This window comes from Trichoderma camerunense (assembly GCF_050948025.1).
Source record: "Trichoderma camerunense strain CBS 138272 chromosome Unknown V8C40scaffold_18, whole genome shotgun sequence".
Lineage (NCBI taxonomy): Eukaryota > Fungi > Ascomycota > Sordariomycetes > Hypocreales > Hypocreaceae > Trichoderma > Trichoderma camerunense.
In genome coordinates this window covers 1-130,491 of record NW_028145352.1, presented here as the reverse complement: position 1 = coordinate 130,491, position 130,491 = coordinate 1, and the positions used below count along the sequence as shown (strand labels likewise).

The 130,491-nt window shown below is 50.3% G+C and overlaps 40 protein-coding genes and 1 non-coding gene across 41 annotated transcripts in view; 22 read left to right on the top strand and 19 right to left on the bottom strand.

Annotated features, from left to right (window-relative positions):
• Positions 1–23, bottom strand: part of V8C40DRAFT_276985 (transcription factor domain-containing protein) — a gene marked incomplete at both ends in the record, with an annotated part of 3,582 nt that extends 3,559 nt beyond the window's left edge. The window contains one exon of the mRNA XM_083220916.1: positions 17–23. Within this exon, the coding sequence (XP_083069420.1) occupies positions 17–23 (7 nt within the window). The remainder of the gene's footprint in view (positions 1–16) is intronic.
• Positions 24–1,106: 1,083 nt separating this feature from the next.
• V8C40DRAFT_253652 (uncharacterized protein) lies at positions 1,107–1,955 on the bottom strand. The gene has a single exon (XM_083217667.1). It carries the CDS (start codon positions 1,900–1,902, stop codon positions 1,534–1,536), a length of 369 nt encoding a protein of 122 aa, XP_083069419.1. The 5' UTR covers positions 1,903–1,955; the 3' UTR covers positions 1,107–1,533.
• Positions 1,956–5,656: 3,701 nt separating this feature from the next.
• Positions 5,657–6,027, top strand: V8C40DRAFT_269208 (uncharacterized protein; the record flags this gene model as incomplete). Its single annotated transcript, XM_083220058.1, has 2 exons — positions 5,657–5,722; positions 5,821–6,027. 2 exons carry the CDS (start codon positions 5,657–5,659, stop codon positions 6,025–6,027), a joined length of 273 nt encoding a protein of 90 aa, XP_083069418.1.
• Positions 6,028–10,923: 4,896 nt separating this feature from the next.
• Positions 10,924–15,529, bottom strand: V8C40DRAFT_253638 (ubiquitin elongating factor core-domain-containing protein). The gene is made up of 7 exons (XM_083217666.1): positions 14,897–15,529; positions 14,112–14,818; positions 13,834–14,047; positions 12,805–13,754; positions 12,647–12,739; positions 12,219–12,584; positions 10,924–12,152 (listed from the first exon to the last, which is right to left on the bottom strand). Exons 1-7 carry the CDS (start codon positions 14,960–14,962, stop codon positions 11,249–11,251), a joined length of 3,300 nt encoding a protein of 1,099 aa, XP_083069417.1. The 5' UTR covers positions 14,963–15,529; the 3' UTR covers positions 10,924–11,248.
• Positions 15,530–15,717: 188 nt separating this feature from the next.
• On the bottom strand, positions 15,718–18,625 carry V8C40DRAFT_253636 (uncharacterized protein). The gene is made up of 2 exons (XM_083217665.1): positions 18,427–18,625; positions 15,718–18,332 (listed from the first exon to the last, which is right to left on the bottom strand). Exon 2 carries the CDS (start codon positions 18,035–18,037, stop codon positions 16,436–16,438), a length of 1,602 nt encoding a protein of 533 aa, XP_083069416.1. The 5' UTR covers positions 18,038–18,332; positions 18,427–18,625; the 3' UTR covers positions 15,718–16,435.
• Positions 18,626–20,380: 1,755 nt separating this feature from the next.
• V8C40DRAFT_269205 (uncharacterized protein) lies at positions 20,381–21,301 on the top strand (the record flags this gene model as incomplete). The annotated part of the gene is made up of 1 exon (XM_083220057.1): positions 20,381–21,301. One exon carries the CDS (start codon positions 20,381–20,383, stop codon positions 21,299–21,301), a length of 921 nt encoding a protein of 306 aa, XP_083069415.1.
• An 847-nt stretch (positions 21,302–22,148) lies between these two features.
• On the bottom strand, positions 22,149–23,753 carry V8C40DRAFT_253634 (uncharacterized protein). The gene is made up of 3 exons (XM_083217664.1): positions 23,316–23,753; positions 22,875–23,214; positions 22,149–22,821 (listed from the first exon to the last, which is right to left on the bottom strand). The coding sequence occupies exons 1-3, from the start codon at positions 23,675–23,677 to the stop codon at positions 22,432–22,434; spliced, it is 1,092 nt and encodes a 363-aa protein (XP_083069414.1). The 5' UTR covers positions 23,678–23,753; the 3' UTR covers positions 22,149–22,431.
• A 1,839-nt stretch (positions 23,754–25,592) lies between these two features.
• V8C40DRAFT_253631 (MARVEL domain-containing protein) lies at positions 25,593–26,389 on the top strand. Its single transcript, XM_083217663.1, has 3 exons — positions 25,593–25,789; positions 25,845–26,068; positions 26,120–26,389. The coding sequence occupies exons 1-3, from the start codon at positions 25,628–25,630 to the stop codon at positions 26,319–26,321; spliced, it is 588 nt and encodes a 195-aa protein (XP_083069413.1). The 5' UTR covers positions 25,593–25,627; the 3' UTR covers positions 26,322–26,389.
• A 973-nt stretch (positions 26,390–27,362) lies between these two features.
• On the top strand, positions 27,363–29,684 carry V8C40DRAFT_253628 (HET domain-containing protein). Its single transcript, XM_083217662.1, has 2 exons — positions 27,363–27,925; positions 27,980–29,684. Exons 1-2 carry the CDS (start codon positions 27,526–27,528, stop codon positions 29,560–29,562), a joined length of 1,983 nt encoding a protein of 660 aa, XP_083069412.1. The 5' UTR covers positions 27,363–27,525; the 3' UTR covers positions 29,563–29,684.
• A 272-nt stretch (positions 29,685–29,956) lies between these two features.
• On the top strand, positions 29,957–33,273 carry V8C40DRAFT_253626 (WD40-repeat-containing domain protein). Its single transcript, XM_083217661.1, has 3 exons — positions 29,957–30,606; positions 30,678–32,549; positions 32,613–33,273. The coding sequence occupies exons 1-3, from the start codon at positions 30,225–30,227 to the stop codon at positions 32,870–32,872; spliced, it is 2,514 nt and encodes an 837-aa protein (XP_083069411.1). The 5' UTR covers positions 29,957–30,224; the 3' UTR covers positions 32,873–33,273.
• A 51-nt stretch (positions 33,274–33,324) lies between these two features.
• Positions 33,325–33,396, top strand: V8C40DRAFT_t180. The gene has a single exon. It is a non-coding gene; the product is annotated as a tRNA-Asp (tRNA).
• A 2,069-nt stretch (positions 33,397–35,465) lies between these two features.
• Positions 35,466–37,371, top strand: V8C40DRAFT_253622 (LicD family-domain-containing protein). Its single transcript, XM_083217660.1, has 2 exons — positions 35,466–36,696; positions 36,900–37,371. Exons 1-2 carry the CDS (start codon positions 35,972–35,974, stop codon positions 37,018–37,020), a joined length of 846 nt encoding a protein of 281 aa, XP_083069410.1. The 5' UTR covers positions 35,466–35,971; the 3' UTR covers positions 37,021–37,371.
• On the bottom strand, positions 37,309–40,546 carry V8C40DRAFT_253621 (uncharacterized protein). The gene is made up of 3 exons (XM_083217659.1): positions 39,997–40,546; positions 37,702–39,942; positions 37,309–37,644 (listed from the first exon to the last, which is right to left on the bottom strand). Exons 1-3 carry the CDS (start codon positions 40,226–40,228, stop codon positions 37,406–37,408), a joined length of 2,712 nt encoding a protein of 903 aa, XP_083069409.1. The 5' UTR covers positions 40,229–40,546; the 3' UTR covers positions 37,309–37,405.
• Positions 40,547–40,721: 175 nt separating this feature from the next.
• Positions 40,722–42,724, top strand: V8C40DRAFT_253618 (uncharacterized protein). The gene is made up of 2 exons (XM_083217658.1): positions 40,722–41,036; positions 41,161–42,724. Exons 1-2 carry the CDS (start codon positions 41,003–41,005, stop codon positions 42,267–42,269), a joined length of 1,143 nt encoding a protein of 380 aa, XP_083069408.1. The 5' UTR covers positions 40,722–41,002; the 3' UTR covers positions 42,270–42,724.
• A 231-nt stretch (positions 42,725–42,955) lies between these two features.
• V8C40DRAFT_253616 (tethering complex subunit PEP5) lies at positions 42,956–46,427 on the top strand. The gene is made up of 7 exons (XM_083217657.1): positions 42,956–42,995; positions 43,096–43,344; positions 43,397–43,516; positions 43,571–44,212; positions 44,266–44,499; positions 44,551–44,886; positions 44,936–46,427. Exons 1-7 carry the CDS (start codon positions 42,984–42,986, stop codon positions 46,289–46,291), a joined length of 2,949 nt encoding a protein of 982 aa, XP_083069407.1. The 5' UTR covers positions 42,956–42,983; the 3' UTR covers positions 46,292–46,427.
• A 142-nt stretch (positions 46,428–46,569) lies between these two features.
• V8C40DRAFT_253614 (nicotinamide-nucleotide adenylyltransferase) lies at positions 46,570–47,782 on the top strand. The gene has a single exon (XM_083217656.1). The coding sequence runs from the start codon at positions 46,606–46,608 to the stop codon at positions 47,491–47,493; it is 888 nt and encodes a 295-aa protein (XP_083069406.1). The 5' UTR covers positions 46,570–46,605; the 3' UTR covers positions 47,494–47,782.
• Positions 47,783–51,563: 3,781 nt separating this feature from the next.
• V8C40DRAFT_253610 (uncharacterized protein) lies at positions 51,564–52,720 on the bottom strand. Its single transcript, XM_083217655.1, has one exon. The coding sequence runs from the start codon at positions 52,008–52,010 to the stop codon at positions 51,693–51,695; it is 318 nt and encodes a 105-aa protein (XP_083069405.1). The 5' UTR covers positions 52,011–52,720; the 3' UTR covers positions 51,564–51,692.
• V8C40DRAFT_281897 (calcium:hydrogen antiporter) lies at positions 52,672–56,897 on the bottom strand (the record flags this gene model as incomplete). Its single annotated transcript, XM_083221706.1, has 3 exons — positions 52,672–53,786; positions 53,897–56,587; positions 56,697–56,897. 3 exons carry the CDS (start codon positions 56,895–56,897, stop codon positions 53,355–53,357), a joined length of 3,324 nt encoding a protein of 1,107 aa, XP_083069404.1. The 3' UTR covers positions 52,672–53,354.
• A 1,110-nt stretch (positions 56,898–58,007) lies between these two features.
• V8C40DRAFT_77591 (proteasome regulatory particle base subunit RPT6) lies at positions 58,008–60,378 on the top strand. Its single transcript, XM_083223416.1, has 2 exons — positions 58,008–58,727; positions 58,789–60,378. The coding sequence occupies exons 1-2, from the start codon at positions 58,493–58,495 to the stop codon at positions 59,721–59,723; spliced, it is 1,170 nt and encodes a 389-aa protein (XP_083069403.1). The 5' UTR covers positions 58,008–58,492; the 3' UTR covers positions 59,724–60,378.
• Positions 59,937–61,767, bottom strand: V8C40DRAFT_77633 (urea carboxylase-associated family protein). Its single transcript, XM_083223417.1, has 4 exons — positions 61,316–61,767; positions 60,985–61,259; positions 60,428–60,877; positions 59,937–60,365 (listed from the first exon to the last, which is right to left on the bottom strand). Exons 2-4 carry the CDS (start codon positions 61,235–61,237, stop codon positions 60,151–60,153), a joined length of 918 nt encoding a protein of 305 aa, XP_083069402.1. The 5' UTR covers positions 61,238–61,259; positions 61,316–61,767; the 3' UTR covers positions 59,937–60,150.
• A 3,959-nt stretch (positions 61,768–65,726) lies between these two features.
• Positions 65,727–66,962, bottom strand: V8C40DRAFT_253595 (uncharacterized protein). The gene has a single exon (XM_083217654.1). The coding sequence runs from the start codon at positions 66,499–66,501 to the stop codon at positions 66,052–66,054; it is 450 nt and encodes a 149-aa protein (XP_083069401.1). The 5' UTR covers positions 66,502–66,962; the 3' UTR covers positions 65,727–66,051.
• Positions 66,963–68,277: 1,315 nt separating this feature from the next.
• Positions 68,278–71,158, top strand: V8C40DRAFT_276977 (uncharacterized protein; the record flags this gene model as incomplete). The annotated part of the gene is made up of 2 exons (XM_083220915.1): positions 68,278–70,032; positions 70,082–71,158. 2 exons carry the CDS (start codon positions 68,278–68,280, stop codon positions 71,156–71,158), a joined length of 2,832 nt encoding a protein of 943 aa, XP_083069400.1.
• Positions 71,159–73,389: 2,231 nt separating this feature from the next.
• Positions 73,390–77,552, top strand: V8C40DRAFT_253591 (T-complex protein 11-domain-containing protein). Its single transcript, XM_083217653.1, has one exon. The coding sequence runs from the start codon at positions 73,852–73,854 to the stop codon at positions 76,906–76,908; it is 3,057 nt and encodes a 1,018-aa protein (XP_083069399.1). The 5' UTR covers positions 73,390–73,851; the 3' UTR covers positions 76,909–77,552.
• A 1,114-nt stretch (positions 77,553–78,666) lies between these two features.
• On the bottom strand, positions 78,667–79,227 carry V8C40DRAFT_281895 (uncharacterized protein; the record flags this gene model as incomplete). Its single annotated transcript, XM_083221705.1, has 2 exons — positions 78,667–79,102; positions 79,174–79,227. The coding sequence occupies 2 exons, from the start codon at positions 79,225–79,227 to the stop codon at positions 78,701–78,703; spliced, it is 456 nt and encodes a 151-aa protein (XP_083069398.1). The 3' UTR covers positions 78,667–78,700.
• A 1,892-nt stretch (positions 79,228–81,119) lies between these two features.
• Positions 81,120–83,893, top strand: V8C40DRAFT_276975 (peptidase family M1-domain-containing protein; the record flags this gene model as incomplete). Its single annotated transcript, XM_083220914.1, has 3 exons — positions 81,120–81,223; positions 81,287–83,227; positions 83,284–83,893. 3 exons carry the CDS (start codon positions 81,120–81,122, stop codon positions 83,891–83,893), a joined length of 2,655 nt encoding a protein of 884 aa, XP_083069397.1.
• A 944-nt stretch (positions 83,894–84,837) lies between these two features.
• V8C40DRAFT_269189 (uncharacterized protein) lies at positions 84,838–85,464 on the bottom strand (the record flags this gene model as incomplete). Its single annotated transcript, XM_083220056.1, has 1 exon — positions 84,838–85,464. The coding sequence occupies one exon, from the start codon at positions 85,462–85,464 to the stop codon at positions 84,838–84,840; it is 627 nt and encodes a 208-aa protein (XP_083069396.1).
• Positions 85,465–86,659: 1,195 nt separating this feature from the next.
• V8C40DRAFT_269188 (uncharacterized protein) lies at positions 86,660–87,094 on the bottom strand (the record flags this gene model as incomplete). The annotated part of the gene is made up of 1 exon (XM_083220055.1): positions 86,660–87,094. The coding sequence occupies one exon, from the start codon at positions 87,092–87,094 to the stop codon at positions 86,660–86,662; it is 435 nt and encodes a 144-aa protein (XP_083069395.1).
• Positions 87,095–88,387: 1,293 nt separating this feature from the next.
• On the bottom strand, positions 88,388–89,489 carry V8C40DRAFT_281892 (uncharacterized protein; the record flags this gene model as incomplete). Its single annotated transcript, XM_083221704.1, has 2 exons — positions 88,388–89,142; positions 89,199–89,489. The coding sequence occupies 2 exons, from the start codon at positions 89,487–89,489 to the stop codon at positions 88,621–88,623; spliced, it is 813 nt and encodes a 270-aa protein (XP_083069394.1). The 3' UTR covers positions 88,388–88,620.
• Positions 89,490–93,787: 4,298 nt separating this feature from the next.
• On the top strand, positions 93,788–94,369 carry V8C40DRAFT_253587 (uncharacterized protein). The gene has a single exon (XM_083217652.1). It carries the CDS (start codon positions 93,836–93,838, stop codon positions 94,292–94,294), a length of 459 nt encoding a protein of 152 aa, XP_083069393.1. The 5' UTR covers positions 93,788–93,835; the 3' UTR covers positions 94,295–94,369.
• Positions 94,370–94,713: 344 nt separating this feature from the next.
• Positions 94,714–97,251, top strand: V8C40DRAFT_253584 (SDA1-domain-containing protein). The gene is made up of 3 exons (XM_083217651.1): positions 94,714–94,807; positions 94,867–94,902; positions 94,960–97,251. The coding sequence occupies exons 1-3, from the start codon at positions 94,761–94,763 to the stop codon at positions 97,103–97,105; spliced, it is 2,229 nt and encodes a 742-aa protein (XP_083069392.1). The 5' UTR covers positions 94,714–94,760; the 3' UTR covers positions 97,106–97,251.
• Positions 97,252–97,276: 25 nt separating this feature from the next.
• On the bottom strand, positions 97,277–99,140 carry V8C40DRAFT_77463 (major facilitator superfamily domain-containing protein). The gene is made up of 4 exons (XM_083223415.1): positions 98,824–99,140; positions 98,532–98,749; positions 98,226–98,450; positions 97,277–98,166 (listed from the first exon to the last, which is right to left on the bottom strand). The coding sequence occupies exons 1-4, from the start codon at positions 99,054–99,056 to the stop codon at positions 97,448–97,450; spliced, it is 1,395 nt and encodes a 464-aa protein (XP_083069391.1). The 5' UTR covers positions 99,057–99,140; the 3' UTR covers positions 97,277–97,447.
• A 4,774-nt stretch (positions 99,141–103,914) lies between these two features.
• Positions 103,915–105,923, top strand: V8C40DRAFT_253580 (Gcd10p family-domain-containing protein). Its single transcript, XM_083217650.1, has 2 exons — positions 103,915–104,039; positions 104,107–105,923. Exons 1-2 carry the CDS (start codon positions 103,951–103,953, stop codon positions 105,725–105,727), a joined length of 1,710 nt encoding a protein of 569 aa, XP_083069390.1. The 5' UTR covers positions 103,915–103,950; the 3' UTR covers positions 105,728–105,923.
• On the bottom strand, positions 105,778–106,929 carry V8C40DRAFT_253577 (actin-related protein 2/3 complex subunit 3). Its single transcript, XM_083217649.1, has 3 exons — positions 106,809–106,929; positions 106,224–106,619; positions 105,778–106,124 (listed from the first exon to the last, which is right to left on the bottom strand). The coding sequence occupies exons 1-3, from the start codon at positions 106,812–106,814 to the stop codon at positions 105,948–105,950; spliced, it is 579 nt and encodes a 192-aa protein (XP_083069389.1). The 5' UTR covers positions 106,815–106,929; the 3' UTR covers positions 105,778–105,947.
• Positions 106,930–107,226: 297 nt separating this feature from the next.
• V8C40DRAFT_253575 (uncharacterized protein) lies at positions 107,227–109,726 on the top strand. The gene is made up of 2 exons (XM_083217648.1): positions 107,227–107,712; positions 107,766–109,726. Exons 1-2 carry the CDS (start codon positions 107,705–107,707, stop codon positions 109,255–109,257), a joined length of 1,500 nt encoding a protein of 499 aa, XP_083069388.1. The 5' UTR covers positions 107,227–107,704; the 3' UTR covers positions 109,258–109,726.
• A 1,224-nt stretch (positions 109,727–110,950) lies between these two features.
• V8C40DRAFT_253573 (Alpha/Beta hydrolase protein) lies at positions 110,951–113,258 on the top strand. The gene has a single exon (XM_083217647.1). It carries the CDS (start codon positions 111,443–111,445, stop codon positions 113,153–113,155), a length of 1,713 nt encoding a protein of 570 aa, XP_083069387.1. The 5' UTR covers positions 110,951–111,442; the 3' UTR covers positions 113,156–113,258.
• A 41-nt stretch (positions 113,259–113,299) lies between these two features.
• V8C40DRAFT_77420 (uncharacterized protein) lies at positions 113,300–115,200 on the bottom strand. Its single transcript, XM_083223414.1, has 4 exons — positions 115,022–115,200; positions 114,660–114,971; positions 114,091–114,592; positions 113,300–114,002 (listed from the first exon to the last, which is right to left on the bottom strand). The coding sequence occupies exons 1-4, from the start codon at positions 115,033–115,035 to the stop codon at positions 113,346–113,348; spliced, it is 1,485 nt and encodes a 494-aa protein (XP_083069386.1). The 5' UTR covers positions 115,036–115,200; the 3' UTR covers positions 113,300–113,345.
• Positions 115,201–117,663: 2,463 nt separating this feature from the next.
• V8C40DRAFT_253570 (uncharacterized protein) lies at positions 117,664–118,150 on the top strand. The gene has a single exon (XM_083217646.1). It carries the CDS (start codon positions 117,897–117,899, stop codon positions 118,071–118,073), a length of 177 nt encoding a protein of 58 aa, XP_083069385.1. The 5' UTR covers positions 117,664–117,896; the 3' UTR covers positions 118,074–118,150.
• A 2,890-nt stretch (positions 118,151–121,040) lies between these two features.
• Positions 121,041–122,157, top strand: V8C40DRAFT_269178 (uncharacterized protein; the record flags this gene model as incomplete). Its single annotated transcript, XM_083220054.1, has 3 exons — positions 121,041–121,419; positions 121,498–122,062; positions 122,112–122,157. 3 exons carry the CDS (start codon positions 121,041–121,043, stop codon positions 122,155–122,157), a joined length of 990 nt encoding a protein of 329 aa, XP_083069384.1.
• A 156-nt stretch (positions 122,158–122,313) lies between these two features.
• V8C40DRAFT_77409 (uncharacterized protein) lies at positions 122,314–123,256 on the bottom strand. The gene is made up of 3 exons (XM_083223413.1): positions 122,775–123,256; positions 122,644–122,714; positions 122,314–122,580 (listed from the first exon to the last, which is right to left on the bottom strand). The coding sequence occupies exons 1-3, from the start codon at positions 122,972–122,974 to the stop codon at positions 122,561–122,563; spliced, it is 291 nt and encodes a 96-aa protein (XP_083069383.1). The 5' UTR covers positions 122,975–123,256; the 3' UTR covers positions 122,314–122,560.
• Positions 123,257–124,831: 1,575 nt separating this feature from the next.
• Positions 124,832–126,739, top strand: V8C40DRAFT_281886 (sulfuric ester hydrolase; the record flags this gene model as incomplete). Its single annotated transcript, XM_083221703.1, has 2 exons — positions 124,832–126,134; positions 126,222–126,739. 2 exons carry the CDS (start codon positions 124,832–124,834, stop codon positions 126,737–126,739), a joined length of 1,821 nt encoding a protein of 606 aa, XP_083069382.1.
• A 750-nt stretch (positions 126,740–127,489) lies between these two features.
• On the bottom strand, positions 127,490–129,223 carry V8C40DRAFT_281883 (uncharacterized protein; the record flags this gene model as incomplete). The annotated part of the gene is made up of 1 exon (XM_083221702.1): positions 127,490–129,223. One exon carries the CDS (start codon positions 129,221–129,223, stop codon positions 127,490–127,492), a length of 1,734 nt encoding a protein of 577 aa, XP_083069381.1.
• Between the last annotated feature and the right edge of the window lie 1,268 nt (positions 129,224–130,491).

The window sequence follows — 130,491 nt, the reverse complement described above, 5'->3', positions numbered from 1 at the left end:
AGCTGGGCTGCTCGACTAGCCATGGAGCATCGCATTGACTCCAGGGACGGCAGCACCCCGGTCGTGATCAATCGGGCCTGCTACCGGGTCTCTCTCTGGTCATATGTCATGCCGCGCCGCGAACCACCACATACGAGCACTTGTACACTGACTTGCCGTTCCCTGTCCAGCCTCTCTTTGGGCATTTCTATTCTTCGTTTCTTTTTGGCTGTGCAGTTGATCACTCAGAGGTAGTGTAGCCATCCATCGTTGTCCTGTCTTCTGGTCTCAGGAACAAGAGTCGGCCCAGGCCCTCTCTTGGGTAGGAATTCGAATCATGTTCTCGGTGAAGATCCGCAACAGGAGAAGAAATCAAACTACTAATAGAAACTGGAGAGATAGCTCTGTTCGCAATCTCCAGGCATACCTTGAAACGTCAAGGCCACCCTGAACCCCCGCCACCCAAGGCGGCAATAGGCGAACAAAAAGTTTGTACGAGCACAACGAACCAGTTAGGATGGTTAACAAACGGCGAGTCCGATCCGACAGACGACTGGGCATGCAGATGGCAATATTGTAATCTCTGCGACAGATTCTAGGTGAAATTAACGAACCATAAAACCATGGTAAGGATACCCTCGCGTCTCATCAACAGCAGGCCTTGTACATACCTCTCTAAGAAAGATGCAGAGCGAAAAGAGGCGTGTTAAGACCATCCACCCACCATTTCCGCCAAGCTTCACACGGCATGTGGCTCCCTCTGGGGCCGAAGCCGCCTATTTCGGGACATGATGTGCACCAGTGCTCCGTAGACAGGGGGTGGTAAGCTTTTTAGCCATTTTTTTCTTCTCGATGCCGACTGGCCACCCTAGTCTCCAGAGAAGATTTGCTCTTGGGGAACATGGCCGCACTAGTGAGATATCCGGTTACTGTTCTGTGCCTGGTACGGGGCACACCGCATATCCACACGCGTTTGCTTGGACGCTGTCCAGATGCTTGCTCGGCGGACAATCATGTCGCTTGCATGCCGCGTGGCCCGAGGTCCCCTCCAGGAAAATCTGATAAAAATGCTCGTACCACTCAGACAATAATCGCAATACTAGCCGTAAACTTGGGGGGGCCAGCGCGAGCGAGCAGTTCTCGTACATGGTGGTCCCCGTTAAATTGCCGCGATTCATACTCCAGCTTATTTTCTGCCTTTGTGTCGACGGTGCCGTCATTTCAGTGTGGCGGATGTGGAACAAAACTCTCTAGCCAACCTTTGGCGTCTCTCAACTTCAATGTTCTGGAACATTGGTACTGTACAAGACGACTCTGGTGTGCCCGCATGACGAGTGGGAGATACTATTAGTGGCAACCCCGCAAAGTAGTACGGATTCTTCCGCCGTGGTTGTGAGGCACTCGCTCTTACACACAATCCGAACTTTGAACAAACACTTCCGACAAGGACGGAGGATCCCCCCTGTCGTGGCTCGAGCCGGGGCGAGAGTTGAATCCACAGCTAAACCATCCCTCGCCTGGTTAAAAACGGATGGAATAGCGCACTGTGTGGCTCTATGCTAGCTTGAAGAACTCACCTTCAGAAAGAAGACAAAAGTCGGGGTCCTCGCATGAAATTAGGCTTGCATTTGCCCTACTACTGGCTCTAGCGATCAGGCGCGTGGCGTCAGAAGCGACCAGGTCACCACTACACTGGCTTGCACTCCAGTAGTTGCCGCCAACAGATGGTGGGCGACTCCAGGGACTTGACCAGTTCGAGGACGTTCCCCGAAACGCCGGCTGTGATCCTGACGGGAGCGATAGAGTAGCAGTAGGAAGCAGACCAGAAGAATGATGGAATGACGCTGTCCGAATAGGACAACCCTGCATGTTGCCCTTGAAGCAGGCAGAGCATCCCGAAGAAGAGCAGACAGTATCAAGCATCAAGCCCTAAAGCTTGTGCGTGTGCATGCAGATGGTGGTTGGTTCAAACATGTACAGTCGATGCCACACCGCGCGTGGGCGCCAATCGCACGGATGTATCCGCAGAAGGCGCCGAGAGGTTACGAATCTCGAAAGCCACTGCTTTCAGGCTGTGGAGTAAATATTCGGTTTGGAGCCGAGGGAGCCGCCGGCTGTAATACGAGTAATGTTGAAAATACTCCGTGCTCCCGTGCGAGTGTACTTATCAAATGTACTACATCCTCCATTCCCCCGTGCTTTATCGTCCTCACTCGTGCGGAAAGATGAACAAGGATGATGGCCGGCTGTCGGGACTGAAGTAGCTTTCCGGATTTTCCTGACTGTTGGTCTCCCCTCCTTCTTTCTTCTGGTACCATGCATGGGCTTATTTGTCCCTGGCCTCGCTTTGTCTCTGTCTCTCTCTGTGAAACTCCTTCTCTTCTCCGTCCAAAGGAATGATTTAGATTTGCAAATCAGAGATGAAGTAAATAAGACGGTCAAGAACATGACTGAGGTCGTTGAGAATAACCCCGCATCGAGCGGCTGCAAAAGCGGTTTCATGACCTACTGCATAGCATGCTGTGTAACTCTGGAGTAGTGCCCGAGGCGCCAGATTGGAGGTGAATCCCGGGTGCCGGGTCTTGGTGAGCCAAACAGAACACTTGAATCGACCCTAACCATCGAATTCGGCTTCCGTGGCGGCTCTGCGGCAATGTACTGTACAACAAACATGAGCGAAACAACTTGTGGCGCAATCCTGGTACAGCAACAGATCGGGAGTCTCCGGAAGATTGCACATTCACTTGTGTTTCGTGCTGCAAGGAGGTTCTTGCTACCGTACGGAGCACACGCTCGTAAAATGGAGTCCCTAGATGAGAGCGGGCTCTGTGGCGACTAGACTGAGCCAATGCTAAGGGAGCCAGAGCATGGGGCATTTATGGCGAGGGCGGAGAAAAAGGTTAGCATGAAAGATAGCACCAAGATTGATCCGAGAGCTTTCGTTTAGCTCTTTTCCGAAGACCGAGAACAGCAACAGATTGCGTGCTCTTGAGTAAGGAGATGCTTTTCAAATCTCACGACATGGCGATTTCAAAACATCTACAACAGCTGTCAAGGCCTAAGGATGCATTTCCTTGGATACGCGTATATCATATCATAGCCTGAGGTGGTATGCGAGGCGCTGCACGGAAAAGACTCAACGGGTTGATGATTGACCGAAAGTTTCTGCGAGCCCGAAAACATGGTACGCTCGGTGCGACGTGCAGAATCGAGGGCAAGTCGTAATTAGCTCGCATATCCGCTCGGACTACTCCGTCCAGGCTGCTGCATCAAGGGGACGCCGTGGTAGAGTAGTATCGATTGTGGGCTATCATGGTATGGATAGTGCGTACTCCGTGTCATTGCTGCAAGTGACACGGTGTCCATCGCGTGGTGTCTGGCGGCGGCGATGAGGATGATGATTGCTAGTATCGACCTGGAACACCACCCTCCGTATCCACAAGGGCAATCTAGGTACGTCGAAGCGGCCGCGCAAATGGATTCACAGTCGTAGCTGGGCAACAACGCCGAGAATGTTACTAGCGAAATATGAAAACTGACCAAATCCCAAGGACTGTGAAATGAACCACGCGGCAGGAGATGTCGGGGCCATCCAGCAGTCCCCGATGAGCAAACGAGACGGAATCAAGGGTATGTGCAGCACTAGCAGTAGAGGCCTTTCCTGTATCGAAAGTTCAGCAGGTCCCCTGCTTTTCATCTGTCACGAATATCAGCATCCAAGCGTATTGTCTTGTATTCCGCACTGGGGCTGCTGAAACACGGTTTGTGCTGCTTAAGTCTGACTCTGAGGACTCACGTACTGTACGGTACAGCACTCGTCTGTCTGTGTCTCTGTCTCCCTGCTTTACCATCGCTTCTTGATGGTTGGATTTGTGGCTGTATTCTTGCTGTCAAGATGTCTGCGGTTTGTTATACGAGGATGGAGTCGCAGGTGCTCTGAATTCTGTGACTGTCTGGATACCTGCTAATTTTGTCTGTTCCTGTAATGCCCCTGTCGGAGAGAGCAGGACAGATTCCTACAAGAGGAATGAAAAGTCCCACCGCAGAGTCAACGTCATCCCGCTCTCGCGATCACACCTACCCTGGGCCTCGAGAAGGCTCCTCCCGGGACTTGCTCCTGCTTCCTTCCATAGTATTTTCTTTTTTAGACGCGCTTCTTCAGGCGCGAAAGTGCGAGTGCCTGCACGAGGTACATGGTCGGTAAGCAGTACCATGCGCTTGGCATATGTACCTTACAGGTAGAAGCTCATATCAGCAGGCTCCCGGCACCTGCGGAGTGTTACTTAGATGCCGCAGGGTTGCGTGGTTGACGGCCATCAGCACAGATTTGCAGGGTTCCACGGAACGGAACCCAAGCGATACAGCACCTTAGACTGTTATCGGAGCTCGCAGCATCAAATTCGTAATGACACTTCGGTAATAGAGGCAGTCAATGCCGAGCTAGCACGTACAGTAAGGCATGATACATGATACATGATACGGACAAGGACCAGGTACTTACAGACGGAGCATCTTGCACTTGAAGGGTTGGCAAGACCGCACGTGGAGGAAGGCGCCGACTCGTCACTTTTCGGTCAAGGCAGCAGGCACGCGGAGTCCCGTACCGGACTGGGCACTTGTACAAGCACTCAACTCGTACGAGTGATCCGCCAAAAGATACTCGTACTGCAGCACCTCCAGCACCTTCACCCGCAGACTGCCAAGGTACTCGTACTGTATTGGGTACAAAGGACCACAGGCATGAGCATGATATGACACCTGCACCTGCACCTGCAATATTGTGGCAGCAATGGGAAGGCAGGCCTGGCTCTTAGAAAAGAGATACTACTGAAATGTACTCTGTACTCTGTACGAGTACCTGAGCAACAACCTTGAATATTGACACCATTTACCGTCTTGACTCGTGCTTTTTCCCACTCCTGTGAATGTTTTAAGCAGTAGTTCCAAGTTCTCCGCACTTGGCGCTTGGACTTCATCCGGATTAACTGCAGACGCCTCATCTTGCGGTCTACATTCAGTCTACGGTGCGTCATACCAATCAACGGCGGCATTTGAGATGTCTGTGCCAATCGCGCTGTCTTGGTTCTGGCCTCTTTAGCTCGCCAGTGATCTGCCAGCTAGCCTCGTGCGAGAACCTAGCTCAAATCAAGTCTACAGTACGGAGAACACAGCAAACCAGCACGCTCACACCCCCAAAAAGCCCGCAATCCAGTGTCGAAAATGGACGAGTGCGCAGCCACTAATGATCAAATCGAGCGCTACCAGTGCCTGTACTTCGTCATCGCCATGGAGCAGTGGGTTCAGCAATGTCAGTAGTGATCTGCACAGCTGCAGGCGAATCACCGAGCCGGGGTCGACATCACCAATTCGTCCCTCCATCTTTCTTGCTCAACCCGTCTAGGCAACCCCCCTGGTATCTTGAAAACTTTTGCCCACGAATCAAGAATTCGCAGCGACATGGCGGCCTCCTCTCCCGCTCCTTCTTTCGAGCCATGCAGCAGGCCTTGTTTGCGTGTCTCGACCGCTCATTGAGACGATGTTGTAGTTTATGAACTCGGCTATCACGGAGTGCAAGGGGGACAAAAAACCACAGATGATATCGACGAGCATGTCTCATACCACAGATGATGTCGCCCTCGGGTCAAGAGCTTTGGAATAGCATGTTATAGCCTGGATAATGACGAGCCATGCTGAAACATTTCAGGGTTATCTATCAGACACTCTCCAGAGGGCGGAGAGTTGGGTGAGTATGTTTTACACTGGCCTGTGCTCCGAGGAGACTTTGTGTGGGTACGAGCCATATCAAAGTACTCCGTACGAAGCACTGTCTTGTGGATGAAGATGGGGATTCTGTATTACACCAAGACGGATCTCTCAGCGGCTCGCGTCTCGCCCCACCTCTGGAACAACATCTCCTTTAACTCGAAACGCCGGTCTTTCGGCCATGCGGCTGAAGGCTGGCTGCAGGGTGCTCTCAAGTGGAAAGATGGTCTTTGCTTCCAGAATATTTCGCCAATTCGTACCACGAAGCCCTCCGCCTGTCTGTGAGACATCACGCGGCCCGCTTCTCTCTAGGCCGCTGACGATTCGGCTCCCGGTTCACCACTGCCTTGCTAGCCTTCCTCCTCCAACTTGCAAGTATACGAGTAAGCGTGGCAGTCAACCAAGGCTATTGGAACAGCAATGCGGTATGGCTAACCGCCTTCTTGCTGAACCATGGCCAGAATGCCCAGATAACACATATGTATCCAATGGCGAGAGAGCAGACTCAATGCGAATGCACGCCGTATTGCGGGGCGGTCAGCGCGCAACTTGAGGAGCTGTGACTTTACAATAGCTCATAAGAGATCGGCATCACACTTTCCTATATTGGCATCCGGTGTCCAGGCGTCTGGATCTACACTGAAAGTCGGCTCCCTCCGGAGAGCAAGACAAGGCCGCCGTCAAAAATCACCCCACCAGAACCTGGTCGGAGGGCTAATCAAGCCCATGGAACCGATGTGCGCGAACATACTGGCCAAGCCAGCCAAACAACAGACATGGACTCGTCTACGAGGAGACATGTGCTCGAATTCTATTCTTTCGTGCTCAAGACTGCGTCAGTGGGAAACAAACGATACCACTAGACGACCGTTCTCTAATATCGCGGCATTCGCATGCAAGTATATTGCTGACTGGCATGGCCGCCGAACTCAAATGATGATACCCCGACGCCCGTGGTTCTGACATCTGAGCTCTTGTAGGACGTCCCATACGGAGCTCGGGGTCAGCAGCCTGGGGCCACGATCTTCTCTGTGCAGGCAGCCTTCCGAATGGTTTAACGCCAGCTCGCCCATCTGTTTGGACACAGCGCATAGTATATCAGGACAAGACGAGAGGGAGAAAGATGTAGCCTCCGCCTTGTCTGAAACGCCCTCGCTGCATGGGATTGTGTACTCGTACAAGCGTACATGTTCCATGTTTACGAACCACGTGCAGCGGTGTAGGTATGCCCGTGGTGAGTCCCGACTTTTTTCTATCCTTCTTGGCGCTTGACTAGAACGGTTTGGGTTATCCGAGTGAGTGTTGTCGAAAATGTTGCCCTGAAATTCTTGCTGGTTGATCCCTGAAAAAGCTAACCTCGGATTCCGGAGAAGTGAAAGGTGGCGTTATCACAATTATCATCATGGAGGTCGAGATGAAACCAGTTGAAGCTCCTCGAAGGCTAACGTAGGTGGCTGATCTAGTTTCCCCTTGTCAAGACCCTTTGGGGAAGGGCTACGTTGTGCTCTGTATGCTTGCCTCCAAACGTTCGAGCTGGACAATGTGGCCATGCCTGGCCACGCCTGGCAAGCCACCAGCTCTGCTGTGATAGGGAATTAGATTAGGCCACACGGCTATCTAGCGAGCTAGCACGGAGTGCTCCGTACTTCTGGCACTAGTGGTAGTGCTACAAGCCATGCTTGCGTCTTTCTCATCCTTGCCGCGTCCCGGAAGCCTGCATGCACGGAGTACGGATAAGTGTTGCAAGAAGGTCTCGTTTGGAGCCGAACCGGGGTTACCGAGCTACAATACAGCCTTTTCTACCCACATTCCGGCTAGACAAAGAAGACAGGAGCATTGTCTGCAGACCCCTCCAAGATCCTTGGGCAAGGTGCAGGCCTTGAGCGATTTACACGGCCTGCATTGGCTAGTACGGTACCATTACTAGTCATATACGAAAAATATTAGTTACCCATGGCGGTAAAATTCTGGCAGCGTTGCCTAGAGCTGCATTTGTGCGGGACAGAGGACGCAAAGATTCCACTGGCGCGAAAGATGCAGCAGACGCGAATGCCGGGACCATGATGTATATCAGTTGGTGTTCCGAAGGATGAACTACTAGTTCTAGCCCACAATCTGAACCGTAGGGCCATGACGCTGATGTTAGTGTAGTCGACAACAGCGGACCTCGGGCCTGCAAATCTGATAGGTTGCCCCCATCGGTGGAAGGGATGCCGACATCTATCCGGAAATGTTGGAATCAACCTGACTATATGGGGGGTAGTCCTTTCGTACGAGTACAGTACATGCCGTCCGAGAGACGCATGAGTTGAATTGGGGCCAAATATGCCTCCTAGCGTCGGAGTCGTGGGACACTGTGGGGGAAGCTCAAGGATTCCCTGCTTCTGCTGGACATCCTAGCCAAAGCCGGGCGGCTAGCTAAGTAGACTCACAACCTCCGGATGCTGGCGTCCTGGGGAGATGGCTTCTCTGGTGGGCTAGATTGCTTTTAGCATTCTCGCTGTGGGTTTAATGGGACTCTTCGCGATAGGGGCCCTCTTGATACCGCACGTGCGACTCGGCTAGAGCGCCAGCTTTTCCCGAAGATGAAGGCTTCTACGAGCCTTATCACTTGGCGGCAGATATCCAAATTAGGCTGTCGCTGGAGCTAGCAGGAAAGGGTGGCCGCCTTTTTGGCCTTACAGCTCTAGCTGAAAGACATAAGCTCCCGTGGTAGCAACCGAAGCTGGAGGGCTGCAGTCGCCTGACATGTCCGGGGAGGGTGGCTAAGCAACAGCCGTGCCAACCTAAAGGCACCCGACATCAAACAAGGAAGTATATGCAGGATGGCGCTCCTGCGATACGCCAGCGGTCTACTGGCGCAGTACGAGTATGGCTCAAGGACAGGACGCATTGATATTACGAGCACTCCGGAGCAGTTGTGCGAAGGCGAGCTGGGCTGACGCTTGAGCTGATTGGTACTGTACGGGAAGGGGGTGTGCAAGGCTTCCCCAGTCCAGCCATGTTTGCCGATTCCTCATGTCGCAATGGACACCTTCTAAGGCCAAGTTGCCTGCTGTCGTCGGTCCACGACTAAACAGATGCCCATGTCCGAATTACGTATGCTCACCGATTCGTTAAGCGCCTGTGATTTCGGAGAAAGCTTCCGTGTCGTGCTGTCTGCGCGCGGAGTATTACACGGGAGGCCCTCCGCTTCGACGCCAGAGACGCTGACTGCAGCCATGAAGGTCGCAACGCTAACTCCTACCTGGCCTTTGCAGGCCCAAGAGGCCAGCACGGCACTATCTGTCGATCGTCGGCGAGTGATGCGGCAAACGGCTGCGGCAAACCACGGCGGCTTTGCCGAGATAATGCTACTGTCGGAGCATGTATACCTGGACGGAGGACGGAACATAACCAGGCTAGTCTTTTGTTGGGGTTGTGGACAACATGTTTCACCTGACTTGGCACGGGGCTCGGACTCTTCATACAATTACGAAGTGCGGAGTACGAAGAACGGACTTTAACTCTGTGCCTTGGTGCCAGTGCTTCCTACCATGCTAGGTTAAGGCCGTGGCCCCCACGATACTGCTTGGAGCGGCCTGTTTTGTCGTTTGCTATTGTGGGAAGATGTCGTGTGGAGGGCTTTTGAGACTTGTTTAGCCCGTCCTTTCAGCAGTGACTAAGCTTCCTACTATGGGAGGTCCGCCTGGAAAACGATCCAGCTTGCCGGAAATGTTTTGCGGAGTCATACATCTTCACCGAGTCTTTTCCAGACTTGCCGCTTGGGTGTTTGGACACCTGATTCGTGCCAAGCAGCTGCTCTTACTAATGAATACCCTCGGCGGCGTTCGGCTCATGTATCGATGGATTGGATCTCACTGCAGCCCCTCAATCGCGGGGACGAAGAGATTAAATAGTATCATCTCGGTTTACCCACCGCTGGGCCTAGGCACAATGGAGTGGAATGACGCAAGTGTGCAGGAATAAGGCTTACGAGTACAGGTTAATGCTCCGGACTGCTCTCCAGTAACACCAACATGATACTACCTGCATGTACTCCGTACAGGTACGAGTATGTACTCGTACGCGTGATGGCGGCAGATAGGGGGGCTCTGTGAAATCCGGAGCATATACGAAGTATTTTGTGCTCCGTATCTACCGATTAGCCAGCGCTCGCATTTTAGCTCTCAGGCACGCGTGGCCCTGAAACGACGATTTCGTTCTAATCCGGGAGTGGCTGCCGACTGTTGCGGCCACCGGCTGGCAAACCGATCTCGAGGACCAAGATGGATTCGATGCATGAGGTCGGCTCACTCCTTAGGGCATGTCTCGGGTCGTCGGACAATATTCCTGTCAGCAGATGGTTCAAAGCGTCGAAACCTAGCTTACCCCCTGATGAGATCTCCGGCCGCTGTCTCGACTTTTTGCGCCATACGAGTCCAGTACGCACGATGTCCGGAGTTAACTGCTAAGCGAGCCTGCCGTGTGGGCGGACTTACTCGTGCTTTGGTCGTACAAGAATAGGCGTCGTGATTTGTAAGTATCCCTCTCGCTCTCGCTCTCTGTGTGTGTACTTGATGCTTCTTGCACACCTCTATTTGCCACCACGCCCGTTGTTCTTTCGCAGTGGTTTCTTCTTCTTCTTCGCTACCCATGGTTGGAACAAATGACTTGTATGACTGGCTGCGTGACTGACTTACTCCCTTTACATTGTTGCCCCCGTTCTTATACGATAACTGTCGGGCTCTTGTCATGTACCTGCATGACATTACTTCGAGCATCTTCTCTTGGTCATATCTGACAAATGCGCTTTCCATTGCTTACTCTGTGCCGAGTCGTGCTTATAGCAACACGTTCATTTTTGTTCAATGCTGGAGTTTTCGCCACGCTTATTTCACTAGGAAGCGGCCTCCTACTGCGTACTTCTCTAAGTAGGCAGTAGGCCTATGTACCAACAAAAACCGGCCGAATGGCTTGTGATACACCCTTTTTGGGTGGTGATCTTTGCTGAATAGGGGGGTGGATCTACTTACGATGCCAGCCATGGCATCATTATCTTTAGCCCCCTAGAGTTAAAATGAAATGCCCGTACTCGTAGTCTTGTAGATTCGAAAATACACGTAAGATGGCATAAGAGATAGTGTCAATAAGATTGATGCGTATAATCATGAATAGACAGAGATAGTCAACAAGTTTAATGCACATAATCATGAATCTATTCACTGTCTTGCCCCAAAAGTAGTGTATCGATTACCATGTCAAGTAAGGAAAGAAAGAATCTTTTGTTCTTCGCCGCAGATGAAATATTCCCACCCCCTTTCCCGTACCAAACATCATCAGAACAAACAGGAAAGAAAACAAGGGACAAAAGTAAATCGAAAAGTTTAAAAAATAAAGTTTAGGCATATCGCAGAAGAAACAATTCTGCTCTTTATCCACAATATCAAGAATCATACACCGTAAACCTAGCAAAAAAACAAAAAGACAAAAAACCAGTAATTTTGCTCGTCTCGTCTCTCTCTATTCAACCCTCTGCAGTGTCCATAGCATCACCCCCCGTGGTCGTGGAAAGCTTATCCTTGGACGCCTGAATCTTCTCCTGCCGCCACTTCTCAATCTTCTCCTTCAGCTCCGTCTGGGGAACCGCGTCCTCAATCGTCATGGGCTGTCTTGTAAACGGATCCTTTGGATCGCTCAGCAAGTGCTGCACAATCGTGGACCGGTCGACAATGTGCCTGCTCGGCAGAAGCACGGGATCCTTCATCAGCTCTCCCATGATGGGGTCCTCAAACTCGGGCGGAATGTCTCCCAAGTCGAGCTCGGCCTGGTCTTGTATCTCCTTGGTCTCTGCAAACTTGGCCTTGAGCTTGTCCCACCGGGCAATGTCGGCGGGATCCTTCTGGTGCTTCGATGAGAGGATCCGTGAGACGCGGTCGAGGACCTCTCCCTTGTATGAACGGCCATCCGCAGCGACGGCCTCGATAAAGACCTTGGATCCACCAAGGTTCAAGTAAATTTCGACAAAGTCGGACAGCAGCTGGATGGGCCGGAAGTGATACTTTTCCCTGTTAGAAACGCTCAGCTCGGCAGCAGCCCGCTTGCCAGCCAGCGTCTCAAGATTGTAGTTCAACATGCTCGCCAGACGCGACACAATCTCGGGCATAGTAAATGCTTCGCTCAACGTCTTAGTGAAGAGCTTCATCATCTCGAGTGTTTCGTTGGCCAGCTGCATGTAGGATGTTGCTTGACTTCCCAAGTTCTGCAGCTCTTCATCCTTCTTCTGTCTGTCCTCTGCAGAGAGGCTGCGATCCTCAAGCTCGCGCTCAAGAGTACGCATCTTGGGGAATTTTGTGAATGCTTCATCAAGGACGTATGTGGTATCGTTCAAAAGCATGTTGACAAACTGGACAAAGAAGCCTCGGTTCACCCTGTAATGTTTATTAGCCACATGCCAAACGTTGAACAAAACACAATGTCCCGGAGCTTTCACTTACTTGCTTTCCTTGATAAGCTGCTGTCGGTAGACGTCGTTGACCCATACGCATTTGATGACCTGGAAGATTTCGTATCGGATGTTGAACTTGTCGTAGAACTGTGAGTTGGCTCCCGTGGACTCGCATTCAATGTAGAATTTCATCAGAGCGTGCAGGAGGTAGTCGTTGGCAAATTTGATTGAGATGAGCTGGTCACCCAAAACGCCTCTCTTGAGATGCATAAACGGCCAGGTCCCGGAGAAGAGTAGAGATACTAGTGAAGACTTGAGGTAGGGGTTCTTGATCTGTTCTGAAGATCGAAGGAATGTAATGCACAGGGCAATCATTTCTTCGCCCACTGCACTGGGAAGAATTGTAGGTAGCCATCTGTCGCGCAAAGAAAAGTTTATTAGTTTTGGCAGTTCTCGTTGGGGATTAATTAGACTTACCGGAACACGAATTTGAAGTTGTCGACGATGTTCTGAAGGGTATACTCGGGGAGATATGCAAAGGCATCAGAGTGTCCTATCTCGATGGGCAATCTAACAGAAACATTAGCTCTTTCTCTAGATGTAAATTCGGGAAGCAAGGAGCGCCCAAGTCTTACTTGATGGTTTCAGTCTCAGTTCCAGGCTTATAGTCGGATCCGGTTGCAATCCGTAGCAGCCATACGGTGACATATCGCATGAATCGCAGAGATGTACTCTGCATCCTCTCGTCAAGAAGAACACCCTCAATCGAGTACTTGAGAGCTATTGTCTTCTCCAATACATTGTTGTGGCGTTTCAGCGTCTCCTCAAACAGCCTCAGCTGATGGGGAGCATTCGCCAGCTTGGGGCGCTCTGCCTCCATAGCTTTAAGGTGCTTCTCCAGGTACTTAATTTCGCGGTCAAGGTTCTTAAGCTGAGAGTTGAGTGCCTCGCTGCCGTAGTGATGAGCAGCCAATGTCAAGAAGAAGGCCTCGGAGATGAAGTTAGACTCCCCATCCTCCTTTTCTGCGTAATATTTATCGGCGGCAGCTTGATCAGCGTTGAGTTTCGTCTCATCGCTGATGTCGACACGCGGCTGTCTTCTGAAATATCGTACGTCAATCTTGTCAATTTTGCTGAAATCGTTCTCCATGAAAGGCTCGCAGAAACGGTCCAAAATCGTCGTCACGTTCATCATGAAGCCATCTGAAGCCACCTCCCGGGGATCAACCTGGATGGCTCTCCGCTTGTGGTTTGTGTTTAAAATGTACGCAAACCAGTCTAGTGTACGGTTTCTTGTATCAGGCCCTGCCCGAATAAACGCATTGGTAATAACGAATAAGTCATCCTGGTGCGTCCTCAGCACCATTCTCAGAGCGTCTTGTGCATTAGTAATTCGTGCCTTGTCTAGAGTGCGTGATCCAGGGAAATAGCTCTTGATCACTTCTGGCTGTAAGGGAGATAGACGGAAGAAGGGGCCCAGAATAGTATTTCTCTCGATACTGTGGGGAGATAGGGGGAGCTTGAAGCAAGCATGCTTTGCAAGATTAGATACCAGGACAGGGAATCGTGCGTATGTTTGCAGCGCCTGCAAATAATAAGCGTCAGTTCATCTTGTAGCTAGTAGTGGCGATCCCTGTGCTTAAAGAGGAAGAAAAGCAACTGACCTGGACATAGGGTTTGTACTCGTCGCCCATGGACAACCCCGCGAGCTGTGTACTGAGCTTGACCATTGCATCGTTAAAGATGGCGGGAAATGTTTCATCATCGTCAAATCGCTTGATTGCTTCCTTGATGAAGTCGAAGCATATTCCACCCTCGTCCACGGGACCCCTGAGGAGATAGGGAGCAATAGTGTCATGCTCTGGGTTTGGTTCACGACTGAGAGAAAAAGCATCAGATATGAAAACTACTAGGGGCATCCCCCAAATCACATGCAACTGACCCATATAGCACCGGCATGGTTACAGCAAAAAGACAGTTGCTCATGCAAAGGCGCTTCGACTCCTCGTGAAGCTCAAACTTGAAGCCACTCGTTTGCTTGTTCCCCGCAGCCGCTTTCACAGCTCTCTTCCAACACGGGAGGAGATACTGCATCAGCGGCTTATCAGAAGCCCAGACGCTGCATGCCTCTATGATAGCCTGATCCAGGTTGTTAACGGACAGCTTCAGGGGCTCCCCAGAATCATTCAGCTCTTGATTCAGATTCGGGAGAAACGTCAGCCGGTGGTTGCCCTGGTTGCTCGTCATCCGGTGCGGGTCGACAGTGACGCGGAAGATCTGGCTGAGCACTCTGTCGGCATAGTCTTCGTCTGATTCGGCCTGGACGGGCGTGGCTTTACGCGGGGGCGGCGCTGAAAGGACGTCGTCAACTTGAGAGGCGGACCTCTTGCGAGCAACACGGATAGTACCTGTAGGTGTAGGGCTCACGGACTCGGCCGGCCTGCTCGACCTCACGCCCAGCTGCGCAAAGGGGTTTGAAGCCGGCTGGGCCGCCGGTGTGATGGTGATTTTGGTCTTGCTCGAGCTCGAGTCGTCGGCCTCGGGAGCGGGAGCTGGTGATGATGTCGAGCTGCCAGCCTCGGCGGGCTTGCTCTCTGCGGGCTTGGGGACAACCGGGTTGCCCAGCTTGGCCAGACGCCGTGCCCGAATCTGCATTTGCCGTTAGTCCCTCGTGCACATCACAGCATCACTCTCCGGCGAATAAATAGAAGCACGAGACGGCCTTACCTGCTCCATCTTTTCCTTATCAGGAGCGTCAGGCCCCGCGGGCGAGCTCTGGTCGTTGGGATCCATGGCGGAGATGGAAATGGCCGTGCCGAAAAGAGGGAAAAAGTCACCGAGATCCAACACCAGCGGTAGGGAGATGATGAACAAAAGAAAGGGAACGGAACGCCAGTTTGCGGTGACGGGCTGCTGAAACGTAGAAGCAGGTGGAATGGCGAGGCTGACAAAGATGCAGTCCAGGTCCAGTCCAGACCCCACGGCCGTGGTGGAGAAGAAGTGATGTCGTTCAGTCTGTCCTTGAGAGCGCTGTGCGGGGCCGCTGCCACTTGCTTGCTAGCGACCGGCTTCAGTGGCCAGCCCCCTGTAAGTGACGCTAGCGGGTTGTTGGAAGTGAGCACGCCTTGTCAGCGGCTGTACTGTAGCCTGTACTATAGGCAGATGTTGGGAGAGATCAGATCAGGTCACGGTCAGTGTTTGGCTGAAATCTCGTGCCCAAGGCTTAGTAGTGGGAGTGTTCTCTCTGGCTCGGTGTTGGTCAAAATTGATCCTATTGAATCCTCCTGGTTTCTCTTTGGCTTTTAAATATAGGGCGATGAATCATGGTAACAGCGCATCATGCTTTGGTAAGCGGCTGCTGTCGTCTTATTCGTTCGCTCAGAAAGTATGTACAGCGGCCGATTAGTATGAGGTAGCGCAAGGCATTCTCTGGCCGCTTCTGCCTACAACCTTAATAAGCTATGAGACAAGAAATAAACTCCAGCTCAAGAACATGAAGGATTATCCGCGGGACAATGAACTAGAGAAGGCAGCGAAAAGGTGAAATATAATAGAAGAAAAAGAAGAAAATCACGGCTTTCTGAATTTAGATAATCGGAGTCAGCAACTACAAATTATCGGCGGCTTTGCAGCCCTACTTTTCCATCCTGCCCTTACTAGTACAGTACAGCTCTAGGCTTGCAGCAAAACTCCGCCAGCTCAGACAAGCATATTATAACTCCGTTGCCTCAAAGTAAATTTAGTTAGGTAGTGCTATATACTCGTATGAGACCCAATATCTTTCAAAAGTCCGCGGGCGGGGATTGCCAATCGCCGGAGACTTGCGAAATCGGATCGGCCTTTGTAGAGACGGGATTTAAAAATAATGAGATTCAGACTTGTTCCTGCTGCGGATTTCTGCTTCGTCCCAGCCGCACCCAATTCACTCTCGCTCCATCTGCATGACTGGCGGCGGAGTTACCAGCAGTCAGGATAACCTAGGCCGGGGGGTCATTAAGGTGCTGAAGAGAATAATAACTCTCCCCATTTTTCCATTCTGGGGAAAGAAACGCAAGATGCGGCGGGACATTATCATTTCGAATTGCTAGAAACTGAAGCAAGAGGTCGCCCCTACAATGCTTATAGTCGAGAGATATAAAAACAAACCCAGCAAGTTCTCCTAGTTTTAGACGCCGTCTTCGATGTAATGCTCGGCAGTAACCCGTGTTCATAAACGCAGCATCGCTCCAAAATGTTCCATTGCTTAACAAACAAGAAAATCGCTATCTATAATCGGGGAAGGTCAACATCTGCGGCCGATGATCGTCGTCTTTGGCGCATCATGGGAGGCATCGGCTCGGGCGGCGGCGCATCCGATCCCATCGACGTCGGCCTTGTTGTTCCACTTGACGTTGGTCGTGCGTGGCCCCCCTCTTCACGAGCGCGGTTTAGGAGGTAGTTGACTTGCATTCGAAGCACGTTGTTGGTGTTCCGTAGCTCGGCAACCTCTTCCCGAACGGGCATGATCTGGTTGACCATCCACATGCTCTGCCGAGCTTCGAGATGGCTCATGTTGTGGTGGACTTCTTCAAATCCGGCATCCAGGTCTTGCATCGCCCTGGAATCTCTGAATTTTGAATCGCCCGGTCGAGTACTTGGCCCAGCAACCAGATCGAGACGTCGGTTCATCTCCTCCTGCCTGGCCCGCAGATGACGGAGCTGGCTCCCCAAGCTGCCATATGTCTCTATGAGCTCCCGTTGGCTGCGAATGATGGCGCCGGATGGTGAATCTGGATGGAAAGGGCAGGAAAGGGCATGAAGCTCTTGGTGTTGCCGTATAACCCTCACTGGGCAGCCAGCAGCTTGAAAGCGGCACCCCACTTCAATGGCATCGCAGTCCAGGTTTTTATGGCTGTCCTCTTGCTCGCGAAGAATTAGCATCCAGCAGCCCGCGCACCGCGTCTTGCTCTTAGGGCACTGTAGCAGATGAATATCAAGATCAGCGTCCTCGATGATGGCGTCGCAGAACGTGCAGCTGTTCTCTTGGTGCTGGCACTTGTCGTCTGTCGCCTTGTAGCGGATTGTCTTGGAGCATTCGGCATCAGGACAAGGGTATTCTCGGAAACTGCACTCCATGGTTGCGTGTCTCTCCACCACTTCTCTCCTCATTTCCTCCTCACAGCCTCTACCGTGATGAGGGCATTTAACGATCAGGTTATTAAGCTGTGTTCGAATCAGTCGTATGGAGCTGGAACAGTCTGTCCACAGCAGAGGCTCTCTGTCGATGGGACAGGCGCCGCCCGCGGGGCTCGACGCCATGCTTCTGCGTAGGCATCGATAGCAAAAAGTATGGTCGCACGGAGTCGTCACAGGGTCGACGAGAGGGTCATGGCAGATGGGACATAGTAGATTCGGGTCAGGGTCGGTGACGTAGGTGAGCGCATACATGTCGAGGATGGCATTGCTGCCGTAGCGTCTTGGGATATCTAGGGATGATAGGTGCGGCTTGATCTGCGGCCCTGGGTTGGGCGTTCTCGTGGCGTAGTATTGCGAGTGTATGCCGGCGTATTGAGATTGCATGCCGGCGTCGAGCATGGGCGTCTGGCTTGGGGGATCGGAGGTGACTGAATACACGTCGGGCGAGTATCGGCCATTGTTCATCAGTCCGTCAATGCCATGCGGCATGTGGTTTCGGCGCGAAATGCGTCGCGCATTCGTCCGGTGGTCTCGAAATTCCTCGTCGCTCGAGTCGGACATGGTCACCGGCGGTGGCCAGCCAAGTTCCGACGACATGTTGTCGAGGTGCGTCTGTGTGCTGGGGAGTGATGGGGGTCCAAATGGAATGTAGTCGTCTTCATCTCGTCGCCGCCGCTGGGACGCCGAGGACATGCTGGCAGCCAGGCAAGTGAGGCTAGGCTAGAGTGAGCTGGCTGGGGCTGGATGGAGCTGGAGCTGGAGCTGAATCTCGCGCTGATGCCGGTGCTTGTGCCGGTGCTTGGTTGGATCCGCAGAGCACAGACGGACGGACGGAGAGTCGTGGAGCGGCAAGGCGAATAGAGAGAGGAATGGACTTTTGGGTGTCAGGCAACGAAACTGTGCTTGAGGCGCCCAGATAGAAGCCCCTCAGGCATGAGAATCAGTCAAGGCTTCCCTGTAACGAGCATCTGTCAAGGGCGATGCGATGCTCATTCAGTTTAGCTGGTGGTTTGATGGAGCCAGATCAGCCGAGGGCGATTTCCGGCCGGCCACGATAAGATTTAAGAGGGTCGGGTACCTACTAGTCGTGCCTAGCGTTTCCAAGGCGGTATTGGAGTTGTTTACACTGTTTACAGTGCAACGGTTGATTGTTTTGTTTAGATGCCTACCTAGGTACCTACATGTACGTTTGGATTTTGGATGCGGTGGCGAGTCGGCGGGGTAAATAATTTACCGCAAGGGGATGCAAGCATTGGCACAGCCTGTTACTCACGTTGTACAACAAGGGGAATGGATTACGTGGTATCGGGTGTGAATTTATGATTATTACTAGGTAGTAGTTGTTCAAAATGTTGAGATTCTATATTAAGGTACATGCACATGTACGAGGTGCCATTGGGTGCTGGAAGGGACGCTGGGAATGCGGCATGTGCAGGTACCAGCAAGTTTCAACTGCGTGCAACCATCCACCAATAGATCGTTCACCCAACAACAAAACTCTACCACTACAGCGCCACTGCCTTAATAATGATTGCATGGGTATCCCTGATTGCAACGTACTAGGCAGGTACACAAATACATCCGCATACTCGAGATCCGTTGCAATCTTGGAAGTGCTGCTACACGTACGGAGTAGTTAGGTACGGTAGAAATAGGAATCATGAGGGGATTACGAGGTTGGTTGTTGGTGGCTTGGATGAATTAAACTCTGCGTAAAAATAATTAAAAGTTCCTAAGAGACGAACTGTACCTATCTCATCTGGGTAGGTAGGAACATGTATCCTCCCATCTTCAGGATTCTCTCAGCAAGTCCGTTGAACAAATGCGCGACTGCGCCGTGGTTCTCGGCCAGCCACCTCGATATACCGTAGTTTTTGTCCAATGGGTCCAAAGGATTCCATGTCCCATTTTCTTCAGAAATCACGTCCATACCCTAATGGTCTACAGGTTTGAGAGCCGTCTTTCTTGATTAAGGGCAACCACAACGTTATTTCTCGTAGGAAGGAGAGGGTCTTGACAGGTTGACATAGCATGTATGTGTATAGTAGGTAAACCAGTTACCCGTTGGCCCCGGCATTTGATCTTCGATGCCCGAATCAACCACCTCACCCTATAAGCGCGTCTCTGCAGCAGGTATTATCCGATGGCACTGTTTTCCTTCGTAAATCCTTTTAACGTTTGGGCGTTGTTTGCAAAGACCCTTTGATCATGACAGTCACAAGTTCTTCGGATGAGTTCTTTCTCTTGCCGATACCTAATAAAGATATAGACGAAGCGGGCTCTCCTTCTTGCTATGTACCGCTTATCTCATATTGCCTAATACAAAGGCTGTTGGCTCTAATTTGCAGTTTGCTTTCAGTGTAATCATAACAAAGCTCACGAGATGGTATATTTAATACTACCAGATGATGTCGATTAGGCAGGCGCACTGCAGTAAGCGTAAACAGAAATAGCGAACTTAGGTAGATCATACTTGAAATATTCCCTTGCTGGGTTTCTCAGGAACAACCTGTTTAGTGTTTACCAACTTGACAATGAATCACACATTTTGATACAAGGAATTCTGTATACCATGCAGCCAAGATCAAATTGAGATGTACCAATACAAGTCAAACGTTTGGAGCTCACATTATTATGACCGTGACCAATAGCCGTTAGAAAACACTGCAGTAACTACTGGACTGAGGCCAAAGTGAATGAAGCTCCGCATTTTCGTTTGCCTGCACATCAGATGAATTGATTCACTTCCGCAAATATCTGCCTAACTCACTTGAATCGTTTTACAATCAGAACCAAATGGAGTTTCAAATATCCCAGAATCTCAATATACTCTTGTATATAACTCTCCAACTCCGAACTCTTCACCAGATCCATATCTTCTCTTCCAACCCTCTTGAAATACGCCCCTGTGCCTGGTCTGAACCGAGAGGTGAGTGTTTCATAAAAAAAAAATGCCATAAAATTTGTCTTCATGACTACTCAGGCCTCCGATGATCTATTCGCTGACCATATTCTCAGGTAGATGAACGATTGACCATGGCCTACACAAATATCAACAATTCCTCACAGTTTCGACAGAGAGCATTCAATCAACAGACTTTCGGTCAATTATATGAAGACAGAGAATGGACTAGCGGCGTCAGCAGTTGGGGCCGTCAAGAGTTGTTCGCGGCCCGTGTGATTCACACGGAATGCAGGACCTATATCAAGCCATTGAAAGGATTTTACTCTGATCCTGACGAACATCTCAGTCAACTATTAAATGAATTTGTTAATAATATGCCAAGTCTGGATGACTTGGGTCAGAAATGGGATCCTGAGCTGGTTCGAGGAACCAATCCGGAGAGTCTGGGCCTTGTCTGGGCAGCTCTAGCAGAATTTGTTCGAAGAGAGAAGCTCTCTCGTCCTGTGGCCGCTCCTCCTGCTGCCAGTGGTTCCACAAGACCTCCAAGGTTAGCAGCTGACAGATCTCGGGAAAAGACCCAGGACGTGCAGCGGATTACAGGAGAGTTTCGAAGTTCTCGAGCTTCTTCAACTACGAGTAGTTCATCAGGCTCCCTCTTGGGTTATGTTGAGCCTACGGACATGCCTCTTTTGGAGGGTTCGACAATCCGCTTGGTCAGTTCACTCTGTGGACTAATTCTCATCCATGGCCAGAGTCGGATAAGCCCAAGACCATCCTTGATATGGCGGGCCGACAACTCGGTTCACAGTTTCGTCGGCAGTACCACGAACGTCGAACGGACAATCTCTGCTGCTGACGACGGCGGTATCCAGATGTGGGACACTACCCGTCGAGTTTTCAGACAAGTCGCTTTGCTAGAGGCCAAACGAACTTTGGAATTTGCCAAAGAACCAAGGGTGTCAGATGAAGTTCTGGCCCAGATGGTCGGCCAAGCATTGGCTTTACATCGATCCAACAACCCTTTATATGTCGCCGCCAGTCCAGAGAGGTAAGTTCAAAATCCACAGCCCACAATACTCAATCCTACAACCAGACTCGCCTTCTGAAGTTGATCTTTTATACTTATACTGGATGTTCTTATTAGGACAATAACAATCCTGGCGAATGCATATTTTATCAAATTTCATACGTTCGAGTTTCCTCAAGGATATGACGCAAATTACGAACGCCAAAGCATGACAACTCCTGGATGTCATCTGCACGTTTATTCGTCAAAGTGGCTAAATATCCAACGGGCAGATCATAGAAGAAAATTTGTCGCACATTTGTCGGCAATTATCGCTTGGGCCAATAGCCTTTAAATCGTGATGGAGAAATCCCTTGTGGAATCGGCTGGTGGATTGGTGTTTTAGTTATACAGCGCCGAGGAAACATGACTTGAATGCTGTTTAGCGGCATATTAATGCGGACTCAGCTACCTTGATGAGAAGGTGCAGTTAGACTTCTACCTACTATAAGTATCGTGGCAAGTAACAAGTCAAATACCTTGCAATTCATAGTTGAACTACTCAGATGTGCTGTACATGAGTTCACGTATGCACTTCCCCTGTATTTACTCGAAACTTGAAGAGGCCAAAACAAGGGACTACGAGGTGCCATACGAAGTTTCTATGTCATGTCTGATGTGAATATAGAAACTGACGGTATCTTTGGTGTAGCCACTGACCAAGGCAGCCGAGTAGCAGGCCAACCAAAAGGCGGATACTCTCTGCAAGAAGCACACGAATAACATTTATTTTCTACCTCCCATCTGTGGAAATATGAGAAAGCGTGGGAATAAGACAAGGGTATAGAGACTCTTAAACGATAAAACTCTGACTACCGTAGCCTCGCTGAGTGAAGAACTCCATTGATTCTACGGCGGCTGTTGGACTGAGGAACATTTCGATATGGAGGAGTCATTAGGAGATGTGTAGTTCTTGTGCCCCAAATTATCGCCTCGTTCCAGTTCAAATACACACCATCTAGCTATTACGGCCTTGAGAGCATCCAAGTATAAGTGGAATGGCTCGTCTTCATGTTACTTGAGTGTGACCCCCTTGAACTATTCAATACTCGTAAGAATCCTTGAAAGTCTGATCTTACAGTAGACAGCTGAGAGCTAAAAACTCAATGGATAAATTCACCCCCTTCTGTTGCTTGTCCTTTTCCTTTTGTTTCTACTGCTCGTCCCTTTCCTTTTTTGTTCTATCGCCTGTCCCTTTCCTTTTGTTTCCATCGGAAGGATTTCCCTTGGAAGGATTTCCCTTGGAAGGATTTGACTGTTGAAAGAACCCCCATTGGGAGGATTGTCATTGGAAGGATCTATATTTTTTGGAACTATCAGAGCGGAAAGTCGATCGCGAAAGGTAATAGCAGGCTCAAACGGGATCGTGAAAACCTGAATGGTGATGGGCGCCCATGGCGGTGGAGCGACATTAGGGAATTCGAACATGTCCAACAAAGAAGACGGGAGCTCGGCCTTGAAGAGGTGCATGCATTCTGCAGATTCCGACGAGGTCAAAACATACGACTAGATCATTCTCTTAGTCTATGCCATGTTAATTCTCTTCGCCATAGACGTACCGGATATGTCTTCAACATAGGTAGGAGTTCGGGTCTTTCCCATTCCACATGGCCCCACGTGTTTTGAGCGAGAGCAATCATCAGCGCCGCGATATATGGATCCTTCAATGGGTTTTCCGGGCGAATCTTTTTCAACTGAAGACGGCTTATTGCTTGCATAGGAAGGTTGCTAGAGCTGTATTTCGGAAGATGTACTGATTCTTCTCGAAGACCTTCGACAAAATCACGATCGATATATGCAGCAACCGCATAACTGTTTAAAAAATCGACAGGGTGTGGATAGAACAAAGCATGGCAACTAACATACGTTGTAAGACCATATGGAAAAGCATAACTTTGCCTATCATGGATCAAGAATTAGTTGATGTTCGATAAACGGCACTTCAGCTCAAGTATGAGTAAGGTAGCTCTCAAGAACAATTCTGAAGGGCGAGTACAAACCAAGGTGAGACTTCAAATGGGCCTTGCTCCTCTTCGAACAAACTACTAACGCAGTATATGCGCTCGTAATAGTCATGGTAGTTGTCGTAATAATCATTTATGCGAGTTAAACCAGCGCGTTTACCAGTATACTTTGAGATGCCTGGTGGCGGCGCAAGAGACGGTTCGCTGAAGGAGATCTGTAGAAGCTCAAGCTGACGGTTGGTCCAGCGTAGTGGATCGACAAGGATCCTTTCTCTGCAATAGCGACGGGCAATTCCGTAGAGAGACAAGGCATCTGGAGGAGATGAAGGCCATGGTGGTTGTGATGGTGCTGACGCATCGGTGCCCTCGACGCTTTGCTGCGAGTTGGATGTATCCATATTGTGCGAGGTTCAAAATATTGATGTGTTGATTCGGGCGTTTCGTGCCAAAAGCCAACTGTGGACGTTGCATGGCGGAAGAGTAGAACCGAATTGAATTGAAGTTGTAGTGGGGGGGTTTAACGGTTACGTTAGTACCTACCTACCTATAGTAGTACTACCTAGGTAGTAATCAGTGCGCTTCACTCAAGTACAGGTACCTAGTAGTAACGTACTGGGCTGACCTAAAGCACTTAAAGTTGTAGGTGCGTGTAATCACCAGCGGCTCTGCTTCGTGATGGCGTATGGTGCAATTCCCGGTGCGCTTCTTCCTCGAGTGAATGATGTAATGAGAATGGATCGTAATTGAAATTTCGCCAATCTAGGCCCTTGCCATGCGCGCATTCGTATTTTACCTGTCGACGCGTTTCTTCAGATGCAACCCGGTGTCAAGTGGTACTAATAAATTCAGGCGCAACTGTTTGACTCATTCCCTTGCATTGTCCCAGTCATTGGTTGCGCAAACCCGTCGCCCTGCCAGCATAAATATACCTACCTACCTTAGTACTAACCTTAATACCTACCTACTAGGTACCAGGTAGTAGGTAGTAGTAGGTACTCAGGTACTAGGTATGTAACGAAAGGGAAGCAGAACGCTTGGATTCGAGATACTTACACAGGCGTTGCAATTTGACCTCGCGTATCCTCCTTCCATACCTAGTACATTAGCTGCCGGCTTGGCGCTGTTACAGTATGCACCCGCAAGTTGAATGAACTCATGTGGTATTTAAATATTACGATTATTCACGAGAGTCTTTCAATATACATGTCAGCTTTCAGGCGTTCAGGTAGATGCTGAACTGATTTTGGCATCTTTCTGCTAGGAATACGGAAAATTATGGACTGAATGAAGACTTCGATAGAATCCCCTCTCTGAAGACGCTCTGGCTATCCTTATGGCACTACTTAAACGAGATAATACTATTTAATCTGAAAGCAAGCGTATATAGGTAATAGAAAGAGGAAACAGGACATAATATTATACGGGCATATCGGAATCATGATTAAATTCCTGGCACTCTTTAACGCTGGAAAATGCAACTGACATCACCTGTCTTGGTGGCATGTTTCATCCCATTTTCTGTAAAACATTTTGTACATATCTACACCAGCCTCGTTTTAATTCTGAACTCATCTTCTATTTACCTGTCGACCATTGCCAGGATATTGCTATGAACAACATAAGCTCATTGCCTGCCAAGGCCACATCTTTGAGCCCCCCGATCAAGCCGCAAGTCAATCTCGACAAATGGCTTCAAGACATCAGATCGTGCGAGCCTTAACCGCCCCAAGCTCCATCACATTGTGGAAAAAAAGGTTGACACAATCTCACCCACCCACCACACGATCGCTCAGTAGCTCCTCGCCTCGGAGCGAACGGCGAAACGGCAGAGCTACATCTGATCCAACAAACATCCCCGGCCTAAACCCCCATGGAAACCCAACAGCAGGGCAAACTAAGAATGGGCAGTTGATTCCATCATCCTGTTAGAAAAGTCGGCCTATGGACTGGGCGCCCTTCGGCATGATGTGGCTTCATGTTCCCCATTGTAAGCATTACACCCGTTCTAAGCGGGCGGCTGCTCTTGTTAGCAAATTGAATGCTAGCACCGGCTAAACAGCCACCCAATCCATTTTACTTGTTTAGTTGTGCCTCTTATCTTCATAATGGCCAAACTTTGTTAAAGCCAAGCATTTTCTTGTGAAGCGGGTGCTTCGGCACTGTGTGGTGAGGTGGTTGTGGATCGAGGTTGGTGGAGGCCCGAGAAGTGTGAGAATTGTTGCTTTCATATATAGAAGCTGAAAGAGCTCCTGTTCTTCTTCTCTTCTTTCACCTTTCTTCTCCTCGAGATTAATTTACAGCCAGATTTACACCACTTTTAAAACTTCAACTCCCGAAACACCTTCAAAATGGCGCTTGCAGCCAATCTCACCAACTCAGCTCTACGAGCGGCCTCTATGTTCTGCTATGTCATGACATGGATTTCCGCCATTATTGTCGTTGGTATAGTGGGCAACTGGTTGGAGCGGTTTTCAAACCGGGGCGTTGATATCGTGTACATGGAAGTCATTGTTTGTCTCTCGTTTCCCCAGCTTGTCATCCTTCTATCTAACATGTGTGCGCCAGGCTGTCATAACAATGGTTGTGTACCTCGCTGGAGCGGTTTTGCCATGCTTACCCAAGTATGGCGGTGTCATGGCGCCTCTGCATCTCATCTTCAGCTATCTTTGGCTCACGGCATTCATCTTTGCCGCTCAGGATTGGAGCCACCATCGATGCAGAAATTCGATCCCTCGACCTGGGCTCTGTAGCCGGAAGCATGCAGTTGAAGCATTCACCTTCCTTGCCTTGTAAGTGAACAAAGCCATTTTCTCCCCCTGAACTCTCTCTAACACAGCTAGCTTCTTCATCTTGTGCAATCTCATCATTGAGACACTCCTCTTCAGAGCTCACCGACGAACCAACGCTGGCACCACTGGTACTCACCATGTTACCAAAGAGCGACCAGCTTCTGGTGTTTCTGGCGTGTCTGGAGAAACTGGCACCACTGCACCACCGCCGGCTGCCGCCGCACCGGTCAACAACGGCACCACTGCTGTCTAATTTACGACAGACTTGAATGGAATTGAGGCCTCTCTAGTTTTGATACCCACGTGTGTGAGAGGCACGAGTGTTTGTTTCCCTTTTTTTCCAGTCTGGAGATACCACGAAGACAGAGATTGGCTCTTCAAGTTTCCAAGAAACAAGCAAAAAAACCCAAGGCTTCGTCGAGAGCACCTGAACCGTAATTTCTCGTCAAGCTACACCAGTTGTTTAATCAGATCGGCATAATAATAGTGTACCTTAAACAACAATTAATAATACGTAGTGAGTAATTTGAAAATAAAAACAAAAAAACCCAAAACTTGGCATCATCGTCATCGTGGGTGCATAAAAAGTGGCGGCAATGAGCTCATGTCATGTCAGAACTCTGACGTTTTGACATGTGCGATTTGACAGGACTAGCTGCAGCTTGTCCCGGAAGCTCAGCTCCAGCTATCTCTCACTTCCCACACAGTAAAAAAAAGGAACTGTATGAAGCTCAAGGGTCTTAAGGTTGTAGCCCAAGCCCGGTGAGGCTACTCTACAGGCTCTTGGGGACGCTTCTTGATGCGCCCTCCGAAACTGCCGGGCTTGCTCTGGGCTGACAGCAATAGCGCACAGTTCGATCCAAAGCGCCATTGACGTGATGTTTACAACCGCCTCACCTGAGATATCCAGAAGTTTGGATTTTCCACTTTTGCGGGCGGTTTAGTGAGAAAAAAAAGTTCCTTCGCCTATTGACTCCGATCCCTAGGTAGTCGGCCGACAGAATTCACCTATGAAATGAGCTCAGTGAGATTGGATGGAGGAAAGGTTGTCCGGACGGAGAAAATGATTTGCGGCATCCCGCCTCTGAGTCTGCCTCAGAGTCTGCCTCAGTCTGAGTCCAAGTTCTCAGAATCTGTTACTTGATAGCGCTGGAGTGCAAATTGATCTCTAGTTTACCGAGCTTGCCGTTGTCCCAGACCAGTCGAAGAATATTCAACTAACCCCGTCACCTGATGTGCTCGATCCATTTCCGGAGAAGCTATCACGAGGTTGAAGAGCTTGAGCTTCGTGGCTAACCGCTAAGGTTATTTAGGGCGCCATGCCACAACGGGTAGTTCGCTCATTAGTCACTCTTTGCCTCAACACCATCCATCGATCGCACGGCAAAGAAGCCACCGTTGTTCAGTAAAAGCATGGTGGCGTGTGTCCGCCATCAGCTATTGGTCACAGCCGGATCATGGAGCTGTGCGCAAGATGCAGTTCCATCACCCTCGGCGCTCTGAGTCAAGACTTGCCTGCCAGCCTGGCGTCTCGATCGGGGACCAAGCAGGGCATGGTGTTGCGTGAAGATGGCTCTACCCTGGCCCGGTCGGCAACAGATTGCCGATTGTGTGCCCTCATTCAAGAGACTCTCTTCAGCAGCCTCCAAAGCTCCGTCAGCCAGGATGATCCACAAGCGATGCTTTCGTTAGCTCCGGATGCTGTTGTTCTCGAGCCAAAATCAGACTCACAGGGATCGACCTTTCCTGACCCTCCAACCGGGGGCTCGCATCTGACGGGGTTCAATGTCACTGCAACCGAGTTAACCACTGGACAGCTACTACAAGCCAAGATCCGGCTCTACACACACGGGCAACGTATGTGGGCTTACGGCCAAATGTTGAGCATGATTGACTTACAGCTATAGATAGACAAAGGCCCACATTTCCGCCATGATATTGTAGGCAGGCCACAACTGCAAGGGCCAGCGTGTGATGAAGCGTTTTCATTGCTCGGAAGATGGGTAGAGGCATGTAAAAGGGATCATGCTGGCTGCTGCGAAACGCTATCAGGGAGCGTCATTGATGAGTCTCAGCTTCCCCAACTACCAAGTCGGGTCATTCAGGTTTCCGGGAGCAGCGTCAGACTGCTGCCGTCAAGAGGCCGACATGGAAGATATGCGTCCTTGAGCCATTGCTGGGGCTCTTCTGGGAGGCCACCCTTGAAGACAACTAAGGCAAACCTCCAGAAGCATCTGCAAGATATTCCCTGGGCTTCGATTCCAAAGACGTTTCAAGACGCGATAACCGTTGCTCGCAGTATAGGTCTCGCCTATGTCTGGATCGATTCGCTCTGCATTGTGCAAGATGACCACCAGGACTGGTTGAAGGAATCAAAGCGCATGGGCTCTATATACGAGCAGGCTGAAGTCACTATCGCTGCTTCTCATACCCCGGGCTGTTGGGAAGGGTTCCTCTTCCCTCGGAATCCGCTGCCTCCCTCCGTAGAGATTCCCAGCTTCTTCTCCCAGGACAGTGATATATCTAATGCGTCCGGGATACAAGTTTTCGCAACTGTTCGACGGGATACTGCGGCCAACACCTTTCCAGAATTTGGTACACTCAACAGCCGCGCCTGGGCTACTCAGGAATGGCTTCTGTCTAGGCGCATAGTTTTCTTCACCAAGGGAGCCATCATCTGGTCGTGCAAAGCCATCACACAGCGCGAGACAGGCGAGAGATGCTATAGTATATCACGGAACACACGCTGGAAGAATATCATAGAGCAGTACAGTGATCGCCAGTTGACCTATGCAACGGACAGGCTGATTGCGCTCGAGGGCTTGCGAATGGAGCTGGGGAAGAAGATTGCGTGTGAATATGCCTTTGGTGTCTGGAAGGAGTCTCTTCCCAACCAATTGCTCTGGCAAGTGACCAAGAGGATAGACGGAGCAGCCATTTCAGATCCTCTCAAGTTGCCAACCTGGACATGGGCACATGTTCCGTGCGGCGTGCGATTTTTGGCCATCGACAAAGCCAAAAATCTGTGTGGCTCAGTTGCTTTGGGAGATGACAACTCGAGGCGAATGAGTCTCCAAGCACGAGCGAAGCGCATTTCAGCTGTCACAACAGTCTTGCACTCTAAGCAAGGAGATGCCGTTACCGAGGCCATCTACGCGGATATCAACACATCTCATGCCAAGTTGACCAGCTCCATGGCAAAATTCATACCGGCCCAAGATGGGTCTTCCATTGGATGGGCCGTCTTCGATCTCGCCTCGGAGGATGTCACTGTTGGAGAAATCCTGGCTGTGGCTCTCATGGGCAGCATTAGCCGGCGAGACGAGGAAGCCGAGCGACGCCTTGGGAAGACCGTCTCAAAGAAGCTTCGACACTATTGGATGTTGATGATACGGCGAAGGAGTGATGGCAGATATTATAGAATAGGAGTAGGAAAGACGTATGGACAAACGTGGTGGCAAGATGCCGCTGTTAGGACGTTTGATTTGGTATAGATGATTCCAGTAAGGTAAAATGTAGTAGAGCCTTCAAATCCGGAATACGGTGCTGATGCAGGCTACCTATTCATTACCTCCAAGGTTCAATGTTTACGTATGAATGGATGATTTACTGCAGAATCAATCTGAAAAGTGGAAATACCTAGATTCACATGCCCTTGAACAAGCTGATGTAATCAATCTGCGTCATTGATGGAACTCTGCAACATCGTGGAGCTTCTGCCCACTGCAAATGCCCACTGCAAAAAGACCCCGCCATGAAGCTGCAGTCGCTGCAAGCTCAGGGGGTTGAAAAAGGTTGATGCCTTGCGGCCTCACGAGCAGCCGCGCCCGCTGATTGGCCAGCGTGCTAGTCTAGCGAGTCTAGCACTCAACAACAGGGCCAGCATAACGGACACCTATTCGCCAGAGCTCGTGCACAAGAGTCGACATTCGTCACCTCCCAACAAGGAGTTTTCAACCAGAGCGACGAGATACGCGGCGGAACAGGCTGCAGAGAAGCGAGGCCACACCGAACGAAACACGCTGCGGCTTTGCTCGGAGTGCCCAAGGCGCGTGGAGCTCTCCGCATCGCCCCTCTGAAGCCCCAGCTGGGAAGCTCTCCTCTTGCGCAACAGGCCTTCTCGATGAACCCTCGCAGTTGAATTTGACGTGCCGGAATGGGCTCGAATGTTGGCAACGGCATTGGCGGAATGGATCTAAGCGGCGCAATGCAGGGCAATGGCTCTAACCAGCCCCAGGCCACTGAATACACGCTCCAGGGCGTGATGCGTTTTCTGCAGACAGAGTGGCACCGACACGAACGCGACCGAAATGCCTGGGAGATTGAGAAGCAAGAGATGAAGGGGAGGATCGCCAACCTCGAGGGTCAGGCTAGGAGGGCAGACGCCACGCAAAAGGCGCTGAAGAAATATGTGTCCATCCTGGAGCGCAAGATCAAGGACCAGGCCGCGCAGCTCAAGGGCACCGCGGTTGCAGAGGACGCCGACTTGGCAAAGAAGGAGAAGGATCGCGCCGCCAAGATCCAAGAGAAGCTGCAATGTGCGACATGCCTTTTGTTTCCCCTTGGTCATATTAATCTTGGATTTGCTTGTTGCTGACCACAGAACCAGCCTCATCGGAGAGCCAACCGGTCCCAGGCGTCGAAGGCGTCGAGGTCGAACGAACCGACGACGAAACGCAACGAACAGAGCTCAAGACATTCCTGGATCAGTGCCAGTCTGAATTTATGTATCTTATGATCACCCCGGCGAATCCTCTACCACCGCGCGAATCTCCTCCGCTGCCGATTCTGGAAGATTTACGAGAGGCTGAGGCGTTTGGCATGCCCGGCGCGCAGCTCATGGAGCGTCAATACCAAATTCCTATGCGACAGGGCCCAAACCACATGCAAGATATGAACTCAAGACAACACCAGGGCCAAAACTCTCTACCGCCGATGCAGCAGCCCCCATCCAAGTTTGCCCCAAACGCTCCTGATATGCAGCCTCAAATGGTGCGCGCTGTGAACGAGCATCAGCAGCAGTCTATCTTTCATAACTCTAACGACTGGCAGCAACAACAGCAACAGCAACAGCCCATATCGGTGACAACGCGCCCCGTGGAAGATGGCATGCCGCGCTCCAACCACTCTAATGAAACGCTGGGCGGGATAGAGGAGTCTGTAGAGCTGAGAGAGAAGCCGCCTGCCGCTCCAGACCCTGAAGGCTGGGAGTTCCCTGACGGCTCATTCCCAGAGCCCGCAACTGGCCACCCACCGTCACAAACACCCTCTTACCGATCCGACACCGATGCTTTCCCAAACGCAGACTATTTGTCAAAGTCCCCGAGCCGGGGTCCAGGGACCCATCGAAGAAAGAGCTCCATGTCCAAGAGGCGTGGCAGTGATCACGACATAGGCGCAAGCCAAAAAGCTGAGAGCGCAAGCTTCAAGCTACGATTTGGGCTAAGGGGCCACCTCAATACCGTTCGAACTGTCATCTTCTCCGGTGGCGGCAGCCCTGGCGAGCCTGAGATTTGCACTGCTGGCGATGACGGCATGATTAAACGATTTCACATCCCGCGACTGGACGGTAACGCTGCGGCCTCAAACAATGCGGCTTCGGATCTAGACGTAACCGCAAATTTTACCCACCGCGGCCATAATGGAGCTGTTTTGTCGCTCGCGGCATGGTCTCCCGCGCCCAATTTCTCTACTGGCGGCCGCGCTCAGGGTGATGGCTGGATCTTCTCCGGAGGCCAAGATTCTACGATTCGAGTCTGGGAACGTGGTAGGGTCGATCCCAAGGCCACGCTGGAGGGACATACAGATGCTGTCTGGGCAATCTGCGTCCTGCCCACAACACTGGGCGCGGTCTTTGGCAGCTCCAGCAACTACGGAGCTCCTGACCGCATCCTGCTCGTCTCCGGCGCGGCTGATGGGACTGTACGACTCTGGTCAGTCAGCGCACCCCCTCAACTGAGCTCGCCGCAGCCTGGATCAACTCGAGCCGCATCAGGACGCGGAGGACGCGTGCGCGGCAACTCGATGAGCTCTGGCAGCGGTTTCTCCAACTCTCCCCAACCCACCGTGGCTTCCAACTCCCCCTTCAACCACACACTCGTACACGTCTTATCCAGGCAAGATGGATCCAAGGCGAGCCCAACTTGCATCACGCCGCTCGGAAGCTCGGGTGAAACGTTTGTCGTCTCGTATTCGGATGCCGCTGTCCTGGTGTACGATACAAAGACAGGCGAGCAGGTTGGCTACATGGACAGCCTAGAGACGTACGACGGCTCCATAAAGACGAGCGTCAATGCCGTGGTGGCCACTACAATCGGGTTGGACCAAGGCAACCAGCATCATGGAACCAATATCGGCGGAGAGGAGGACCCTGCCATGGGAGGACCAACGGGCGGACGGTCCATGGCTGGCTCTGGCGTGGAAGGCACCATCATTTCTGGCCACGAGGATCGCTTTGTACGATTCTTTGATGCCAATAGCGGTATGTTGAACCTTGGTCTACATGACAAATAATGACAGGAAAAAATGCTAACATGTCTCATAGGTCAATGCACATATAACATGCTGGCTCATCCTGACGCCATTTCTAGCTTGTCGCTCAGCCCAGACGGGCGCGAGCTGGTGAGTGCCGGTCACGACGCCTCGCTCCGGTTCTGGAGTCTGGAGAAGAGGTCATGTATTCAAGAAATCACAAGCCATCGGGTAATGCGGGGAGAGGGAATTTGCACATGTGTATGGAGTCAGGACGGCAAGTGGGTGGTTAGCGGAGGAGGCGACGGCATTGTCAAGGTGTTTGCACGATAGTGGCGATGGCATAAACAATGGGTTTTCGTTTTGTGTGTTTTTCTTCTTCTCTTTTTTTTCTCAGAACGAGTGACGATGGTGATGATGAATAGAATGATGGACCAAGGGAATGGTTGGTAAGATGTTCTGGGAGGAATCTGTGTTTTCTCAGGGTGAGAGTGTATAAATGTGTAGCGTGTACATGTGTTGAGGCTCGTCGATACCCGGCAACATGATGACTGTGCGCCACCGGCCAATTTGCTTTCCGTCTATTTCTGCTTGATGAACACTGCCCTGCTGACTGCGTTGTATACTGTTAATATGTCCATCGTGAAATAGTGGTGTGCGATGTTGTCGCGGGCTATGAAGATAGAAGCAATGAGGATTAGAGGCGGTGCTTGGAGTATATAGAATAAAATAAGCACATCGGTTTTCAAGCAAGATCCGCTACAACAGGCGCGCAACGCCTGAAATCTTCCGTAGTATAGTGGTCAGTATGCAAGCTTGTCACGCTTGAGACCCGGGTTCAATTCCCGGCGGGAGAGATCCGCCAAACCTCAAAGAGGTTGATTTTTTTGCCCTTCTTTTTTCTTCTTCTCATCTATATAAACAGCTGACTACTACCCACTTACCCTCGGACTTTTCTTCTCCGTCGCTGCAGCTGCTCTTACAATATTTCCCTTCGTCTTTTTTTCCTTTTTCTGTCTAAAAGCTACCCCACGAAGGGGTTGCTACTTCGTCTCGCTTACGCGCGTGCATACCGCCATACGCAACGAAATGCCGGGCCGATCGGCATCTTCAACCCGATAGCTGGCGTGGGCGCTGCGGCGCAGGTGGATGCTCCCGGGAAATACGGCATGCAAGTTGCAGGCATCCAGTGGCCGATTCCGTCCAGCTTTTATAGTAGATACGCGTTCAGGCTGTGGAGAGAGGAGCGCAGATAGAGACGGCGGCTGGTTCTAGAATTTTGAATGTCTTCACAATGGGGAATGGGAGGAGGGTCGCGTGTGGGTTTCATAATAGACCCAGCCCATTCGTTGACGCTTGTTCCATGTACCTGACACACAATCCGGCACGGATTTGCCATCGGGATGTGGTGCGACATGGGGATGGGCAATGCGGAACGGCAACGGGTGAGGTGAGGGATGCGTGATTGGGGCGCCAACGGAATGCATACACTCGTAGCTGGGCATTACGAATACTCGCGCTTTGAGCAGCCAGTCATGAGCAAAGCCAAGAATACCAAGAAGAGGGAAAATCCCTGCCGTGCATTTAGTTTGATGATTTTGGTTGTGTCGTGTGCCCGTTTACTCTTGTGGTGCTCCGTACTAGAGGACAAAAGGGAAATGATGTTCCCTCTCCTTAAACAGTCGAACCTTGTATCAGGGGGGGTGAGGAGGGTTTGTATTAATGAAAGGAGATTTGCGCCTATTAGCTCACGCGCAAAAGACACATCCTGGGTCGGAGGTTTACAATTGCCTGTCTGTAACTCTGAGTACATATGAGTAAATTAGTACTGGATACTCGGTGGTTCGCGGCGCTGGCCTTTGCTAGAGCAAGTGCTGGATACTTGCCTGCTCCGTTTGAGGACGTGTTTGCCGGGATTGATTGGACAGGAAACGTCTAGCGGCGAGGCGCCTGGTGGCTTGCAGCAATGACGCAGGGTGGTGGGATGAGGGAAAGCGCACACGAGTGGTTGCCAGGAAGGGTTTAGCGCGGCGTGGTTTTGGGGAGGATTGTGGATGGAATTGATTTGTCTGGGGGAAGGAGCTGAGAAAACTGAGAACTGAGAAAGTTAGGAAAGTGCGTACCGATTAACTGAGATTAAGGAAAATACTGTGCAATAGGAGAGAATAGAGAAACAACATCTACAGCTGTGATACTGTGCAATACTGTGTGTAATTCCTACATATTCGTCTCTTAGTAAGATTCATATGGAATCTCTTCTCGCAATTCCACATATCCAGCAATGCCACACACACTTCTTCTCTCTCTCTCTTTCTCCGGACTTTTACTCGCCTTGCCTTGTCCTTGGCCTATTTCTCCATCGCTCCACCGGCATGACCCTCGCCCGTCCGTTTCAACCAGCCGGCCTGCATTAGCGTGCTGATACCACTGCTCCAGTCCTCCAAGCACGGATGCAAAGGCAACGAGGGACGGAAACCAAAAAGCAAAGAGGCTAGTTTGATCCGAATCATCGGTTGGGCGTGGCGATTACGCAGCCTTTGTCCGGCCGGGGTGTGTCTTGTTTGCGTCTCGCGGGAAGGACGAAAGAAAAGAAGGGGGAGGGGGGGACAAAGGCGAAACTTGGGCCGCTTGGCCGCCGTCATTGTGCTGTCAGCCGCGTACACGTAACGGTGTTGGCGGTTGAAGGTTATTAGACAAGGAGATATTAAGAGGTGGAAACTTATCTGCTGATTCGCTCCTACACGTACATTGTTGCAGATTCTGGTTTCTTTGCGAGGATATTTGGGTGCTAATCACTGCTGCCATCATCATCGCTACTGTCTGCTATTACTGTTGCTATTCTTTCTGCATCTTGTTTCTTTTCCTTTCTTTTCATAACTGTCATTATAAAAGAACACAGACAAAGAGCTTGGGTACACCAATTCTGCCCGTCAAAGCTCTTGGCAGGGCTGCTGCAGTTGTCACTCATGCGCTCCAACAGCTGCACACGCCCACACTAAAAGCACTCGCCAAGTACATACACACCCACCGCATCCTTGCCGTTTCTCCAGACCTTGGCCTTGTCTTCATCTCTCCCTCCCCTTTCTCGCTTCCTCTTTTTCCTTTTTCATTACAAGTATTTCTCCTTGTGTTGTGTAACTGAAGCGGCTGTTGGATTTGTTTCTCTTAGTTTCCGCTTTATCGATTGTTCTCCTCCCTTTTGTCTTGGATTCCTATACTCGCGTGGAGCTGCTCTCCTTCAGAGGAGCCCGGACGATCTACCCACTTGATACACATCTTTTTTTGGACACAGGGCCCCCTTGGATCTTCTCGACGGGACCAGTAGCTCCATATATTCTCCCTTGGAAGATTCCAATCTGCAACTCAGCAATCCGAGATCCGAAAGACAAGCTCAACCTCGATTTCTCGCCTCTGCACATCTTCTTCGCCGCCATGATACCCTCATCCTGGACATCGATCCTCTTGGCCGCCTGTGCCTTCTCCACAGCATTCGCCTCACCAACCTCGCGCTTCCAACGCACAAAACGGTTGACGCCCAAATACTTCACCGAGCCCGGTGGCAGTCTTGCGCGTAGCCACTATGACCAGCGTTACTTCAAGGGCGAGGTCTCCTACGAAGAGCACCGCGATGTGCTGCGGCAGTTGATCCGCAGCTACCTGACGACACTACACGAGCACGGCGTCGAGACTTGGCTGGCGCACGGCACGCTGCTGGGCTGGTGGTGGAACGGGCAGATCATGCCGTGGGACTACGACCTGGACGTGCAGGTGTCTAACAACACCATGACGTGGCTGGGCGAGAACATGAACCGCACCGAGCATACGCACACCTTCAACGACGTCTCCAAGACGTACCTGCTCGACGTCAACCCGCACCACGTCGATTTGACTCGCGGCGACGGCATGAACATCATCGATGCTCGCTGGATCGACACCAGCAATGGCATGTTCATCGACATCACCGCCGTGCGCGAGCGCGATGCCGGCATGCCCGGCACCTGGAGCTGCAAGAACAATCACCGCTACGGAAGCCAGGACCTGTGGCCCATGCGCGTCACCGAGTTTGAGGGCGTCAAGGCCCGCATCCCCTACAACTTTGAGGACATTTTGCGCGGCGAGTACGGCGACAAGAGCTTGGTTGTGGAAGAGTTTCAGGGGTGAGTTTTGAACAAGAAAATGAAGACAAAGAAGGACGTTGAGCGGCTGTCGTTGCGACAAGTCGAGGCTGTGAGGCTTGGCAAAGTCAGCCCCGCGGGACCCCCATCCCCTTGCAGCTTTCGGCAGCCCACCTCCTTTTCTTTCTTTTTCCCCCGTTTTCCCATGATTTGATTTCCCCTTGCTAACATCGATTTTTTTTAAGTCATCGCTGGAACCGCGACATTAACGAATGGGTCAAGATGAGCGACGACGAAATGAAGCAGCGCAGGGAAGCCGCCGAGCAGCGCAAGAGAGAAGAGCTCGAGAAGAAGGGCCAAAACTAATCCTACCAGATTAGTATTTTTCGAGATTCTTTTTTTTTCTAAATTATTTTCCTTTTACGGGTATTTTATAGGAGGGGGAAGGGTAAAGGGCGAAAAGCAACAGGGCATTTCAGGCGTTTTTGTTTCTCGAGACGGTTACTTTTAGGGTGTGCCTTTTTTCCGTTATATATATCCCTTGCCGTGTAATTGGTTTACTGTATATAGTTGGATACCAGGCTTGGTTAATGAGGCATGTCTATTACATTCCGTGTGAGGACGGTGGGTTTACTTTACATCTACCTGTTGTGATCTTTGGAAATGTTTGAACTTTATATAGGTATATATAGGTGTATATATAAACACATATAATCATGCCCATCAGATATAACACACCTGCCCAATGCCACTATACACCCGCCTCATCAGCCAGCGCCGTCATTATCCATCTCTTCCACACACGCATGTCTTTCTCATCACGCTCATCCTCATTCCATCCTCCAATCCTCGCCCCCGATCCCAAATCCACCAACGGCACCAAACTCGGCCTTCCATGCGCACACTGAAACGGGAACGCACATTTCGCAAGCCGTCGCACGAGTTGCTCGCACTCTTCAGCCGAAAGAGCATCGTTGAACATGATGGCACCTACAACAAATCATCAGCTTAGAACCAAAGCAACATCATACAAAGGGGTCAACATACTTCGACAGGCCCTCGAATGCAGCAACTCGAGGATCCCTCTGGGACAGCCGTGGAAATCCGCCGTACAAGGTCGAGCTCGAGCCTGTTCAGCACTGCGCGGCCGCGGGGGTATTATGCCCTCGTCGTCGAGTTTCCATATCTCCTTGCGCACCAGTTCCACCAAAAGGCGTGGCTCGGTACGACATCGTTCCAGGATACTCGGAGGCAGAGCCGAGACTGCCACCGTACATCCATCCCGCTCTTGTTTCGTCGAAGCTGCTCGTCGTTGGGTCTTATACGGAATGCCCCATGCTTCAAGATGCTCTTGATACCGCAATAATAAATCGTATTCTCGCTCCGAGATTTCAAATATTAGGGGTCGCTGGAGGGGTTCAACGACCGCCTTTAGGATTCCGTCAGAACCATCTCGCTTGAAATAGTCCGCCATGAGTTCCTCCAGACGGCATCTCTCGTCTGCAGCGTGTTGGTCGAGCATCACCAGGGCACACGAGCTGTTCGGCTCTCGCCCGTCTGTCATGTTACTCAGGGGAAGCTTCAATAATATGAACTTCTTATCGACCTGTGCAACGACTTGTGCTGCCGCCAAGGCCGATCGCGACACACGACCCTCGAGGCCGATGGATGCTGCCTCAAACCTGACTCCTCCTTTCTCCTCGTCGCAGCACCGATGCGAGCAGTGATTTGATGCTGCGTCACGCATTGGTTCTGGCGCTTCGTCGTTAATGCGCGGTATACCGGGCTGAGTTGATTCAAAGACGGGGTTCTTCCATGACTTGAGGATGTTTTGTAGCCATTCGCTTGGTTCCTTCTTCTCACTCGCTTCTTTCCTCTCCTTCGGTGCCTCGGGTCTGAATTCCGGCTCGCTCACTTTTAGACGCTTTGCCTTTTCACTTGACAAGTCCTCTGCCACCCTCTTAGGACGTTCAGTAAGCGCCAAGTGGCCTGTTTTAGGTGTATCTTGAGATTCAGCTTCCACCCGCTTTCCACCTTTTGTCCCTGGACTGAGAGGGGCCGAAACGTCAAAGGGTTTGCGGAGCAGTTTGCCTTCCTCGCCAATCAGCCGATCCGTCACAATGGTTTCCGAGTTGGTTGGCCGCCCCGTTTCATGCCTATGCAGCACCTCTTTCTCTAACCTGCGTTCTGTTCGTGGGCCAACTTTCATCCTATTCCATCCGTCAAAAGGACTGTCTGAAAGAGACGAAACTGATTCAGACGATAGAACTTGCGATGACAAAGCTTTTGGAGCTGCCGTTGAGGATGGACGTCCCTTGGCAACCCGGGTTGTGCTACGGTGTGGAGCGGTTGAGAAGACAGACTTGTCTGAAGATGACTGGATCTTTTGGGGGCGCATATGATGCTTCTTCAGGAAGCTATAAATGACCGCCCTCAGCAAGTCTATAATTCTTTCAAGATCCCCACGTGAATGGCTAGAAATGTCATCAACGTCAAAAATATCTTCGGCCCCTTTGAGTGTGATTCGAAGATAGAACATGGGCCATCGGTCCGCCCCTTTGCCTTTCTTTTGATTTGGGCCAGCCCCATCATTGGACATGCCATCTTGGTCAACGATCCCAAAATCCGAAGATGCAAACATTTTGTTCACCTCTTCATACAGAACATTGCTTCCGTACTCGTTTAAGACCGGTAGAATGCCTACACTCATAAACTGGGATCGGCGCGTCGCAACGGGATTCAAAGAAATGCAGCCCTTGATGGTGACGTGGCCGGCAGTTGCTGATACCGGTACCCACGAGTCCACGTCGCCAGAATCTGCCAATGATGCTTGAGTGAAGAACCGTACCGCTCTAGAAATCATGTTTGCATTCTCCGGTGGCTTTAGGCTCAGCTCACGCTGCCCTTTTGCCTCACGCAAGAACACGGTGACCCCAGAGGGCCAAGACACGAGCAAGCCGACTACATCATGAACTAGACGCCCCCATTCCTTCTCAAGCCCAGGCCGGTCCGAGAAGAGGGTAGCCCGGTGTTTAACACGTACGGGAAGAGAGCCAAATAGGTCGTTGACAGCAACTCGCGTGCCGTGATCAAAGATTTGGAATCGATCTCCAGGCAGTGAAGGCGTCTGCCTCTTCAAGAGCTTGCCATGATGGATCGAGATGGTGTTGTGCGAATTGTGCCGATAATGATGAGATGTAACCGTAAGTAAAGACAAAGTACTCAGGGAAGATAAAAACGTTCCCTGTCTACCGTAGAGTCCATGCTGGGGTGGAAATTTGGATGTAACTTAGCACAAGTAGTTAGTATCACGGTCAGGACATGACAGAAACAGCTCCATACAGTAGGGTTTTCCGAGCCCTCCATCCTCTGCAAAGTCACCAGGAACAATTCCAAGCCCATTGTCTTCTACAGTACAGTTTCCTCGACCGTATTCAACATAGACATTGACCTTGGTGGCGCCAGCATCAAGGGAGTTCTTGAGCAGGCCACAGACGACGCCATTGAGGGACGTGATGGTCGACGAGGACCTGATTTTCCCTACGACATCCTCCGGGAGCGGCCTGATGGACATGGCACATGATGCTTGATTGAGCGTAGTCGAGATCGAACCCGAAGATGAGCTGAAGCTGATCTGCCGAGTGTCGTGACACGAGCCAGGGTCATGTAAGATTAGCTGTTACCATTCCGGGCATGGACGGTGAGGCAAGGCCCAGAGCGTCAGGCCGAGTTCAGGGACAACGGAGTACTCGGAGGGACGGAGATTGCCTGTAAGTACACTCCAGAAACCGTATGTACAGTACTGGAGGATTACTGTAATAGCTCTGGAACGAACAGGAGACGGTGGTGGTTGGTTGGTGTTGGTGAATCGGTACTAGAGCAATAGAGGTACATAAGGTACGGCAGAAATGGAGCTTAGCGCCAGGCCCAGTTTAGCAGCGGCATTTCGTCATCGTCAGCTGCTCGGGGCCGCCTTCATGTGATGCCGCATCACGTGACGGACCCCTGCCTTTGATGCCGAAATGATGCTCAACCTCGACTCCGGCGCTATTGTTTCTAGCGTTGCACCATCATGCCCATTCTGGGTATCAACCTCTGTCTCTTCGCGATCCGTCTGTGACTCTTGTCCCTCGCATAACATCTTGCTCGTCACATTCCTTTTTCCCTGCTGCCGCGTCTTGAGAGTTCAATCGTCTGAATCGCCGCCCCCTGCGTGTCGTAGCCTTGCCGAATCCCCTCTCGCCCGTGCAATCTCCATCTGTGCCTGACGCCGTCCAACTACCGCGCCGACGACAAATCTGCCGCCCCTTGGAGCCGCTCCCGCGGCATTCCAACTTGCTCGTCCTTGATGGCGACTACCAACCTTATCGCAGAGGCTCACGGTACTGTCTCCTTGCTTTTCGCGGCCCTCCCTGCGCCTGGACGTGCCCTGTGACAACATCAGGCGTTTCCAGCCCAAGCAGCCTTGAAGCCTTTCCACGGCATTCAGCACTAACAACTAGATAGATGGCCAAGCACAGCAGCGGCGAAGACCATTCTCAACATGGGTCAAGAAGCTCACCAACTTCAAGTCGTCATCGGACGGCGAACGGCAGAAACGACACATAAGGATACGGCGTGGCCCCAAGCTCAACAATCCATATCCCCAGTCCGGGCACGTCAGTAACAACCATGCCAACGGCCAAAGTTCTTATTCGTTCGCTACCGGCCGCACCGACTGTAGTCTCTCTACGCTAGATCAACCAACTCGCTTTTCAGCGGATGGATATGCACCACCGACTGTGGGCAGGAGGAGTTTAACTACGACCATATCCACCGAAACCGAGCCCGATCGCCCTCGATCCGTCATCGCGCCGAGTCGCGCACTGAGTCGCGCGCCGAGCTCTGTGACGGGAACAAGCAGGACTGTTGGAGGAGGACAAGAATCCAGAAGAGGTGGCGATAGCACGTTTTCAAGCCCGTCTCCATCAGTCAGGTCCCTCGCTACAACATTGACCACTATACAATCCTTTGCCCCCCATGGACAGGCCCCGGTGGCTCCCACTCACAGCATCACTCAGTCAATCCAGTTCAGCCAGCCTTTCCCTACGGCTTCCCCGGCATCGGCCATTCCAGCGCATCTTATTCCGGCGAACCACCTGAACACGTACACCACGGCCACGGCCAACAACCTCCTCACAGACAACGCATCCATTCTGACTCTGGCTTCATCGAGCAAACGAGGTCGTCGACGATCGATGGATACCGATGCGTCCGTTCGTGCTCTTGCTCCATCGTCTCTCTGGGGCGGCAGCCGCGAAAGTCTGCCCCTGAGCGTCCTCAGCGCCAACATCGACCCTACGTCCAGCCTTCACAACGCCTCTAGGCTCGGCGCAGAACGCAACAGCATATACTCTGCAACTGGAGTGGCCCCAGCGATCCCGAGCGAGCGCAACAGTCTCTATGCTAAGCAGGGCGACGGTGCAAGCGTCAGGAGCGGCCGCTTAGGACACGGCCGACCCGATAGTATAAGCGGCAGCGTTGCGCTCGCCAGCCCCCGAGAGGTACTTGATAAGAGGAGCCTTGCCGAAAACCGAGAGGACAGCCAGCTAACATCGACTTCCAAGGAGGACTAAACTTGCAACATTCGTTTTGAGCCGACATCTTTTTCATTGTTTTTGTATTGGGCGTTTTGGGGGACTGTGTCCGCATTCTTTAGACGGGCTTATATATACGAGACTGGGTCAAGAACGGGTTTTTGTGCTTTTTTTGTTGTTCTTTTTCTTCCGTTATTTTTTTGTCTTGTTGTCTCTCTGCGTTTCCTTTTCTTTTTTTTATTATTTTCAAACCGGAGGGGTAGAGACTTGAAAGATGTGGCAAACGTGATACCCTATTAACATACGACAAATTGCAAGTGGTTTTTTTCTGTCTTACTTTTGGTTTTCTTTCGTGCACAGAACTGAGCACAGTGAGTGGAATTATGATGTTGAAGTATGGTGATGGACCATGTTAGCATCCGTGCTGTTAGTATTAGGTACCTAGTATAAACCGAGGTTTGATGTAGGTGTAGAATCTGAAATTGAATTCCAACTATACGAAACTACGAGCGTATTCTGGTGATTGTAGCCAACGTATTAATTTACTAAGTTGATCCAATATTACCAAGAAGACATTTGATCCGAGGCTGAAGTTCATGATAGGTCGTTAAGCTTCATCACTGGGATGCTCCAACCTTGCAGGCTTAGTGGATGAGCCACTGTGGCGCCCGCTAGCAGCATCACCAGAAGCTCTCCCGCAGCTCCAGCCTCTCAGTCCCGCCATCGTCATCGTGCGCTGGCAAGGCGACAAAGATGGCCATCTCGGTATGTGAGCTGTGAATTCACTCTTCATGCATATTTCTCCCCTTTGACTGCTAAGCCTCTACTTTTGTATTGCATCTGTGGAAGCTAATTCAGCTCACAGTGGAAGTCGTTTGACTTCTTCGACGTCACGCAGGTGGCGCTGCCCGACGACGAAACCCGCCAGCTCTTTGAGAGCAACGACATCTCCAGCGTCTGCACAGGCTCCGACAGCCTGTTTCTCGGCTCCAACGATGGATACGTCAGCATCTTGGGCAAGGGATGGAAGGTCATCAGGCGGTTCCAGGCGCATGAGGCGCGCATCACACACATGCGTCAGGTGGAGGGGACGAGCCTGCTGGTGACGATTGCGGTGAGCCATCTTCATACGGCGTTTTCGAGGGCTTGCGCTGACTATTGCTTAGGAGGACATGAGCAGCGAGCCGACGCTCAAAGCCTGGGCTTTGGACAAGCTGATTAAGAGGACTAACATGCCGACCTGCCTCAGTACTTTGACGGTTAACAACGGGAGGCGGCAGTTTCCGGTGAGTTGGCTGTAACAGGGCCAAGAGATATTGAGGTTGACCTGGGGCATACAGATATCAGCATTTGCTGCGCTCGACGACCTTACGCAAATCGCCGTGGGTTTTGCCAACGGCGCGGTTACCGTCATCCGAGGAGATCTCGTCCATGACTTAGGGACCAAGCAGCGCATCGTATACGAGTCGGAGGAACCTGTGACTGGCGTCCAATTGACGACTCAGGAGAGCTCAACAACCCTCTTCATCTCTACAGTCTCGAGGATATTACAGCTGGCTTTGTCTAGAAGAGGGCAGGGCTCACCACCAAAAACGATCGAGGACTCTGGCTGTGCGGCGGGCTGCATGACGGTCGATCCCAAGACGGGGGATATTGTTGTCGCCAGAGACGATGCCATATACACATATAGGCTGGATGGGCGTGGACCACCTCGAGCATACGAGTCCCCCAAACGACTCGTATCCATGCACAACGACTACATTGCTGTCGCGGGTCCGTCATCTGTTAGCAGCAGCAGAGACCCCGAGGCTTTGCGGAGAAGATTCGGCTCGGCGACGGCAGATGGTCTATTTAACGCGTGGACCTTTGTTCTCCTGGAGCCGGATTTGCGAGTGGTTGCCCACACCGAGACGCTCATCTCCCCTGTCCGATTCATCTTTGAAGTATGGGGGGATTTATTCACAATCACTGAGGAAGGAAAAGTACGGCTACCAAACTTAGAATTCGTAGCTACATATGCTAACGGGATCCTTAGACTTACCGATACCACGAGAAGCCACTTCAGCAGCGTCTGGAGATGCTCTACCAGCGCAACATGTTCCCCCTCGCAATTGAGCTGGCTCAGAACTCGGGGATGAATAATGAGCAGCAGAGCCTCATCTATCGCCGGTTTGGAGACCATCTATATCAAAAGTCGGACTATGATGGAGCAATGAACCAGTACATTCGAGCCATTGACGCTACGGAGCCTTCTCAAGTCATCAGAAAGGTGAGAAACCTTCTTTCAAAATCATTCTTCAACCGCTGACCAAGAGTTCAGTTCCTGGATACACAAAGGATACACAACCTGATTTTATACTTGGAAAAACTGCATCACGCCGAAAAGGCTACATCCGATCATACCACTCTCTTACTCAATTGCTATGCTAAGCTTAAAGATATTAAGAAGTTGGAAGAGTTCATCATGGCTCCAGGAGACTTGAAGTTTGATTTGGATACAGCCATTACCATGTGTCGGCAAGGTGGCTACTACCAGCAAGCTGCGTATCTGGCCAAAAAGCATGGCGAGACCGAGCTTGTTGTGGATATCTTGATTGAAGATTCGAAGAGTTACGATGAAGCACTGGATTACATTTGGCATCAGGATCCTGCAATTGTTAGCGTCTCCCTCCCCCCTTTGGCCAGCCCGATACTGACTGCTCTAGGCATATCCGTGTATGCAAAAGTACGCCAGGGTTCTGATAGAGCATTGCCCCAAGGACGCGACAAAGCTGTTTGTGGATTACTACACGAGCAATTATCGACCACGGCGCACGGTTGTACTGCCTATTGAGGTCTCTGGGACAGCTTCAGCTCCAGGCGGCTCAGGCTCAGGGTTAGCTGCCGGGGCTGCCAGTGCCGTACAGAACCTGACCAATCTCCTCATCCTACCTTCATACATCAGTCCCACAACCGGGACGCCAGGAAGCACAAGGCCAAACGAGACCATCGTCCAGGTCGACGAAGACGATTTACCGAGACCCAAATATGACCCCCCGCCGCCCCGAACGGCATTCTCATCCTTCATCGACCATCCTGACGAGTTCATCACATTCCTAGAGGCATGCCTGGAGGAAGAAAAGCTGAGGGATCTTCACAGCACCGATCTATATACGACGCTATTCGAAATGTACCTGCACAAGTCCAACGAGAAAAAGGGCAGTTTACACAAGGAAGAGTGGGAAGCAAAGGCAAAGAAACTCATCGAGGGCGATCATGTGCCAATGGAGAGCTCCAACGTGCTCCTGTTGTCACACCTATCGAATTTCCAGGACGGCACCGTTTTGGTCAAGGAGCAAGCTGGGCTGCTGTCTGACATTTTCAGATCTTATACATCGGCAAAGGACACACGTGGGGCATTGAAGGCGCTGAGAAAGTACGGGCCAGAAGAGCCGCAGCTGTATCCGGCCGCCCTAGCATACCTCACGTCAGATCCTCGGGTGCTAGAGGAAGCTGGGCCGGATGAGTTGGCAGCCATCCTGACCAAGATTGACAAGGACGGGCTCATGGCTCCGCTACAAGTGGTTCAAACTCTTGTTGGACAAAACTCTGGCGGCGGTGTGGCTACCATGGGAATGATTAAGCCATATCTTCGTGATACAATCACGCGCGAGCGCAAGGAGATTGCCCAAAACCGGAATCGAATATCCACACTCCGCGCCGACACTGAGAAGAGACGCAGCGACTTGGAAGATCTTAGCTCGAAACCTGCCGTGTTCCAGGCCACGCGGTGCTCTGATTGTGGCCAGGGGCTAGATCTCCCAGCCGTGCACTTCATGTGCAAGCACAGTTTTCATCAACGATGTCTCCGTGGCGGCGGCGAGGATGACGAGATTGAGTGTCCCAAGTGCGCAGGCGAGAATGAGGTGATTCGCAAGATGAGGGAGGGACAGAGGGAGCGAGCAGGGCGACATGAAATATTCAAAGCAGATCTGGAGAACAGCTCTGATCGATTTGCGACCATTTCCGAGTGGTTCTCGCGAGGCGTGATGGATGCGCAGGGCTCAACCCAGGCTTCTTGATTTTGTCTTATACAGGCGGGCGCAGGCGATGAGGCGGTGTATTTATCATGTTTCCCTCTTGTTTTGATTTTCATTTTACTTTTTGGGATACATATCTAGACACTTTGATAGTAATTGTGACATGAAGCCAAGAAAAGGATGTTCTGTGGTCCATTTGCTTGTTCTCTTGTTAGTCCGGAGGTTTTCGGTTGAAGTGCCGAAAATGCCCCGCGTCTCATGTCACCTCAGATGATGTTGTAATAAGTCACTTGATGGCACATGCATTCAATCCGTTTACTAGACACTCACTACTTGTCAATTCATCCTCTCGCATCATGGCCCATTCATACCCAGACTCATCAACAATGCGTCCAAATCCAAAGCATCTGATCGACTTCTTCGCTCGGTCGCTCACGTCCTTCCACTCATCGCCAGATGTCTTTCGCATCCTCTGCACTCTGCCACATGCCGGCGCAGAACCAGTCTCGCGACGTCGAGCATCGGGAGTGCGCAGGTTAGTGGTTCTCGATTCGAGTTTCAATCCACCGACGAGGGCGCACGCAGAGATGGCGAGGTCTGCGCTGAAGTGGGCTTCTTCTTCGGAGGGGACGAGGCTGATGCTGTTGCTGAGCGTGAACAATGCGGATAAAGCGCCCAAGCCGGCGAGTTTCCCGGTGCGGCTAGGTATGATGGAGGGTTTCGGACGGGATCTGCTGGGGAGTCTTGAGGGTGAGGTTGGGGCGGAGATTGATCTGGCGGTTACGAAGATGCCGTATTTTCACGACAAGGCGAGGGCGATTGGCGAGAGCGGGATGTATTCTTCTTCGGACGGGCAGGAGCCGGAACAAGTCTTTCTAGCGGGGTTTGATACTGTGATTCGGATATTCAATCCAAAGTATTATGGGGATGGGGGCATGAGGGCGGCGCTGGGGCCGTTTTTTGAGAGGGCGAGGTTGAGGGTTACTATGAGGACGGATGATGAGTGGGGAGGGGAGGAGGAGCAGAGGGAGTATGTGAAGGGGTTGGGGGAGGGGAGGTTGGATGAGGTTGGAGGAGATGTTGCGTGGGCTGGGAGGGTTGATTTGGTGGAGGGGAGAGGGGATGGGGTGAGTAGTTCGAAGGTGAGGGAGATGGTGAAGATTGGGGAGAGGGAGGGACTGGAGAAGCTGGTTGATGAGGAGGTGATGGGTTGGATTGAGGGAGAGGGATTGTATAGAGAATAGATGGGGATAGGGATGGAGATGTGGTTAGTGATGGGGATAAGGATGGGGACAAGGATAGGAACTGTGGTGATGGTGTTTGGAGGTTTTGATTTTGATATTGGCTACCCGGGAGTTGAAGCGGGAGAACATTTACATAGATGTGATGCAACGCTTGAACGGTGAATGACTTGGCATGATTGCTTTCAAATATTCCAGCCTTTGAAGTGAATTCGAATATAGCATTGGTGCATGTTGATGATGGAAAATAAGCCATAAATTGTTGGTAGATATAAAGATCAATATGGAGCTTCTACCCAGAGTGAAGGTATTTCCAAAGTTTTGAGCTGGAACAACACAAACAGCACACGGCTCGGAGCTAGCTACCGTATTCAAAAACATACATGGAACAGATTCAAATACAATACCAATTTTACTATTACGTTCGTGCCAATAGACATCAGCATCTCTACGCAGAAACGGCATCAACCACAAGGCCAAACCTGATGCTCTATCCAGCTTTCCACGCCACAAACAGCATCCTGTACCGTGCCTCTCGGAGCTGATGTCCGCATACAAAAACAAGCCTCCAAAGAGCCACAAAATAACGGAGCATCTCAATTACTCTTACGGAATACTTTCACTCTCTATCCATGCAAAAACAGAAATTTTCCTCACTGCTGCCTTGCATCTCGGCCATATTCCTCTTTTTCCTTGGTGCAGAGCCTTCACAAGCAAACAACCTGAGTCAGCCACCATCAAGACCCCTGTCAGTTCAGGCACCCAACCAACCAACAGCTCTGATACGGGAAATGAACCAATAGCGGGTCCATTTTTCTGCCACCAAAAAAAACTTTTAGGCGGTCAGCCCGCCCCACAGCAGCACCTATAAAACAACGCCTCGCCCGCCGTGCTTTGATTTCTTTTTTCTTTTCTTCTTTACGTCGACAATACTTCAGTATGTGCACCCCCTACTGCTGCAAATCTCGCAGCACGCAGCCAAATAAGAAGGAAAACCAGTCATGCTAACAAATCGCCTACAGGAGAATCATTTCTATAGTATTCGTCTCTTGCTTTGGTTCCCAAAAGAGCCATCGAATCCACCCTGGTTGATGATTGTATATCCTCGATGCCCAAGAGTGAATTTTTCTGGTCCTCTCGCCCTGTCCGCAAGGATGGCGGCAGTTGCCTTTTGGCTTCTGCTGTATAGAGAGTTGTTTTTTCTCTTGATGATCTCGACCCTGCTGGTGGTCTGCCTTCGGGCGCGCTGGTAGGGTGGGTGTCGATGGACGTCTGACAGGCCCTTTTCCTTCTTTTCATTGCTGCTTGGGGCTTGCCCTGATGGTGAAGAAGAGATTTTGCACCCATGCTTTTAAATATTAGTAGACTAGAGCGCTGTTGCGATTCGCAGTGAACGAACTCACGATGCAGTGTTTTTCAATATGGCGGCGTGAATCTCGTGGCTGTCAAGGAATTTGAAGTTTGCCTCGCTGTATGACTATCCACTTGGCTCTCCCTTGACTGTAAAAAAACAGCATCTTCGTTAATAAGACTCTGACCCTTGCATCATAAATCGCGTTTGGTGGAGAAGGATTAATAGCTTGCATGAAGCCGTCGCGCCTGGGACTAAATGTGGAGAGCTGGTGAACTCTTGGCAGGATTGAAGCAGGCAAAGCTTCTGCGAGACTAGAATCCAGATTACTGATGGATCATGAGCTTCCTGGCCTCTTCAACGCCTACAAATGATCCTTTAATAGCAGTTACATCATGTAGCAGAATAGCCTTGTAAAATGACAGTTACCTACAATCGGCTATTCGCGCGTTTGCACACAAGACGCACCTTCCATCATGAGAATGAAATATTCCTTCTTAGTCATCAGTCGTAACCACGATATTCTATACAGATCCCTCTATTCTAGCCATCCAAACCTTTTTGCAACAAAACTCACGCATCCCAGTAACGCCGTCACACCCGTGACTATAATCAAAATCCCATATCCGCTCCCATATCCTCCGATAGCCTGGCCCTGCCATGGCATCCCTTTAACCAGAGCCTCGCTCAGCGGGCCCGACGCAATATTCCCAACGCCTCTACCGATGGAAAGAAACGCAATAACCATGAGAGGATCATACCTGCTGGTGTTGACACTGCCATGACGACCATCAGTGCTGATCGTCTCTGCATTTTCGACGGTGGCAATCTTGATGACATGTCTCATGATGCCTGGCCATGAAGTGGTGAAAGACCCAGCAAAGACGCCATAGACAAGGCTGAAGACGTACAGGATGCCAATGTTTGATCCAAGACCCCAGAGCAAGAAGACGCCGAAAACAGCACCCAAGGTGGATATCAAGATGCACGTCGTTACATGCAGCCTGTCGACCAGGGTGCCCATTGTGATAGGGCCCACGACTGATCCGACATTGAGCACCAGCAGTGTTGCCGCTGAGGCGAAAGTGCTGGCGCCAAGCACATCCTGCGCATATGTCGGCAGGAAGATGCCTGGGAGGAAGAAGCCCAAACCCTCGACAAAATTGCCCAGCTGGTATAGGGCAAAGACGCGGTTCTTCATGAAGCTCCAGTCGAGTGGCTTGATATGAGCTGTCATGGCCGGCGGCAGACGAGGCTTGACGAAATAGATCAGTGGCATAGTCAGCGCGAAGAGGGCCACCGACCATATGCGCAGCGTCGTTCGGAAACCATATCGGCTCAGCAGCGCCTCGAGCACCAGCGGGATGGTGAAACCTCCAAGCCCGGTCCCTGACCACTATATCACTTGGTGAGCTCAACTCTCGACAATTACTTGTATATGCTAATCTTGGAAAAGGCGCGCCACAGAGACAAAAGCCCTATTGAGCAAACGTCCCCCCCACGGCAGACAATGAGACGGAGATGACTCACCATTAGACCGTACGCAAGTCCTTTGCGGCGGTCAAACCACTCATCGACATACATGAGGCATGGGTTGTAGGCGATGGAGCCGCCGATGCCGTACAGAGCGCCCTGGGTGAGGATGAGATGCGTCGTGTTTTGTGAAAAGGACGAAAGCGCGAGAGCAGCGCACATCATGAGCAGGCCGGCGGTCGGGTTCCAGCGCCCCTGCTTGGGATAGATGCGCGCGAGAGCAATGACCAAGGGAGCGTCGAGGTACATGATGCCCTGATTCAAGTCAATGGAAAGCTTGTACGAATGGCCTTGTGCTACTCACCATGGCGCAAGTTCCTATAATGGCGGTCTTGGATGAGCCGGCAAAGGGCTCGTGGGTGCGGTAATACTCCTGGAAGATGCCAAACGCGAAAGGAAAACCTGTTCATCCCATTGGGTCAGGACACCATACTCATTCGCTTTTGCGTACAATTGCTATTCAACTCACCCCATACCATGGCCTCCATCACGAAGCAGGCTGTCAGGAAAAGCCATGCATCTTTGCCTGTGTCGACTGGTGGCAGAGAGTAGCCCTGGTTCTCGTCCTCTTGCTGTGCCTCTACATCATCAGGGCGAACTTCTACCACCGCGGTGGAATTGTTTTTGCCCTTTTCGTTCTCGCTATTGTCCAGCGGGGAGTTGACATTGTGATCACTCAGGAACGTGATTGTGGGAGTTGGCGATGATGGCGACGTCACTGTGGGCGACGTGAATGGCGTTTCGGCAGATGTGGGCTCGGCCGCAGGCATTGAACACCCGGCTCCGTTGGATGATGATGTGTGTTTCGATTATCTCGCGGTTCGAATAAAGAATTGTGCGTTTAACAAATTTTGGCCGAAAATTCCAAAGAACCAGTCTCGATAACAAGGATCCCGCGTGGCTCGAAGAGTCTAGATGCTGCCAACAAAGATATCTCAAACTCGTGTTGCTCCAAGGCGGCTTTTGTACCAGCTAACGTCTGTCCAGATTCAAAGCAAAAGCATTCTCCCTTTTCCTCCTCTCCATTCCTATGGCGCCTTCTCGCTGATTTATATATCCAGCCCCCTCCTTCTCCATCCATTTCTCCGCGCTACTCACGATACGTTCATCCCAGAGTGGCTCCAAGAGGTTCCCGACTCTTCTCCCGGCGGTCATACCCAAAGATGGAACCACGGAAGAGAAGGAAAAGAAAAAAAAAGTTTATTTTACTTTCATTCTAGCTTGCCTGTCAGATATCACACCCCCTGGTTTCGGCAGTTTGATGCTGCCCGCGGCTCTCACTAAGAGAAGTGTACATATCAAGCTGCCAGGGATTCTCTTACGAATCGGTTGCTCGTTTCACAGCAATGCGCAGGTATGGAGCGTCCGAACCATGTGTCGACCCCGTCGTGCCATTAACACCGGACCGGGGATGCATCGAGCTTGACGTGTGTTTTCCAAACCAGGGGAAAAGCCGGGAGGGCAAATGCAGCCCCCCACCGGTATGTGTGCGAGTACTTACGCTATGGAGCTCTTCTAGCCCAGCGATGAACGGCGGCAAGCCTCCCCCCTTTGCCCCACGAACGAACGAAGTAAGCCTAGAGATGGAAGGAAGGGGAGAAGAAGAAAAAAAGCATCGAGTCAGCTGAGCTACCATTCTCACCTTTGGACCACCCCCTGGTCGGATTTTCTCCGTTTCGTCAATCTAGACAGTGGTGTATCGCATCGCGATGCCGGACGCACGAAATATGGGGCTGTGAACTTGCGGTAAAACATTTTTCTGTTCTTCTCTTCTTTATGCTGTTTCTTTGCCATTCATCATCTAATAACTACCTCTGTCTATCTGACGAGGGACGTGAAAAGCGCAATGTTTTAGTAGCTGGAGCTCTGTCATTCATCAACCAGAAGCTACTCTATATCAACAACTAACAACACCAAGCTCCGTGATATGCGCCAGCCAAACAACCAAAGCTCTTCTCTACTCTGCTCTGCTCTCGCCCCTCCCGAAAAAAAGGACCCTTATTACTACGGTAGCTTTCCTGTTAAAGCCGTGTCATGCAAGATATGTACAGCTCTTCCTATTCGGGCAAGGATCCCTTTTCTCTCCCCGGGACCTAAACCGTTCCCGCGTTGGCGGCAGTGGCCGGTGGAGAAGATCTAGAACGTTGTTTTTTGGGGGATGCTTTTCCCCTGCCGTTATCTTTTGAGGACTTGCAGCATAGAGAAGGAGATTGTGAGAAAAGCTAGAGATGCATGTGATCACGCGGTTCGCGGACGTCGGAACGAGACTGATAGACAGACATATGGATGGAATCATTCAATGCTTCATGCAATGCGAAGCAGTCATGGTAGTATTTTGTACGAAACAACAGCAACATCATCAACAACAAAAAAGGTACATATGAGATTTTTCTTTTCTTTGAAATACACTTGGTTCGACGTTCATGTCCATTAAGAAAGCAAGGAAAACACGAAAAAAAAAACAAAAACAAAACAAGAGACATGAGAGAAAACCCACACACAAATACATGCAACGGCCATTACAGCCTGCCATCCCATAAGACGATTTCGAACAAGTCATGCCATACCTAAATATGGAAAGAGGACAAACGAGAAGCACGCAACCAGAAAAGAAAATACCCGATCCGCTCAAAAGAAAATGCCGGCTCTGCAGAACAAGACAAGCAAAGACCCCTGGCAGATTGCCCCTCCTAGTATAAAAAAGAGGGAAAACCACAAGAGCAGAAAAAAAAAGAACAGTATGCATGCAGATACCCACGCCTGCAAGATATAGCACCCACTCCCCCATCAAGTTAGGCCGGAGGGTACTGTAACAACAGACGAAAAAACAACAAGCAAAACGACAAAAGAGGTCACCGACAATGCAGCAGCTCGTTCGGACATTTATCGAACTAGCATTAGTACTCGTAGTAGTAACAAGATGGAGGCTGCTGCTTTTTTTCTGCTGCAGCTCTCCACACAATCTTCGGCTTTACGCCGCTCAAATCACTTGAAACGCCCTCCCGTTTGTTGACCTGCCAATGGTCTTGAAGGACTGATATTTCCCATCGGACCCCATCACGTCGAACCGCTTCAGGCCCATGGACGCCTCGGTGTAGCCGCTGAAGTAGTACCCAATCACCACGACAAGGTATGTCAGCATCAGGATGCTGCCCTTGAAGTAGTTGCTCTTGCCCTCGCCGTACACGTAGCTGAGCAAAAACACGCACAGGATGACTGTCACAAGGTCCCATTGCGGGAAGAGCAGTGAAAAGGTGTACATGGCGGCATCACCCCCGGCAGGGATGCCTGGGAACACGGCCGAGAAGAGCACGAGGCACGGGATTTGCAGCAGGCACACCTGGAGGGCGTATGCGGAGCCAATCTCCATCGATAGTGCAATGTTTCCGTTCATGGCAAACGAAATGGCGTTCTAAGCAAGCAGGAAAAAAAATTCCAATAGCGTCAGCAAAACGTGGGCACGGGGCATGGGGGATGCACGGGCTCAGGGGATTGGGTGGGAATGGATGGACGGATGCTTACCAAGAACTCGGTAGTATTGGGGACTAGGGCAAAGAGGGTCAGCCCGAGAAACTTTTGGTCAATGGAAAAGCTCTCGAGCACGACGTCGACAGTGTCGACCAGAATCTCGGCAATAATGGCGTACAGGATGGTGGCTCCCAGCAGTATCACGGTGCTCTTGGTGCGGCTCCAGTTGGGCGCGTCGTGGCCGTGGCCCCCTGCGTGAGCAGTGGCAGCTCCCGCAGTAGCGGCGTCTTCCTCGACATCGGCGTGGTGGCTGGCTCGGCTGGCGCCGTGCGGCCGCGGTGTTGCTGGGCCGGCGGCGCTGGTCGGCTTGTGTGCGCTCGTATACCGGTCGCGGGAGGCAATGGTGGCGGCCGTGGCAGCGATCTCGGCAACCTCTCGCACTAGGTTGTTGTCCACCTGGCTCAGGCCGGGGACCTTGATCGTTGGGCGCAAAGGCTGCTGCTCCTCATCAGCACCACCCCTGGGCGGCACCACGTGAGGGGTGCTGTTCGATCCGTTGGCACCACCGGCATCCTGGGCAGCCGTGGAGCTCGGGCGGGAGGTGTCCGGTAGGCCGACCTGCTTCAGCGACTGGCCTAGAATGCGCTTGTAAAGATGCGTTTCGCGTATATTATCAGAGCCGGTGGCTTCGGCCGTTGACGGCTGTTGCGGTGCTCGAAGAGTGACCGACGCGTGCATCGCCTCCTCGTGCTTCTTTTCCTCCACCTCGGCGTTCCAGATGACGGCGGCGTGAGTGCGCAACGTGAACCACAGGCCGATGAGGTATGAAAAGAAGAGCAGAAAGGCAGCAGAATAACAGTACGGCCGCACGGCTTCGATATAGAACCGGTCGTCGAGTGCGGGCGCCTGCGAGAAGTAGCACCGTCGGCAATCGCGTGCGGCACCGCCGCTGAGGCCGCCGTTGCCGTAGTCTTCGCAGTCCATGCAGTTGAGCTCATGGGTACCGTAGATTTGATAGAATAGCGTTGGGCCGAAAGCACCAACAACGGCAAAGAGCAGCATGGTGGACGTCACGCCGGCCGACTTGGCGTTGAATCGCTGAGTCTTTCGCTTCAGGGCTCCGAAGCACATGGAGATGCCGGGCAGGAACAAGACACCGGCGAATATGCTTCCCACGATACTTCCCTCGACGAGCTGGCCTTTGCCCTGGCTCAGTGCGACGCAGTAGAGAAACACTTCCACGACGGTGGCGAAGAAGGCGTTGATGGCAGCGCCCAGGCCCATGGAGGACTGAGCTGAGATGGATGCCACGGCCTGGCCGATAAAGTATGCCAGCGGGATGATGGAGAGCAAGCCCGCAACAAACAAGAAGGCAGGCGACGTGAGGAGCATCTCCACGTGTAGGATTCGGTCCAAAATGGCCCAGTCGGCAATGACAAATAAGACGACGACCATGAGGTTGATCAAGAAGATGTTTGTGCCGTCAATGGTGTATTTCCAGTACTTTGAGCCGACTGCGCGATAGGTGCAGACCAAGATGGATGAGTCTGGGGCGTCGTCGACTCGCGCGTAACTGATGTGGGATTCAAACGACAGGGCGAGAGGGTGCCTCCTGAGATGATCAAACAGTAGCATGGTTACCTTGCCCATGGGAATCCAGAAGACGAGGAACCAGCAAATGCCAGACACAATGATGAGCGAGGGTGAAATGAAGCAGTAGAAGAAGACGAAGAAGATGATGCGACCAATGTTCCACTCGCCGCGGCCAAACAGCCTTCGCTTCATCCGGGGGTGCAGATCGCCAGAGTCGCCGCGACGCCCTCGTCCCAGCAAACTCTCCGTCTCGCTGGGCTCCGAGTCGATGCTCCTCCTGGAGCGGCCGATGATGGAACGGTGTCGGTCGGGTCCAAAGAATAGCCGGCCGTACTCGAGGTCGCCGTTCTGCCACTGCTCGTACTCGGAGATGCTTCTGCCTTCATCCTGATCCTCGTCCAAGTAGGCCTCATCCTTCTCGAGCCGAATAAACTTGCCAAACGGGTAGAATAGGTAGCCCGCCAGGCCCCATAAGACTCTTCCATATTCTCTTCCGCTAGGCGCAGCGGCAAACAAGAGGCATATGATTGCGCCAAAGGCTGCAAAGCAAGCTATCCACCACCCAAAGAAGATTGTCCACACCAGGTTAAAGAGGAGCAACCAGTTGCTTACCCTGCCGCCGGGCGTGGAGTGGATGTCTGCCTGCGCAAACTTTTGAATAGATCTGTCCTTCTTGTACAATGCAGGCTTCCAAACACGAATACCAAACGGGTGCGTCTGGTTGATGGCCTGCTGCCTGTCTTTGAGCGTGAAGCTCTCGGCCTCGCTGATTTCGCCGTCAGAGTCGCAGTCGACGTGCTCTTCCAGTGGCAGCTCCTCCTCCTCCTCCTCCTCGCCGTGCTCCTCCTCAGCCGCGCTGGCTTCATCGTCTCGTTCGGCTTCGTCGTCGTCTTCGGTACTACGAAATGACTGTATGCGAGCGAGTCCTGATGGGGGCGGTGGGCGTCGTCGCGTCGATAAGCCCGCGCGTCGTTCGGCGGCATCTGCCTGGACCTCGTGTGTGTCGTCGTCTACTGAGAAGACCTCCCCCCTGTGCGGTGTATTGGATGACGTGCGCCGTGAAAGCGGCGGTTTCCGTAGGCGAGAATAGGACTGACTTCTCTCAACACCTGCAGCAGACGTGGAACGGCCAGCCTGACTGCTCCGCGCTCCCTGCGGGCGGTCTGTGGAAGCTTCACCCAGCGTCTGACTACTTCTCATGCTCGGGGACCCCTGGATGGTGCCTTTGAAGGTTGGGTTAGCTTGCAGATCTGAAGAAAACGGCGTGGGTATGACGGTGTCGCGTTGTCCTACCATAGCCCTCGGGTCGCCGCCGTACGGTGTCTGTCGACTGAGTGCTGTCGTCTACGAGGGACGTTTGCCTCGACAGGGGATTGGCTCGAGTGTCCGTCGGTGACATCATGCCGGAGGAAACGCTGCCGCGATGCGCTGATGGCGCGTTGTCCTGCTGCGACGGATCCATGGCTGGCGATGGCGATGTCGATGGCGATGTCGAAGCGGCGACGGTGCCGCGACAAAGTTGACGATGAACCTCGCAGGCCTGCTGAACGAGGTCTCGGCAGGTTTAATAAAAAAAAGGGCTGAGATAACGACGTTGGAAGGTATCCCTGTCCACCGGCGGCTTTTAGATAGATCGGGCTAGCGAGCTCTAGCAGTGTGGAGGGGCTCTGAACACGGGATCAGTGAATGTGTGAGTGTGTGTCGATGATGGCAGTTTTGGTTATGTGGCATCACGGCATGAGAGAAGAAAAAGGGAGAGAAATATGTGAAGAAGAAGAAGTTGATGGTGGCGATGGTGGAGAGACGAGAAGATGAGAGGAGAGGAAGAAATTATTAAAAGGAAGAGCCAAGAGCAAGAGCAAGAGGTGAGCTGAGCTGAGGTTGAGCCGGCAAGCGGACCCAACTCTAATCGATGGGCTGAGGCACCGTCTGGCTCGGGTATCTCCAGAGTCAATTAGCGAATCCGGACTTACAAACAGCAGTGGGCAGTGAGAGCCTGGAGAACGAATATGAGGCGCAGGATAAGCGGCAGGGAGCCCAACGATGCGCAATGGCTGTGGCCGTGAGATATGCAAAGAATGTCAACAGGCTGCCCTTTGCTCGTACTCGTAGAGCTAGCCTCGGTGAGCCCGCTTTTTGTATTGATGCAGGTATGCAATACAATGCCTCGCTTGTGTTGTATGTTGCAGAAACACGCGAGTAAGAGAAAGAGAAAGAAAAGCACGAAACAGAGACAGAGACAGAAACATTTGGAACATAAACAGAAGCAAGGCATCTATGGAACTCTCACCGTCTGGGGGCCGCTCACACGACTTGACCTATCGCTTTGGCGCACCTTGTGATCCGCAAATCATGACCAGCCAGGATCTAATGCAACGTCATTTTGCGCATCGTCCACCGCATGGCATGATGGGGAGATTACAGGACACTACTAGTTACATGTACGTGCTCGTATGCTAGCATTACGGAGACATGAGCAGCAGACACGAAAGAAACCGGGAGGAAAAAAAAAACACGCAAGCGCAATATATAATAGACGCGGTGCCATGCAGCCCGGAATTAAACAGCTGCAGCTCTGGCGCAAGGGAGGGTGAGCTGTGAGTTGAAGATATGAGCGCTAATCTCCAGCGTCCTTCAGGCTGCGGTTAGTGCCCAAGCTCGAGCTGATGGTGGCTTTTGACGTGCATGCAGCAGCTGTTGCATTTGTACGTCAGCCAAGGCTAGGCCCGATTGTCGCTGGCGGCGGTTGCAGCGCTAGTGGCAGCTTCACTGGAGCACAAGAAACAATGGATGAGACTCAGAGGTGGTAGAGCGGAACCCGGCGGAATAAATGTTCCGAATTCGATTGACGCTTACGAGCACCAGCTGTAGCCTTGCGCAGCTTCAACTTGGCCCCAATCCCGGACTACAGTCAGCACATGCACCACCATTCCGCATTCACCATCTCGACGACGCATCACCGCAGCCTCCAACAAAGCATTGATCTTTGGCAAATCTCCATCTCTCTCATCTCTCACATATTCTCAGCATCATCCCCCCACTGGGAGCCCGCCCAAGATGGCGCTCGACGAGTACTACCGCAACAAGATCGAGGCGATGAAGCTGGAGATCCTCAAGGGTCAGGCTGCCCTCCGCCGTCTCGAGGCCCAACGCAACGACTACAATTCCCGTGTCCGGTTACTGAGAGAAGAGCTGGGTCTGCTACAGCAGCCTGGATCCTACGTCGGAGAAGTCGTCAAAGTGATGAGCACCAAGAAGGTGCTCGTCAAGGTACATCCCGAGGGCAAATATGGTTGGTCATCAATGATATCACCCCGCGATTCGCTCACAGCTCCTAACCCCCGGCGTTCTAGTTGTTGATGTCTCCGATAATGTCGAAATCTCCAAGCTCACCCCCGGAAAGAGAGTCACACTCTTGTCAGACAGCTACAAGCTCGAGAAGATGCTGCCGTCATCGGTCGATCCCCTGGTATCGCTCATGATGGTAGAAAAGGTCCCCGACAGCACATACGACATGATTGGTGGATTGGATCAGCAGATCAAGGAGATTAAGGAAGTTATCGAGCTGGGCCTCAAGCATCCCGAGCTCTTCGAGTCTCTCGGCATAGCCCAGCCCAAAGGTGTCTTGCTGTATGGACCCCCCGGTACGGGCAAGACGCTGCTGGCTAGAGCCGTGGCCCACCACACGGCCTGCAAGTTCATCAGAGTCTCTGGTTCGGAGTTGGTGCAAAAGTACATTGGTGAGGGTAGCCGAATGGTCCGAGAGCTGTTCATCATGGCCCGAGAGCATGCCCCGTCAATCATCTTCATGGACGAAATCGACAGCATTGGTTCCTCCCGAGTGGAGGGCTCATCAGGCGGAGATTCTGAGGTGCAGCGAACCATGTTGGAGCTGCTGAACCAGCTTGATGGTTTCGAGCCCACCAAGAACATCAAGGTCATCATGGCCACGAATCGACTCGATATTCTAGACCCCGCCTTGCTGCGTCCCGGACGTATCGACCGCAAGATTGAATTCCCCCCGCCGAGCATCGAAGCGCGAGCCGACATTCTCCGAATCCACAGCCGCAAGATGAACCTGACCAGAGGCATTAACCTGACCAAGATTGCGGAGAAGATGAACGGCTGCTCCGGAGCCGAGCTCAAGGGTGTGTGCACAGAAGCGGGCATGTATGCCCTCCGTGAGAGGAGAGTTCACGTCACACAAGAAGACTTTGAACTGGCGACTGCCAAGATTCTCAACAAGCATGATGATAAGGAGGTTTCGCTCGGCAAGCTGTGGAAATAATTGGTTTGCATGTCAACAAACACACCCACTCATACAGACACGCAAAAAAAAGAAAGGAAACAAAAAAATATTGTATCCTGCAGCATCGGGTTTATTTTATAGAAACAACTATGGCAGCCACGGACTTGGAGTTGTAAGGGTAGTTCAATTATACCATAATGCGGGTATCAACCCCCTAGCTGCCTCCCATCTTTGATTCCCATCAATATGTATCAAATGATATGAGACTGTACTATATCGTCGCCTTGTATGAGACAACCATTGCTCCTTTTCAGCATGCAGTGCAGCAACCTTTTGAATTCCAACAACAAGAGAGCCAATCTAGCCTATAGACGTCTATTCTGCATCTCAATTCCGACAAGAAGAGAGCCAACCTAGTCTACACATGTCTATTCTACATCGTCTATGCCAACTTGCGGGCTATGATCTACTTTCGCTGACTCGGTTCTCCCTCAGGAGAAAAGACTCCGTGCATGCCCTTGTATCCGGCCGTCTCTGCAGGTTTCCAGCCGCTCTTTGAGAGGAGCTCCTTATCCTGCAGCTGGTAGACTTTGACGTGTAGGGGACGGCAAACCTTGATCATTTCCTTTTCGCTGTCGCTTCCAAAGCCCCAGAGTGAGAGATCGCCGCCGGGACAGGTGCCTGGATTCATCATGTCAGTCACACTCATGGTATATGAACGGGGGTGCATCAAAAAAACATACTCAGGGCCATGAGGACATCCTGCTCGGCCAGGAACTCGATAGAATCCCCTTTCTCAGCCGGACACGGGCTCATGAAATAACGGCCCTTTTCATCCAACCCCGTAACCTGGAACAAGTTCAATACATCATGAACATCCTCCTCTCTCAGCCCCCACTTGGCCACGGCGCGGCTCAGGTTCGAGTGGCAGTGGAAGTCGTACTGCGAGTCGGACAGCACGGTGTTGATGTACGGGTCGCAGCGGGTGCCCAGCAGGTCGTGGACGCGGCCGCCGTTCTCGTCCTGGCCGTACCACGCGAGGCTGTCGGAGATGATTGTGACGAGGGGCCGCATGTAGGGGAGGTTGGACCAGAGGCGGTCGTGGGTGGACACGTGGGTGGAGTGAAGCTGGCGGGTGCGGGAGGCCCAGAAGCGCTCGCGGGGGTTGTGACGGTTCCAGATGTTGAGGTCGCCTTTTTTCATGTTAGCTGGATGTTTTACTGACCGAGATATATATCGTTTCATGCTGGTTTTCGATATGATGAGATGTTTGAGATGAAGGAGAAGATACGATACATACCGACTTGAGGCCCCTCGGGCGTGCTGATGCTCACAATTGATCCCGCCGGTGCCTCCCAGGCCCTGCCTGATCGAATAGGAACAGTGAATTCCTCAATGAGGACCCTTGGAGCTTGCTGGATGGCCTCGTAGAGGTTCTTGTCGACGCTCAGGGGGGAGCCGGCAGTTGGGAGATACGCCGGGACGGGCTTCGGCACGGGCTTGCGGGCCTTGAGGCGCTCCTCTGCAGAGAGACTGCTGGCGGATTGAGACATTTTGGATTTATATCTACCTTTCCTAAAAAATTGTTGGCGTGAGGTCTTTATGAAGAGTGAGATGAGATGGCGAACTACCTGTTGGAGTATGACACTCTGCTTTGGAGAAAGTTACTAGTTTAAGAGTATCAACCAAAAAGCCGTGGCAATTTGATTATTTCTTTATATCACGAAAAGGAACTCAAAACACAACTATGGCGTCTTTCCATCCAAGAATCGCATAAAGAACTCAACGCCTCCTCTTCAATTGTCAAGCTTCTCATCTACAAAAGCCCGCGCGCTCGGGACGTATGACTAAGAGCACTGGGGCTCCAGAGAAACGGAGCCGGAAGCCCGCCTTCTGTGAACATGCGGGGGAGAAGATTTGCCTCCGCAAAATCTGACGCCAAAGCGGCTGGACTGTAATCATATTGATAAGGACTTGGGAGGTTTTTTTTTGTTAAATAGTCTTGGTATTTTTATTCGTCCTATCGGATGGAACTTTGGGTTTGTTGGTTCGTGTTTGGGTGAGGAGCATTTAGGGGGTTTTTGGGTTCAAAGGGCGCGCCTTTGCCGGGTTTTGACGGCATAACGGGGAGGTGGGAAGAGAATCAAGCGATCTTGTTTTATTTGGCTAATTGCTCTGGAGAGGGATATTTGTAAACGATCAAATTCCGATTGATTTCAAACCATTTCCGCGGTAGCAATTGATTATGAATAGGGTTAAAGAGAAGCTATTTCGATGCGTTGTCGGCGAAAAGAGGACAAGGCCGGTTTCGCTCACTTGGCTCAGTATATCGTGTGAATGCAGCCACACTGCGGAATAGAAATAGAAATAAAGAACTCGGTCCGATCCGCGCTGCTCGGAAATCACTGCTTCGTTCATGTTCTAGACATTGCTTGGCATTTGCTAATCTGTGTTTGTAGATCGCAATATGGGAAGCATATCAAGTGGATGTACAAGTCGTGCTTTGACGCAGCTTTGCTACAGGTGTAAGTCAATAGGTGTTTATCGTGGGTCTTGTTCATCTGCCAAGGAACTCTCATCTTTTACCCTAAGATAATTATACCTTACGATGCCTATTATTAGCTGAGACGGTACTCGGTCGAAATGATGTTTCTACGCCTCAAGAGAAAAGGCAATGGGCAGATGCAACAAGTTTACACTGGAAACTCAATCTCGGGCCATCATGACCCGAAACCACTCCACTTGTCTGGCTTCTGGAGACGTGAATTTCTTCTTCTCCACCGTTACTCTGGGGCTGAGGAACCTGTGACACGGCTTGCAAGTGCTTCAAATCCGATACGACGCCCAGACGAAGCAATCACAAAACACAAGGCAAAATCCCCTGCCCAGCACGTCCTGGGCTATCTTGACAGGAGCAAGTTGCCCGAAAGCAAAGAATCAAAACGCCTCGGTAGCGGTAGATGGGATTCCGAGGTTGTCAGCGCGTTATTTCCAGCTCCATGCGCACTTTGCCTAGCGGGATACGTGGATGCTTGTTGTTAGTCAAAGTGGGAAAACGATTTCGAGTTTTTGACTCCGTCGTAAGCATGATGATTAAGGCCAGCCGAATTGGATCCCACGGCCAATCAACACGCAGGGCAACGCTACGCTCGGGAATAAGATGCATGTACTGCAGGATTTAGCTAGCTTAGGCGGTAGTTCGAAAAAATGACCTGTGATAATGCCTCAGCTGGGGAACTCGGCGGCTCACATCAGTCAGCAGGGTAACTGAAAGGCGCCGAGTCCTACCACTTACAACCGACATAAGACAAAATAGAAAGATCAAGTGAATAGAGGAATGCGCCTTGAAAATAGGGCCTGGAACCTCTCTTTCCCGCCCTTTGAATCCTGCAAAGAGATTTCCCTGCTTTTGGTGCACAAGGACAGCCAGGAAAAAGAACTCACGAGACGTTTTGGTGGAGAATGGGAAAAAGGGTCTGGTGTTTTGAGATTGCGTGACCCGACAGAGATTGCGTGACTCGGAAATCGGGCCAGGCTGAAGCAGGGAAAAAAAATGTCTAGCAGACCGATAGAACAAAAAAAAAAAAAAAGAGAGAGCCCATCACCCCCTTCGGAATACCTACCCTCTCGGAATACCCTTTTTTTCTTCTACAGCTTTTTCGTTAGTACGGGGCGTGTTGTATCCCTTGTTCTTGTTTTAGAGCGAAGCTTGCTTGACGGACGGCCCACGGTTCCGGCTTTCCGTTATTAGACTGAGCGAAGAGAGCAATGCGTGCTGGGGGGCGTTCCATTCGTATTGAATGGGTTCATCAGGTCCGTTGTGGTGAGGTGTTATGGAGTACCTGTAGAGCTAGCAGAACTGCTGTCTCCATTGTTGTACATCGTTAGCTGCTTACCAGTTTTACCATGCGTGGTCTTTCACGGTTCCACGTACTGCCGGTATCTTACTGCCTACCTATGTAGGTAGTAGCCCGGAGACTTCTTTTCGACTGCTGTGAAACTATGTACATGTAGGAGGCCATCGGTAGGGATGCCGTGATGCAAGTACAGTACTAGGTATGTAGGTACTTGGTTGCGTTCGTGGCCATCGCAATTTGGGCTCGCAAGCCCTATCGAAGCACCCGCCTTGGGGTGGGAGCTGATGGGATGGCAGATGGAGGGGGACCCGACAAGACAAGACAGGGCCAGGGGGTGTTAACGAAAGACCAGCAGCTTTGCTGTTACAGATTCCGGTCAGTGTAGGACCAAGTTGATCGTCGAGCTGCAACCGGTGTGAGAATGAAGGGCCTCCCCATGCTTTTTGTCGGGGAAATACCACACAACTGCTGCGTGTGTTGCTGGATGGACAAGTCTGGACCGCGACGGCTGAGATGTTGTTGTTCAGTTGATGCCGAAATACCAACGTTTGACTGGGTGCTGGTCCCGAGGACTCCGCAACGATTTACAGTACATGAATCTCGAAAGGGAGGGATGGTGTGTTGTGTGTGTGGTCGCAGCTCTAGAACAGAACAGAGTGTGTCTGTATGGAATATTATCCTTGTGATAATGGGTTGGATGGGCAGTCTAGTCACAGTCCAGTGCGGGCCGGTAGTGTGTCGTTTGCGAGGATAGTTGGGTTCGGTGCCTGTCCATCACTTTTTCTTTCGTTGACCGTTGCTGTGGCTGTGAAAATCAATCTGTCCTGTACTCACTAACGTAGAGTATCGGTATCGGTTATCCAATCTTCGATATATGGACGATTGGGCTCTTGTCAGAGTGTCGTGATTCATCGTCTGCGACATGTACGTACACTCACAGTCATGCATATTAGGAAGGCGGACAGAGACTTGCTTACAGCCGTTATGCCGTTTTGAGACGGCTACGTCATTGCTCCCGCGCTGCGACAAGAAGCTGCCCTTTTCGCCCCCCGTTTTTTTTTTCCCAAACCAAATCTCAGCTGGGCCGCTCGCCTTGGCGCCTGGGAAGTGACATGTAATTCGGTAATACAGTCTGGGGCACTGTGCCCGTCCCGCGGAATGTTCCACGTCGTCGGGTTCTAGACTTTCTTTTTGCTGATGCAATCACGTTGCTGTTGAGTTGAACCGGCAATTGCATGGCGAGAATCAAGCTTTGGCCGGCAGGCACCCGCTGGTGGATGCCCGGGCCAAGCAACCAAGCAAACAATCAAATCGCATCGCCCAGCCCCAGCCCAGCCCAGCCCAGCACGATAAGACGCAGTGTCGTGTCGTGTCCTACAGGTACTCGTACATGGCGGTGGTGTGGTGGAGAGGGGAGCGGAAGGGGTGCCCCGATGTACTTTTACGGGCAGATGCACAGTGCAGGATACAACAACTGGAACTCCTTCATGATTGAGTACCCCAAGTTGGGTCAACATTGATGGGTACTTGTAATCCTCCTGTTGCAAGATGCCTGTTTCATTATAGCTTCAAACAAGCAAATACATAAATTAAAATAAATAAATAAATAAAACCACCCGCATTGAAGAGCAACAAAAGCAGACCATGAGCATTGATGAAGAATTCCCCCAGAGCTCAAGTTACCCGGCGGTACAAAGCGGACAAGGATTACGGGGACACGGAGCATCGCGGAGCCGCTTTTTCTTTTGGGGCTCCCAAAGTCTGGACTCGACCGACCAGGACCAAAGGGGCACGGTGACGTCCTGCGGCAGCGCCACCCGCGCTCTGGTTGGCCCTGGCGCGCCTGTGAGGGGCGGCCTACGGGGGCCCTACGGGGGCCTTACGGGGGGCTTGAGGGGGTCTTTATGGGGGACGTAGCACTCTTTTTGCAGCAGAGTCTGTACCTACTCTACTCGTAGCGAGTCTGTAGCACCAAGGGCCAAGCAAGTGCGTCTTTCTTAGCGGGGACCCTTGGCCCTTGGCGCCGCAATGACGATGTGGTGGGGCCGCTGGCGTCGAGAGGCCATGCGAGAAGACGGTGGCTGCAGCGTTTTGGGGCCTGTCTGAATTTCTGGCTTCATTCTGCATTTCTGCGTGACTTGTCACCAAGAGCCGGCGTCTTTATTGCTGTCTTTGGCGGGCATTGGGGTGGGTGGGTTTGCTTTAAACATGTGTTTTTAAGTTGTTGTTGAAGAAAAGGCAAAAAAGAGACTATATTGTCGTGTTATTGAAGCGTTCGTTGCCCGGTGGAGGCGAGAGATGCCCCCAGCCAAGACAACCAACTGCCTGTCAACCCAGACGAGGTGAATCAGATCCATGATTACATTACATGACTCTCCAGACCAGAAATAGTAGTGCAAACTAGCATCAAGTAGCATCAATTTGCAAATATTGCTCCCACCCAGCTAGCAAGCAGCTTAATGCAACGCGAACGGTTCCCCGTTAGTGCCAAAGTTAATCACAATCGTCATTCATCTCACAAGTCGGTCAGCCCCAAAATTCCATTGTGCGGGCCAGGCCTGCGCTTTTTGCGTGACGCCAGAGCAGCGGTTGAGAACCTGCCATGTTGTCTTCGAATTTCTGAGCAACGGGGGGCCAGCAGCTAAATTCCCCTTTGGGGCGGCACCATTGTCAGCCATAGACCAAAGCTGGTCCCAACGCCTCTTTTTTTTTAACCGCCAGCCAGCCTCAAAGCCGCCAGCGCAGGGGGGCAATTCGTAACCAAGACGCCTGTGACGCCCTTGCGAGGAGGCCGTTGTAGGAGCTGTGCTGGCAGAGACGGCCGTAGCAGTCGAGGGTCCGCTGGCAAAATCAAACGGCGTCGACGTGATGGATGGAGAAGCTGGGGGGAAAAAGAAACGGCAGAACCTGGTCCAGCGTACAGTACGGAGCGTCGACGATACGGAGTACATGCCGCACATTCTGGCAGATCACTGAGTAAACAAACCGGTTTGCTGTGCTTGCAGCCCGAGGAATAGACCAGATCCAGACCCTTTCTCCTGCTCCATGCTTGTCATGCCAGCGCCGATCCCTTCCGCACGCGATCACCAGCGACCTCATCCTCCAGCCCCCGGGCCGCCGTCATCGTGTACCTCCAAGTACCTGCTGCTGGTTCTCGTTTCTCTGTCCGACCAGCGCTGTGCTGTGCTGTGCTGTACAGTAGCGTTGCAAGCTGTCCATGTACGATTACAGGCACGTTGCCACGCCTTGTTCTTGTGTAGGCCCGCAAAACCCTTCAGCCTCTGCTCAATCTGGCGTTCTGGAGTCATCGATGGGTTAGATTGGATTCCGGGGGAATGACATTGCCTGATCTTGCGGTAGGATGCTAGTATCATCATGGTCACAATCAGACATCGTCATAATCGTGTGGACAATGTCTCATCTTGCTCTGCTTAAAAGAGTAAACGTGAAAGCAAAAAAAGACGATCAAGTACATGTTCTCGGGACAAAGTAAACTCGCCCGCACCTGTACCTCTCCTCATTCACCGATTTGGCGCTGTTGCAACCCCCTAACCGCGCTGTACTCTCAGGTGGTGGTGGTACTCTCCCCCAGCCCGGTACCTTGCAGTACTTTCACCATTTCTGCAGGGCCCCTGTTCCCCCTCCCACACCTTCCCAGCTTCTGCTCTCCTCCAAAAGCTCCGTCGTCTTCTGCCATCTTTGTCTGTCCTGTCTTTTCTCCCTTTTCCCAGCGCTCCATCTCACTCACACACCCCTTCTGGCTCTGCGCGCTAATCTGGACGGGACCGAAAAAAAAGAAGAGAAAAAAAGGTCGTCCGGGGGTGGCATCCTCACCACGTTGGGCCCCATCCCGCAAGCAGAACATTTTGCAACACGAGAGCACCAGCACCAGAAACTTTGCCCCTTCATCCCACAATCTCCCGTCCTCACCCCCCCAGAGAACCTACGGCAGCCTCAACTGAACTTCCTCGGTCGAATCGAGTTCGAGTTCCTTCTGGCTGCTTGGATTCTGTGGTTTCACCTTGATCCCGTTCTCGACCCGGGTCTTCGCTTCTGTCCGTTCCTTTTCGCCTCCGTGCCGGGTGCCATCTACGCCATTTACTCGTCTGTTTTCCCTCCTACACCACCCCTTTCCTTTCCTTTACAACATCCGGCATATTATTCCAGCATTTTATATCCAGCCCTACTGTTTTGTGCCAGCTCCGCCTCTGCATTGCTGCATACAGATACCCAGCAGCCTATCCAGCTCTCAGAGTCGTCATTACCACTGCATTACCATCCTTGCACAGCCGGGTCGGCCGTGGGCACATTGTCATAGACACCAACGCCACATCATTTCGGTACTCTTGCCACCTCGTTTCGACTTAAAGAGCGCGGCCCAGAGTCTCGATTACTTGATACGACTCTCCCCTCATCCACCCGATTCCACTCCGACCTTGTACAGGGACGCGTCAAAGAAGCATAAGCTTCACGAGCTTGCTTCTGGTCGATCATTTGCGGATCCCCCCCAAGCAAGCCAAAGCTGCATTTATATCACATCTCAGCGTCACCACCACCGGCCACACACAAGTCGTTGGGACATTTCACAAAACTCCTTCCTAGTTATGGGCCTTGGGAATTGCTGATGAGCACCAATCTAAATGTTATCGACACCCCCTCTTGAACAGGCTCAAGCCATGCACGACTCTCGGGCTGGCGACCGGACGCCTGTCCACTACACCGTCAGGGCTCACACGATGCCATCGCCAGCTCCCGTCACCTCTCACTCTCACTCCCTCTCGCAGTCATCTCGCACCGGCAAGGCTGGCATGTCGACAACTCCCGCCTCCTCGCCCCGCGCCTCCCATTCCGTCGGCCAGAACCATCCTCCCAAGCTGTCTCCGTTGCGGCCCGATATGAGGCCACCGAGCCCCAACTACTTCGGACTGGTTGTCGAATCCTCCCACGACCCTCGAGATTCGTCTGGTCTGGGCAACAACTGGAGTCCAGCCTCGTCGTCAGTCAAGTCATTTGCTGCTGCCCTGCCCAGGCCTATCGAAGCCACCAATCCCGACTTTGAGGCCTTCAGGAGGCAGATTGATATAAACAGGGGCGGCAGGTCGTTTGCTCTGCCAACTTCACATTACGTCCAGCCCACATCCAACCCCGCCCTCACACGCCCACGAGTGCCTAGAGCGCATACTCATGCGAGCGATACGGGCTCAGAGAACTCCTTTCCTCGCCTAAGCTTGCCAAGAGACCGCCCATCAAGTCGTATGGATGTAGACCAAGATAGTCTCCATGACTCTGCATATGTATCATCCGACTCGAAGCGCAATTCTGAAGCTTCGTTATTTCCAATGCAGCTCACTAACCTCCCGAGATTCGAGTCCCCGATGCCAATGGACCCCATGCAGTCTCAGGCGACGCCGGCTCGATCTGAGAATGCAAACACCCAACTCACAATGACTGAGCACAGGCCCCAGCCTCCTTCACCCAATCCACCATTGACACCCCTGACGAGAGCTGCAACAATGCCCATTAAGCTGGAGCCCGGCCAACCATCATTGATCACTGCAGAAACTCTCAAGGACCTACTCGAGGCCGAGGATGAGGACGATATTTTGCTGTTGGACATACGGTCTTCAACAAACTACGCCACGTCCCGAATTCAAGGAGCTCTCAACCTGTGCATCCCCACCACTCTCCTGAAGCGTAACACGTACAATACCGAAAAGCTGCAACAGACCTTCCAAGACAGCTCGGCTGGAGACAAGTTTGCCACCTGGAAGGACGTAGAAAGGATCATTGTTTACGATTCTCACTCATCGGATGCGCGTGACACCGTTGCGGCCCAGAACATGATCAAGAAGTTTACCAATGAGAAATACCTCGGAGAGACTGCCATTCTCAGAGGTGGCTTCCAACAGTTTCAAAGCCTGTTCCCCAGCTTTGTCGATAAGACCTCGACTATGCCTGTGAACCCCAGCGGTGGTGCGTTCCCAGGTGCCATGAGAGGCCTTGCTCCTGTCATTGGTGGCGTCAGCCTACCTACGTCCATGAACCCTTTCTTCTCCAATATTAGACAGAACATGGACTTGGCAGATGGCGTCGGCCAGTTGGACGTTGCTTGGCCTCAGGGACTGGAGTCCGACGTGCTTCCTTTGTGGCTTCGCGATGCGGCAGCCCCGCAAGACCACGGCAAACGTGTGTCAGACTTCTTTTTGCGGATTGAGATGGAAGAGAAGACTCGTATGCAGAATGCGTATGCCGCATTCAACGAGGGGAACCCTGCCCACAATCCAGCCATGAACGGCCGAGTGCAACTCTCAGGCGTTGAGAAGGGTGGCAAGAACCGCTACAAGGACATTCTCCCCTTTGAGCATGCGCGTGTCAAGCTTCAGGACAAACCCTTAGGGGCTTGTGACTATATCAATGCCAGTCATCTCACTGCGTCGAGGAGCAACAAGAAATATATTGCGAGCCAGGGTCCCCTGCCCGCTACCTTTGAGGTGAGATGAATCATTTACAAATGGATGCCTTATTTGCTAACTTTTTTAGGATTTCTGGTCTGTCATCTGGGAACAGGATGTGCGCGTCATTGTAATGTTGACGGCCGAATCTGAGGGAGGCCAACTCAAGTGTCACACGTATTGGAAAGATCGCGAATACGGGCCCATCAAACTGAAGCAGCTTTCTGAGAAGAAGGCATCACTTGACCTCGACAAGCTCGACAAGCATCGTTCTGCCGCGCAAAATAGCAACTCTTCACCGAGTGAGGCCGGCCGAAGGCGGGCTAACACGACGACTACTCTGGAGACGGCTGCAGGAAAGCCTACTCCCCTCCAGGAGCAATCTGAACCGACTTTTGTCACCATTCGCAAGTTTGCTCTCACTCACTCTTCTCACCCTTTTGCTCCCATTAGGGAGATTACTCATCTCCACTTCTCTTCTTGGCCCGACTTTGGCACGCCGGCCCAGCCGTCTCACCTTCTTGCCTTGGTAGAGCTCGCCAACGTCATGCAGCGTGCGGCTCTCCCGGTCGAGACGGCCTCGATTATGGGAAACAGCAAGATTGCCAATGACATTGCGTCGATTCAGTGGTATGACGAGCCCGAAGCCGACAGCGCAAGCCGTCCCATGCTCGTTCACTGCTCGGCTGGATGTGGCAGGACGGGAGCGTTCTGCACTGTGGACAGTGTGATAGATATGATGAAGCGCCAGCGGCTGGCCAAGCTGCCAGGCGGACAACCTCTTGCTCGGGAGCCAGAGGAAGACACACAAATGATGGACTTTGATGATGCCATCTCCCCCATGACCAACAGGGAGATGAGCTTCAACTTCAACACGGATCGCGAGATGGGCTTCAAATTCAACACGGATCCCGAGCCAAGGCCTGAGAGTGCAAACATGGAGCACTCATCTGTTGACGGGGCCTGGGTGCGAGACGATTCGGTTGATTTGATCCAAAAGACGGTAGAGGACTTCCGTGAGCAGAGACTCAGTATGGTCCAGAGCCTACGACAGTATGTATTGTGTTACGAGACGGTGTTGGAATGGGTCCACCGATTGCATGACAGAGGCGCCGGCGCCAGTGCCGGCAAAAGACCTCGCAGCGAGAGCTACCAGTTCTCATGATACAATTTTGTTTTATTTCGATAATTAGTTAGACTGCATCCCGTCGAGGGATTGCAAGATGGTACACCTGACGACGATCAGGAGGAATCAAGGCATTGGTAGGAGCACAGCAAAAGACGAGCGGGCACAGCAAGGGACGGCGTTGGATTGGAATTAATTTTTACGAAGAGCACACGCAATTACGCGGAGCAACAGGAAGCGTAAATGTCGAATGGAACACGATGGTTATGGCATTTTGGTAAACGAACACGAACGACACTACGGAGTATAAGTGTATATATATTGCTTCATGGAACGGGTCGACATGTGTGTATTCCTGTGACTTGTTCTCATGCATTTTGTATTGTCGTGGCATAATTTGGTACCGGGAAAGGGACTATACATAAAAGCCATTCTTTTAACTCGATCGTTTGCTCTGCTGTGAGGTGAATGTGATACTTGGTGATGTAGATGTGGGACATGACTTGCATGGCGAGACACGAGGCCCAGGGATGAGATGCATGTAAAACAAAGCTGGGGGCGCCAAGCGTCGATGACAGACATGGCGCGTGCGTGCATACATAAGGTACGAGTACATACATGCTACGGAGTACTGACTACGAGTACATATTACACGTATATATGATGGCCCGAGACAGGACGTGCATATGCATGTCTCTCTGTTTTGCGCACAGGAGTTGAAATCTGGGGTGTATCTGGGGAATTTGGGGGGAAGGATTCACGTTTTGCGGTATGATGAGGATGAAGATGAGGATGAGGATGAGAATGAAGGTACTGAGTGAGATGGATTTCGGTCCGGAGGACGCGGGATGGGGATGTTCTTGAGCAGGGGTTATATGTCGTATGTCGTATGTCGTATGTAGGATATCAGATAGTCTAGTAGGCGGTGCTGCTCTGTGTAAGCGCGCGCTGTGATAAGTGCCGTGGGTGTGAGAGGTTGCGCGTACATGATTTGGTTGGGGTTGGGGGCCGAGGTAGAGTATCTAGAGGTACTGCTGGTGTATGTATCGTGATTTTGAATTGAATTTGCCCCCTTGTTTTTGCTTCTTTGTTAGTCTGCTCGGTAATAGGTATTTCTTGGAGATGCGAGCGAGGTTGTGGTCCGGAAGGGGCGGTGCTATTAATAGAACTGGGGTCTTTTGAGGCACGACATGAATGCAGCGATGGGGATGGGAAGAAGTGTACAAGTACAGGTACGCAATACACATGATAGATAGGGGCGAGTTGTAGCTTCAATTGGTAGTAGTATATGCGAGCATGTTCCAGTGTTTGATACAACGATCAGTAACCGGGTGGCCTCTGAAACTGGCTGCTGAAGAATTGCTGGGATGGCAAGATGGCTGGCGTGGAAAGGAATGGAAGGTGATTGCCAATCAGTCGGTGGGCGTCTCATATTAACACCCCCGCTGTTTTTTTGTTAACGGGGTAATGTTTGGGGAGAGGTAACGGGTACGAAAAAGGACTGAATGGTGGTAGCAGTACTGAGTGAAGAAGAAAATAACGAATAAAAGTGAAGAGGAAGTTGGTTTTTTTGCTGGATTGGCGATGGGGATTGGTGATGCTATTTCATGCGAATCTGATGGTTGATATGGATCAGGTCTCAGGTGGTCTTGTACTTGTTTAGGCAGTACGGAGTAGAGTTGGCCTGCATGACCTCTTTGGCTGCGTGGATGACGTTCGGGCTCAGGTACCGGTACATGCAAAGCTGGGGTCCAATGGCGGTGCCCTGGATGATTGAATCATGATGCCGCTTTCGAACAGAGGCCAAGATATGTAGCAAGTACTCGTACAGTACTGTAGCATCGTGAATTCGGTCAATGGCCTGGACTGGACTGTAGCATCAATGTTTTGCTTACTCGTACTGCTGATGTGCAGCATGATGCTGGTCACTGCAATCAGCCTGGCGCGCATAATGAACTGACGAACCCATGGCGCTCAACAAACCTCGAACCAAACCATTGAAAGGAACCAGACAGGCATTGATTGCCGGATCTCAGAGCTAGCCTCAAGGTACTGTAAACACCTGCAGCAGCTTCATCTCATCGCTGACCGCTGTATGTAGATGTAGAACAGAACACGGGGCTCCGGCCACTAACCGGTGCGTCTATAAGTACAGGTACGGGTACTAAGCCTCGCTGCACTGCACTCCAGGCCCTCGCAGGTACCGATACAGCGGCTGCAACACCGCCTTTCCCCTTCTGTCCGTCATCGTTGATTCACCACCCTGTCCTGTCGATTCCTCCTTCGAAACCTCGCATGCATCGGACCGGGGGGCATTTCTGACTGTCTTTTCCGCGACTTGCCATTTTCCTCTAATACATTCGCGCCCTCCGTCGTGAGATCTTTTATTCTCTCTCTCTCATTATCTTTCTTTTCTTTGTCTATTAGGGTAGAAGCCGCCTTTTTACCTTTGGCAGTACTGTGGAAAAGGCTTCTGCTAGTTTTTCGGGGGTTCGTCGTGTGAACCAAATCCAGGCAGCGCGCCGCCACATGCAACAACCTCCCGCCCTCAATCTTGCTGCCTTGTCTGACTTGCGTGGCCCTACGCTGCGAATGCTTGAAAGCTAATTTTACAAAACTTTCCCCGGGCACGAAACTATACGGCTGAGGAACAAGCCTCGGCGGAACTTGCCTGAGTTTGGTGCCTTATAAAAAGACCGGAACCGGCAGACCGACCACGAGAACTCACAATCATGAACGAAACCAGCGAGCCGGATGCCATGCGTCGTCGCCACTCTATCGACCTCGCCGAACCCTTAGATACCTACGAAGAGTCCGACTGCGCATTCTCAGACGACAACTTGGGCATGGACATGGACATGGAGTTTGATCTCGCCATGCCGTCTGTTGAGGAAGACGTACATGATAACGACAGACGCATCTTCACGCCGCCGCCGCGCATCGCCGCTCGCTTCTACCGACCGTCACAGGCACGCCGCAGAGACTCAGCCGCCTCGTCTCGCCGCAACTCCTTCTCTTCCGCCCACTCCCGTTGCTCCTCCATCCAGCCCTCCAGTCGCCGCGATGGCGATCAGAGCAAATACGTTGCGCAGCACGTTCGCCGGACAAATTTCCTAGAGGACCGCCGCGCCCGGCTGGCCGACAGGGCTGCCCACGCCGAAAAGGTGCGCCTGAGGGCCGCCCTGGCCAAGGCAGCGCCTCGCGGACAGACGACCTCGGAGGAACGCGCGTTGGCTGCGGAGCAGGCGAGGCAGCGCAACTTGGCCGAGATTGTGGCCAGCTGCGCAGAGGAGGTAAAAAAGGCCAAGCAGATTGCCGAGTCCACCAAGGAGCGGCGCGAGCAGGAAATTGCAAAGATGAAGGCCCAGATGGAGGAGCGCATGGCCGAGGCGCAGAGGCGGAGGGAGGAGCTGCGAAACAAGACGGCTGTCAAGCGTGCCAGGGGCCACAGCGTCGTCAACAAAAAGTCTACGGAAGCGCTGCCGCAAGCCAAGGCCGTGCAAATGACTGATGATGAAGCAGCTACCAAGATCCAGACTTGGTGGCGTGGGTGTGCGAGGAAGAAGATCCTCAAGGAGTTCAACGCCCTTGGCCTCAGCGTGGATGGCATCAGAGACACTTCGTTCGACGCTGTCATTCAGCTGCTTGCTGAGGAAAAGGTCCTCCTGGTTACGGCTCAGCTTCTCAGGATCTGTGGTCTCCAGGAGGGGGAGCCGGGCTCTGTTGACGAGATGGCGGCAGTTCGCACGTTTTTGAGTGCTTTCTTGATCCTTGGCCATCCAAACCAAGTGCTGAACAACTTTGACGAAGCTCCGGAAGACGGAGAGTTGGAATCACAGCTCCGCAGTCATCGACTACCCGCTACAGACCTCAGCAACCCCCAGCTGCAGGACTTGGTCGACAAAGCAAAGGACGTTTTGATATCCTTTGAAAATATTCTGGCCTGGTTGACCCCGGCCAACCGATACACAATGCCCCCTTCTCTGCATACGACGTTCCCACAGGCCTACTCGGTGTTCTATAACGCATTCATTGCGTGGAAGTCGAGGGACTCGAATGCCCTCATCGAGGTCATGCTGATGCAGCTGGTGGAGTTGGATGCCATTTACGACACCGTCAAAGAGACTTCGGATGATGATGCCGCCGCCGCTGTGTACTGCAAGAGCATCGAAGACAGCCAGGCCATGCTGATTGTAAGAATCAAGAGGCTGGCAGGCCCAGAAAAGGGCAAGAAGCTGTTTGTACAAGCCATCAGGGAGGCGAGGAAAGCACGTAGGGCCAAGAAACAGGCCGGTGATACCAAGCCTCGCGTCGCCGACAGCGAAAGCGTGTCTGGCGATGCTCAGACGACGGCCAACGACTTTGTCTCGTCTGATTCTCAGATGCTCACGCCTCCCTCAACGCCAGCCAGCAAGAGCCAGGCCAGGGCAACAACAACCGTTAAGCCCGGTCTAAACGGCCTGATTCCCGATAACCGCGTCGTTGTGCACGAGCTGGCCATTAACAAGGAGTACCAGATCCCTGCGGAGGAGTATGTGGAGCAGCAGGCTGCCACTTCTCGGCCTCTCTACATCCAGATGCGGACGGCCATGGGAGGTGCCTCGGACGAGGCAAACTTTCGCATCTTTATGCTCAGGGCCAGCCACATCAAGGACAAGCTGCAGCGCCCGCTAAAGGAAGGGAACCCAATGTACAACCTGATTGGCGAAATCCTGGACGTGGACATTGCGCAGAAGCAGTTTGAAATGGGAAGCTTTTCGTACGAAAAGTTCTTTTCGGCCATGGCGTCTCTCCTGCCCAAGCTGTGCGCGCCGTTCCGAGACGACCAGGTCAAGGACCTTGTGCAAAACAAGCTGGGCGAGGGCAACGTGATTGACAGGATCGAGGCCCTGGACCGGTTTGTCGACGTCATGCTCTGCGACTACATTAACTACCTGCTCAAGATGGCGGCACCGCAACTCATCGAATCAGCCGTCCCGTACGAGACGAAACGATTCGGCGAGGAACTAGGGGACGAACAGGACAACCTGCCGGTTGCCGAGGCTGCCTGGCGGTCGGCAAAGGACAAGGTCATGGCCGAGGTGCACAAGAGGGACGTTGAAGGCATCAACCACCCCAAGTCGCGACCCACGGCGTCCAAGATTTATGCCCAGATGCTCGTGGACGTCTTTACGCAGCCCACGCCGGTTGGCCCTGAGCAGATTCCGGAGATGCTCCGTCTCGACCAGGCCCGCATCAACCAGGTGTCGACCATGGTCCAGCGAATCATTACCGTGGGTGCCGTGCTGCTGCAGTGCAAAAACCTGCTCAAGCGCGATGTGCGATCGGCGTGGAAGACGGAGGCGGCCCGTGTCATGGCTGTTCTCGAGGCCAACCATGCCTCGGTGGAGACGGCGGTCGAAGGCACCATGGCTGCTCTGGAGGCGGGCCGTTCCATGCCTCCTCCTACCAAGACTCACCTTCGTGCCCTGGTGACCAAGGTGCTGACGGCGAGTCGGGAGATGGCTCTCCGGTCGACGGAGCCGCGGGATCCAGTTTTGCGTCTTCTCCTCACACGTCTACGGGGCAACATCTTGGCTCGCCTGGCGTCCGGCTCGGCTAGCGAAAAGGTCAAGGCTGCGAACACGGCGGGCGAGAAGCTGGCCAGCCTGGGGCTGTCCGAGTTCGTGGAAAAGGTTAGGCAAATGTCTGACTTGCTTGACAAGGTGGGAGCGGTTGATCGAGCAGCCCACGCGCCGTGGTGGGATGTAGTTGCGAACAAGGCCCAACAGGATGATGCAGATGCTTAAACGGTGTTGCCTGTGCTGAGATGATTAGGAAGCTCATCCATCCTATTCAGTCGTTCTGACGGATACATAACTGAGCGGGAGACATGCTTTTTCAAGTCATTCCGTCTCTATCATTTCTTTTACCTCCTCTTCTCTTTCCTCTGTCATCTTTCCTATGTCTCTTCTTCACATTCATATCTTTTTTGTGGACCTTTCAGAGACCGGGGGCTCCTCATCGGAGCCGTTGCAAGACGTGGCGTTTTACGGGAACCTGCATCATCTTTATTTTTTTCATTATCATTTGCTTAAAGCTGGGGGGTGTGTGTGATACCGATCTGAGGGGAGTCAATTCTGGGTAGAAGCTGGGGTCTCAGCAGCGTCTTGGGGGGTTTCTTTTTTTAGCGGGCATCGTTGTTTTTTGTAACACAACGGGAGCTTTTTGTCTTTTTTTAACATGAGCTTTGTCTTTGTAAGATGAGCTGTGGTCTTTTAACATGAGCTTTTGGTTTTTTTTTTGATTTGGGCGATTATGGGTTTCTTTTTTATATACATTGTTTGGGAGGGAACTGAGTCGCTGACAGCGGAATTTTTTACTTTGTGATTGTTGGGTTTTTTGTGAGTGAGGTTTTACCTATATAAGAATGACAATGTGTGAGTTTCGAGAATACTACGTACCTATGGTTCCTTGTGATGTTGAAGTGATGTCTTGTCAGAACTCTGGATCGTTATTTCGTTCTCTGGTCGCAAGACCCCGCCTTCACCAGGTTGGTCGAAAGGGTCAGTTATGTATAACTTGGCCGAGAATAGGGGAGCGGACGTAGCTAAATAGGAAATATGCCGCCATTATCCTACCTAAGGAAGACCAGTATCAATAGTACCAGAGAATAGTGTAAAGAAATACAGCTAAAGTAGCAGAGAGTAAAGAAATATGGCTATAGTAGTAGATAGTAGTAAATGGTAGCAGATGGTAGCAGATAGTAGCAGACAGTAGTAAATAGTAGTATTAGGCGTTGGTGTAGTTAACGTAGGAGGTACCCTGCATCAGCTTAGTACCGTCTAAAATATTTACAAAGACTATGTTGATAGTTAATTCTGTGGGTTGCATTTGGCTGATGGACTACTTGTTTTTGAGCCATTCGTTAATCATCGTTGAGTAACCGTTTCGCTTATTGACAGTTCTTATGTCTGTCACATATAAACAACCACGAGCCCACTCATAAACGTCACCGTGGGCTCGGTGATTAGCTAACAGAGTAAAGTCAACATGACCAGTCTCTTGAACACGTTTTAAGAGACTGCGCTTTTCTCTGTGATGTAAAAAGCGCACGATACTCACGATTCGCCGCCATGGGTCCGAATTGTTTCGTATCTCCAAAAAAAAAAGCAACGGGCGTGTCGGGATACTGGGCGAATGGCTCCAGAGACATCGCCTCTGTCACTCGGCCTACTTCGTCAACAACTACAAAATATTCGTCAACAACTACAAAAGACGGGCGAACTGGGTGTGGAGAGGAAGACAGGTGGTCAAACAGCGTCATGATAGCTACCGGGGGGACCAGCAACAACATCTGCAATGCCTCTATGACTTCACGAGCGCGTGCCTTGTAGTCCTTTAGGTTGATGCGGTAAGTGTCTGGGTCGTTGATATACATTTGCCGAGACAGCATAATATTAATACATATATAGAGTAGCAGTTACTAAAGAAATATAAATATAGTAGCAGTCACTAGAGAAATATACATATAGTAGTAGTTACTAGAGAAATATATATATAGTAGCAGTTAGTAGAGACATGTAAATACAGTAGTAGTTATTAAGGAAATAGAAATATAGCAGTTACTCGTTTTGTAGGCGTATGATTTAACTCTAGGGTGTTCAAAATCTTCTCAGTCTTGGTTGTTCTGTCCCCCGCTTGCTTGGCTCGTAGTTGCGATGAAAGCGAAAACTCATCTGCAGCCGGGCTTCGTTCCTGAAATCGGTCTTGAAAATACTTATTCATCATCTTGATAAGTCCCCGTTCTGCGTTGCTGGCGTTGAGGTCGACTTCCATCACCTTGAGCAAATGGTCTTCGGCGGCCATAAAGGCTTTCAGCTCAAGGTCATACTGATGAGCGCGTATCACGATTCGATCTGGCATCATGGCTTTAAGGCGGCGAATTGCGTCGTCGACTTGAGTATTTTGCGGTGCAGTCCATTGAGTATTCTGCGGTGTAGTCTACATAACAAATAGATTTTGCTATTCATCAAACTCAAGGGGTTATACCACTCATAATCTCACAAATGTACGGGCCATAGTACACCGGCCCATTTGAAATACTCCAATAAGTCAGCGTCGTCCATGGTTGGAAAGCGAGGCGAGACGATACGAGAAGAAAAAGAAGAAGAAGAAATGCCCGCGGTGGGGGAGCTATCGAGAGATCAGCGTACAAACTAGACATCCCCTAGAACTGACACATACACCCGGTTGTATCTCATCAGAGAAAGAATCCAAAAGATGCTTTGGCAAGGACATTAACTCAAAAGGTCATTTACTCAGGGAGATTTGTTAGTTATGTCGATTCAAGGGATATTTATTCCACTGCATCCTGAAAAAAAAAAAAGTACTATTGATTGGCTTACAATACACCTTTCCTATCACGATTCAATTTACCAAGATGCTTCTAAACCTTTATTCATTTCTCTAGCTACAACTGCGGCAACCTTCAACGCAGATAGTGTCAGTAAGTAAAGTAGACGGGGAATGCAGATAGTCTGTTCGGCTTCGGCTTCGGCTGGTGCTGCCGAATGGGCCCCGAAAGTGGACATTAGATGAGCAGTTATTTTTTTCCCCCAGGGGCATCTGGGTTTCTTTACGTACTTTTTGTAAAAAGCGGCAGGTCCTTTTGTTTAGTATATCATTGCGTGATGTCGTTTTTTTATAAATGGTACGTTTGCAGAAGAAGAAGGGCCACACAAGTGCCTGTTTATAGATGAGTATGTACTTGTATACACGGAGAAGCTCGGGCTGGTTGGTCGGACGGGGCTTGGGAATTTTATGGTGGAGCGGGAATTAGAGTCGTACTTGGAATTTTTATCTTTTACCTTGCTCTATCTTTTCAATTCGGTTTGTGACAGGACGAATTGGAGGGTACAAGTTTTACCCTTTTTGGCAGAGTTTCTGCTTATCTTTGAGATTGAGATCATTCATTGATATATGGGATTTGGGGTTTGAGGGTATCATGTGGTGAGGACCTGGAGATCTCGACTTCACTGAAACGAATCGACGCTTTTTTTTCTCGCGGCATGGGTGGGGTGATGAGGCTGGTGCAGCGCCGGCTGGGGGCTCTGGGATGGGAGCAATTGTTTGCTGGTGAGGCAAGGATTGGATTTGGATATGGAGTTGGAGTTGGGATTGGGATTGGGTTGCGACAGAGCCGGTTGTTTGGGAGCTCGGCGTCGTCAGCCTTGTCTGTGTCGCCTTGCTGGTCTCGGTCTCTGTCAACGTCTTCGCCTCGGTCTTTGTCTTTGTCAACTGGTTCTTCAGCTTCATCTTCGTCTTGGTCATCTCGCAACAGGTCTGGTATTCGCAGGTATGTCATGTTTTGTTCTACATTTACTTGCTTCTCTCTCGGTTCAACCCCATCACCATCAACCATCCACCGGACGCCTCTTATGCCCGCTTCCGGCCTCTGATTGGACTCATTCCCTTCAGCTCTCGTCTATTCCCTCCAATTGCTGGGATTAGCCTGCTGCACAATGATTGATGCCCGCCAATCTCACGCACTCACTGCCACCCCTCCCTTGTTTGTTCCCCGATTCCCCGACCTGATACGAGTACCCTTCAATGCTCTCTCACGGGCTATCTTTTGGCGTCTGGTTGCACTTTTGTCCCACCACTAAAACTGACGCCGAGCTGCCCCGCACCGCCGCGGCTCAATGCGGTCCAAAAGTGGCCCAAATGTTCCAAATTGTTTGGCTCTGGACAAAAAGCTTGACCTCATTGCAGCTCGTTTTCGCCTCGGAGCCCCATTGAATTTTGGCCAAGCTTACCATCGTCTTCTTCTCCGTTCGATTCCAATTGGACTTTCCCTTTCCGGCGTCTGTGCTGGGCTCGTATCTTTTATCTTTGCTCGGGCCGTCATAAAGTCATAAAGCTAAGCTGACCTGCCCCTCCTTCTTACTTCTGCAGTCTTCTCCCTTTGATACCCCAACGATCTTGCTCTGCACACGCCAGAGCAAACAATCCACACAAAATGGCCGACCGTGACGTTCTCCCCGACAACATCAAGCCTTCGCACTATGTCTTGTCCTTGAGGGATCTCGACTTTAAGAACTGGACCTACAAGGGCACCGTGACGTAAGGACCGAAGCTTCTCTTCTCCCCTCATCTCGTCAGCACAGCTAAACAATCAACCCACAGCATTCAGTCTGAAATCGTCAAGCCCACCAAAGAAGTCGTCCTCAACACTCTCGAGCTCAAGGTCTTCAACGCCAAGGTCCTGGTCGATCACACAAAGTCTGAGCAGTCATGGGAGTCCTCCAACGTCTCCTACGACACCAAGGCCCAGCGCGCCACCATCACCTTTGACAATGAGCTCCCCGTTTCCAAGAAGGCCTCCCTCGTCATCGAGTTTGAGGGTATCATCAACAACGAGATGGCCGGTTTCTATCGCAGCAAGTACAAGCCTGCTGCCACCCCGGCTGCCTCTGTCCCCCACGACGACGAGTGGCACTACATGCTCAGCACCCAGTTCGAGGCTTGCGATGCCCGCCGAGCTTTCCCCTGCTTCGACGAGCCCAACCTCAAGGCCACCTACGACCTGGAGATTGAGATCCCCGACGACCAGGTCGCCCTGAGCAACATGCCCGTCAAGGACACCAAGCCCACCAAGAAGGGCTGGCAGCTGGTTTCTTTTGAGACGTCTCCCGTCATGAGCAGCTACCTTTTGGCCTGGGCTGTCGGTGACTTTGAGTACATTGAGCAGCTGACCGACCGCAAGTACAACGGAAAGCAGATCCCAGTCCGTGTCTACACCACCCGTGGTCTCAAGGAGCAGGGTCGCTGGGCTCTGGAGCACGCCCCCAAGATCATCGACTTCTTTTCTGAGATTTTCGACATTGACTATCCTCTTCCCAAGTCTGACCTGCTCGCCGTCCACGAGTTCACCCACGGCGCCATGGAGAACTGGGGTCTCGTTACCTACCGTACTACTCAGGTCCTCTTTGACGAGAAGACTTCTGATGCTCGATTCAAGAATGACGTCGCCTACGTCGTCGCCCACGAGCTTGCTCACCAGTGGTTCGGCAACCTAGTCACCATGGACTGGTGGGATGAGCTGTGGCTCAACGAAGGTTTCGCTACCTGGGTCGGATGGCACGCCGTGGATCACCTGCACCCCGACTGGCAGGTTTGGGCTCAGTTTGTCAATGAGGGTATGGAGAACGCTTTCCGCCTGGACGGCATCCGTGCCAGCCACCCCATCCACGTCCCCGTTCGTGATGCCCTCGACGTCAACCAGATCTTTGACCACATCAGCTACCTCAAGGGCTGCTCCGCCATTCGCATGCTTGCCAACCACCTCGGCATAGAGACTTTCCTCAAGGGCGTCTCCAACTACCTCAAGGCTCACAAATACGGCAACGCCAAGACCAAGGCTCTGTGGGACTCTCTGGCCGAGGCTTCTGGCAAGAACGTCAACGAGATTATGCACCCCTGGATCTCCAAGATTGGTCACCCCGTCCTGACCGTTTCCGAAGAGCCTGGCAAGATTGCCATCAAACAGTCCCGATTCCTGTCTACCGGTGACGTCAAGCCTGAGGATGACACCACCACCTGGTGGGTTCCTCTTGGTTTAGTTGGCAAGAAGGGCGAGAGTGGCATCGCTGTCCTCTCCTTGGACAAGAAGGAGGACACCATCCTCGACGTTGACAGCGACTTCTATAAGCTCAACAGCAACGCCACTGGTTTCTACCGAGTCGCCTACCCCCCCTCTCGCCTGGCCAAGCTCAGCACCCAGCTCGACAAGCTTAGCACCGAGGACAAGATTGCCATTATTGGCTCGACTGCGGATCTCGCCTTTGCTGGCAACAGCTCTGCATCTGCTCTGCTGACCTTCCTCCAGGGCTTCCAGAAGGAGGCGCACCCTCTCGTGTGGAGCCAGATCCTTGGCTGCCTCGGCGACCTCAAGTCTGTCTTTGGAGAGGACAAGGAGATTAAGAAGGGTCTTCAAAACTTTGCCGTCAAGCTGATTGACGAAAAGGTGAAGGAGGTTGGATGGGAGTTCCCCGAGGGCGAGGACTACCTTGCTGGTATTCTCCGCAAGGACCTCATCAGCAGCGCCGTTGCCAACAACCACCCTGAGTAAGATTCCCAACTTTACATGCTCGTTTTACTCAGCAGTCACTAATAATAAACAGGGTCAAGGCTGAAGCCCTCAAGCGATTCAACGCCTGGGTCGAGAACCCCGAGGCCAACGCCATCCCTCCCTCCCTGCGTAGTGCCGTATGGCGTGCCGGTCTCGACGACAACGCTGCTCGCAACGTCGAGGTCCTCAAGAATGAGTGGTTCTCCACCAAGGCCATTGACGGCAAGCTCATTGCTCTCGCCGCCCTCGCCACTGTCGACAACGCCGACATCATCAAGGACAACCTCATCCCCTTCAACTTCAACACCTCTCCTCCCCAGAACGCCGTCCCCGCTGCTGACATGCACGTCCTCGGTGGTAACCTGGCTCTCCACGCTGTTGGTCGTAACCTCCAGTGGGAGTTTATGAAGAACAACTGGGATGTCGCCGTCGCCAAGCTCGGCAACCCCGTTGTTGTTGACCGTTTCGTCGGCCTCAGCTTGAAGACCTTTACCGACGCCGCTATCCTGGACGATATTGAGCAGTTCTTCAAGGATAAGGACACCCACAGCTTTGACCGTACTTTGGAGACGGCCAAGGACAGAATCAGGGGAAGGGCTGCGTACAAGAAGCGTGACTCGGATGCGCTTAAGCAGTGGTTGTCGTCGAATGGATACTTTTGAACGTGAAAAGAATGTAAATTTAGCATGGGAATGTGGCAGAGTGCTCCTCCCCTGGTGTATATATATGAATAAGGGCCTATGAAGCCACAGAAATGAAATGACCATTTTTACCTCTGATTTCTCTTGTTTCTTCCTATGAGTGCCGTCATCTTTATCTTACAATTCAGGTCAAGTCTATTCACGTTGTGTCTAGAGCAACTCCACTAGCTAACAGACAGACTAATCGACCGAGATCCGCGCAGCCAATCAATCTTGCTCTAAGTTCCCAAAACGCAACATGTTGTTAGGTCGTCGCAAACAACTTCAACGATCCCGTCGTTTCAGTGCATTAGCGGCAACGGGAGTGATTCTATTGGATGCAGTGGCTACGATGAGGCTTGGCAAGATGAAGTCGGGAGTCGGGATGGCGATAACTACATTGGGGAATGAGTGGGTGTTGCAGACATTGAGGAGATGGTTGATGGGAAAATAAGAGTAAAGTAGGGCTCATGAAGCCATGCGGGAGATGACATAACTTTTCTCACTTCTGCAAGCCTATATCACTGTTGTTTACTTGTGTACGACTCGCAATGCCCTGCCAGATTCGTATTGGATGTCTGATGACAATGAATGAATGAGAAGTTCAATGTGGTTTGATGTTCCCTGAGTCCATGACTTTACTGATGAGCCTTTTATGTTACTACCGTGATGAATATCCCATTTGAATCAATATGTGTGAAAACTTTCCCTGAGTAAATGACCTCCCCAAAGCAGCTTTTGTGTTCCGTCCGTGATAAATACCCTTGAACCAATATAGCTGAAAACCGCCCTTAGATAAATGACCTCTCCAAAGCGCCCTTTGTGTTCCTTCCCTGATGAATATCCCCCAAACCAATCTCGCTGAAAATCCCCCTTCGCTAGATGACCTTGTCAAAGAACCTGTTGCTTCGTCCAATGAGAGCGCCTCACTGACTTCCAGCATTATCGTCGTTATTGCCGTCAGCGACATCCAAGTCGTCCTTGTCTTTCAAATTCCGTATCACAAAGCCAAGCTTTTTCTTCATCTTCCCTAGGTCATAGAGGAGGCGCTCTGCCAAAGCAAGGAGATTGTTTGCCCTAGCAGCATACGCATCCGTATTCGAGGCTGTCATACCATGGAAGCCGTTTAACTGAGCGACATTCGCCAAGAAATATTGTTGCCGAACATCTTCTTGCAAAACCAATGCAGCGCGTTTCATATCCTTGATAGCCAAGAGTTGCTGCTCATTCTCCTCTCTGAGTGTAGTAACGAGCGCCTTGATTCTCTCGAGATCGGTAGGCGTCTCTTGGATAGCGTTTTCCACAGCATCCATTTTGCTGACCAGAAGAGTCAGATTCTCAAATATAGCAACTTTGCTACTCGTTATCTCGAGGATCGACTTCATAATCTTGATCTGGTTGGATAAGAAGTTGACTGCAGCACGCGTTGCCGTACTGTTTGTGGCGGCCTGCTGCAGGGAATCAGCTTGGCGACTGGGCGGCGGTGCGCTAGATCCGCGATCTCGAGAGAGACGATCCCCTTCACGATCAGGGTGCATGTCTTCGTCTGCCATGGTTGATCGTGTTGTTTGATACTGATGTTTGGGTGAAGGTAGTATGTGGGAAATGATGGAGATGAGTAGTTGAGAGGTGGGTTGAAGTGGATGAAGAGTAGGTGGAAAGGAAAGGTGCGAGTGAGGATTGGCAGCCTCGAATTTATGTTGCAAAGAAAGCTGGAAAGCGGTGAGCAAGTTCTATTGCCACAATGCTATTGTCAAAGAGAGCACCCGGCAAACACTGGCATCTCACTTGTTTTGTGCTGTGAATCAGGAGTATCTTGGGAGATGGCAAAGACGTTGCCAGCTGCAGTCAAACGGCCCTTCACGTGATTGTTGCACATGGCTGGGAAGCAGTGGAATTTCTTCTCAAACTTTTCCTTCTTTTGTTCTTGTTCGTCCAAGTGAAGCGAGATGTGAGCAGAGAGATTAAAGGATGAAAAGAAACTTGCGATACGCTTCTGTATAGGCGATTCTTCATCATGAAGGCAAAACGTGCAAAGACGAGAGACCATCAAGTATAACCGTGCCTTGTGATGAAGTTATTAGCATTGTCCAAGTGTCTTTCTTTCTGCATAAGAACGTCACTCAAGCGGTTTAATAAATATGATCTGTAGTTATCTAATTCTTCAAGTATCTGCTACTATTACTACTTTTTGCTACTATGGCTACATCCTTCTATTATCTGCTACTATAACTACATTCCTTTATTATATGCTACTATATTTAAATTGTTATACTATTTGATATTACGGCTATATGGATCTAGCGTTCGATATTATTTATGACACGACATAATTGATGGTAACTTTGGGGTGTTGAATAGGCTTTCTCTCTAAGCATTTTAGAGTGCTCCATTATTGTCCAGCGTAATAAACTACCATACCTGACTAACTGCGGTATCCCGACAGCTACCACCTTTTGAAGAAGAAAACCCGGATCGTCTTGATGATATGGTGATGTGGAATGTGAACTGACGGATGAAGAGAAATGTTTGCCCGTAAACTAACGAATGAAATGAACGAAACTTGGTTTCTTGGTTTGGAACCCCAAAAATGCATTGTTGACTATACGTTCGTTCGTCTACCGGCGGTAGTGGTTGTCCGTCTGCGTTCAGTCGGTGGACATATTGGTGCTTCATTTCGTCCGGGTGCCAAAGTCTGTCGTCTGTACAGCTCTATAAGAAGCTGTCTCATGCGTCTGCCTTGGCCAACTACTGATGCCCGGGTTCCGCCTGTGGGATGTACAGCCTCATCTGATTGACAAGAACTCTCAGCTTTCGCCGACGGGCGGCCTCGTTCACTCCTTCCACGTCCAACACTTGTTCCATCTCATCAAGGATAGCCGTCGGTCCCCTTCTTGACCACAACAATGGATTTTCTCGCACTTCGATCCAGATATGTTGCTGCTTATCCTCCGTGGCTCTCTCCAGCCAGGCTTCGACGCAGGTGGATCTGGACTGAGCTGCCCAAATGGCCAAGTCCTCCTTTATGTATGCAGGCAGTACGATAACCATTTGCTCAGTAAGTGTCTCTTTGAGTTTGTTATTCAAATTAACATCCCATGCTGAATTTTTAATTGTATAAATCAGGCCGCTGACTGCTGCCACCGCATCCTCGCGTGTGATGGTCATTCTCTCCTGAACCATGACGGATGGCGGGGGTGATTCCGTACGGGTGATTCCGTACGGGTAATTACGTTTGCGACGGTCGATTGCTGTTCGTGAGTCATTTTGGGTGATTATCTTTTTCTGTCTCACGGGTTTTTGGTGGTTTCTTGCGGTTTCTTGTGGTTCGTCAGGAGAGTAATATGCAGAAGAGGCGTGTGTTGCAGTTGAGAGATGAAGAGATGGAAGATGGAAAGGAATGGAAAGATAAAGAAGATTGTGAGGATTCCTAAGGGTGCTTGGACAACTGTCAATGTTGTTTGTCAGATCCCTCCGTCGTCTGCCAACTGGCAGCGTCGACGAGGCAGCGCCATTTCGTTATTCGTTCTTGGAACTTCGTTCATCAAAGTGACCTACACCAGGCATAGATTATGGTAAAGAGTCTAGAGAAACTGTCAATTGATCTCTGGACTATAGGCCTTCATTAATTCTTTAGTATATATCCAGTCTTGAGCGCTGCTACTATCACTACTATCTGCTACTATCGACACTTCTTCTAGTAGCCGCTATTATTGCTACTTTCTTCCAGTATCTGATATCATGGCTATTTCCTTCTAGTATCTGCTACTATGACTATTTTTCTCTAGTAAAATATTATCACACGGAATGCTGAAAGACATCCCAACACGAACTGTGCCTCGACTGTTGATGGAATCATATCGAGACGCTGAAAAATCTGCACTGCAAGAGAAGGCCTATAATGGCATCATGTCCATTGGTATCGACATTTCGCAATATCTTTATGGCAATGGCAGCGATTACAGTCGGTGAGTTGAGGATATATCGTGCGCGATGCTCCTTCGTGAGGTCGACGGCCTGCTTGAGCTTTTCACAGAAATCGCGATATCCACCCTACTGTGACCACTTCGTTGCCTTGGGCGCATGTGTTGAAATGCATTTGTTAATGCACGCGACGTAACAACCTCTGTGGTCTTCCTTCTCCAGACCGATCATTTTGAAGACTCCTCTGACCAATAGCTGGGAGAAATCTCTCTCCTGGTCTTCCGATATGGTAACCAGGTTGATGGCGTCGCGCCTTCATAATCCTTTACGAGTCTTTTGTATCTTTCGTTTTCTCAAATACGTTGTGGGTCATTGAGAGGTCGAGCGTTGAACACTTGAATCGTTGGTAGTTGTATTGCTCTTTGTGGCTTTCTTCGTCTCAGCTTCAATTCCATGTACAACTTCGAGATGAGTTCGTAACTCGGCGCTGTTCATCTTGGCTTCTTTGGTGCACATAACTGGGAAACAAGGGCATCCTTTTTCAATGTTTTTCTTCTCTTGTTTCTCTAAGTGAAGCGAAATATGCGCTGGGAGATCAAAAAACGAAGCGTAAGTTGCGATACGCTTCTGTATAGGCGACTCTTCATTATGAAAGCATTACGAGGGACAATAGCACGGCCAATAGTGACTCCGGCATAACCGTCCATGCTTTGCGACGGCGTTGTGGGCATCATCTAGGTGTCTTTCTGCATGAGAACGCCACTCTCGCAAATGACGAACTCGGCTTAATAGCTGGGGGAGTCATCTATTGCTCGCACCGACACAAGTCCGCGAGGGACTTCGGCCTCAGGAAGCTCTGCAATCTTTTGCTTAAGAAGGCGCTTTTGTTGTTTGTAGCCGGTGATCACTAGGATATGACCCCATGCGTAGTTTGCGATAACTTTTTTCTCTGGTAGTAGTTCAATAAGCCAAGTCTGACAGTACTCGCAAAACTTGACTTCATCCCCCTTTAACGTGTAAACTTGGTGGACGGACCAAACATGATCCCTCATATCGTCAACTGAGTCAAAATCAAGTCCTTCGCGGTGGATACGGCCTCCTTCAGGATCCCTCGCGCATGCTCTAAAAAAGCAGGTTGGCCCCTTGTCACCGCTTGCGCCATTCTTCTGCATCGTTCGCACCTGAGACCTCATGTGGTCATCTTGTTCTTTGATAGTGGTAAAAGTTTTGCCGCAAGGTACAAATTCGAACAGTTGATCACCATGGCCGCAGAACTGATACTCGCAAGGTCGATTCAGAGGGAACATCTAGTCTCGGGCGAATATGAGACCCTCTCCAAAGGCCCTTTAGTGTCTCAACGGACCCCAGTCGGATTTCCTCCAGAGTGTAATTCCCGTCCCGGAATAGGGCTGAGAACTTGTCGTCTCGATTTACCCACATCTTCAGCGGGATAAGGTTCCCAGAAACCAGCATGGAATGGTAGAGACGTGGACCGCTGTATAGTATCTGTCTGGGCACACTTGTAGCAGCGCTCGTCCGAATAATGAACTTCGGTTAGATCAATGCCACGGGGGCAGCACTCGAACGTTCCAGCCAGCGGTTCTTGTCCTGCCCAAAACGTATCAATGCCACGCGTAGCATTGAACCACGACATCATGACGCCTCAGAGTGCCGCCTCGTCTTTGCCGACATCTTTCACATCCGCCAATATGTTATTGTATACCGATGCCCCTCTCATTTTATTTCGACCAGCTCCTTTACCGACATTGCGATCTGGTGCACCATGAAGAGCCATGGGTGGATTATCCGTCTCTGCTTGGGCAGCGTTGCTAGTAGGTTTGTGAATGCTGTCGGTTGACATTTTTGTAATTTTGACTGATTGTCTCTTCAGTCTGATACTCGACTAATGTTGACTCGCTCAATTGTTCTTCTTCTAGGGCTATGATTTCATCTCTGACGACATCATCAAGCAGATGCAGCTTGGCTGGGTACTGGTAAGTGGTAGAAGAGAATGTCGATAGTAGAAGGGAATGTCGATAGTAGAGGAGGGTAATAATAGTAGCAGAGAGTAGCAAATAATAGAAGAAAGTAGTAATAGTAGTAGAGAGTAGTAAGTAGTAGAAGAAAGTGGTAATACTAGAAGAAATCCACTCCTCGAGGTAGCGTTTCTTCGTCATTCTGGTAAATCTAACAACTCACCTCTTTGTGTCGGGTCCCAGCACTCGAATCAATTCAGGAGTAAAAATTGACTCAATTTTTTCGTTCGTCTCCTGCGAGAAACCTTCGTTATCGTACTTGATTGTCCACTCTTTAAGCACATTGTTCGCTTGTCCGCGGTTGATTATCCGTTGCTCCGTGGTCGTGACGGGTGCTGGTGGGGTGGCGTGTCTCGGTCGGTAAAATGGGATTTTGAACTGCTGAGAAAGCAGTAATAGTAGAAGAGCGACTGTATCTGTCTCCTTTACCATGTTATGGAGGCTTTACCATAATGATCAAGGCAGGCCACCGCCCATCCACGCCTCTGTCTTGCGTCTTGCGTAAATAGTGGTTCACTGCGTATGTCGGCGTCTCAGTTATCCGTTGAGATCGGTGTATTTTCTCAGACTAGCAAGTTGTTGATGACCGTGTCTGTAAGAGTGTTGTTTGACCACATGGACGGCCCAAGTTAAGCGTTGCCGTCAGTCAGTGCAGCCGTTTCTTCAGCCATTGTGCAAGATGTGATAGAAAAATGCAAGATGAATCGCAAACCAACTGGCCAACTGAAGCAAGTTATATAGACAAGCAGTAGTCAATTCACCTGAGTGCGCTTGCTTGCTTCACCACCCCTGCATGTTGCCGTACAGGGTGAATGATCCAATGTTGGGTAGGTAGATCTGGAGTCCATCTACAACTATCCGTACATACGAATGTTGCTTTACAAACGAACACTTGCGTCCCCAGCAGCTTCGTTCGCCACAAACGTCCAGGGGGAACAGCACACTACAGTCATGGTTAGTAAGGACAAGATAACTGCGAACAACAGGTGGTTGGACGAACTTCTGGATGATACTTGGGTCGGGGAATAGATCAATTGAAACCATTTAAAAACAACCCGACAGGAATAGCAGAGAGCCGCATTGTTCGTTGCCCGTCACTCTCACAAACGAGTCCATTCAACATAAAGAGACTTCTGGCTCTCTTTGTTCAGCAAATGGTTGTCAGTACCAGACGCCTGACAGACCCCCAACAGCCTGGCAGCTTCATTGTGTGCGCCAGCTGTCAACCACCTCGCTAACCAATGCCATCTGGCACACAACATCGAGTCAATCAGGGCTATTCATCTGTCTGTGGTTCGCACGTGTAGTCAGGTGATCGCACACTTTTTCCATCACATCAACAATATTCTCTCCGTGACTTAGTCTTTTTCTTCTTCGTCTTCATCACAGTCACTCAATCCCCCCTGTTACAGGTACGTGCTTTGCCCTTCAGAACCAGCTCAGTACATCTTTCCCTCCTTTCAGCCCTCTTCACAATTAGATCTGCGTCAACTAACGTCAATGAAATCAGCAGCAGAGCTCTATCTCAGCACCATCTACCCACAAGCACACAAACGCCGCTCTCCTCAACGATGTTTACTGGAGACATGATACGGTTCCAAGTCTTGACATCTCCGTCGTCCAACCTCAGACGACCCGGCCTGTTCTTTACGGACTGGGGGCCTCGCATACGGTTGGTCAATCTTCATTCAACGGCGATGCGTGTTTTACCAAGACTAATGGGCATGGATTGAACTAAAGAAGATCATGAGATTGTCGCTCTCTTCGATGGTACTGTGCTCCCGTACCCACGGTTGAGCACGTACTACAGCCTCGCTTGTCCCTTGAGGACTTGGAGGTTTGGCGCCTCGTCGGCAGCCGGTATTGTTACCTTTTTTTCTGATTCGGTTTTGAAGTTCTGACTGCATCCGGTGAGTATGCCTATAATTATTTGCGAGGGCCGCTCTCTCGACTGGTGTCGTACTAACAGACGTTTCTAGTATACGCTGTTACACGAAACACAGGAATCTCGTTCACAAGACATCCTTCTACAATCCAGTGTCTTCCAAGAGCTTGAGGTTCGGCAGCTGTTATACAGTTACTCTATTCTTTCTAGATGCGCTTTATAGCCCTCACTGCGACCTTTCAGTCACTTGATGAAACCCGTACGATGCTCCCGTACCTACGGTTGAGCACGTACTACAGCCTCGCTTGTCCCTTGAGGACTTGGAGGTTTGGCAGCCTTATCAGGCAGCTGTTATTTGTTACCTTTTTTTCTCTGCGGAGCGCTTTTTAAGATCAAACCGCACCCCGGTTAACACGCTGTCGACAATTTGCGAATAAAGCTCTTTCGATTGGTGTTGTACCAACATACGCTTCTACTGTACCTTCTTACATGGAACTAGGAGACCTCGTTCAACGGACTTCCTTCAGCCTCGCTTGTCCCTTGAAGACTTGGGGTTTTGGTAGTCTTAACTGACGGCCGCTATGTATTTACTTTTACTCCCCTTTTTCGGTTCGTTTTTGAAGTTCACACCACGCCTCGGTTGACACACCAACGACGATTTGCGAATATAACCATTTCGACTGGTGCTATACCAACGAACACTTCTAATGTATCTTATACATGGAATCGGGAGATCTTGATCAACAGACCTCCTCCAGCCTAGCTCGTCCTTCGGGGGCTTGGGGGTTTGGCAGCTCTGCCTGTGGCATCTGCTGTGTTTGATCATTTTTTTTCTTTGCGACGCGCTTTTCAAGCCCTCACCACACCCTTTACTCAATATGAGTTACATTCCTCTTTATGATGAACATCTCAGTACATCATATAAGTAATGAAACTTGTCCCGTCAAACATACAACCTCTTTCCCTGCCTGTATGCCGTTTTACTCCCTTTTCAAGGCAATGGACATTCGAATACTTGCATGGCACGCCTCTCTCTTCTGCAAGATCAAGACAAAGCATGGAAAGAAACAGACAATCACAATGAGATGCGCATACCACCGACTCGCCAGTCGACGAAGTAGTTGGTCGTGTGCCTTCCTGTTGTTCACTCTTATGGACCGATCCTTGCTGGACAGTTTGGATCACAGACATACGACCTCACCCACCATGCCTCATCAACCTAGATTATCCCTTATGTACTTTGGGGCCAAGTAGCCACTGAGGCTGTCGTACTTCGAGTTACCCAATCCTTTGATCTCGCAACGTGCTTTTATATTCAGCCCATTCACCCCGATAGTACACCCGCGAGGACTTGCAAGTATTGCTCTCCAAAAACGTGTCAATCAAACAGACAATTGGGCCCCAATCCATCGACGAAGCTGCACACACGCAGGAGAAACGCAGCTGTATGCCACTTGTTCAAACACGATGACAGCTGGCGACCAACGGGCACGCTGAACGCGTAGTCAAACGCGAGCTTCAGAAGTTGAATAAATTTCGATCGCTCACTTTCATTCTTCACCTTTTTTTCTTTCTCCAACACCACCACTGAAATCCTCGCTCAAGTCTTCACTAGCGTTGCGACACACAAACACGACTACGAAAGAATAGTCGTTAACACTCTGATCCATCTTCATGATGCCGCTCAACGAACGTAAGTCCATTTTCCACCCGACAGTAGCTACTGCAGCACTGGGGCAGTGCGGCCAGCCTGAGGGAACAAAAACGGTTGACAAACATGTAGGAAACTCAGAGACAGACCATAGCAACGGCGAGGACAGTGATGTAGAAGTCTTCGACGCCACAGGCCTGATCAGCGAACATGATGTGGTGAGAAACTACGCGGGCATTATGCTTGAATGCCAACAATTCTACTCAGGATTCGTAAGACCAGAGACGCCTCCGCCACCTCCAGGTATCCAGGTTACGACTCGGGTGGCCATCACGAGGGCGGAAGCTATAGAAAAGCTGGAGCCTTACCTCACTCGCGCACGTCAAGAGAAATTTCAAGCCAGCGTGAATGACGAACTCGCAAAGAGAATGAGCGAAGAAATCGTTCAGGTGATGGACGCAGATACGAAAACGTGGCTACGTACGTGGGCCATCTTTGTGGACAAACCAGACATACTCAAATGGGTGGATGACGCAAAGGATGATATAGAAGCAGTTGAATACACTGAGACGCGTACCCTACCTGGACGAGCCATGTGGTCGACAGATCCAGCAGACACCATGATTCAGGACTTGCTGGACTGCGCAAGCGCTCCAGGCGTTCCTGATGCCGTTCGGTATCGTATGCAAACCGCAACATACGCCCTCAATCATTATGTGAAGGCGATGGAGAAAAAGCATCGTGCGTGGGCAAACGCCGAAGCAATGAACAAACATGACGCCGTGATGAATGCTATCAGAGATGAGGGAAGCAAGACACGAGATTCGATCAAGAGAGGCAAACGAACACACGAAGAGGCATTTCAAAAGGAAGAATTAGACCTGTGAACCAATTCGCACGATGGAGTTTCCTAAGAAAGGCACTCGCCACGAGGGGAAATGGGAACGGCAAGTTGACAACAGTGCTCCATCAAGGCGTTATGGGATTATCGGCAGGGATCTGGTTCCGATGAAAGGAATAAGGGCTTCATCAAGGACGTTGGCTCATAGCAGCTTTCAAGCTACATAAGTTCCCGCAGCAAATGGGATTTATCATTCGAGTCGTATTGCACTGAAAAAAAGGGCATCTATCTTGCATTAAAGAGAAATGTAATTCGCTTCAATCAAGGTGACACTGACTGCTAGAAGTACCCGATCCAGCAGTTTTCCGCCCCTGTACGCTAGGCGGGTGCTAAGCTTATCCTTATCTTATCAGTGGCCGATAATCCAAAATTTCTTCGACAAGTCTGTCCCGCCAAGACGAAAATCAATCCCATACAAAATCGCCTCCATTGCGTCCCAAGCAGTCGCAAAGATGGTGAAAAGAAAGGTCGCGGCGCTCGAGAAGATCGATGCGGACTTGTATGTTTTGTTGAATCAATATGCGCCTTTGTCCCTTGTTGTGCTAACAATCATGCCAGCGCGAGTCTTCAGTACAAAATCCGTCGGGATCCAAAGTAAGCTCTTCATCGCCTTCTGCTCGCCTTAGAAGACCATCGCTCACGTTGTTCTAGATCCTACAAGGACGATTTCCTGAAGCAATGGGAGCAATATGAGGCTCAGCGCGAAATTTTCTTCATGTCGCCGACGACGGCCGCCGCCGACTCGGTGGAATCCTTCCACAACATGATCGACCTCATTGCGCACGTTGCCGACTGCTACCCCGAGGAGACGCGGACGTTTCCAGACGATTTGAAGGCCATTGTATCACAGAATCATGAAACTCTTCACCACGAACTGAGAGACAAAGTCGTCGGCAGTCTGGTGCTGCTGCGCCGCAAAGAGGTCATCGATTCCACTAGCCTTCTGACGACACTATTCCCGATCCTCGTGTCCTCGCGAAGCAAGTCCATGCGAGAGATGCTCTTCCAGAAAATCCTTAGCGACATGCGCAACTCGAATTCCAAGTCCACAAATCACCCGCTGAACCGAACCATTCAGGCCGTGCTTTACAACCTCGTCACAGCAGATCGCTCTTCGCCAAGGGCCGTCTGGGCTATTAAGCTGACGCGCGAGCTGTGGAAGCGACAAATTTGGACAGATGCGAAGCCAGTCGATGTCATGAAAGAGGCGTGTTTGGCCGATAACGAGAAGGTTGTTATCGGATCTGTGCGATTCTTCTTGGGAGGTGACAAGGAGCGTGAGGAGCTCGAGGACGAAAGCAGTGATGAGGAGATTGATCTGGCCAAGGTGAAGCATCAAATTACCATCAACAAGAAATCAAGAAAACAGAAGCAGGCGTACAAAAATGCAGTCGACAAAGTCAAGAGACAGGAGAAGAAAAAGTCAAAGCCTCACCCGCTCAACTTTTCGGCTCTACACTTGCTTCATGACCCTCAGGACTTTGCTGAGCAATTATTCACAAAACACCTTCAGAGCACAAAGAACAAGCTCTCACTGGATACAAAGCTGCTTGTTCTGCAGCTCATCACCAGATTAGTCGGTCTACACAAGCTTACCATTGTGCCGCTCTACTCTTGGTTCATCAAATATCTTACACCCAAGCAACAATCCGTCACATCAATCCTCGCCTCTCTAGCACAAGGTGTGCACAACCTGGTGCCCCCTGATGCTTTAGAGCCCCTCATTCAAAAGATTGCAAACGAGTTCGTTTCTGAAGCATCGGCCTCCGAAGTCGCTGCCGTTGGTCTGAATGCCATTCGGGAGATATGCTCTCGACAGTCTTTGGCCATGACAGAGACGCTGCTGCAAGATCTGGTCCAATACCGCAAGAGCAAGGACAAGGGCGTCATGATGGCCGCCAAGGGTCTTTTGTCTCTATACCGAGAAGTCGGCGCAGATATGCTCAAGAAGAGAGACCGAGGCAAAGACGCCACCATGGGCATCAGCTCCGGCTTGATGAAGCAGCGCAAATTCGGAGAGGAGGAAGTCGGCGGAATCGAGGGTCTGGATCTCCTTGCCAAGTGGAAAGAGGAGCAGCGGAAGCGAAAGCGCGCCGAAAAGGGCCTGCCAGAGGATGGAAGCGATGTTTCTGGCGACGAGAAGGAAAAGGACGAAGATGGCTTCAACTCTGATGAGTGGGAGGTTGGTTCAGAAGACAGCAGCGACGAGGGTGAATGGATCAACGTGGAACACTCCTCAGACGAAGATGAGCCAGCTCCCAAGAAGCGAAAGGGGGATGACGACGACGAGGAAGACAATGAAGAAGACTCAGCCGCCGAGCTCGAACGCATGACCAAGCTCGCCACAACCACAATCCTCACCCCCGCCGACCTCGCCAAGCTCCAGGAACTCCGCGCCGCAGCCTCCGTCCAAAAAGCCATGGGCAGCAAATTCCGCAAGAACAAACACCAGCAGAACCCCGACGGCCCCACCCACGCCGACGACGGCCTCACCGCCGAGAACATCGAGGCGCCCATCCGCCTGCGCAAGCTGACCAAGGAGGAAAAGGTCGCCCTCGCCAAGGAGGGCAAACCGGACCGCGAGGAGCACAAGAGCACGCAGGCCATCCGAAAGTCCAAGAAGGACGCCGCGGGAAAGAGCACGAGCAACAGGGAGAAGCAGCGCAAGAAGAACTTCTTGATGACGCTCGGCAAGGCAAAGAGCAAGCAGAAGAGGAGCTTGGTGGAGACGAGGAAGGTCTTGAAGGGGCATGTGGAGAGGAGTACGAGGGGAGGAAGGAGGAGGAACGGTACATAGATGTAATGCTGCTGGACTGCGGATTAGCATTAGGTATAGGAGACGAGGAGTTGTTCTTTTCAACTTGTTGTGAAACAAAGCGCATTGTTACATATATAACTTTGAGATTAGACAAAGAAGGAGAAATAGAAAGATTTGACTCGGACACAAACAAGCAGCACAATGTGAGAATGAAGTTGTAAAGTTATGTATTTGCCATGAAATCATTATATGCATAACATATGTCCAACGGAAAAGCTGGTCACAAAGCAAGCGACGATACTGGTATCCAAGAAAACTCATCAATCCAATTTAATAAACCAAAACCACCTTGTCCCATATCCCCCCGCTCTACAAGCATATTTACTGAACAGTAGTAACCACGGGCTTCTCATGGTCCATCTTCTCCGCAATCTCCTCGTCGTTCGTGTGGCCCTGGGTGCCAACGTCAGTCTCGCTAAAGGCATCGACGACATCCCGGTACGCGGGCACAAAGTTGACGCAGAAGGCATACGACCAGGCCACGACGAGGAAAGATAGGGGGACAACCATGCTGATGCCGCTACCGTGACGCTCTGCAGCCACAAAGGTCAAGGGGGGTACACAGGCACCACCGACAACACCGCCGACAATGAAGCCACTGCCACGCTTGGTGTGTCTTCCGAGACCACGCATTCCAAGGGCAACGATGGTGGGGAAGCAGACAGACTCAAAGAAGAGGACAACGTAGAGCATAGCGATACCGGTGTCGTTCTTTTGAGTGATGGCCGGGCAGATGAAGATGATGCACATGCTGATGAAGACGAGGAAGATCCATCTTGGCTTCACAAATCGCATGATACCACTTCCCGTAAACCGACCGATGGCGAAAGCGGCCTGGGCACCGGCAAACAGTTTAGAGCCAAGACTGCTCGAAGTTCCTGGTTTGGTCGCCACGGCATAGTTGATGAAGGAACTGGCGATTGCAACCTGGGCACCAGTATAGCAGAACTGGGCAAGCGCGGCGTGGAAGAGTCTGTACTGCTTCCAGAGTGGCTGGTCATCTGAGCTGCCGTGGGCCTCTTGAGCTTGGAATGCCATGTCTAGAGTGCATTGCGTTAGCAGGATGCGGTAGGGGGTTGTATTGCAGATAAAAACTCACCGGCATTCGTAATCTCAGGGATCTTGGCGAGGAAGAACAGGGTCGCCAAGGAAAGAACAAAGACAACAATGGCCAGGTAAACCCATTGGACGTTCTGAAGCGCACGCTCGTCGCTGAAGTTGAAGAAGACGTATGAACCAAGAACGGGAGCAATCACTGTGCCGATACCGTTGAAAGCCTGGGAGATGTTGATTCGGATCTCAGAGTACTTCGGTGGGCCGCAGACTGGGGTAGATCATGTCAGTGGGGATGGACGGAGAGGGGCAGGTTAACCATAATTGAGTTAGACGACATCGCGTCACATACCTGTGATGAAAGGATTGGCGGCAGTCTCCAGAGAGCCAAGACCATTGCCGATGATGAAGATGGAGGCACAAAATCCTCCAAACGACTTGGCCTTGATGCAGGGGATGGCGATGGCAGCGCCTACAGCGTACAGGAAGAGACCCCAGATGAAGACGGCTCTGTATCCATAGTGACGGAGAATCCATGCTGCGTGTCCGAGAGAGGCCAATGGATATGCGCTGGAAAATCTCAATGTTAGCTCATCTGCCTTGGCAAAGCGCGACCGATTGCGCAGTGAGATGGCAAAACTTACCCAAAGTAAGCGGCCTGTAGACCAGAGGAACGCGCCTGGTCGATATGGAGCGTGTTCTGGAAATGCTTGTTGAGCGTGTCGAGCAGGCCGTAACTGAATCCCCAGAGGAAAAACAGGACGGTGACGAGGGCGATTGGGAAGATGGACTCCCTCAATGTGAGCTCGGCAGCTTTTGTGCGGCCCTTGTCGTTGGCCTTGAGCGACCTGGCCTTGAAGAAGGATGCGACGCCCATGGTGGTTGATTCCTATCTGGAAGACCCTACCAAAGGAAGAGAGACGGAAATGAAGAGAGAGAAGAAGAAAAAAGAGGTGAAGTTGCCTGGGATGCTCTCAATCAAGGCTGCGATTTTCGCGCTGGGAATGCGACCCTTATCACTCAATTCGGTCGACCAGCCCCTCACATCACCAACCAGGGTTTACTTTGACTCGTAAAGAGGAATTTCTTGTATGGCCTGCATCGTATTGTAGCGTTTGCTTTCCCTGGTAAAATGTGGACATGATCATCCGGACCATTACCGGCCTCATACTCCAGGTTGGTACTAGCCCAGCCGCCCTAAAAAATCCCGTCGGCAAAATCGCTCCTCCAAATGGCACATAGTGTTGTCTGTGGCCGCGTCCTTTTAAGTGTGGCGTCCAGTGAGGCATCTCGTTCACATGGCAGAGAAATTACCCGCAGGTCATAGAACAGACGAAGAACGTGGCTCTATTGCTGTGGCGCCGCCCGGCTGTTAGGCGGCCCCGAGGGATAATTCTCCGCGATGATAGCGGTTGATTCGTGTCCGAGCCCATTGCTAGCAGGCTTGATAGTCACCTAAAGCTATACACGCAAATAAAACACCCGTCAGCCCGCCTTTAGCAACTCTGGAGAAAAGACGGGGCTCGTGGTGGAGATGTCTGGGCTTGCTGGGGTAGAAGGAGGCGGGGAAACGAGCAGGACTGGCCATTGGTCTGAAGCGAGTCCTGGCATCCTTGAGATGCTGGGTCTCGAGTCAATGCTGGCCCGAAATCCTGGAAGTCTGGCCGGCGGGTTGGCTGCAGAGAGCACGAGGAGGATGGGCCGATGACGGTTGTGTTTAGTGACAGTGGCTGTTGGCCGACGGCGTGCCTTGTCCCCCAGAAACGAAACCACCCCCGGATATCACAAATCTCGTCACCGTGACACGACCTCCCAAGCTGAACCTGCGCTGTCTCGGCTGTAATACTCGCAGATTCTGTGCGGGGGCACACGTATTGCAGCGTCACGATCTGCTGGCGCTAGAAGCCGTGGAATTTTCCACCGAGCAGGACAATAAGGAACAGTTTCCCCGTCAAAGTTCGTGGGGAAATCAGAGGCTGCTCCAAATGGTCTGCCGTACCATCCAACCATCTGCCTGCATTGCCACTCACACTTGATAACTTGTGGCGTCCGGTAGCCGCGTTTGGCCCCCCCTGCGCTTACATCTTTTCCCCGATGTCCTCGCGGGGGTTGTGGATTGGCTAAGAAGCATGTGCCGGTTAAGCATAGCGGCGTGCGGAGGTGTTAGCGAAATGGCAAATCTCGCAGCTGTTTTGTTTGTTCCAAAGGGTTGGGCGGACATGCCTGCAGAGGGACATGCAAGTTATTTACAGGCAGAAGATAAAGAGGCATGATGGAACGATATCGTTCTCAGTCAGTGCCTGAGGTTGCAACAACAGTACACCCTCCAGTCCTCATCACGTGAAACCTGGTCTCCCATTCTTTTCTCCTCCCCCAGTACCTGTACATCTCATTTGTACCTCATTAATACCTAACCCATGTATGAGCAACTGTAATCATTAGAACAGTACGCCGACTTGTCTAATTTTATTCTCTTGACGCATGTCTGTTGGACCTTCGTCAGAGGCTTTTCGGGTATTTAATCTGTGGCCGACTCAACATCTCTGCTCCGTCCACCTATGAAAGCTCCCGTCGGAAAGGACCCGACGGCTCTAAGTCCTCCTCTCTTCCCCAGATCTCCAACTCCAGCTCTAGCTCCAGCTCCAGCTTTTTCAGCCCCAGAAGCAGGTCACGGTTCCGGGGCCCCGGACTACTGGCTAAATTGGTGAAGCCCTGCGTTAAGCTGCCGCGAGGCGTGGCGTTTTGGGATATCAAGAACCGAGATGCTAAATGGACCGTCTTGGCTCTTCAACGTGATCGACACGCGGCGACCGACCATTGACGATTGACTAGATCACATGTGCGAAGGAGACTACGCCAGCCTCTGTCCCAATTAAGCCAAAAAGGAGAAGCTTCGTTTGGTTCGCCCACATATTGAGATCGATTATCGCATCGTTCTACTGCAATCCGCTTTCCAAGGATGGGTTACTCTGCTTATAGCTGAACAGCACAAGGATGAGGCGCAAACGCTAGATATCTTAAGATCGGATGATTTGATCGCGTGGCTGGCTGCCTTTTCACATTCTCCCGTCGGCTATCTTGGGTCGAGACTCTGCGCTTGGCGTTATTGCTGCTGCCTGTTAGTCATCGGGTCTGATATCTTCTGCCAGATGTCGTGAATCGTATCCCGACGCTCTAATTCCATCCGTATTATTTTATTGAATGCCAAATGCTAAAAATTGATCCCAATCTCCTGAATTTCATTTGGCCTCGCCGAGCTCCGGACGAGAAAGGTTTGTGACGGTATGTCATCGGACTGACCAACACGCGAATTATCTCGTCGGTTAATTATAACGTTCGCCGAATCAATCCAACAATGCTTCATATCTTCTTTAAGCCTTCAATATTCTTACATACTCCGCAATTCCTTCGTTAGCCGGCTAGCAACTTCTCTGGTGAACAGAGCTGACCATGAAGTGGAATTAGGCATCGACGAATAACTCTGACTCGATGACCAGACTCCTCAGATATTGATACACAATACGGCTTTATCAACCAACTATAAGCTAAGCTATTGAATTGTGTTTTACCGAGAATGATATCTTTCGCAGAAGTGTACTGGCTTCGCTCGTGCGCGTGAACCCAATTGGATTCCGGCGGGAAATTTACAAACAGACCAGCTTGGCCGGTTGATTTAGCAATTGTCGTACCTTCATCATCGGCGGCGTTCAAGAGCTGATAAAACCTATGGATTGTGGCGACGACAATGCTCTCCGATAGCTGCCTTAGCATTCAGCTGAAACCATCCAAGTCTTCGCTCCCCCTTCTTCGTATGGCACAACCATGAGACTAGGTCGAAGTCGGACACAACAAGAGATGTTCTCCACCAAGTTCCAATTAGAGTGAAATGATTTTCTTTCTGCGATATCCCGCGACTAAAATACTACTAAACGAATTGCGCGCCCTCGTCACCAAACGAGTATCCGTCGTCGAGAAGGCATAATCCGATCTGGCGTGGTTATTCCCCTTCATATCTCCCGCAAAAAGTTGAAGCTGAAGTGGTTAACACTCCAAGATTCTACTATCGACAACCTTTGGCGATATTTTACAGCAAAGCCCAGAACTTGAACTCTCGTCTCGCAAGTTTCGTGATTCAGCAACGATCTTACGAATCAAAAGTTCGCCCAGTGATACGATTACCTCCAGTAGCGGAAGACAAGCGAACGATTACGAGATATGAATATAAGATCTGCCAAATGTATACCTAAAATATTTGGCAGACTATACAGAGGTAACGGTGATATTAGGAGAGTGTTTGGCCGGCACGCAAACTTTGTCTACATCGCCCAAACGGCCACAAGTGATATATGTGATGGCGAGATGTAGCGAAGTCCAATTTCATATACCTGGTTTCTCAGAAACTATCGCTATTTTTTCTAGCATTTGCTACTATCACTACTTCAGTCTAGTAGCTGCTACTATCGCTGCCTTCCTCTAGTATCTGCTACTATCGCCATCTTCCCCTAGTATCTGCTACCATTGTGTGCCTTGTTATAATACGTAGGTAGTGAGAGGATTGTTGATTAATCTATGCTCTAGTAACTACTACTAATAGCCCCGCCAAGTGAAGAGCATGTGAATTGCCGCCACATGCATTTGGAAGTTGCACCTTCCACCTCTACTAGCATTAAGCTCTTGCATCCAAAATAGAATTTCCCCCTTCCACAAGATCATCATATCCTTCTCCTCACATCTGTCTTCGCACACACTCGCTCAGCGTCACAAAAGCCGCCTGAAAGTTCGCCGACAATGACTGCAGACGAAAACACGGAAGCTTCAGGCCCAAGAGTGCCAGGCAAGCAGAAAGGCAGAACCAGAACAAGCAATAGGATCGGCAGCCAAGGACCTGTGAGCCAATTAAGCAGCCTCTACAGATAATTTTGCAATCCATCTAATACCCAGAGACAGAACGCCCAGTCAAGCGACGGGAAAGGACAGCCAAGCAGGTACATAATACGTCTGTTGGTGTGTGCATACATATACTAACGCCGCCATGAATAAATTCCCGAATGTCCTTCTATGTGTGTCATACCGTTCTTTCCAACATACCTCTCTACATAAATAGGACGTTTTAGATGATACCTCCTTACACTTTATCTTGCGTAATTATAGATATAGAATGAAAGGTGGTTGATAATTTTACAATGTTCCATCTTCAAGACTTTATCTGGGATATGTAGGGTAGAGATCTACGCCGTGGGTGTTACGAAAGTCATGAGACAGAGTCCCATGAGACAACCTATACAGTCCTTGGGTGCAGAATATCAAGCGATAATACGTGCTTGTTTCCCATACTTTGTTTAATTTGTTTTGGTTTTATAGCTACCATATGGATCGCTACCAATTACGAAGATGCAACTATTAATAGGCTTTCCACCAGGTTATTCGGGCTGACAATTAGAATAATGCGGCCCAGCTAGAGCATCGGTCTACTTAACCAATGGGTTATCGAAAAAAAAAAAGGCAAATCTATTCTGAAGTTTCCAACCCAACCCAATTTAAACAGGCACAATGGTATTTCTAATTTGAAATCTACCGCCGAGTTAATGCTGTGACGTGAGAATACATGTACTTAGATCTCAAGATGACCCACCGCGGTGAGTGGGGAGCCGCCACGGTGGGGCGCGGGGCTCACCGAGATCAAGTCCGGCGCTTTAATTATTTTTTTTTCTGCCATGAACCAACACTGAAGTTTCAGCAACAGTTGATGCTTCCGCCTCAGCCTTGCCGAAATGTCGAGGAATACAGTGCAGCCCAATGGATGGGTTGCAATCAGACTACCGAGCGAGGTGACGCGTGTCCTTCAGGTGGTTCCCAATACGTCAGTCTCTATTTTCTCTCTTCTGCCTTGTAGCTCTTTGATGGCGTGCGACTGACCGGCTTTCCAGAACCATTTCTCTAGGCAAATATGGCTCGTTTCCGAGCAATCTTATAATTGAACGGCCCTACCACCTCACCTATGAGATTCAGGACAAGCGCGAAGGCGAAAGCTTTCCCCGATTACGAGTCGTTCCCGGCACAGAACTCAATGCCGATAAGCTCGCCGATGTGAGCGCTACAGAGTCCGCCGAGGGCGACGACGTTATTGAACCGGCGAATGGAGAGGAGCTCACGCTTGTCGATGAGAGCGGCAAGGTTGTCGCACGGTCGAACCGCGAGGTCATTGACGAATCTGCGCGCCAGACGCTCACAATGGCCGAGATTGATCAGCTGAAGAGGGAGGGTGCTTCGGCGGGCAAAGAATTGATCGCCAAGCTGATGCTCTCTCACACGGCGATTGATCAGAAGACGGCATACTCGCTGGCCAAATACAAGCTCCTCAAGGAGAGAAAGTACATGCGGCGGTTTACTGTTCTGCCTCTAGACGTGGCACAGCTCGGACAGTGGATGCTGGTTGAGAGGGATGCCAGCAAAGTCATGGAAATGCGACAGGAAATGATTGGCTTGCTGGGATGCTGGGCTGATGTACACTTTGGTGGCCTACCAATTGAGGGTGAACAAAGTCCACATGGTGGGCGATGGCTGGCTGTCGATGATACGGGAGGTCTGTTGGTCGCGGCCATGGCTGAGAGAATGGGGCTATTGCACGCAGAAGCTCCAGAAGAAGAAGGCACATCAACAGATGCCGCCCAGCAGGAGCAGAACCCAGAGCTGCAACCCAACGAGGAGGCGGGCACAGCAGCAACAGAGCCTGCCAAGGCACAGAGAAATAGACCCAAGCGGCCTCGAAAAGATGACCTAGACGACCACTATGCTCTTACAAACAGCATCACCCTCATCCACGCCAACTCACAACCCAACCTCTCTCTCCTCCGTCACTTTGACTACGACTTTAGCGATCCCAACCCTCCATATCCCTACCATCCGCTCTTCACCAACTTGCTACCAATCTCCTGGCTTCAGCTATTGGACCCTGAAGCAGACCCTACATACGCGGAACCAGCACCAGAAGTAGACTCTGAGACCCTTGCATCCTGGAAGACTAACCGGCGCGCAAACTACCACCGCAAGCGTCGGCGATGGGCTCGCACACGCCAAATCGTCGACGCGACTCGAGCGGGCGGCTTCTCCGGCCTCGCCGTGGCAAGTACCATGGATCCCATCTCGGTGCTGCGGCATGCGCTCCCGCTCCTTGCCGGCGGCGCACCCGTAGCCATCTACTCACCGACAATCGAGCCCCTGACGCAGCTAGCGGACTGCTTCAGCATTAGCCGACGTGGCGCCTGGGTGTCGAATCCTCCGGCTGAGGCAGAGGGCAAGACGACGACGGAGCTGGAGAACTGGGCCGGCACGCCGGATTTCCCCATCAACCCGTCGCTGCTGATCGGCGCGCAGGTGCAGACGAGCCGGGCGAGGAGGTGGCAGGTATTGCCTGGGCGGACGCATCCGTTCATGACGGAGAGGGGCGGGGCGGTCGGCTTTGTGTTTACGGGATGGAGGGCAATCCCTGCGGAGGGTAATATAATGGCCAGGGGCAAGTTCCAGAGGAAGAAGCCCAAGACTGGATGATGGATACATATGGCTGGCTGTAATAAAGATATAGATGCCAATGGCCTGGTGTGAAAAACAAGTGAATAGAACACAGGAATACTCCTTGGGAGCTGACGCACATGAATCCCCATGACAATGGATGAATATGTATTTAGAGCTAGGTGCGATCCGTGCTCTCTCAAGTTGCAGTAAAATAGTATATTGACCTTCTAAATGCCACCAAGCAACTCCACTTCTCTTACAACGACTTGTTCATGAACTTTCTCTTCGTGAAGCTCAACCACCACTTGCTGGGCTTGGTCTCATCCTCCTCGTACACTCTAGCCAGTAACCGGGATGCAAGCTCCTGTCGGACTTGCGCCATATACAGCTTGAGCTGCTCTGCGTCCTGCCTGTCTCGAGGGGGTTCGTACATCTAAAGGAGTTGGGGGTAATACGTTAGCTCCTGGAATCTCGGACGGACGGCATCGTTGCGTCGAAGGCCTCCAAGAAAGTTAAACATGAATTGACAAACCTGGTTTAGAGGGAATCCTGGGTCTCCAGGAATAGCAAAGTTGAGGTCCAGCGCCAAGTTGTTGACCTCCTTGGCGGCATCGCGAGCCGAGGCATTGGGCTTGATCTTCTGCAGGCAGTCGCTCAGGAACCAGATGCCGTAGACGAGCAGGCGGTCAGCGGGGCCCTTGATCTCAAAGTTGCGGAAGAAGGTGTTTGCGCGGAAGAGGCGCAGGACCTCGTCGAGGATGTCGTAGCTCTCGCTCTCGATCTCGGGGGACTCGTGGGCGGGCAGCGGCGGTGACGGGAAGGGCAGGACGTAGGCTGGGCCGCGGGTCTTTGTGCGGAGGGGGAGGAGGGGGAAGTTGCCGATGAGGCGAGGGGGGTTGGGGTCGGAGTTGAAGTCGGAGTTGTAGGCCTGCGGTTTCATATCATGGGCGAATTAGCAAAAAGATTTCGAGGCGAGGCGAGAAGAGTCGGGAGAGACGAGATGATAGGCCAGAGGTCATCCGTAACCAGGAGAGGCTCCCGGTGACAGCTCCGGTGCGAGGCCGGGAGACGAAGCTCGGGGCTGCTTGGACGAGGATCGGCAGGGCAATGGACGTACCGGCATCTTGAACAGCAATGGCTCGACGCTGGGATGGGAATGAGGCGTCAAGAAGCAGAAGCAGAAGCACGAGATGGTCTGCGCTGGTTGGTTGGCGGGGCTGCTCCTAAGAGGCCGAAGCTGTCGTCAGTCAACCTGCCAGCCAGAAAGTGGAGACACAAGCACTCGTACAGTACTTTACCTCCTCCAGCTTAGCGCTGCCCCTGCTGAGGTAATCGTGATGCCTTGCCACCTGTGCCACATGTCCAGGCAAACAACAAACCAAAAACACGCTAGCACCGCCACTCGCCAGCTGGCTGCCTAGCATCACGTGAATTCGCTCAATGCTCGCGCCGCCCACGCCCTGCCCGGAACGCGCCTGTTGCTGACTCTGGCCGTGCAAATGGGGGGGCGTTTTGTTGCGGCCTAACAGAAAACAGAAGTCAATACATGACTATTAATTGCCTGCGCTGCGCGTGTCTGCAGCCTCTCGTTCAGGACTTTGTCTCACGTTTTGTTCACTCTGGGTTCATCTTGCAAAGACTCCTTTTTTTGTTCCCTTTTCTCCCTCGCTACCGGTTTTTATTTTATTTTTTTACAAGTCAGTTTGATCCTCCCTGCAACAAGAACCTACAGGCTTGCTCCTCTTCCATCTCCAAATTCCTCCTCATCATCCCGGTCTACTTTTGCGCCTGGTGGCTTTCCGCTAGCAAACCCGGGTACTATTTGGAGAGAGAAGAAAAAAGCAAAGTTTGCGGGGGAATTAAGCAGGGAATAGGCGTGCAGCCATTTTTTTTCTTTGTCGCGTCACAGCGGGGGAGGGCCTCATATATTCGGAGTCCGGACGCACGGTAAGTTGTGATTCACGCACTGAGAGATGCTCATCTGAGGGCCCATCAACCTCTCCCCGTTCTATCATGTCTATGTATTAAAAACAGCCTTTATTCGCGCGCATCTCTGGCTAATGCTTATTCGCAGCTCCATGTTTCTTCAAAGCGCCATCGTGGCCAAGTTGCGTGCTCTTGTGGACGACATGACTCCATCCGGCAGCCCCTCCATGCAGGCCTCATCCGGCACCAGAGAAGACACCGAGAGTGTGCCGGAGTCGCCTGAATCGACTCCGCCGACGACACAGAGGCCGAAGCTGTCAGCATCACCAGCGCCGCCATCGCTTCCGCCGCGACCTCGTCCAGCACGGCGCATAGGCCGAATACGCCGCCCGAAGAAGGGCTCCCTGCGTGACATCCTTCGCCAGAATGCCGGGACTTCCCTCTTCTTGCGGCCCATAGGTTGGACGGACCTTCATGCTAGCTTGCTTGGTGTGCGCTTCTGTGAGCTGCCAGTCTGCGACACGCCGCGGCCCTGCACCTTGCCGGGCTCTCCGCCAACGCAGGGCCATATGCGACCGTCAAACACCATCACCAAACTGAGCGAGGCACTGACGGAAATCCTGGTTCCCTCTTCGTCGCTACCAAAGCCGACGTTCACAGCCGTCAAGGCCGTCTTGATGACGCTTTGGCCGGCGGCCTTTGCAAAACCGCAACTATTCCCAGAGCTCAACATCTATTTTGGCGACAAAGTTTATTATGATGCCGTCAGGGTGCAGGCTATGTGGAACTATCCTCCAAATCCTTCTGCCTTGTCATCACAGAGCTCTGTCGCGACAGTGGTGACCCGACCTGCTGAATCCTATGGATCCTCGTCATCGAACCCGACACCTCACTCTACTGCAAACTTGCCGATGTTATGCTACATAGGGAAGAATCAACTGGCGTCAATACGTCAAAATATCTTTCGTGTAGCTGTCGGTCCCGATAACAATCCCAACATCCCTGTCCAACGATTACAGCAGCTCCGAGGGAAGCGTCTTATTCCGGCAAATGCTGATCAAGATCCGCATTTCGTTGGCATCTTTCTGGCCATGGCCCAGCGTCATTTTTACACTGCACCGACGCAAATATTCGCAAGAGAAACGTATTGGCCTCGGAAAGGCGACTCTCGACGACCCGACTTTCAGGATGTCAAGATGAGGATTTTGACTCATGATACCGAGACTTGCGAATTCCTGGTTTATACGGGACATGTTACGGCCAAATTCCTCGAGCGGTTTTACGACCCATCCAGCGCGCCGTGCGACGAAGATGGTAACATTGAGGGAATGAAGATTGAGTTTGCTCGGGTCCCCATCTGGCCAATCCTCGGATTACGAGAACGACTGGGCAAAGCCCTCGGAGAGGATATTGTGGGCTCGTTTGACCCAAATTATATGGAGACGTGGGAAGAAGACAGTCCTGCATCACAGTCGAGACCTGCAGAATCAGATGCCAGAGTTGCCAACATCAAACGAAAGCGAGGAACTCCACCGACAATAGAAAGTTTGGAGGAAGAATCGGACGAGGATGAGGCCAGCATGGCTGACAAGAAGCGGTGCCTGAGCGGGGAAGGAAACCGTGTGGGCGTGGTGGTATGAGAAGAGAAGAAAAAAGAAAAAGAAAAAGGGAACACAAAGAACATGGTAAACTCTAATTGGCGACGCTTGGACGTTGCCGTCGGCGTTGGGGGGGAGGCTTTATGAAGATGCATGATTCAACATAATGGGTAGAAAGGGAGGGGGTTGTACACTAAGACAGGCTGGCGCAGGCATAAGTCAAGTCTTTCGAAACGGATTGGAGGTGTTTTATGAGACCCTTGGTTCTCACGGATTTCAAGCTGAAAGACACATGGGCTCGTCTTTTTATCGCGAGACGTATAATGACAGCGCTTTTGCTCTTTTGTTTCTTCTCCTTTGGTTTGTAAGATGCGCACTGATATCATGGACGAAGGAGCACGTCAAGTTAGGTAGACAGCTTTAGATACTAGGTAGCATGGGCCAGATGTTATACACGGCTTGAAACATCATAACCAATTTAATATTCCATGAATGTACCATGTCAAGATAACGATACATTTCTTGAGACAAATTTTCATTTCTAAGCAATTCATCTTATCTCTCGTGAATGAGTTATACCATGTAAGCATGTGAACGGCAGTTCTTGTGGAACTGAAGCGACATCGGGAGATTTACCGGTGTAGCATCTCGGAGATTACATCGTTACGCACGACGATACGAGTATCTATGCAGCCAAGAAAGATTATCGTGATACACCATCTGCCATTACGTGAGATCTTTCCCAAAACTGACGATATTTACGGTGAGTCTCAACCTGTCGTGTTCGTATAAGTCGAGATGCTCAAAGCTCAAAGATGCAAAGACATGTGAACTGGTAAGGTGTAAATCTCATACCCGATCTTGGCGCCCTGGGTCTTGTCACTGCCGCTTCATCGTTTCCACTTACTCATCCTTCAACCCACAACTATAAGCTCACAATCCACAATACCTGTCAGCAACACGTGAATCTTCGGGAAGAACTCACCGAAAACGACAAAGACAGAACAAGTAAGACAGCTGCTTGCAAGGATCAGATCAGCAGGGCAGGGACACTTTCCGCTAAGCTTGGCGCCCGTGGCTTGTCGGCATCGCCTTGCAGGCTGCATCTGCACGTCCCCAAGCTGCCAATGACATCTGTCGATCATGACAAAATACTCTAGCCTCAGTTCTTGACATGGCTATCCAATAGCATCGAGAGAACGTTTGACTCCGCATCTGCCATCTCGTGCCTGAGCTGACACTAATCCACCTCCTCGCTAGGACGAAGTGTGCCACCCCAGAACGACAGACCTCGGCCTATGCTTATTTTCTGCGTCTTCTAAGCTTCGTTCACCATCTTTTTTTTCATGTGCTCCCAATTTTGCTTGAGGAGTTGTCAATAGCTCAGCGACTAATATGACCTAAGCTCCCAATTACCCCCCTGTCGACGTCGTACTAACACCCCGCATTCTGTCTCCCCCCCACGGGGAAATAGGCATAACTCGAGAGCCTCTTTCGCTCTTCTAGGCAGCTCATTAATTTACATAGTAGTACTTTGTCAAAAGGCGGGGTGAGAAGCCATCTTCACAGAATCTGCAACTCGGCCGAAGCGGCGACTAAATTCACTGCCGCTGCGTTTTGACAAGCTGGAAGATCCACCTGAGACGGCACGGGACCATCAGTGCGCGGCAATGGGGGACACCAACGGCCCGTTTTTGTTGTCCCGTCTTTCTTTTTTGTCTTAAGACAGAAATGCAGTGTAGCCCTCCCTTGTAAGTTGTTTCCCGACCTGGGGCTTGGCAAATAGTCTTATTTTACTTTTACTTTTTACGAACGAGTGGGTTACCGCTTCTTTGCAACGGTGATGAAGTTGTTGACCTTTCCCTTTTCAACACTCGAGCCGATGCATTTCGGGGCTCCAGCTAGAGCATGTAGTACAAGTCCCCCCTCTGCCAAGTCGTGTAAGTTGCTGGATGGGTGGAGATTGGTTTATGCGCTCATGAACAGACTATCCGGAGAGGAGAAGGGCAGCCGGTGCTAAGAATTCTGTGAAGTATCGAGATGGCTGGTTTCTTTGTGGGTTGGGACTCACGATGTCCCCGCTACAAGGTTTGGCGGAATGGGTGCTCGTACTCGTACACGCCTGAACTATATAAACGATATTGAAATCCCCTCAATTTATCTACTGTCTCATCAATCAGTTCTCTCGCCCTCTCTTCCATCTTCAGCCGTTTGTTGAGTCTTCAACATGAAGTTGTCCAGAGCTCTTCCCGCCCTCCTGGGCTTCTCCTCCTTGGCTGTCGCAGCCCCAACTCCAGAGAAGGTTGAGAACACGATTGAAGCTCGATCTCCAGTCAGCGTACAGATTGCCTCCGGAACCATTGTCGGCAGCTCTCTTCTAGGCATCGACACCTTCAATGGAATCCCTTTCGCTGACCCGCCGGTGGGCGACTTGAGACTGGCTCCTCCCCAGAAGCTATCCAAAAGCCTGGGGACTTTTAACACTCCTTTGCTTGCTCCCTCTTGCCCTCAGATGTTCATCTCGACAGGCACGTCAAACATCATTATGAAGCTTCTGGGGAGCTTCCTGCAGTTTCCGTTCCTGCAGCCCATCACTGGACAGGAAGATTGTCTCAACATTTCGGTTCAGCGGCCCAAGGGAACCAAGGCGGGCGACAAGCTTCCCGTTCTCTTTTGGATCTTTGGTGGAGGATTCCAGCTCGGAGCTACCGTCACATACGATGGCTCCAGCCTTCTCGCTTCTGCTGTTTCTCAAGGACAGCCTTTCATCTATGTGGCTGTCAACTACCGCGTTGCTGGTTTTGGGTTCATGCCTGGTGCTGAAATTCTCAAGAATGGCAGCGCCAACGTGGGACTCTTGGATCAGCGTATGGGACTTCAGTGGGTGGCGGACAACATTGCGGCCTTTGGCGGTGATCCGGACAAGGTCACCATTTGGGGAGAGTCTGCTGGCGCCATGTCCGTCTTTGACCAGATGGTGCTGTTTGGAGGTAATGCTACATACAACAACAAGCCTCTGTTCCGCGGCGCCATGATGAACTCCGGAACCGCTGTGCCTGCTGAGCGCATCGATTCTCCAAAGGCTCAAGCAGTGTATAACAACGTTGTCAGCAAGGCTGGCTGCAGCGGCTCGTCGGATACTTTGGCGTGTCTTCGCAAACTCCCTTACAACACGTTCCTCGACGCTGTCAACTCGGTCCCAAGCATCTTCTCCTACAACTCTCTCGGATTGTCCTACCTGCCTAGACCAGATGGTGTCGTTCTCCCGGATAGCCCTGACGCCTTGTTGGAGCAAGGAAAATACTATCCAGTGCCCATGATTGTGGGTGACCAGGAAGACGAGGGTACCTTGTTCTCAGTCTTCCAGAACAACGTGACCAACACAAACAGTCTCGTCAACTGGCTGTCTGAAAAAATGTTTTCCAACGCCACAAAGAGCCAGCTGACGGAACTGGTCAACACATACGACACGGCCATCTCCAGCGGCAGCCCCTTCCGCACGTTCATCTTCAACGACCTATACCCAGGCTTCAAGCGCACGGCAGCGCTCCTCGGCGATCTTACCTTTACTCTCACCAGACGCATGGAGCTCACCGTGGCTTCTCAGGTCAACCCCAACGTGCCCAGCTGGTCGTATCTCTCTTCATACGACTACGGCACTCCGTTCTTGGGAACTTTCCACGCCTCGGACATTATTCAGATCTTTTACGGTGTATTGCCTAACAATGCTATGAGGAGCACGCGGACGTACATTTACAACTTTTTGTATAATCTTGATCCGAATGTTGGTGTGAAGGGATATGCGAACTGGCCGAAGTGGGCGGATAACCATCAGCTCATGTGGTTCGAGACTTCGAATTCTCAGAGTCTGTTGGCTGATGATTTTAGGGATGATAGTTATCAGTGGATTGTTAAGAATAAGGAGGTCTTGCGAGTGTAAAAAAGAAAAAATGGTGATGGATAGGTTTTGGGAGTTTGGGGTGGATTTCAGAGCATGGAGTGATTCATTTGTATATATTATATTCATGATTAACTGAACAAATAGCAAAAAAAGGAATCTTTATTTGCGAAAATCTTAGTTATTGTGATGTTCTCCAAACCAAGAGCTCTACTTCCTAAGCTGTCCCTGTTTATGTTGAAGTGTTTGTCTTTCTCGTCACATTGGCTTTAGGGGGGCGACCTCGTGGTCGTCCTTGTTTAGGTGACTTTCTAGCTTTAGTGACTTTATAGGTAGTTTTAGGAGGCCGACCTCGCTTCGGAGGTGTGTCAGTTTCTTTTGCAGTTTCATTTACAGTTTCCCTTGCGGTTTCTTTTGCGGCTTCGGAAGCTCGCGCAGCTTCACGAAGACTTCGATTGCGTTGTCGTGTTTCATTTGCGATTTCCCGTCTGATGAGTTCTGAGCATGTTTTAAGGCGGAACCATTCTGCAGGCTTGATACGGTTGAGGTAAGCCATATGTTCGTTATTTAAAACGAAGTCTTGCATGTCTAAATCTTCATGAGGATCAGGCCAGTAATCATCACTGTCGAGGGAATCAGAGTCAACTTCGTCCGAGTCTTCATCGCGTATGTCCATGTATGCCATCGCAGTATCAGTATTGAATTTGCGAATAAACTCTTTGTTAAAGCTTGTCGTCTTCCGGTGTCGGGTGTGCCATGCTTCTAGGTGTTTCATAACGAACGGGCGATGATGATGCACCGCGTAATCCTGAATTTGGTCCACTATGCATATCAGATCGAAGGCTCGGCCCCATTCTTTAACATCTCCCTCCCATATCGTCTCAACCATCTGTTTTTGGAGTCATAATTAGTAGTGTTAATCAAGGCAGCCATTAGCCCAGGATTTGAGCTTCGGAATGTTAGATAGAACTACTTACACAGTCGTGCACCATATTCCAGGCCATGAAGACTTGCCAATACGAACCGCAAGATGTAAAAGCAAAGAGCTGATACTTGGAGCTCTCTTCCGTCTGGTATTCGGCAACGTTGTTAGGATCCCGAGCCAAGTCATCCAGCATAGCAAGGTATGTCCGGCAAGCATGATAAATTTGATCCTCAGCTTGCTCGTAGTTTGTTGCTTTTTTCTTAGCTTCATAAACTGCAAAAGGGAACAAAAGCTCAGTTTTGCCCCAGGTACCATCCACAATGAGGCCACACTCAGGATTGTTCATCATAGACAGCAAGTCGCGATTCGAAAGGCGCTTATCAGGCTGCAAAGTTGTATGATCCTCTTTGCAGTCTGGTATATTGCAAAGGTATCCGCGTTTGAGAAAGAAGTCATCATAGCTCCTTAATCCGATTGTCGCATCTGGAATTCTTTTTTTAACGGTTTTGTTCCCAGCCTCGTCCACGTCCAAAAATTCGTACGGTCTTTTATCCCTAGAGTAAGCTTCAAGTTAGTATGCAGCGGGTTCAGCATGAACCAGGACAAGTTGAGATAACCAACATTCGGAACCTTTCGTCATCATACAGGAGGCCAAACACATCGTTCCAGGAGCACACTTCCCAACAAAACTCAGAAGATGACCAATAATGATTGGATATTGCTCGCTTTTTCAAGTTATACGCCCTTTTGTCAAGCTCTTCTTGTTTTTCTTTGCTTAGAGTCTCTCGATATTGTGGTATATTGAGATTGGGGCAGAACTTAGCCCAAACTTTTGCCATTACTGTGCTTCTCAGGAAGAGGGATTGCCTAGATATGGTGACACTCGAGAACGGTTCGGGCACCAATGGCATGGCGCGCTCTCTTGGCATTCTCCTGCAAGATTGTAAGATTTAGCTTTGGGGTATTACCACTGATGGACTTACATATTTTGGGTCATGATAGCACTAGAATCGTAAATTTTATTCCAGGAAGTACACAAGTCCAAGCATTAAAGCCACGACCTTTGGAGGTTGCTATCAAATTTCTCTCTTTCTTTCCCAAGCCGTCTAGCGAAAGGATGATGAATATTTATAAAGTGAACGCATAAGGAGCTAAAATGGTGTAGATATATGAAAGCTTATGCATCTTGTTTTTATACTAAGTGAGCAAAAGTGTTGGGCCTCTCTGGCGGCCTGGTACTCCTCTTCTAAGCGCCGAGGTGGATTGGCAAGGCTGTTTTTGTATTGAAGTCTGTTTCAGATAATTCCAAGCCTGTGCATAGCGGGGTCACTAAACAGGCACCGTCCTAACAAAATCTTTATTGTTAGAGGATGCGACTTTCTTTGTCGTCTTACTGACGTTACCTTTGGTGTTTTTAGCGTTGCTAAATATTTGGGATGTGCTAACCCGCACTCCAAGCTAGCTATATTAGATCCGCGCTCTAACTTACAAGGTTGGCAACATAGGAGACTCTCGGATAGAACGAGTTAGAAAGGTACAAGTAATTCTAGGAAAACAGCTGTTAGCTAGGCCTCTTAAGCGGTCCCATCCTGCAGATGTTGACAGTCTCTGCCTCATTTTGGCGATTGAGGCTCAGCTCAGTTGGAGCTGAGCCATTGTGCATAGGGACCCTTGTCAATTCTCAGTTTCACAATGCCATGTTATTGTAAACCAATCATTGCCTACAGAAAAGTTCCATGAGACTTCATAGCAGAGATTCCTACTAAGTGGCGTGATCGCAATGATGAGTTGTTACTCACTGAATTATTGGCTGCATAGTATGAAGCCGACTATAACGTCATAACAGAGCGCTAGGTTTGCAGTACCATTTTTGCTTCGCAACAAAGAACGATGATGGCTGTTAAAACGAGTAAATGTGTGCTGCTGAAGATGATCCTGAGAGAAAAGAAATTTTTTTACAAGCGTGTCCCCGTTGAGAAACTCATAGTTGAAATACGAAAGACGAATAAACCCTTCTTGACTAAAAATGCGCCTGAAGAGAACGCAAAACACGTGCCAGACTGCGCCGGAAAGATTAGGTAGCTTCAACGCATTTAACCAGTGTGTGAGATGAACCAAGGCACCGAGATAAAAGCCCAAAAACACTCGCTATCCCAATTCAACGCCGTACCTAGGCATTCTGCGTTTCACTCCCTCTCCGTTGACGTCATTAGCAAAACAAACTCGTTTGGTACCTCGCGTAACCATGTTACCCATCTGCGTCTGGAAGGTGGAAGTCAAAGATGCCTCCACGTTGTTGAAGTGATTCGAGTTGAAGAACTCGGCGGCTTGCTTGTCGAGACACTTCGTCTTGCCATCGTAGATCGAACGAACGAAGATGTATTGAGCCCACGAGGGCTTCGCTTCAAACGCACACGTAGTCTTGTGGTTGGACGGTGCGTTCATGGCGGATTTACATCAAGACCAGACGCTATTATCCATGGGCAAAATAGGAAGAACATTGGGCGGGAGTAAGGGCAAATCTCCCAGGAAAGGCTCTGTCGCAAGTACCTCCGGCGGCAAGATTGATGTTTCACCTCCAAATTGCAACGGGAAACCATCGAACGCAGAGTTTGACGTAGCGAAGGCTCCCATCACCCCCTCCGAGAGTATCAGGAACAGCGCTTACGATGCACTGAAAGCCGATGAACCGAAGCTAGTGCAAGCGTATGAGAGGATATTGTCTCTGAAACTGAATCAGAGTGCTGTCTCTCCAGAAGCTGCCAGCGTGAAGAATATCGTTCTTCACAGACTCCATGATGAAAGAAGGTCAATAATGATGGTAGCGAATAGTAGAAGATACTGCCTCTAGCGATGACGCATACTAAATACTAGTCGAGCATAGTTATGGTAGTAAATACTCAAAGTATATAACTATAGTATTAGATACTGGATGTATATAGCTATAGTATCAGATCCTAGATGTACATAGCGTCAATAGTAGAAAAATATAGTTATAAGGCTTTCCTTTATATCCAGTTTCAATGCTCCAACTTCACGAGTGTTCCACCAGCCACATGCAACCCCCAGAAGTAACTACTAATATAGTCTTTGTGAATGTTTCAGACGGCACTGAGCTGATGTAGGGTATATCCTACGTCAACTACACTCTAACGCCTAATACATCGTTAAGCTTGTTTCCCGTTTGGCTGTGTCAGCTCCCCTATTCTCGGTCAAGTTATAAATAACTGGCCCTTTCGACCAACCTGGTGAAGGTGGGCAAGCGGATAACAGAAAAAGCGAGATCGCAAATAAAGAAGTACATACATTTAGTAATATAAGCACCTTATTAACTCATCGAATACTGCTTTCATAAAGAAACGCCGATTCAGCCAGGACATGATCTTTAATTACCTATATTAATAAAATAGCAGGTACTAAATAAATATAAATATAGTAGAAGTAAGTAAATAAATATAGATACAGTAACAGTTACTAAAGAAATATAAATATATTAGCAGTTATTTATAAAATGTAGATATAGCAGCTACTCCCTTTACAGGCGTATAATTTAACTCGTGGGTGTTCAAAATCTTCTCGGTCTCGGGTTTTCTATCCTCCACTTAGCGGGGTATTGCGACCAGAGAACGAAGTTCGCAAACTACGCATGGGGTCGTATCCTAGTGATCACCGGCTACAAACAACAAAAACGCCTTCTTGAGCAAAAGAGTGCAGAGCTTCCTGAGGCCGAAGTCCCTCGCGGGCTTGTCGGTGCTACCAATAGATGACTCCCCCTGCCATCAAGCAGAGTTCGACATTTGCGATCTTGTCCGAAACTCCGGACCCAGTTTCGTCATTGAGCACCGGCGTCTTGCTGTCATGACTACTCGTGCAATCCTCGTGGGTCAACAGGACATTCTGCGCGCGAAAGGATCTACGGCCTTGTCAAGTTTGAAAGACTACCTCAAAAACCGCAATGCCATCATCAAGGTTGCAGGATGGAATATTCTGGGCAATATGCAGAACTATAGTGAGTGCGTGAAGTTAGAGCATTGAAAATAATGTAAAGGAAAGCCGTATAACTATATTCCCCTACTATTTACTACTATAGCTATACTTATCTAGTATCTAATACCACAGTTGTATTTATCTAGTATTTAATACTATAGCTATATGTATCTAGTATCTAATACTATAGCTATATTTATCTAGTATCTAATACTATAGCTATATTTATCTAGTATCTAATACTATAGCTATATTATTTCCTGCCCGAGCATCAAGGTAACTGTCAGGTGAAGGTAGTTTGCGGAATTTGCCAAGGCGAACACGGACAGCGATGCCCCGAGATTGCAAACGCACCGGGTGCCAGCCTTGAAACTTTCTGCAACATTCCCCCATTGGACGACGTAAGCCGTGCAGCCTTCTCGTCGATCAAGGTCAGCAAAGTCGCCGACTCCATCAAGAAGTTGAAGCTTCAACGAAAGCAGCAGCGCGAAGACGCCAACGCCAACGCGTACGCAAAGCAAATGCGACAGACTACTACGGACTACGAGGATTACACCAGGGCCCGAGGATCTGCTCAGCCTGTGTCGGAAATTATCGCAGGTCCATCGACGAAGCCAGATCATCCACCTCGCGAGATGCAATTGACCATTCAGCCAGCGGCGCAGGAGTCTGTCGCAGATCCTCAGCCTCATTTTGTTCTACCGCACCTCTCGTGTTATAATTATAATATTAAATAATAAATAAATATAACTATAATATTAAATAATAAATAAATATAACTATAATATTAAATACTAAATAAATATAGCTATGGTAGTAAATAATAGTAAAATATAGTCATATAGCTTTTTTTATATACTTAGTTTTAATACTTTAACTTTACGCAATTACTGTAGTACTACGTAGTAATTCCCTATATATACTTTGCAACGAAGGAGTAATAAAACAGTCACAGACAGACTATAAGTCTCACTTTATCGCCATATTTTCCACTGTCTCTTAATTCCGCCAACAATCTTACTTAGCGCTGCTTGCCAGACTTTGCATTACACCATGAGACTATTTTTCCTCCGAACCCATACCCTATTATTCTCCGTTACCATCTTCTGGATGTTCATCAAGGCTTCTTTTCTTTCATTCTTTATAGCCTCTTTTTCTTATCTGCATCCTTGAATCATCTTGTCACTTCTGGTTCTTCTCGTTTTGCTTGTCCTTTAATGTTCCGCCGGCTCCTTCATTTGTGCTGCTTTCGGTCCCCGTGTCTCAGCCATGTGAGTCCAAGAAAGCTTAAAATCCGAGTTGCGATGCCTCTTTTGCCACTATTTTTTGAAGCTTTGTTTTCTTGGATTGAAGCTTCTGGGGCTGCGCTTTCTTCGGGGTGGGCTGCTGGAACAACGCTCCCTTGAACGACGCCAGGCGGTATGCTTAATTCTAGTGGTGGCAGTCCCGTACTCCCTCTAGAGAAATGGTCGGCCCCTTGAGTTTTGGCTTCCGAAACTGCAGTCCCTTGAACAGGGCTATGTGGTCGGATGTTCAATGCTGGTGGCGGCGGCCCGCTCAAAGCTATCAACCGGTACGTATAATTTAATTCAGCATCGCCGTCGTGGAGGTAACTGGTAACAGCTGGAGGAGGTTCACCAGCAGGTGCCGGTATATCGCGCGGCATAGACATCTCAAGAAGATAACCTTGAAGCTAAATTAACCTGTAGCGCAGGCGAAGATTCTGATGTCCTTTTCAGTAAAAAAAAAAAAAAAAAAAAAAAAAAATGAAAAGCTGAAAAGCACGGTTTATAAGATTGACGGATTGTGTTTTACTACTGCAGTAGCTGCATGCCTCAGCCTCATTTTGATCCGCCTCGCATCTCATGTAAGCCAATCATCCTCAATACAGCGTTTTGTTGGGCATTGCAACAAAGATTAATAAGAGATAGCATTACCGCAATCAGAGTCTGTTATTTTCTGAAGCGATGGCTACATATGCAGTCAGTTGTACGGATAATACACCATGACTCGCTGTCTTTTGTCCTCACAGATCATCCTAATTGGCGCTACTTGCCACACTTCACATCGAATTGTAGCAACATATTATTTCCAAGATACTTCTCTTATTCTCGTTGCTTGTTTTCCTTTGGTTTCCCATCTTTTGTGATTGTATACTTGCTGCTTCTTGTTGCCTCATCAGGCTTTGCATTGTTTCTCTTGCTATTTGAGGCTCCGCCGACTCCTCCACTTTGGCTGTGTTCATTTCTAGAGGCTTGGGTTCAGACATGGGAATTAATATCCGTGTCAACGCCCCTTTCGCCGCCACTTTCTGAAGCTGCGCCTCCAGTAATGCGATGGATCTGTGCTTGAGACTGGTGGCGATGGCCCCCTCTTTGCTCTTGACCAGGCGGCCGTATTTATTTATACCTCCGCTGAGCATTTTTAGATCTATTCATCAAAATGAGACATTTGTAGAATCCAAATAGCTATCGGCGCTATTGACTGATTGTAGAGGCAAAGATTCCGAGGCCTTGCGGATCGCAAGAAGCCAGAGAGGCACATTGGCCAGCGCAACAGCTCCCAGTTTAAGCTTCCTTCACCGGTCCCAATTTTATGCCAGTTCTGGCTGGCCATCTCTGCCTCATTTTGTTGGTTGGGGCTGAGTTACCCTGCCATAGGAGAAAGCCTTGTCTAAGTTTATTCTCCGCTGCATGAACGTAAGCCAATCACGTTAACCAGATGGCAACATCGGGAGGTGCACCCTACATAGCCTGATCACAATAATAATAATAATAATAAGCTGTTATTTGTTGAATGATTAGCTGCATATGCAACCAATTGTACACGTCATAAGGCTCTGCTAAAGAGGCAAACGCTAATAGTAGAGAGGACATTATGCGTAACACAATGTAAGACGGATAAGCTGACCGAGTCTTGGTTGTTGCTCTTTTGTTCGTCTCACTTTTCTTTCCAATATCGTCGCCAACAAACTCCACGACCCATAGCCATCGGAAAGGCGGACAAGCCTGCAATATGACAGAACACTCGCAGTCTCCGCATCCGTCAACTGCTAGGAGTAATATCACAAGGGAATTTACTGCACCGGTTGGGGATGGGGCTCAAACCAGACGCTCGCTGGAGCAGACCGTGCCGTGGAAATATGTCGGTTACCGTGGGTATTCGAGATTTATTTCCTCTGGGGATAATTTCTTTATCCTTCGTCGCTTCTCAGTGCTGAATGTTCGGATTTCTTTGGCCCTTCAAAACCAGCTTGTGATGCTTGAGCGACAGCTGAGCGAACTGGACAAGAAGTATGAAGGTGAAGCCCAAATTCACAACGGACGATTTGAGGGAGATGAGAAAGATCGTGAAGAGCTCATATCTTGTATTACGGAAAAACTAAGAAAGTATAGTAGGTTAATAAACCATAAAGAAAGAGAAATATGATTGCCTGGAAGTTTTCTTTTCTTATTAACTATTAATTTTGCAGATGAACTTGTGCTGCAGCAATCCGCTCTACGAAGTTATAAACCAGCTCCATCACAAGATATCAAGAGTATTTTCCGTTGGCATTTTAATCATGCCCATCGTGCTATTTGGGAAAATGAGCAGCAATATTTGCACTACGGTAGTATGCATGGGCATCCAAATGGCTATGAGCATGCTTGCGCTGAGACAGAAGCCACCCGGAAGACGCGAACTGACGACGACCTCATATGTGTGGTTCAAAAAGAAAAGCCGCCACTACGCCGCGTTATCGACAGCTCGCGTATTTTTCGAACGATGAGCCTCTGGGAAAAGGAACGAGGGGATGTTTCTGCACATGATATGGAAAATGTCACCTACGTCTCCGAACAGCGGTTAGATTTCTTTGTTTCTCTTATTACCACGATAATTGGTCTTGCTATGCTCGTGACACCCCTCTGGATCCTTCAGTCAACTACAAATCTCCAATCGAAGCTCATAATTATAACTGTCTTTATCATTGTGTTTCTGCTGGTCTTATCTTTTGGAATGGTAGCGAAACCTTTTGAGGCTTTGGGAGCGACGGCAGCGTAAGTTGAACTAATTGACATATAGTAGAGTCAACTGCTAACTGTTTAGGTACGCGGCTATTCTTATGGTGTTTATGCAATTGGGGATTAACTAATAAGTCGCCACTTGAAGAACTAACGGCACTTGGAATAGAGAAATTGGATATCCGACACTCTGGGCTGCGGGCTATATCTCTAGTAACGTCAAGTACAGCTACATCTCTCTAGCAACTTTCACTATGTATATGTTTCTCCAATATTTACTACTATAGCTATATTTCTTTAATACTTTTTAATATCACTATATTCGTCTGGTCTTCTCTATCATATGCGATATGAGCCGTTAGATAGCAAAATCGAGATGCTGAATGGACATTCCTATTATATATTCGGCTTCACGCGTAAACAAATTACTGTAGAGATATGCTTATATCTGGATATATGGTTTCATATTCATGTTTACATTCAACTCCTATGATATGTCCTCCAGGCACATATTTAATACATCCCTTATACTCATTAACACTTGGGGAGATTTTCTGCAGCAATGTCACAACTTGTCAGTCTCAGAACTGGAAATGATCAGGGAGGAGGCGACTTACTGGAATTGCACTGGTCTGAAGTATAAAATCCATTGATGTAGCATTTCAATTCCCAGTTATAGTCCCAAGAGCTAATCATCAATGATATTAGCCATTACTCATATTGGTGATTAGCCGGTGGGCAGACATACCAAACTCCTTCGTAGCAGTCTCCCGTCTTATAGCAGGAAAAGTCCCAAGCATCTCCGTCACCAATCGTGGTGACTGATTTAGCGCTAAATTTCGGGCTGCTTCTGCAGTGCACCGGGCCGTCGTTGTTGAAGACATTGCACATCTCCGCGCTGGCGAGAAGAGGAAGGGCCACGCAGAGGAGTGTAGTAGCGGTCTTCATGTTGGAAAATGGTCAAGAATATAGATATATATTGCTTTAAGAGTTGTAGAACATCTCAAGACAAAAGGGAAATAAACTCTTTATATATCCTTTCAGGCGGCGGCTCATCGCCCAATTTCGATAACGCATCGGCCCACAAGGTCAGCAAATACTCTGTTTTCAAGTACTGCGAGTCTATTAATAACTCTTGGAGGATCAAATTCACTTGCCCCTGGAAGCAATTTAGCAGCAAAGAGATTATACTAGCTGCTTTCGAACTACCATGGCGAAGCGGATCGTCGCTCTCGCTGCAAGTCTTTTGCGCCCGCGAAGTGGAGCGTCTGGAAGCGATTCCGCGCCCATTTCCTATTGTAGAAGCTGATGTCCGGATAAGCTTAAAGTGTAGAATAAGACGGGCAAACATAGGCTCCGAAGGCCATAAGCTTCTACGACATTGTGGGTTTTCAGTTACACGACGGCGAATTTTCCTTATTATGCGTCGTCATTCTCACGGTTCGTCGCACAGGAAGAGTCGAGGCACAGAACAATGCGGGGGCCGATATCCGTGGCGAGGCTATTCTTAGACATTTGGGGATCGCGGATCTTAGATGCACGTGGGTAGCACGCCCCGCTATGAAGCCCAGCAATAAACTGACCGCGATGTATCTCGTGCATTAAGTTTTCCGGTGTATCCTCAGGATTCTCGCAGGCTCCAACAAATCTCTCAAGAAGAATCCTTGAGGAGCGCCATCATGGTTGTCTCACATTACTAGCAATCTGAAGTCTTTGTCCATAGACTAGACTTCGATACTAAGCCATGTCTCTCGCTCCGCATACTCTGCAAGGTAACCCGAATTACATCAGTTGCATGCTGCAGTATAACAATGTCCAACGTAATAATATATGGGACATACATGAACCCCGCTGTTCTTTCCCATGTGATGCAACATCATAGCGTGCATGAATTATACAAGTCGTACCAAGGAGGAGCAGGGCCGTATCTCCGCGCATAAATAATTACACCAAAACAGCCACCAAGTAACCAGACAAATGGGTCGGGACTGGGCGTTAATAACTGTATTTCCCATAATTGAACAGATTACATAATTTATCTGGGCCAACCGAATGTTGCTGGAACACACACACAACAACAAACCTTGGTGACCCCAGGCCATGTTCCATTATGAGTCCTTGTTTCAGGATGCACCTCTACACTCCAGCATAAAATAGTGCAGGGGAATATTTCACCATAGCTACTAACTTGTTGCGCATCCGATCGGATGTATCCGATCAATCTTATATGCGTCAATGCTGCTTACTGTGCTATACCTTGGCTTGCAGGAATGACATGCATGCAGATGGTAGAAGCAATGCAATATCACTACATGACTTCACATTCATCTACACTATACTATAGCCACATGCATTTAATGGTATGTGTATAGAGACATGATATTAAATAGACTTTGGATATATACTCAGCTCCTAGAACTTCCCTGCATTCGTGTAACGTTTAGCATCTCTAAGATGTAATATCATGCAAGCCCACATAAGCATACAGAACATTACCCCTACGCGACCCAATTACACAAAGCCACGAATGAAACCATATGAAACCGTTTAGTTTTATTACTCATAAATGCTTTACATTAAATTACTAACAACCTCTTTCACCTGTGACTGCATAATTGCGTAATGGGAGAGGGAAAAGCAAGTGTGGCTTTTTGGGGTATAAAGCCTCTGCATTCCACTCGATAGCCTCATCGTACCTAATGCAAAGATGCAACACGATATCTAGCACCAGAAAAATACTTCATTCTACTATTTTCCTTCCTCATCTCATTCAAAAAAACCATCTCGCTAAATACCTCCACTAAGATGGACCCCAATAATCACGACTTTGAGTTCGCCCAACGCGGGCTGGTAGCACCTTTACAGGATCCAATCATTCATTCAGACACCGAGAATATAGTTGTCTGGAATGCGCAAGCTTATGATTTCCTTGAGAACGATTGTCCCCAAACTGCCAATCCCTCTCTATGGAGACAGGGCCAGCTCTGCAGCACAACAGCTGGTCTCTATCATGTTGTTGATGGTGTCTATCAAGTCCGCGGGCTTGACTTGGCCAACATGAGCATTGTTCAAGTCCCGAATACAAACAAAGTCGTCATTATCGACTGCTTGACCTCTGTTGAAACCGCGCGCAAAGCATTTGAGCTATACCAGGAGTACCATGAAACTCAACATGGCCACAAGCCGGAAATTGTCGCTCTTTTCTATACCCATTGCCACGCTGACCATTTTGGCGGCGCACAGGCCATCATAGAACTTGCAAATAACCCAGATCTTCGAGTTATTGGTCCAGACGGCTTTCTCGAACACGCAGTGAGCGAGAACGTGTACGCATGGTCAGCAATGTCCCGTCGGGCCATTTACATGTATGGAGAAGCGTTGGAGAAATCGCCCACAGGCCAGATTGGCTGCGGCCTTGGACAGGCTTTGTCCGTGGGTGCAAGTAGCTTAGTTGCACCAACCCAGATCATTACAAATGATGGTCCGCTCAGGCCAGGCATTCAGGGCTTGGAGGTTGTCTGCCAACTGACGCCAGGTACGGAAGCTCCAGCAGAAGTAAATTTCTTCTTTCCGGATTACTCTGCTCTCTGTATGGCTGAGAACGCAAACCATACGCTACACAATATCCAGACGCTTCGAGGTGCGCCTGTTCGTGATGCTCGACTTTGGTCACGGTACCTTGATGAATCCATCACTCTATTTGGAGACAAGACTGATGTGGTGTTCGCCACCCACCATTGGCCAACCTGGAAGCAAGATGACGAAGATTTGGTCAATATCTTCCTATCAGAACAGCGCGACTACTATGCCTATCTTCACAATGAAACGCTTAGAATGATGAATAATGGCGGCACTCCTGTGGAAATTGCAGAGGAGATCCAAACACCTCCAAACTTGGCTTCGCGGACAAATCTGCGCGGCTACTATGGCTCTGTCAGCCACAACGTCAAAGGAATCTACGACAAGTATATGGGCTTCTTTGATGGCAACCCGGCAAATCTATGGAAGCTTCCTCCTGTTGAAGAGGCAACCGAATACGTTCAGTCCATGGGAGGAAGTGACAAAGTTTTGCAGCTGGCCCGAGATTACCAGGCCCGCAAAAACTTGCGTTTCTCGGCAACTCTTTTAAATCATCTTATTTTCTCACAGTCTTCCAATCAAGACGAGGCAAAATCGGTGCTAGCTGAGGTCTAAGAACAGTTGGGATATGGGGCAGAAAACGGCACCTGGCGCAATTTTTATCTTGTTGGAGCTTTTGAGTTGAGAAACGGATCTCAGCCAGTGCCCAATACAATGGATGCCCAGTCTCTGGTGGCTCTTAGTCTAGATCAACTGTTTGACACGCTTGCCATACGTCTGTATGGGCCAGATGCGAGTAAACATGCTGGTGTCACCATCGATTTCATGGTACAAGATATGCCGAAACGATTGGAAACAACCAAGGTCGGGTGGCATGTAAGGCTAAGCAACGGTGCCATGACTGGACACGCCATCCCATATGCGCCTCCTCCAGAGCCCCGAGATAAAAATGTCGGACTTACGGTATGGACCGATCACAAGACTCTCGTTCAGATAGTTGGAAGTGCAGCGGCCGGTGTGCCCATCAAGCTCGACCAATATGACCTTATTACCGTCGGAGACACTGGGAACTGGGATGTCATTACGTCTTTCGTTCAAGTGCCTGACTCCGCGTTTAACATCGTCACGCCTTAATTCCAAAGTTGACTCTTACCGCGAAACTGTGAGGTTTAACTGCTACGATAAGTACTGTCAAGCTGGAATTAGTTTAGGTGCCTGAAGTGGGAAAGAAGCTCTCCAATTCTAAATATACATGGCATATTGAAGTGCTGCGCATCATATGCAGCCAGTCAATTCGGCTCTAAGAACGTACGCCGCATGCTTGTCGCGCTTTGTTATCCTCTTACCATCGCTATCACAGATTGCCCAGACTCATAGCTTGCTTCATATAGTAAATTTATATACATATAAAATAAGAGTCTGGTCCTCTGGCATTGGAGTATCTTTAGTAATATGTCATCGATCCATTATGGTGTAGCATTCCTTCAGCATCGCTTGATGTTTTTATACACAGCCAATAGCATAGCTTTGTTTGGTTCACTCTGACTTGAGGCGCGAATTTGATCCCAGCTTCACTTCATACATGGCCAAATGCCTCCCGTCCATATCGCGTTATGGAACGGCCTTTGTAGCCTCAGATTGTAGAGCCCGAACCTCTGTTGGCACTGAAGTAATTCTCTTACCTTCCATACTGGGAGCCCATGGCAACTACTAAGGCCTCCATGTTGGACAACGATCTTCAGTTCTCTTGTGGCGCGATGGTTTAGGCCGAACAGCAGTAGGGCACAGGGGGGCATGATTCGAGAATTTCCAGTATCTGCTATTACCACGACTTTCCGCTACTGCAGCTATATTCCTCTAGTATCTACTATTATAGCTATATTCCTATAGGATATGCGGCGTTCGTCCTGTGAATTCCCTGATACTCTCAAACAGGTACTCTGCCGTCGTGACAAAGGTAAGATCTCTTTGGGCATCAACTCTAAAAGATGCGCCGGCAGAAGCCTCTGGAGTCTCAGTGTCGTTCTTCGCTATAGAAGAGCCATTGTGCCATGAAGTCTCCGATATGGCAGTACCGCCGGTTACCATGCCAACAAATCGACCACTATGATCCCAAACGGCGGTCCCTGAATCCCCCTCGGCACTGAAACAAGTGTAGTTGCGTTCACAAAAAACAATCCACTCCCATACCACTAACTTTCCACCCGTGGAATCTCGTCGAACTGCCAGTATTTCGTTTGTCATGCCAAACTTCAGGCCTGACCCCATGCTTCGTATTCCCACGGGTAGTCTCGCAGCATTCCCATCTTTTGGCGTGGGGACGACTCCAGTAATTTGAAGGAATCCATCATCGCTTATGTGATCTGATAGCTTTGAGGGTTCTCTGAAAAGAGATTGCCGTCGTCCCTTTGCATCTTTCACAAGAATTTGATCATCACGACTTTCCGCTTGTTTATGGCCAATATACACCTTGTTAGTACACCGAGCAGCGAATTCATTGGCTGTATCTAGCCTAACCAATGACCAATCTAGAAGGAGTCCTCGCGACGAGTTCGCATATGAGGGTGCATAAGCCACGTGCCCAACGATTCGAGATTCATGCAGCATTGGCAGTATGAGGCTAGCCGCTTCGGTGACTTGGGACGAAAGACTACCGAATCTCGGTAGACGCTCTCGCTCTTCAGAAGTTGGGCAACGAGATTTCCTGGCCTCTGCGGTCTCCTCCGTTGTGCTGTACCCCTTATCCCATTCGTGTATCTTCTTTGTCAGATCTCGGTACATCTTTCTGCAGTAATCTTCCAGGCCAACTCCGTCGTTAACTAAACTCACTGCTGTCCTTTGGGTTAACTGTCGAACCAACGTAGTCTTGTCGCCCGAGATGTCAACGTTAATATCGACCGACGGATCAGAGGGCCCCTCAAGAACGACGTGTCGACATGTTAAACCGTAGTGTGCACCCTCGTCTCCTAATCGTAGATGAAGACCCATGGTGCCCAATTTGTCAGACTTTATGTTGTGGATTTCATATCCGATATGAGACGAGAAAGGAAGGACATTCTCAACGGCTTCCTGGAGGAGCAATTGATTGGCCTTTTCTCCCACCATGGATGGCGTGGAGGCGGCTGCCTTGGATGTGATATCTATGAAGGCGTCTAATTCTTTGTTGGCAAATGGTACTTGAGTGACTTGCTGGATTTCAACCTCAACATCGGTTATTCCCATCAAACGAATGGCTTTGCGGCAAGAGAGTGCAACCTCAATCGATGTTTCCCATGGCTCTGAATCGGTGAGGGTCTCAATGACGAATACAACAGGGCTTCCCATGTCCATCCCGTCGTTTATGCGAATGGGATAGAAGCGATGCCATGGGTAATCTCCCAAGATAGATATGATGTCCACAGCAAAGGCTTGACTGTATTTCGTTATTATGTCCTGACAAGTGAGTGGCTCTCTTTGTTTAAAATGTTTGTCGAACTGGTACGTATCGCGAGTGCTATTGGGGACAAAGGGAGTGGCGCTTGTCCGGGCGATCAGCCTAGGTTGATTGCGCAATCCGTCATAGTACTCGGCTTTCTCTTGCTCCCCTGGAGGATAAGGGCGTGTCGTTTTAGGTGACATTGTGATTGTATGGCACTGTGCCTCGAGGAGGTAACGGATTCATGCGTCCATCTCGCTCTTTATATAGGCAGAGAATACTGAAAGTCTTGGAACCAGACAACTTCTAGGTTTTCAGATAAAGGCTAAAAATGCCTTCCTTATTGAGAACTCGAAGTTGCATGACGAGAAGGTCTTAATGGTAAAAGTATCGTTAGTGGAAGTCGGCACCCGAATTAGCTATTCAATACTTTCTCTACCACCGATACTTTCTTCTACTATCATACTTCCTGCTATCATCGATACTTCCTACTATCATCAGTACCGGATACTTACTTCCGCTATGGCTACCTAGTAACTGTTTCTTCTGCTATCGCTACTTTCTCACCATACCCATTTCTGCGAAGCTTTCGACACGGAGTGCTGTGCAACCGACTTGATGTGCTGGTTAGCAATCCCCTTTGGTACCATACAGACACTATAACAATATGCCACCACGAGGTACCTATAAGGCATTACTACATACTTTTAGGTGCATTTATGGGTCATCTGAGTAACTCTGATCAGCCAAAATTATTACACCACTTAGACAGTCAATCACCCACTAAAGTTACAAAAGTTTATGCCTACGTAGCTTAAGGAAGGGGCGCCGGCCGTGTGTCCCCCTTCTTTCTCTATGTCATGTTCGTTCGCAGTGGTGCCTGAACAAACTGAGGTAAAATCGGCAGCGCTGCTGTTAAATCAAATATATTTGTTAAATCTATTAATTAATTAATTAAATTATTACAATTTCCTTAATTAATTAATTAAATTTTAAAGATTAATTATTTAATATATTTAATTTATATTAAATATAAGGTATAAGGCTGGAAAAAAGATCTTCCGGTTATTATAATAGTAAAAAAAAAATATTATATTGCTAATTATTAATAGTAAATTTATAATTAGTAATATAAATAGCTAATGTAGGATTTAAACTTACCCTTTTATAAGGCTGTTTTATAGTTATTAATTATTTAATAAATAAGTTAATAAAAAGATAGGTTATTTTTATTAATATAATATAATAGGAGGGTGTTAGTAAGGTTAGTAGTAAAGGTAATTAAGGATAAGAGTTAGGGAGGTAGTATAAGTAAAATAATATATAAAGTTTTCGCTAGCTTTATAATAAATAATATATATTTTTTATTAGCTTTTTATTATAACTTTTATAATTTTTAAGGTTATTATATTATATAGCTTAATTATATAGCTTATAAAAGTATTATTATTATTATTATTATTAAAATATA

Coding starts and splice junctions, on each gene's coding strand:
- V8C40DRAFT_253631 (XM_083217663.1), top strand. CDS start 25,628: ATGGCGCTTGCAGCCAATCTCACCAACTCAGCTCTACGAGCGGCCTCT. Junction 25,790..25,844: donor TCGTGTACATGGAAGTCATT/GTTTGTCTCTCG, acceptor TGTGTGCGCCAG/GCTGTCATAACAATGGTTGT. Junction 26,069..26,119: donor GCATTCACCTTCCTTGCCTT/GTAAGTGAACAA, acceptor TAACACAGCTAG/CTTCTTCATCTTGTGCAATC.
- V8C40DRAFT_253652 (XM_083217667.1), bottom strand. CDS start 1,902: ATGCTTGATACTGTCTGCTCTTCTTCGGGATGCTCTGCCTGCTTCAAG.
- V8C40DRAFT_253626 (XM_083217661.1), top strand. CDS start 30,225: ATGGGCTCGAATGTTGGCAACGGCATTGGCGGAATGGATCTAAGCGGC. Junction 30,607..30,677: donor GATCCAAGAGAAGCTGCAAT/GTGCGACATGCC, acceptor CCACAGAACCAG/CCTCATCGGAGAGCCAACCG. Junction 32,550..32,612: donor ATTCTTTGATGCCAATAGCG/GTATGTTGAACC, acceptor CATGTCTCATAG/GTCAATGCACATATAACATG.
- V8C40DRAFT_253591 (XM_083217653.1), top strand. CDS start 73,852: ATGAACGAAACCAGCGAGCCGGATGCCATGCGTCGTCGCCACTCTATC.
- V8C40DRAFT_77420 (XM_083223414.1), bottom strand. Junction 114,593..114,659: donor GATGACGAAAGGTTCCGAAT/GTTGGTTATCTC, acceptor AGCTTACTCTAG/GGATAAAAGACCGTACGAAT. Junction 114,003..114,090: donor GGAATATGGTGCACGACTGT/GTAAGTAGTTCT, acceptor CTCCAAAAACAG/ATGGTTGAGACGATATGGGA.
- V8C40DRAFT_253614 (XM_083217656.1), top strand. CDS start 46,606: ATGGCCCATTCATACCCAGACTCATCAACAATGCGTCCAAATCCAAAG.
- V8C40DRAFT_253573 (XM_083217647.1), top strand. CDS start 111,443: ATGAAGTTGTCCAGAGCTCTTCCCGCCCTCCTGGGCTTCTCCTCCTTG.
- V8C40DRAFT_77591 (XM_083223416.1), top strand. CDS start 58,493: ATGGCGCTCGACGAGTACTACCGCAACAAGATCGAGGCGATGAAGCTG. Junction 58,728..58,788: donor ACATCCCGAGGGCAAATATG/GTTGGTCATCAA, acceptor CCGGCGTTCTAG/TTGTTGATGTCTCCGATAAT.
- V8C40DRAFT_253580 (XM_083217650.1), top strand. CDS start 103,951: ATGTCGAGGAATACAGTGCAGCCCAATGGATGGGTTGCAATCAGACTA. Junction 104,040..104,106: donor CTTCAGGTGGTTCCCAATAC/GTCAGTCTCTAT, acceptor CCGGCTTTCCAG/AACCATTTCTCTAGGCAAAT.
- V8C40DRAFT_253622 (XM_083217660.1), top strand. CDS start 35,972: ATGATACCCTCATCCTGGACATCGATCCTCTTGGCCGCCTGTGCCTTC. Junction 36,697..36,899: donor GTTGTGGAAGAGTTTCAGGG/GTGAGTTTTGAA, acceptor ATTTTTTTTAAG/TCATCGCTGGAACCGCGACA.
- V8C40DRAFT_253638 (XM_083217666.1), bottom strand. CDS start 14,962: ATGGATCCCAACGACCAGAGCTCGCCCGCGGGGCCTGACGCTCCTGAT. Junction 14,048..14,111: donor ACCATGCCGGTGCTATATGG/GTCAGTTGCATG, acceptor TTTTTCTCTCAG/TCGTGAACCAAACCCAGAGC. Junction 12,585..12,646: donor AACTTCAAATTCGTGTTCCG/GTAAGTCTAATT, acceptor TTTGCGCGACAG/ATGGCTACCTACAATTCTTC.
- V8C40DRAFT_253634 (XM_083217664.1), bottom strand. CDS start 23,677: ATGGATACATCCAACTCGCAGCAAAGCGTCGAGGGCACCGATGCGTCA. Junction 23,215..23,315: donor CCATTTGAAGTCTCACCTTG/GTTTGTACTCGC, acceptor GATCCATGATAG/GCAAAGTTATGCTTTTCCAT. Junction 22,822..22,874: donor CTATGTTGAAGACATATCCG/GTACGTCTATGG, acceptor AGAATGATCTAG/TCGTATGTTTTGACCTCGTC.
- V8C40DRAFT_253577 (XM_083217649.1), bottom strand. Junction 106,125..106,223: donor CAGGATTCCCTCTAAACCAG/GTTTGTCAATTC, acceptor CAACTCCTTTAG/ATGTACGAACCCCCTCGAGA.
- V8C40DRAFT_253616 (XM_083217657.1), top strand. Junction 43,345..43,396: donor GCCTGCTGGTGACGATTGCG/GTGAGCCATCTT, acceptor ACTATTGCTTAG/GAGGACATGAGCAGCGAGCC. Junction 44,500..44,550: donor CTTCTCAAGTCATCAGAAAG/GTGAGAAACCTT, acceptor CCAAGAGTTCAG/TTCCTGGATACACAAAGGAT.
- V8C40DRAFT_253595 (XM_083217654.1), bottom strand. CDS start 66,501: ATGTGCGGCATGTACTCCGTATCGTCGACGCTCCGTACTGTACGCTGG.
- V8C40DRAFT_253628 (XM_083217662.1), top strand. CDS start 27,526: ATGGAGCTGTGCGCAAGATGCAGTTCCATCACCCTCGGCGCTCTGAGT. Junction 27,926..27,979: donor GCTCTACACACACGGGCAAC/GTATGTGGGCTT, acceptor AGCTATAGATAG/ACAAAGGCCCACATTTCCGC.
- V8C40DRAFT_77409 (XM_083223413.1), bottom strand. CDS start 122,974: ATGAAGACCGCTACTACACTCCTCTGCGTGGCCCTTCCTCTTCTCGCC. Junction 122,715..122,774: donor GACTGCTACGAAGGAGTTTG/GTATGTCTGCCC, acceptor ATTGATGATTAG/CTCTTGGGACTATAACTGGG. Junction 122,581..122,643: donor TTCAGACCAGTGCAATTCCA/GTAAGTCGCCTC, acceptor ACATTGCTGCAG/AAAATCTCCCCAAGTGTTAA.
- V8C40DRAFT_253584 (XM_083217651.1), top strand. CDS start 94,761: ATGGTGAAAAGAAAGGTCGCGGCGCTCGAGAAGATCGATGCGGACTT. Junction 94,808..94,866: donor GAGAAGATCGATGCGGACTT/GTATGTTTTGTT, acceptor CAATCATGCCAG/CGCGAGTCTTCAGTACAAAA. Junction 94,903..94,959: donor AAAATCCGTCGGGATCCAAA/GTAAGCTCTTCA, acceptor ACGTTGTTCTAG/ATCCTACAAGGACGATTTCC.
- V8C40DRAFT_253618 (XM_083217658.1), top strand. CDS start 41,003: ATGGCGACTACCAACCTTATCGCAGAGGCTCACG. Junction 41,037..41,160: donor CCTTATCGCAGAGGCTCACG/GTACTGTCTCCT, acceptor ACAACTAGATAG/ATGGCCAAGCACAGCAGCGG.
- V8C40DRAFT_253610 (XM_083217655.1), bottom strand. CDS start 52,010: ATGGTAGCTCAGCTGACTCGATGCTTTTTTTCTTCTTCTCCCCTTCCT.
- V8C40DRAFT_77463 (XM_083223415.1), bottom strand. CDS start 99,056: ATGGGCGTCGCATCCTTCTTCAAGGCCAGGTCGCTCAAGGCCAACGAC. Junction 98,451..98,531: donor CGCCAATCCTTTCATCACAG/GTATGTGACGCG, acceptor GATCTACCCCAG/TCTGCGGCCCACCGAAGTAC. Junction 98,167..98,225: donor CCCTGAGATTACGAATGCCG/GTGAGTTTTTAT, acceptor AATGCACTCTAG/ACATGGCATTCCAAGCTCAA.
- V8C40DRAFT_77633 (XM_083223417.1), bottom strand. CDS start 61,237: ATGTCTCAATCCGCCAGCAGTCTCTCTGCAGAGGAGCGCCTCAAGGCC. Junction 60,878..60,984: donor GCCCGAGGGGCCTCAAGTCG/GTATGTATCGTA, acceptor ACATGAAAAAAG/GCGACCTCAACATCTGGAAC. Junction 60,366..60,427: donor GGATGTCCTCATGGCCCTGA/GTATGTTTTTTT, acceptor TGATGAATCCAG/GCACCTGTCCCGGCGGCGAT.
- V8C40DRAFT_253570 (XM_083217646.1), top strand. CDS start 117,897: ATGACTACTCGTGCAATCCTCGTGGGTCAACAGGACATTCTGCGCGCG.
- V8C40DRAFT_253636 (XM_083217665.1), bottom strand. CDS start 18,037: ATGTCCTCGGCGTCCCAGCGGCGGCGACGAGATGAAGACGACTACATT.
- V8C40DRAFT_253587 (XM_083217652.1), top strand. CDS start 93,836: ATGAGCGAAGAAATCGTTCAGGTGATGGACGCAGATACGAAAACGTGG.
- V8C40DRAFT_253621 (XM_083217659.1), bottom strand. CDS start 40,228: ATGTCCATCAGGCCGCTCCCGGAGGATGTCGTAGGGAAAATCAGGTCC. Junction 39,943..39,996: donor AGGGCTCGGAAAACCCTACT/GTATGGAGCTGT, acceptor ACTTGTGCTAAG/TTACATCCAAATTTCCACCC. Junction 37,645..37,701: donor GCATTCGAGGGCCTGTCGAA/GTATGTTGACCC, acceptor GATTTGTTGTAG/GTGCCATCATGTTCAACGAT.